A 144179-nucleotide genomic window follows, 5' to 3' on the forward strand; every position below is an offset into this window, starting at 1 on the left:
GAAACCACTCAGTTGTTGCCCTTTGTTTGTGATGTGAAACCACCTTAGTTGTTGTTGCCCTACCCATTTGGAAATGATCTCCTCTAAGCCATCATCCAATCACCATACTCAATTTCTTCAACCCCATGAACACCATGACCACATTCTTCCTAGTTATGGCCTAGGACACCACAAACTTCACATAATAAGTAACCAAGTTTTTCATATTTCACAAGAAAAAAGATCCTCTCCCTTCCATTAAGATTCAATGGTGTAAATCGGGTAAGGACCTTTGCCACTTCTATCTTGGCGCAGACTCAGACATAGTTACCTTCAAAAACTATACATGGGTTCATCGCGACGCTCTTGATCTGACTAATTTTTCATGCTAGCTGATATGCTATGGGCTTAGACCGGTATAAATCTGAGATATCATGGATTTTGTGCCCATAAATTGATACGTTCCAACTGAACTTAACTTGGTGTTCCCTTTCCATCATACTCCTCGAACATCACCGCCAAAACCTAGAAAAATCCAATGGCCCTAAAGCATGATATTGTCCCAATCTCCTAAACAAAACATTGTAGCACGAAGAGGCTATCATCAAGCTCCCTGATTTATGGTTTATGTGCCAAGTTCCACACATACCTCATCGTGCCCTTAAAGGAATTATGGCGGAAGAATTTGCGTGTATTCACCCTTGAAATAGCCAGCCATCTTGACAACTTCGAGAGATCGGCGATCTCCACCTCGCCGACAAACACATCATCCAACTCCGTGTCCTTCAAGTTCATCCTCCTCATGGCTTCTTCTAGATCAATTTGATCCCTTCCTTTGCCCTTGCCCTTTGCATCTCCATTAGCTCCCGTCGACAACTCCGCCATCGTGATAGGATCATACAGGTGGGGTGGAACCCTGGGGTGGGTTTTGTTGCCGGAGCGGTATCACGAAAACCTCAATGCCAGTGGGAGCCGACGGAGTACAAAAACCATATGCACCTATGGTACATGGTGTTTATCAACTCATGGCTACAAGAGAAAGGGGTCTCTTGTGAGTGGGATGCAAGCATAGCCTACTCAAGAGATTAAATGGACCACAGGCAGTTTGGCCCATTAACACATGCACATTTTCTTTTTCTTGAAAATTCACTTGATATATAAATAAATTGAGAAAAGTATGTTTATTTAATGAATACATAATTAAAAAATAAGTATATTTCATGCACATGTTGTTAGAACATTGTTCATGTTTATGTAAAAATCTTGTTATTATTAAACAATTCCCCCATAATTTTAAGTAAATGTCCAAGCAATTAAAGGAAAACTTGTTCATGTATTTTTTCAAAAAAACTATGCAATTTTGGAATAGTGTTTATTCCTTTTAAGAACAAAAAAATGTACAACTAAAAAAAGTGTTCACGCATCTTGAAAAATCTTCATATAGTTTGAAGAGTATTTACACATTTATTTAAAAGGGATTTTTATTTCTGTGCCCGTAGTTCGTTAGTTCTACTCATTCATCCCCACGCTCTTAACTTTTACTCACTTTTCTCCACTCCCTTGCCCGAAACCCTCAGAACTGGTCATAGCGGACGTTGACGTCGGGTCAATGGCTTGACCGTTAACTCTAACGAGTGGGGCTGTGTAGGGCCGAGTCCACATTTTGACCGTTACGTGCTAACGAGTGGGGCCGCAAAACTGACACTCACTGTAACCTGAATCAGATCGAGTCGCTTCCGCGCCGCCCCCTCCGCCGCTGTCGTGCTGCCTTCGCCGCAGTCGTGCCGCCTCCGCCGCATCTACCCTCTCTCCCCATCTAGGATTAGGAAGCAATGTCGGGGGAGCACCCCGTCCGGCGCATCGACCGTGGAGATGATTGGGTCGAATCAGAGGCGGATAATTCATGGATTCCACCTGGGTAAGCATCGTTTTTCCTCTAAAATTGATTAGGAGATCCATAAATTAGGTTGTATTTGACCGTCGTTGGCGTGAATCGGTGCAATTGTTCTGAACATTTTCGGCCTAACTGCACCCTTTATTTCATCGAATAGGGTTGATCCTGCACTTGCTTTTCGGCTGGTGGTTAGAATGGAAACTAGCGAGCTGCGTGCAACTAAACCGTGTCTGATTTCTGGATTTTTCTATCTGAAAGTGGCAGAAACCAGCGTTTCATTCATAGATTTCCGTGAGGCACTCTATTGTGAGTATCTGTGGAGCCCTGCCGGTGCTGTTGAACTGAGATATTTCAACAGTACCGAGCAGAGATTTGTCCCATTAACTTGTGATGAGCATTTGAGATTGCTATTTAGTTTGAATGCTGACAGCCATTTCGGTAAAATCCATATCGGTGTGCTTCAGGCACGCAAACAACATATCCCGAAGGGGAAGGTTGTTCAGACATCATCTGTCTCTGCTAATAGTGAGCGTCCTCGCACTCCTTGTAGGTCGAGACCAAGTAAACCTAGTGGTTCTGAAAGCCACAACATGTCGGCTACCGCTAATTATGCCACTTCTCCTCTCCCTTCTGCACCTGATGTAGAAGTAGATGCAGAGCCTGACGAGGAAGTGCCTCGACATGATGATGAGGATGAGACTCTATTCCCTGAACTGGTAGATAGAGTCAGTCAATAGGAAATGGAAGATGAATATCCAGAGGAGCCTAGCAGCCGTGCTAGATTTTATGACACTGGCGATGAAGAGAGGGAGGAGAACATCGACTCCTTAGTTTTACAAGAATATGATGGTGAGTACATGTCAACAATTCAGTGGAATAGGGAGAATCCTCAGCTTACTCTAGGAACCATATTCAAATCGATGGTGGACTGTCGTAATGCAGTGACTACATATTGCATTCTCACTGAAAACTCCTATGAGGTTGATAGGAGTGAGCCAAGAAGATCCACTGTTCATTGCCATTACGATAGGTGTAGGTGGAGGTTGCATGCATCCACTATGCTAAAGGCAAATTGATTCAGGTATTACAACTGAATCTTTTTTTTTCAGATTATTTATCCATTCTATATTGAGATCATGTGTATTGTTTCTTAATTGTATTTGACATCATTTTTCATTTTGTTTCGGATAAAAAAAACCACATGGGCACACTTGCCCACCTAGAGGGGGAGGGGGAAAGGACAAATCAAAGCTTGCAAAGACTAGGTGGGTGGCAGATGCAATCTTGGATCGGGTGAGGGAAACACCAACAATTGGTCCAACATCACTCCATGGGAAGCTATTTGAGAAGTACAAGATTAATATACCTTACATGAAGATTTTCTATGCTAAGGAAAGGGCTATTGATATGATTAATGGTCCATGGAATGTGAGTTTTCAGTTGCTTTACACCTTCAAAGCTGAAGTGGATACGGCTAGTCCAGGGAGTGTTGTAGAGATTGACAAGCATACAATTCAATACAAATTAAAAGGGAAGACAATGGAGAAGGAGTGCTTCAGGAGGGCTTTTGTTTGTTTCAAGGCTTGCTGGCAGGGGTTTCTGAATGGTTGTAGGCCCTATTTGGTTGTCGATGCAACTGCTTTGAATGGAAGATGGAGAGGTCAACTAGCAGCAGCTTCTGCAGTTGATGGACACAACTGGCTATTCCCAGTTGCATTTGGTGTGTTGGAGGTAGAGTCTGAGGAGAGTTGGGTCTGGTTTATATAGCAATTGCGCAACATTATAGGTACACCCTCAGGTTTAGTTATACACACAGATGTTTGCAAGGGTTTAGAGAGTGCAGTAGAAGTTGTATTCCCTAGAGTGGAACAGGGAATGTATGCGACACCTAGCGCAGAATTTTAAAAAGAAATTCAAAGGCAAAGTTTATGATGAGAACCTATGGCCAGCATCATACACATGCAGCATGAGGAAGCATGAGCACCATTTGAGAGTGTTGTACGCTCACAATCCTTTGGTGAAGGAGTACATGGATGAACATCATGGAAAGCTATGGTCAAGAAGCAAATTCAATGAAATCTGCAAAGTAGCCTATGTGAACAATAACCTCGCTGAGTGTTTCAATGCAAAGTTCAAGTCAGTGAAAGGGCTTTTGTTGTGGCAAGCATTTGATAAGATTAGGAAGATGATCATGATAAAGATGGCTCTTCGTAAAAGAACTGCAGAAACACAATATGTTGGCCATCTTATGCTCCCATCTCTGATTAAGGCATTGCATGCCAAGGCAAGAGGACTAAGGATGAAATGCATTCGACCGTTGACATACGAGGCTGAGGTGACATACACTGACAGTAAAAATAGGGAATGAAGATATCCAGTGAACCTTGCAACTAAGGAATGCAAGTGTAGGCAATGGCAGATCCGCGGGACGCCATGCATACATGCCCTACATCTCATGACTGTTATTGGAGGTGAAGATGGTGAAGTTGATTAGTATTGCTCTGAATATTTCTCTGTTGCCAAATTTAGGGCTTCTTATGCTGAAATGTGCCCGCACTCTTGGGAAAATACCAATGGAACATAGTAGACCCATGGTTCTGATGAGGACATCCCAACCATGGGCACCACACCACCAACCATCAACGGTCCAATCACAAGAAGTCGTGCAATGCAAATACAGGATCAGGTGAACGCCAACTTAAGTCTATCATTTGACCTTGAAAACATGGTTGTGCCTTCACCTCCTTTGTTGTTGGTTGAACTCAGGTGCGATATCAAAGAAGGCCAAACACATTTCAGTCCATGCAAAACAATGTTTTATGACGAGGAAACAAAGTTAGGAATTCATGAAGAATGAGTTGTCTGCTGAAGAAACTTTGTTGCGATTCTGATGAAATAATGTTTTGGACGAGTTTGGATATCCCAACTTGCGAAAGATTTCCAGAACTCGAGTTTTCTGCTGAATGAAACATTGTTCGACCCTGATAAACAATGTTTGGTCGGGAACTACCAACCACCTCCAACGAGAGTATTCCAGAAGCTACCTCATTAAGTCTTGAAGCCATTTAGTCAAACAAAGCTGGTTCCCTTTCACACCTAAGCTGGATCCAGAAGCTAGTTCTCTTTCACACCTATCCAGGGGGGTTGTCCCGATTATAAATAGGCTAGCTCTTCCCTTCGTTGGGGACTTTTGCCATTTCTATCAAAGACTAAAGACATAGACTCCTCCTGAGATTGGAGAGCTCTTGTTATCCTTATTCTCGTGATTCCTTAAGAATTTGCTCCTAATTTGTGCTCCACGACTAGATCGTGTTGTGTGGGTTAGAGTTCGTGGTTTTCCTTGCGGATTGCACCTATCCCGTGCTCCACGACTTTGAGCGTGGTTGTGTGGGGTAGTATTGCGGGTTGTGGATCGGCGAATGTTCGGATTGCAAGCTTCGGTGAGCATCCTCCTCGTCGGGTCATAATCTCTTATTTTCCATTTTCCGGCTGCTTGCAGCTAGTTATCCCCATCCGTTTATCGATCCTACGCCGTGAAGATCGGACCTCCCCTTGAACACCCTCTTCTCCGAAGACGGCGTCGCATCATCTAGTATTCAGAGCAAGGTTTACACGGTAGGATCTGTATCTTTGTTTCTAGATCTATCCTTTTTAGTTTGGTTTTCTCCGTCCTAGAGTCCAAAGCCAAAAAGCCACAAAAAATCCAAGCCTTTGTTGCTGAGATCTAGTTGTTTGCTTTCCTCTTTGTGTTCGCACCAAGTTCTATCCAAAGCTGTTGTTGTTTTTCTTTGAGTCTTGTTGTTGGATCTATTGTGCTGCAAAAAAAGAGCAAAAAAAAGGATGAAAAAAAGAGTGAAAAACAAAAGCAAAAAAAAAGAGAAGAGAAAGTGTTGAGCAACTATCCAATCATATTCAGTTTGATGAGAAATTTTAGAAGTTGAAGTGGCAAGTGTTGCAACTCAAACGTGGTGCAATGATCTACAATTTTTTCTTGTTCATTTGGTTTGCATCGATTGGATCTCAGCACTAGCCCTCCCTTTTTACCCCACCTAGATCCACCTAGAAACCGTCAGCTTCCTTCCTTTCATTCGCCCTTCCACTCCTGATTTGCTACTTCCGCACAGCCGCCAAGGAATCATTAGAATTTGGGTAAGCAAGAAGGTGAGCTGAGTGTTTTTCCACATATATTTTTCTTTTGTCCACTTGTTTCCAAGAGTTAACATGACAGGATCCAACACGAGTGTACATGGACATCAACATGTGGAAGATGATCTCCCAAAAACTCGCGCAACACTTGGTGATATGATTGAGGAGAGTATAGTTGCAGCTATACGAAGGATGTTCGGTGGTCGTCTTCCTATCGCGGGTAACGGGGATCAACATCAACACAGCCCCACTGCCTCGCTGGCTACCGACAACCGGCAACGTCAAGGAAACGACGATCGCCATGTTGGTCGTGGAAGAGCGGCAGGAGCTGCTGCCCACGGCGCCCCTGCTGTTGCTGCTGAACGGAGGCGTGACGACTTTGCTGTGCCCCGTGAGGGTGGGCTGCATGGAGGAGATGCTCGCGGGCGAGGCCATGACCCCCGCGGGTTTGGTGCTGATCACCAACGACGAGCGACACATGATAGTGATGCCATCTTCCTTGAAGATCTCTCCGAGCATGGTGACGAAGATGAAGGCATGTGGGACTATGAACCCTACTCCCCGCCTCGCCGTGGTGCTGTTTTTGGTCGCAACGATCATCATTATGACCGCCGTGATCAGGATGACCGTGACAACCAAGCAAGAGTCAAGCTACATGTGCCATCATTCACGGAAAAAGAGGATCTGGATGCATATATTGAGTGGGAAGAGAAGTGTGATCAAATCTTTCGCATCCATGGTTTTTCTGAAGCCAAGAGAGTTGATATTGCTGTTATGGAGTTCTCTGGTTATGCTCTTACATGGTGGAATCAACTACAAGACGATCAGTTGATGTCAGGCAATAATCATATCCGCAGTTGGAGTTTGATGAAGGAAGTTATGAGGCGTCGTTTTGTTCCATCATATTATGAGAGGCAATTCTACAAGCGGTTGCAGGGGATCACTCAAGGTTCCTACACCATTGAGGAGTACTATAAGGAGATGGAGGTGCTGCTAATTCGGACAAGAACCCGTGAAAGTGATGAGGCGAAGATGGCAAGATTTTTACATGGGCTGAATGATGAAATATCAGATTTTGTGGAGATGTTTCCTTATGATACATTACAAGATGTGGTACATCAAGCTATAAGAGTTGAGAAGAAGAATATGCGTAATGGTCATACTCATGCTTTCCAAGGCCGCACCACCACCCGCTCATGGCAGCGAGCACAACAGCCATATGGTTCTCAGTTTGAGGGTGCACCACCTAGACACCCACATGCCTCGATGGCTTCCTCACCTGCTATTCGCAATCAAGATAAGAGGTCATCAGCTACACTAGGAGTATCCTCTGCTCCACCTCCAGAAAAGAGTTCTACACGCAACAGCGACATTCAATGCCACAAGTGCAAAGGAAGAGTTCATATTTCTTCAGAATGTCCTAGCAAAAGAACTATGAGCATCAATGAATGAGGTGAATGGGAGTCTGAAAGTGACTCTGAAGGTGGCAATGATGAAGTGGAAGAGGAGCAAGGTTGGGAAGTAGGAGGAACTATTTTATCTCATGAGGAACTTGATGGAGAATCTTTGGTTGTATGTCGCTCACTTAACGCTCAGGTTGTGGAGGAGGAAAAGGGGCAGCGGTATAATCTTTTCCACACCCATTGCCTTATCAACACAAAGATATGTCGAGTGATTGTTGATAGTGGCAGCTGCAACAATATTGCAAGTACGGAGATGGTCGAGAAGCTTCAATTGCAAACAGAACGTCACCCACACCCATACCGCATGCAATGGCTGAATGATTGCGGCGCAATTAAGGTGATTAGTAGCGTGCAAATAACATTTTCCATAGGGAAATATCAGGATGATGTTGAGTGTGATGTGGTGCCGATGCACGCTTGTCACTTGCTTCTTGGGCGACCGTGGTTGCATGACCATGATGTGCAAATCAGCAGGTGTGCAAATCGCTTATGTTTTGTCCATAGAGGAGAACAGTTCACTTGGCTGCCCATGACACCCGAGGAAGTCTATCTTGATGAGATGAAAAGAAAGGGAAATAAAAAGGGAGAGAGTGATCATACACAACGAGCGAGCCACCAACATAGTGAGGGAGTGTTTCCATAGCCAAAAGCTCCACAACCAAATATGACCAAGCCCCGGGAAAAAACAGAGATTAGTTATGATGGCTAGGAAAAGGGATCTGCGGGAATTGAGAGAACCTAATACTCCATTCTTTGTACTCATGTACAAGGAAACTTTATTGGTTGCTAATGATTTACCCTCAACTCTTCTTAGTGTTGTTTTTGATCTTTTGTAGGAGTATGAGGATGTGTTTCCCAAGGAGGTACCACCTGGTTTACCACCGAAGCGGGGCATTGAGCACCAAATCTACTTGGTTCCGGGTGCCCCACTACCAAACCGACCACCGTACCGAGCAAACCCAGAGGAGATGAAGGAAATTCAGAGGCAAGTAGAATATCTTCTTAACAAAGGGTACATAAGGGAAAGTCTTTCTCCTTGTGCTGCTCCCATTCTTTTAGTTCCAAAGAAAGATGGTACCATGCGCATGTGCACTGATTGCAGATCCGTTAACAACATAACTGTCTGATATCGTCACCCTATTCCTAGGCTCAATGATATGCTTGATGAACTTTGTGGCTCCACCATATTTTCTAAAATCGATTTACGAAGTGGTTACCACCACATAAGAATGGAAGAGGGTGACAAATGGAAAACTGCTTTTAAGACAAAATTTGGCTTGTATGAATGGTTGGTTATGCCTTTTGGATTAACAAATGCACCTAGTATTTTCATGAGATTGATGAATCATGTGCTTAGATCCTTCATTAGCCAATTTGTAGTGGTCTACTTTGATGACATATTGATTTTTAGAAAAACTTTGGAGGATCATGTTGGACATATAAAATGTGTGCTTGCTGTCCTACGAGAGGAAAAGTTGTATGCTAACGTGGAAAAGTGCACATTTTGCATAAACAAGGTTGTGTTTCTTGGCTTTGTTGTTTCAGCAAAAGGTGTGGAGGTCGATGAAGAGAAGATCAAGGCTATTCGTGAGTGGATGCCTCCACAAAATGTGAGCCAAGTACGTAGCTTCCTCGGACTTGCAGGTTTCTATAGCCGGTTCATGAAGGATTTCAGCACCATTGCTGCACCAATGAATGAGTTAATGAAGAAAGAGATTCCATTCCAATGGGGTGATGCCCAAGACCAGTCCTTCCAAGAACTGAAGATGAGATTGACATCAGCCCCATTGCTTTCCCTTCCTGATTTTGGTAAGACATTTGAGATTGAATGTGATGCAAGTGGTGTTTGCATTCGTGGAGTACTAATGCAAGAAGGTAAACCCATCGCCTATTTTAGTGAGAAGCTTAATGGTCCAACTCTTAATTATTCCGTCTATGATAAAGAATTGTATGCACTTGTTCGATCTTTGGAAACATGGCAACATTACCTGTGGCCAAAAGAGTTTGTAATACATTCTGACCATGAATCTTTAAAACATCTTAAGGGCCAGCTTAAACTGAACTGTAGACATGCAAAATGGAGTGAGTTCATAGAGTCTTTTCCTTATATTATCAAGTATAATAAAGGGAAGGATAATGTTATTGCCGACACATTGTCTAGACGTCACATTTTACTTTCCCAACTTGATGTTAAAATCTTGGTTTAGAAAGCATCAAAGAACTGTATGCTAACGACTCATTCTTTGCTGAACCATTTTCAAAGTGTAACAAGGGAAAGGGATGGGAGAAGTTTCACTTGCATGATGGATTTCTATTTCGAGCTAACAAATTGTGCATTCCAGATTGTTCTGTTCGTTTGTTGCTCTTTCAGGAGTCTCACGCTGGTGGTCTCATGGGACATTTTGGAGCCAAGAAAACTGAAAGTGTGCTCGTTGATCACTTCTTTTGGCCGCGAATGAGACGTGACATGGAACACTACGTGATGAGATGCGAGATTTGCCACAAAGCTAAGTCCTGCTTGAATCCTCATGGTTTATATACTCCTCTGTCTGTTCCGAATACTCTGTGGGAAGATATTTCTATGGATTTTGTTCTTGGTTTACCATGGACTAAGAGGGGGAGTGACTCGGTGTTTGTGGTAGTTGATCGTTTTAGCAAAATGGCACATTTTATCCCATGTCATAAGAGCGATGATGCTTCACACATTGCTGATCTGTTTTTCAGGGAAGTTGTGCGGCTACATGGAGTACCACACACGGTTGTGTCAGACCGTGATACCAAATTTCTGAGCTACTTTTGGAAGACCTTATGGGGAAAACTTGGCACCAAGCTCCTATTTTCCATGACATGCCACCCACAAACTGATGGACAAACTGAATTTGTCAACCGGACTTTATCCATGATGCTGCGAGCAGTCCTCAAGAAGAATTTGAAGATGTGGGAAGAGTGCCTACCTCATGTGGAGTCCGCGTATAACAGGGCGGTACATTCGACCACTAAATTTTGCCCATTTGAACTTGTTTATGGCTTCAAACCTATTGCTCCCATCGATCTTTTGCCTTTGCCACTGCAGGAACGAACTAGCCTTGATGCAAGAAAGCGTGCTGATTTCGTCAAGAAACTTCATGCCCAGGCAAAGGAGAACATTGAGAAAATGACTAAACAATATGCAAAGCAAGTAAACAAGACCAGGAAGAAGCTGGTGTTCGAGCAAGGTGATTTAGTCTAGGTACACCTTCGGAAGGACCATTTTCCAGAGCAATGCAAGTGCAAGTTGCAGCCACGCGGTGATGGACCATTTGCGGTGCTCGAGAGGATCAACGACAATGCATACAAGATCGATCTTCCAGAAGAATATGGTGTCAGCCCGACCTTCAATATCTCCGATCTTTCCCCATACTTTGGGCCTTTAGAGTCGAGAACGACTCCTTCTCAAGAGGGGGAGGATGATGAGGACATCCCAACCATGGGCACCACACCACCAACCATCAACGGTCCAATCACAAGAAGTCGCGCAATGCAAATACATGATCAGGTGAATGCCAACTTAAGTCTATCATTTGACCTTGAAAACATGGTTGGGCCTTCACCTCCTTTGTTGTTGGTTGAACTCAGGTGCGATATCAAAGAAGGCCAAACACATTTCAGTCCGTGCAAAACAATGTTTTATGACGAGGAAACAAAGTTAGGAATTCATGAAGAATGAGTTGTCTACTGAAGAAACATTGTTGCGATTCTGACGAAACAATGTTTTGCATGAGTTTGGATATCCCAACTTGCGAAAGATTTCCAGAACTTGAGTTTTCTGCTGAATCAAACATTGTTCGACCCCAATAAACAATGTTTGGTCGGGAACTACCAACCACCTCCAACGAGAGTATTCCAAAAGCTATCTCATTAAGTCTTGAAGCCATTTAGTCAAACAAAGATGGTTCCCTTTCACACCTAAGCTAGATCCAGAAGCTAGTTCTCTTTCACACCTATCCAGGGGGGTTGTCCCGATTATAAATAGGCTAGCTCTTCCCTTCGTTGGGGACTTTTGCCATTTCTATCAAAGACCAAAGACATAGACTCCTCCTGAGATTGGAGAGCTCTTGTTATCCTTATTCTCGTGATTCCTTGAGAAATTGCTCCTAATTCATGCTCCACGACTAGATCATGTTGTGCGGGTTAGAGTTCGTGGTTTCCCTTGCGGATTGCACCTATCCCGTGCTCCACGACTTTGAGCGTGGTTGTGTGGGATAGTATTGCAGGTTGTGGATCGGCGAATGTTCGGATTGCAAGCTTCGGTGAGCATCCTCCTCGTCGGGTCATAATCTCTTATTTTCCATTTTCTGGCTCCTTGCAGCTAGTTATCCCCATCCGTTTATCGATCCTACGCCGTGAACAAGGTTGTCAGAATCGGGATTCTGAATCGGATTGGAGCTTCGATGGTAGGGTCATGAATCGTAGAATCTTCACTATCAAGATCGTAGAAACGTAGATTCTATGAACTAAAATCGTAGAATCAGAGGGGTTAGCTTGGATTGTAAAGTTGTAGAATCGTACAACAAAATCGCGATTCTGACAACCTTGGCCGTGAAGATCGGACCTCCCCTTGAACACCCTCTTCTCCGAAGATGGTGTCACATCAGGTTCAAACTCCATTCTCCTGTACTGACTAGACCACCAGGAAGACCAAGGAAAAACATTATAAGAGCTGGTGAAGAGGGTCGTGTAAAAACCGCGTAAGTGCAAAAGATGTGGTATCGTAGGGCATATTGCTAGGCGTTGTACCAATCCAGTTGATGCATCATTTGGAGAAGATGAACAATGGGTAGTAGCAAATGCAGAGGAGAATGCAGCTGAAGTAGCAGCTTGGTATGGGTGCAACCTTTCCCTTTTTTGCATTTGTTCTCTTTTTATCGATGGCTAAGCTTATTTCTATTTGACCTAGCTCTAGGATAATTAGAGGCACAGGACAGAAAAGACCTAGAGAGGAAGAAACTTCGGTTGAACCATCATCTGATGCAGAATTTGAAACCATGGCTTATGAAGGTTTTGAAGCTATAAGAGAGGAGGAAGTTATTTTGTCTGAAGTCCTTTAAGGACTAGTGAACCCATAGATGACCGTCAACTGGTCATCACTTGCTCGGTCAGTCAAAGCTCAACAAAACCGCCACCACCAAAAGTGAAGATCAGAAGCAACAAGACAAAGCTTTCAAAAGCACAAAATATCCTAGCTAGGGAAACCAGGAGCAAGACGGTTAACCCATCCCGGAACACAAGGAGCAAGGCAGATATTTGAATTTGAACTTGAATGCAAGTCATAAACCTTGAACTTCAAGGATTTTAATAAGGATTTTGTCGTCAATTTTAACTACTGTGAAAACTTGTAAGTTGTAATATTTTTATTTGTAATTTGATGTGAAATTTGAGGTAGAATACAAAATTGAGGCAAAATTTGAATTTGAACCAACACTTGAATTCCATTCCCTGTGGTGTGAGTTGAAATCCGATCTCTTTTGCGTGGTAAAACTTGTAGTCATGAGAAATGTGCTCCAAATGAGCTCCCAAGCTAGGGTAAACAGTCCCATTTGTAATCAAGTTTTTTGGACCTACTCTAAATGAGCCAAATAATTTTTATTAACACCTATTCAATCTATATAGTGTAGATTCGAAGTATCACTATTTATTGAATTAATCTTCATATTTTTACTTTTTTTTTGAAAAAATATACTTTAAAAGAAAACCATTAAAACATGTTTAAAATATGAAAATGGAAAACTAAGTTCAGATCCTTCTTATTCACTTTGAAATCAAGCTTTGGTGATTTTTTATATTCAAAAACCAAAGGGAACCCTACCTCCTCTCCTTGGACTATATGAAATGTTGTACGTGATATCTCATATGTGTGAAGGTTTTTTCATGAAAATGTCCATAGACAAAGTTTATGATTTTTGGTTGGTAACATGTCACACAAGATAACATTGTGCGCAGGTTATATTTTTTTTTGATTTTTTTAAATTAATGGTACTCATTTGACCTTGATCGTGCTAGCTAGTTTTTTTATAAATGTCCGCATACCAAGTTTAGTATTTTTCCTTGTTAGTGTGTCTTATAAAACGACAAACGACGAAGGTTTCATATTTTTAAGATTTTTTTAAAATTAGTTATGCTCGGTCAAAGCCTTGGAAACCCCGTTGACCAGCTCAAAACCCCTCTAAACCCCGCGGGGTTCGCCTAACCCTAGCTCCAAACGTCAGTCGTCCGATCATACCCTAGCGCCAAGCGACAACCCTCAGATGTGGTCTTCTAGAAGGAATTCCGAGGGCAGGCTACGTGTAGGCTCCACATCGTTGGATCACATGGACGGCTATGCATCGTTGGATCGTGGGGTGATCCGCGAGAGGCGGTCCGCGAGAGTTGTTGGTTGTGCTCGCCCACCTTGCCTCCCTTTCTTCCGCTGCTTATTCTGCAGCGATGAGAGGAGTCACTCCTCTGCTTCTTCTCTGGTGATGAGAGGGGCCACTCCCATGCTTCTTCTTCTCCGGCGACTTTGGGCGATATGTCGAGCTCCACTTCAGCCTCCCGCCCCTCGTGGACCCAGTATGGTCCACTTCCCATGGAGTGATGTCCTGACTGCCCACGCAGCGCGCCACTGATATGGTTGACTTCGAAGGAGGTCAAGAATGGCAACTATGGGCGCGAGTTCGTGAAATGCGAGAGCAAGCCAGAGGGGCAGGTTAGGTCTCATGATTTTTCTCTGATGTCTTTTTCTATTTGCTTTTAATTCTTTTTTCCTTGGATCTGGGATTTAGGGTTCATGTTTTCGTTTCAGATTGTGAAGAAATGCACACATTTTGAATGGCTGGATGACTACGTTAAGCGAATTCAATTCAATGGGGCCCCAACCCGGGAGCTCAATCTGCTGTCAGCACCAACGAATTTGGTCTCTGGAAGTGCTGCTCTGACAGTTGGGGATGCAGATCTGAAGGGGGAATTGAAGAAGATGAACAAGAACTTGAAGCATATGATTCAATTGAACAAGCAGGCGAATCTGATAGCTTTAGGATTTTATTTTTGTATAGTTGCTCTAGGAATTTCTTACTTGTTGGTCATCACTCATTAGAGATGTTATTTGTATCGTGTCATGTGCTCTACGATTTTCTTAAGGGTTTGTGGATCATGTGCTCTCTGTGTTGCTTAATTTGTGGATCATGTGCTCTCTATGTTGCTTAATTTGTGGATCATGTGCTCTCTCTGTTGCTTAAACTATGTCTCTATCTCCATCTCTAAATCCCTGTAGGTGTTAGTTTTTGACACTTTTAGTTTCATCACACAACACCAACCGCAAAAGAAAAAAATGTAGTTCTAGGGCCCAAATTGAAACTAAGCTCTGGTTGGGCCGTCGCATTCTATTGACTGTCGAAGGCCCACAAAGATAAAAGAGGCCTAAAAAATAGTGCATGCACTGGCTCTATTTTTTTACTTGATTATTGTCATGGTAAATCCATTTATTGCCATGCCGACCAAAAATAGTGCATGATGGTAAATTGATTTATTGTTAGCAGTACAACTTTTGTCCCATGGCATTTTTGTATAGATAATTGCCATGGCGAGCTTAAGAATAACTTTTTCCATGTCATTGTTAGTGTAAGTACCATGAAAAATTCTTTAGGGTCCCAATTCTTTATTGAACTTGCCCATGTCAAATTTATTTGTACATATCGTGGCAATTTCCTTCTGCATATAGCCTATGGCACAACATTTTGATTTTTTGACATGCGGGTATTATAAACATGTTTTTGTTGCAAGAAAAATATTGTATACATGATTTTTTTGTTTTATACACAATTTTTTTGTAGAACATGGAAAATTTATTAGGGATCCCAATTTATTATTAAGAGCATCTCAGGTTTAATTATGTAGATCATGATATCCATCATAAACCACGTCTAAAATAAAGTCCGATGGCACCATTAGCCACCATGTCCATCTAGAGAGCATGTCTAGGGCTCGGATACGGCACCATATCCATCTAGAGAGCATGTTTACGGCTCGGCTACGGCACCATATCCATCTACCAATATCTCACGTAGCAAGCATACATCCATAACATAGAAAGTAGCAAGCATAGCATAGTTCTTACATAAAACATATGTGCATAAAAGAGTTCACGGTACAACCAACGATATAACATAAACACATATAAAAAGCCCTAACGGGCAAGATAAGCTTCACGAGACCGGCCAGGCCTTCACCACCATCTTCATTGCGCCTTCTCTTTAGTGCTCCTCCTCCATGCCATCCTTGCCGAGGTAGTAGGGGAGGCTGTGCATACCGCCGCGGGTGGGGAAGATGTAGTCGAAGTTTGTGAAGATGTTGTGGGTTATGAATGCAATGAATTCACATGCACACTAAAATACCATAGTAGTAGCACTAGTTTTAGAGCTACTAGTAGCGCGTGTACCAGCGCTACCAGTAAGGCGCTACATCTAACTGGTAGCAGTAGCGCTGGTTTTCTAGTGCGACTGCTATATCTAGTTAGCAGTAGCGCTTGGTAGGGAAAATCGCTACTGCTAATAGTAAGTAGCAGTAGCATTTCTTTTGAAAAGCGCTACCGCTAAATTTTCCTGTATTTTTGAAAATGCAGCTTATTGTCACTGTATTTGTATAGGTTTTATATACAGTACTTTCATCTTATGATTTTATGACCATGATTAGTTAGTATATACAACAGTGGGTGAGATGAATGTGGATTAGGTTCAAGTGGAGGCAACATGTGGTGCATGTCGAAAGTATACTACTAATCCACTGATATATAATAACTCATCATACTCATATAACAACTTAGCATCATCATCATAGTAATAAATAACTCATCATTGGTATCATAATAACAAGTCATACTCATCATAGTCATTACCACCAACACTATTTAATCATCATAGTCATAGTGTACTATCTAATCACCACCAACACTAGCTAATAATAATCATCATAGTCATTACCACCAACACTAGCTATTTAATCATCATAGTCATAGTGTAGCACATCATCATCTTCAAACTCATTCTAGTGCTAGCTAATCACTCCCGCTGCTCTCTCTCAGGTAAAATAGCATAAAACATGTGTAGCACACCTACTTCATCATATTGGAGCATGCAGATGAACCTGTCTCCTATTTGTGGGATGCGCTTCTGATTGCTGCCCCTAGTACTTCTCTGTTGCGATCCTGCAAGAACAGTAGGGTGGGAGGAGGAAGGAGGAGGATGAAGGAGAGAGGAGGGGGAGGGCGGTGGGAGGAGGGAGCACTGGTATGCGTCGGTGCTATACAAACGGTTTTTAACCCCTTTCCGCGGCGGCATTTGGAACCGTTGCCTAGTGAGTGACGGGGATAGGGGGGTCCTTCCCACACGACCCAGAAACCGTCGGGGATATGCCCTCCTGGCACACACGCTCGGCAAAATGAGGTCGTGTGCAACCGACGAGCGCACAGATACGGAACTACGTACAATAGAGCTAAAAATACAATTATACAGGCGAAATTGTTTTCGGTCACAAGTACATCCCACACAGTCAGTCCCCGCTAAACGTTTTCGTTCGTATGTACATCCCACACAGTCGCCCCAAGGAAAACGTTTCCGTTCATAGGTACATCACACACAGTTTTCCCCATTAAATCGTTTGTGATAGCGTTGTCATTGCACACGATATTAACAATTTTATCATTTGCGTTATTGAATGCATCACACACGGTGCGTAGAAAAAACTGTGTGGCAAAGGCTGTCCATCACACACCGTTTTTATGTGGTAAACATTTGTGCAAGGTGGCCTAACGCAAACAGTTTTCAAGAGAAGGTCGTGTGTGATTGTTCATTGATCCAACACGGTTTATTCCTATAAATTGTGTGCGTTGCATGAGGTCATCGCCCACGGTATCTTCTCAATAACCGTTTGCAATCGCAAAACCCAATTAGCAGGCTAATTCTCCATTAGCAGGCTAATTGCCCTATTATTAATAATTCATTTATTAATCTAATTGACATTCATATTAAGCACATAATATATTTCATTTCCATATTAAGGAAGCAGGTTTCATAATTGAAATACATCAGAGTACAACATGATATAGCTTCAGCACTCAGCTACCCCATTACACAACTGCATCAGCACCAAGTTTCACATACAACATGTAGAAGCTTTCGAAATTAGCATCATAGACGGTATATAGACAGATGCATCTCATCTGGAAAACTGTTGAAGCGGAAGGCGAATATTGAGCCTTCATTCATGTTGAAGGTCTTTGCAATTTTAGGCCAGTGCCTGTGGATGATTGACCGTCCGTCCTTCGTCCTCTTCAGGAACACTTCAATATTGAACCGTGGGTGTTGTATGAAAACCTTCCTCGCCTTCTGACCATAGAGGTGGTTTGAGAGGTAATCATTAGTGAACTGCTTTGGAAAGGCCTGAAAACAAAGATGTGCATAAATATCTTCTCTATATTGGAAATGGGGCAAAGGAATAAAAAAGGCAAGGCATAATAGTTAGTACCATCTTGTAGTGAACTAATGTCTTCTTCATTGTGCAGACAAAGATCTTGTTGTTTTTTGTCGCTAATTTCTTTATCCTAACAATCTTTCTGACTTTATTGAATTGATTGATATTCATGGACAACTCATTTCCCCATATGCAAAAAGGGTCGAACAATGGGTCAAAACCTCTAACAGCAGGACCTACATGTGCAAGACCAAATTGTTAAAAACCTAAATATTAGAATGGTTCCTGCAATTGCACAATAATGTGCTATTAGACAACAGACCATGCACGTGCTAACCTCGACGGTAAACCTCAGTGCTTCCCATTGTTTCCCTGCAACACATATAAGGTAGTTAGTCATCAGGTTAAGTAAGGGTTCACATGCTATCAGTAAAATATGTTGATGAAAAATAAGCACATTGCAGATTCATCAGATCAATTCAAGCCACATGGAAAACCCATTTATCCAAACCAAGCATGATTAAGAACTAGGAAATATAGCACTAGTATAAGTTTCTCATGTACTAAGTGCGGCCAAATTCGATTTATTCCTATCATGCACAATAATACAAAATTCTACCCACGACAATTAAACATCGCATAGCAGAATTGAACCAAGCAGTTAACTAAACACCACAACAAATGAACCAAACATTGACTGAGCACCACATTGCACAATATAACATACTCCTAATAGAAGATCAGACAGTTAACCAAACCAAGCATGCTTAACAACTTGGAAATATAGCAATTGTATTTGTTTCTCATGTATTTACTACAGCCAAATTCAATTTATTCCTCACATGGTATACAATAACAGAATGCACCCACAACTATTGAACATCGCATTGCAGAATTGAACCAAACAATTAACTAAACACCACAACACAAATGAACCAAACGTTAAATGAGCAGCACATTGCACAATGTATAACCAAACCAACCATGCTTGACAACTTGGAAATATAGCAATTGTATTCGTTTCTCATGTATTTTGTAAAGATAAATTCGATTTATTTCTCACATGGAAGATAATACAAAATTGCAGCCTGAAGAATTGAACATCACATTTGCAGAATTGAACCAAACAGTTAACTGAAGATGACAACTAATTAACAAAATAGTTAATAAGTGAGCACCACACTGCACGACATATAGAACATATACACTAGAGCAACAGATTGCATGGTAAAATTAGATAGCACAATTCACTAGAATTTGTGAAGGAAAGGCAGGAGCAGTACACGTGATAACCCACAAGTATAGGGGATCAATTGTAGCCTCTTTCGACAAGTAAGAGTGTCGAACCCAACGAGGAGCTAAAGGTAGAACAAATATTCCCTCAAGTTCTATCGACCACCGATACAACTCTACGCACACTTGACGTTCGCTTTACCAGAAACAAGTATGAAACTAGAAGTACTTTGTAGGTGTTGTTGGATAGGTATGCAAGATACTAAAGAGCAAGTAAATAAAAAGTAGGGGCTGTTTAGATAAAGACACAACTAAGTTAGGTTTAGTAGAGAGTTTGTTGTTACGAGAAAGTTATTTGTCCCTAGGCAATCGATAACTAGACCGGTAATCATTATTGCAATTTTATTTGAGGGAGAGGCATAAGCTAACATACTTTCTCTACTTGGATCATATGCACTTATGATTGGAAATCTAGCAAGCATCCGCAACTACTAAAGATTCATTAAGGTAAAACCCAACCATAGCATTAAAGCATCAAGTCCCCTTTATCCCATATGCAAACAACCTACTTACTCGGGTCTGTGCCTCTGTCACTCACGCTACCCACCATAAGAAAATCATAAGCATATTGCAAACCCTACAGCGGGAATGCCTCACGCTTGCGCGTCACGGAGAGCACCATAGGACAGCACCAATAATAAAACATACAACTCAAACCAATCACGATCATCAAATAGCCATTAGGACAAAACAGATCTACTCAAACATCATAGGATAGCCATACATCATTGGGAAATAATATATAGCGTTGAGCACCATGTTTAAGTAGAGATTACAGCGGGTAATAGAGAGGTTACACCGCTGCATAGAGGGGGGAAGAGTTGGTGATGATGGTGGTGAAGTTGTTGGTGAAGATGGCGGTGATGATGATGGCCCCTAGTGGCACTCCGGCGCCACCGGAAGCGAGGGGGAGAGAGCCCCCCTCCTTCTTCTTCTTCCTTGACCTCCTCCCTAGATGGGAGAAGGGTTTCCCCTCTGGTCCTTGGCTCCCATGGAGTGGGAGGGGCGAGAGCCCCACCGAGATTGGATCTATCTCTCTGTCTCTCTCTGGTTCTGCGTTCTCCCCTGGCTCTGTTTCACCGTTTCATATATATATGGAGATCCGTAACTCCGATTGGCCTGAAACCTTCGCCGTGATTTTTTTCGGAATATTAGCTTTCTTGCGGCAAAAGAAGAGCATCAACCGCCTTACGGTGGGCTCACGAGGGTAGGGGCGCGCCCCCTGCCTCGTGACCACCTCGGGCACTGGTTCGCGTTGATTTCCTTCCGAATTTTCCATATTTTCCAAAAATAAGCTCCATCCGTTTTTATCCCGTTTGGACTCCGTTTGATATGGATATTCTGCAAAACCAAAAACATGCAACAGACAGGAACTGACACTGGGCACTGGATCAATATGTTAGTCCCAAAAATAGTATAAAAAGTTGCCAAAAGTATATGAAAGTTCAATAATATTGGCATGGAACAATCAAAAATTATAGATACGACGGAGACGTATCAGCATCCCCAAGCTTAATTCCTGCTCGTCCTCGAGTAGGTAAATGATAAAAAAGATAATTTTTGATGTGGAATGCTACCTAGCATAATCTTGATCATATGTCTAATCATGGCATGAATATTAAGACATGAGTGGTTCAAAGCAATAGTCTATCATTTGACATAAAAACAATAATACTTCAAGCATACCAACCAAGCAATTATGTCTTATTGAAATAACATAGCCAAAGAAAGCTCATTCCTACAAAATCATATAGTCTGGCTATGCTCCATCTTCACCACACAAAGCATTCACATCATGCACAACCCCGATGACAAGCCAAGCAATTGTTTCATACTTTTGATGTTCTCAAACCTTTTCAACTTTCACGCAATACATGAGCGCGAGCCATGGACATAGCACTATAGGTGGAATAGAATATGATGATGGAGAAGACAAAAAGGAGAAGATAGTCTCACATCAACTAGGCGTATCAACGGGCTATGGAGATGCCCATCAATAGATATCAATGTGAGTGAGTAGGGATTGCCATGCAACGGATGCACTAGAGCTATAAGTATATGAAATCTCAAACTGAAACTAAGTGGGTGTGCATCCAACTTGCTTGCTCATGAAGACCTAGGGCATTTGAGGAAGCCCATCGTTGGAATATACAAGACAAGTTCTATAATTAAAATTCCCACTAGTATATGAAAGTGATAACTCAAGAGACTATTTATATGAAGAACATGGTGCTACTTTGAAGCACAAGTGTGGTAAAAGTATAGTAACATTGCCCCTTCTCTCTTTTTCTCTCATTTTATTGTTTTTTTGTTTTTTTTTTCTTTTTTTTGTAGGCTTCTTTGGCATCTCTCTCTTTTTTGGGGGGGCTTCTTTGGCCACTTTTATTTTGATAACCTCACATGGGACAATGTTCTAATAATGATGATCATCACACTTTTATTTACTTACAACTCAATATTACAACTCGATATCTAGAACAAAGATATGACTCTATATGAATGCCTCCGACGGTGTACCGGGATGTGCAATGATCTAGCGTAGCAATGACATCAAAAAACGGACAAGCCATGAAAACATCATGCTAGCTATCTTACGATCATGCAAAGCAATATGACAATGAATGCTCAAGTCATGTATATGATGATGATGAAAGTTGCATGGCAATATATCTCGGAATGGCTATGAAAATGCCATGATAGGTAGGTATGGTGGCTGTTTTGAGGAAGGTATATGGTGGGTTTATGGTACCGGTGAAAGTTGCGCAGTACTAGAGAGGCTAGCAATGGTGGAAGGGTGAGAGTGCGTATAATCCATGGACTCAACATTAGTCATAAAGAACTCACATACTTATTGCAAAAATCTATTAGTCATCGAAACAAAGTACTACGCGCATGCTCCTAGGGGGATAGATTGGTAGGAAAAGACCATCGCTCGTCCCCGACCGCCACTCATAAGGAAGACAATCAATAAACACCTCATGCTCTGACTTCGTTACATAACAGTTCACCATACGTGCATGCTACGGGACTTGCAAACCTCAACACAAGTATTTCTCAATTTCACAATTACTCGACTAGCATGACTCTAATATCACCACCTTTATATCGCAAAACTATTGCAAGGAATCAAACATATCATATTCAGCGATCTACAAGTTTATGTAGGATTTTATGAGTAACCATGTGAATGACCAGTTCCTGTCATCTCTCTAAATAGATATAAGTGAAGCAAGAGAGTTTTAATTATTTCTACAAAAGATATGCCCATGCTCTAACAAATATATGTGAAGCAAAAGAGCATTCTACAAATGGCGGTTTTCTATGTAAAGAGAAACAGGCAATCCAAACTTCAAATGATATAAGTGAAGCACATGAAGCATTCTATAAAGCTATACTCAAAAGATATAAGTGAAGTGCAATGAGCATTCTATAAATCAACCAAGGACTATCTCATACCAGCATGGTGCATAAAAATAAAAAGAAAAACCTAAATGCAAAAGATGCTCCAAGACTTGCACATATCGCATGAACGAAACGAATCCGAAAACATACCGATATTTGTTGAAGAAAGAGGGGATGCCTCCCCAGCATCCCCAAGCTTAGACGCTTGAGTCTCCTTGAATATTTACTTGGGGTTCCTCGGGCATCCCCAAGCTTGAGCTCTTGCCTTTCTTCCTTCTTCTCACATCGAGACCTTCTCAATCATCGAACACTTCATCCACACAAAACTTCAACAGAAAACTCGGTAAGATCCGTTAGTATAATAAAGCAAATCACTACTCTAAGTACTGTTGCAAACCAATTAATATTTTGTTTTTGCATTGTGTCTACTGTAATATAATTTTTTCGTGGCTTAATCCACTAATATAAATTGATAGTTTCATCAAAACAAGCAAACTATGCATCAAAAACAGAATCTGTCTAAAACAGAGCAGTCTGTAATAATCTGAACATTAACCATACTTATGTTACTTGAAAAATTCTACCAAAATTAGGAAAAATTAAAACAATTTGTATAGGAAGACAGTGCAAAAATAATCAGAACCATTTGACGTTCCAGCTAAAAATGTAAAATCGCGCACAACAGCCAAAGTTTCTGTCCTGCACTGTACAAACCATCAAGCAAATGTAAACATCCTAAAGGCAAACCTTGGCACATTATTTTTATAATACAATGGAATTGTACAAGGGGATAATTATTTTTGTTAAAAAAAAATTCTGTAATCAAGATTCACAAAGTTTCCGTGAGCATGAACAAAGTTCAAGGCTAGCTCCCACTTCAACAATGCTTGTCTCTCTCACTTTCACTTTCCTTTTTGAAAAAGTTTTAGGTTCCCCTCTTTATTTTTGTTGTTTTTAAACTATATGAAAGCACTCAACAGAAATAAATGACTCCCTAAAACTTCCGGGTTGTCTCCCAGGCAGCGCTTTCTTTAAAGCCATTAAGCTAGGCATATAGTGCTCAAGTAATGAATCCACCCGGATCCCAAGGTATATCAAAGCCAATTTTAATTAACAATGATTTATAATTTAGTAGTGAGCACAAAGTAACATATATCATGCAATAACGAAGTCTAACTCTCTTCCTATGCATCGGCATGTCATAAAAGAACAATTCATGCACACAAAATAAAGGCCAATGCATAGTATAAACAGTTTCTTGCAATTTTATCATATTGGAAACATAGAGAGGTGGAGATATAGTTCCTCTCTCATAATAATTGCAAGTAGGAGCAGCAAGCACATGCATATTATATTCATCAAAATCATCATGTGCAACGGTAAAAGGCAACCCATCAATATAATCCTTAATAAGTGCAAACTTCTCCGATATAGTGTAGTCGGGAGAATTCAAAAAGATAATAGGACTATCATGCGTGGGTGCAATAGCAACAATTTCATGTTTAACATAAGGAACTATAGCAAGTTCATATCCATAAGCATAATTCATATTGGCATCTTGGCCACAAGCATAGCAAGCATCATCAAAAAGGGATATTTCAAGAGAATCAATGGGATCATAACAGTCATCATAGCAATCATCCTTCGGTAAGCATGAAGGGGAATTAAACAATGTATGAGTTGAAGAGTTACTCTCATTATAAGGTGGGCACGGGTGATCAATCCGCTCTTCCTCCTTTTGTTCTTCGCTCTCCTCCTCATCTTTTTCATCCAATGAGCTCACAGTTTCATCAATTTCTTCTTCCATAGACTCCTGCAAAATATTAGTCTCTTCTTCGACAGCGGAGTATTCCTCAATATATAATTTAACATAGGCATTAGAAGCATAATTCTCATAACAATATTCAAGTATGGCAAAATTTTCAGATTTGTAAAGAGTAGCATCATTCTTTTCAATCAACGAAGCAATTTCATAAGCACCCTTAAAAGCAACAAATTCTTCAATTTGTTGAACATCATAGTAATTATAAACACCCTTAGCATACGAAGATAAGATTCCATTATCAATAAACTCACATTGGTAGGGAAGGTGTTTCTTAGGGCTTTCAGAACAACAAGTAAAATCATATCCCCAACATAAATTCCAAGCATAGCATTGCAAACGATGAATTTGACCAATAGAATTTTCCCTTTTTCAGATATTCGGTGTCGCACATAACAAGCATGCTCATCTAAAGATCTGCCCTCAACTAAGCTAGTTGGGGTTTCAGCACGAGCACATAGGGATCGAAGATGATCCAAGTAATAAGCTTCAGCAGTGTGATATATTTTGATTGGTTCTTCAACCATTGGTTTAGTGGGTACAACTAATTTTTTTGGTATTTTGCGTTTCCTACCCATGACTAAAGATAGAAAACAACTAAGAACAACAAATAAAAATTACTTAGTGATAAAGCAAACAAGCACACACGAGAATATTCACCCCATGCTATTGCTCCCCGGCAACGGCGCCAGAAAAAGGTCTTGATAACCCACAAGTATAGGGGATCAATTGTAGCATCTTTCAATAAGTAAGAGTGTCGAACCCAACGAGGAGCTAAAGGTAGAACAAATATTCCCTCATCGACCACCGATACAACTCTACGCACACTTGACGTTCGCTTTACCGGAAACAAGTATGAAACTAGAAGTACTTTGTAGGTGTTGTTGGATAGGTATGCAAGATACTAAAGAGCAAGTAAATAAAAAGTAGGGGCTGTTTAGATAAAGACACAACTAAGTTAGGTTTACTAGAGAGTTTGTTGTTACGAGAAAGTTATTTTTCCCTAGGCAATCGATAACTAGACCGGTAATCATTATTGTAATTTTATTTGAGGGAGAGGCATTAGCTAACATACTTTCTCTACTTGGATCATATGCACTTATGATTGGAACTCTAGCAAGCATCCGCAACTACTAAAGATTCATTAAGGTAAAACCCAACCATAGCATTAAAGCATCAAGTCCCCTTTATCCCATACGCAAACAACCTACTTACTCGGGTCTGTGCGTCTCTCACTCACGCCACCCACCATAAGCAAATCATAAGCATATTGCAAACCCTACAGCGGGAATCCCTCACGCTTGCGCGACACGGAGAGCACCATAGGACAACACCAATAATAAAACATACAACTCAAACCAATCACGATCATCAAATAGCCATTAGGACAAAACAGATCTACTCAAACATCATAGGATAGCCATACATCATTGGGAAATAATATATAGCGTTGAGTACCATATTTAAGTAGAGATTACAGCGGGTAAGAGAGAGGTTACACCGCTGCATAGAGGGGGGAAGAGTTGGTGATGATGGTGGCGAAGTTGTTGGTGAAGATGGCGGTGATGATGATGGCCCCCGGTGGCACTCCGGCGCCACCGGAAGCGAGGGGGAGAGAGCCCCCCTCCTACTTCTTCTTCCTTGACTTCCTCCCTAGATGGGAGAAGGGTTTCCCCTCTGGTCCTTGGCTCCCATGGCGTGGGAGGGGCGAGAGCCCCTCCGAGATTGGATCTATCTCTCTCTCTCTCTGGTTCTGCGTTCTCCCCTGGCTCTGTTTCACTGTTTCGTATATATATGGAGATCCGTAACTCCGATTGGCCTGAAACCTTCGCCATGATTTTTTTCTTCTGAATATTAGCTTTCTTGCGGCAAAAGAAGAGCGTCAACCGCGTTACGGCGGGCTCACGAGGGTAGGGGGCGTGCCCTAAGGGGGGGGGGGCGTGCCCCCCTGCCTCGTGACCACCTCGGGCACTGGTTCGCGTTGATTTTCCTTTCGAATTTTCCATATTTTCCAAAAATAAGCTCCGTCCGTTTTTATCCCGTTTGGACTCCGTTTGATATGGATATTCCGCGAAACCAAAAACATGCAACAGACAGGAACTGGCACCGGGCACTGGATCAATATGTTAGTCCCAAAAATAGTATAAAAAGTTGCCAAAAGTATATGAAAGTTCAATAATATTGGCATGGAACAATCAAAAATTATAGATATGACGGAGACGTATCAACATCCCCAAGCTTAATTCCTGCTCGTCCTCGAGTAGGTAAATGATAAAAAAGATAATTTTTTATGTGGAATGCTACCTAGCATAATCTTGATCATATGTCTAATCATGGCATGAATATTAAGACACGAGTGATTCAAAGCAATAGTCTATCATTTGACATAAAAACAATAATACTTCAAGCATACCAACCAAGCAATTATGTCTTATTGAAATAACATAGCCAAAGAAAGCTCATCCCTACAAAATCATATAGTCTGGTATGCTCCATCTTCACCACACAAAGCATTCACATCATGCACAACCCCGATGACAAGCCAAGCAATTGTTTCATACTTTTGACGTTCTCAAACCTTTTCAACTTTCACGCAATACATGAGCGTGAGCCATGGACATAGCACTATAGGTGGAATAGAATCGGATGATGGAGAAGACAAAAAGGAGAAGATAGTCTCACATCAACTAGGCGTATCAACGGGCTATGGAGATGCCCATCAATAGATATCAATGTGAGTGAGTAGGGATTGCCATGCAACGGATGCACTAGAGCTATAAGTATATGAAAGCTCAAACTGAAACTAAGTGGGTTTCGGCACGAATAGTATAAAAAGTTGCCAAAACTATATGAAAGTTCAATAATATTGGCATGGAACAAGCAAAAATTATAGATACGACAGAGACGTATCAACACGCAATGGGTAAACAAAGCATGCTTAACTGGCATAGGTAGCAAATGGCAAGGTGCTCCTCCAAGATCTGGGGGTCGGCACGAATGGTAGCCATCGCGACCTCATCTGCGCGTGCGGCCGTGATTTGCTTCTCCGCTGCCAAATGCTCCTTGATATCCTGGCTATACTGCGTGCACCATGGCTTAGGGCGACGCTTATTTGGTGGAGGGGTAGGTGATTTGGGTGGAATGTGTCGCGCTCGCGCCAGCAGTCGGGGCATATGGGATGTGGAAGGAGGAGGAGGATGGGGGTCGGGTGTGGATTACTTGCCTGGATAGACGAGGCCGAGCAGCGTGAAGGAGGGTCGCCGGCGAGGAGATGGCGCTGCAAGAGTGAAGGTTTCAACTTGGAAAGGAAGGCGGAAATAGGGGAAATGTGGCTTTTGGTAAGGGGGAGGGGACGGGGAGGTAGATATTTCCGCGGAAGTCGAAAATTTGGAATCGTTTCAGTGAAAAAACTGGCGCACAAAGTGTCATCAGACATGGTCCCTTATTTAGAACTGTATACGATATGTGAACATCACAAACGATTCAGATAGCTTAACCCGTGTGTGATGAGTTTGAACGTCAAAAATTTTGGTTCGAATTTCCCTGGTTACAGTGGTCATCCATGTCATTGCATAATTTGGGTACACAAAGGAGACTGATTGCTCCCTGACTATAGCGCCAGAAAACTCATGTATGCTAGGACTACGTCGGTATTTCCCCAAAGAGGAAGGGATGATGTAGCACAACGAAGGTAGGTATTTCTGTCAGTGATGAAACCAAGGTTATCGAACCAGTAGGAGAACCAAGAAACACAACGTAAACATCACCTGCACACAAATAACAACACCTCGCAACCGACGTGTTAAAGGGGTTGTCAATCCCTTTCGGGTAACGATGACAGAAATTGTAGTAGGTTGAAATAATAGATCGTAAATAAATAAAGTGCAGCAAAGTATTTTTGTATTTTTGGTTTAATAGATCTGAATAAAAAATGTAAAGGAAAAGTAGATCGCAAAGGCAAATATACGAGGAAGAAGACCCGGGGGCCGTAGGTTTCACTAGTGGCTTCTCTTGAGAAAGATAGCAAACGGTGGGTAAACAAATTACTGTTGGGCAATTGATAGAATCTCAAATAATTATGACGATATCCAGGCAATGGTCATTACATAGGCATCACGTCCAAGATTACTAGACTAACTCCTGCCTGCATCTACTACTATTACTCCACACATCGACCGCTATCCAGCATGCATCTGGTGTATTAAGTTCATGGAAAAGCGAAGTAATGCAATAAGAACGATGACATGATGTAGACAAGATCCGTTTATCTATTGCGTAGATATAGATCCCATCTTTTTATCCTTAGTAGCAACGATAGATACATGTTGGTTCCCTTTCTGTCACTGGGATCAAGCACCCTAAGATCAAACCCACTACCGGGCACCTCTTCCCATTGCAATATAAATAGATCAAGTTGGCCAAACAAAACCCAAATATCAGAGAAGAAATGCGAGGCTATAAGAGATCAAAGAAACTCAAATAACTTTCATGGATAAAAAAAGATATGACTGATCATAAACTTGAAGTTCATCAGATCCCAACAAACACACTGCAAAAAGAGTTACATCATATGGATCTCCAAGAGACCATTGTATTGAGAATCAAGAGAGAGAGAGATGACGCCATCTAGCTACTAACTACGGACCCGAAGTGTTGGGGAACGTAGCAGAAATTCAAAATTTTCTACGCATCACCAAGATCAATCTATGGAGAGACTAGCAACGAGGGGAAGGAGAGTGCATCTACATACCCTTGTAGATCGCTAAGCGGAAGCGTTCAAGTGAACGGGGTTGATGGAGTCGTACTCGTCGTGATTCAAATCACCGATGATCCTAGCGCCGAACGGACGGCACCTCCGCGTTCAACACATGTACGGAAGGGAGACGTCTCCCATGCCTTGATCCAGCAAGGAGGAGGGAGAGGTTGATGGAGATCCAGCAGCACGACGGCGTGGTGGAAGTAGCGGGATTCCAACAGGGCTTCGCTAAGCGCTGTGGGAGGAGGTAGATGTGTCACGGGAGGGAGAGGGAGGCGCCAGGCCTTAGATTGGTTTGCTCCTCCTTTTTCCCCACTATATATAGGGCCAAGGGAGAGGGGGAGGCGCAGCCCTTGCCCCTTCCTCCAAGGAAGGGTGCGGCCAAGGGTGGGGAGGAGTCCATCCTCCCCAAGGCACCTCGGAGGTGCCTTCCCCTTTTAGGACTCTCCTCTTTTCCCATCTCTTGGCGCATGGGCCTCTTGGGGCTGGTTCCCTTGGCCCATATAGGCCAAGGCACACCCCCTACAGCCCATGTGGCCCCCCGGGGCAGGTGGCCCCACCCGGTGGGCCCCCGGGACCCTTCCGGTGGTCCCGGTACAATACCGATGACACCGAAACTTGTCCCGATGGCCGAAATAGCACTTCCTATATATAATTCTTTACCTCCGGACCATTCCGGAACTCCTCGTGACGTCCGGGATATCATCCGGGACTCCGAACAACATTCGGGTTACCGCATACTAATATCTCTACAACCCTAGCGTCACCGAACCTTAAGTGTGTAGACCCTACGGGTTCGGGAGACATGCAGACATGACCGAGACGTTCTCCGGTCAATAACCAACAGCGGGATCTGGATACCCATGATGGCTCCCACATGTTCCACGATGATCTCATCGGATGAACCACGATGTCAAGGACTTAATCAATCCCGTATACAATTCCCTTTGTCTAGCGGTATGTTACTTGCCCGAGATTCGATCGTCGGTATCCTTATACCTTGTTCAATCTCGTTACCGGCAAGTCTCTTTACTCGTTCCGTAACACATCATCCCGTGATCAACTCCTTGGTCACATTGCGCATATGATGATGTCCTACCGAGTGGGCCCAGAGATACCTCTCCGTTTACACGGAGTGACAAATCCCAGTCTCGATTCGTGCCAACCCAACAGACACTTTCAGAGATACCTGTAATGCACCTTTATAGCCACCCAGTTACGTTGTGACGTTTGATACACCCAAAGCACTCCTACGGTATCCGGGAGTTGCACAATCTCATGGTCTAAGGAAATGATACTTGACATTAGAAAAGCTTTAGCATACGAACTACACGATCTTTGTGCTAGGCTTAGGATTGGGTCTTGTCCATCACATCATTCTCCTAATGATGTGATCCCGTTATCAACGACATCCAATGTCCATGGTTAGGAAACCGTAACCATCTATTGATCAACGAGCTAGTCAACTAGAGGCTTACTAGGGACATATTATGGTCTATGTATTCACACGTGTATTACGATTTCCGGATAATACAGTTATAGCATGAATAAAGACAATTATCATGAACAAGGAAATATAATAATAACTAATTCATTATTGCCTCTAGGGCATATTTCCAACAGTCTCCCACTTGCACTAGAGTCAATAATCTAGTTCACATCGCCATGTGATTAACACTCACAGGTCACATCGCCATGTGACTAACACCCAAGAGTTTACTAGAGTTAGTAGTCTAGTTCACATCACTATGTGATTAACACTCAATGAGTTTTAAGTTTGATCATGTTGCTTGTGAGAGAGGTTTTAGTCAACGGGTCCGAACCTTTCAGATCCGTGTGTGCTTTACAAATCTCTATGTCATCTCCTAGATGCAGCTACCACGTTCTATTTGGAGCTATTCCAAATAACTGTTCTACTTGGAGCTATTCTAAATTGTTGCTCCATTATATGCATCCGGTATCTCTACTCAGAGCTATCCGGATAGGTGTTAAGCTTGCATCGACGTAACTCTTTACGACGGACTCTTTTACCACCTCCATAATCGAGAAAATTCCTTAGTCCACTAGTTACTAAGGATAAATTTGACCGATGTCCCATGATCCATTCTTGGATCACTCTTGTACCCCTTGACTGACTCATGGCAAGGCACACTTCAGGTGCGGTACACAGCATAGCATACTGTAGAGCCTATGTCTTAAGCATAGGGGACGACCTTCGTCCTTTCTCTCTATTCTACCACGGTCGAGCTTTAAGTCTTAACTTCATACCTTACAACTCAGGCAAGAACTCCTTCTTTGACTGATCCATCTTGAACACCTTCAAGATCATGTCAAGGCATGTGCTCATTTGAAAGCACCATTAAGCGTTTTGATCTATCCTTATAGATCTTGATGCTCAATGCTCAAGTAGCTTAATCCAGGTTTTCCATTGAAAACACTTTCCAAATAACCCTATATGCTTTCCAGAAATTCTATGACATTTCTGATCAACAATATGTCAACAACATATACTTGTCAGAAATTCTATAGTGCTCCCACTCACTTCTTTGGAAATACAAGTTTCTCATAAACTTTGTATACACCCAAAATCTTTGATCATCTCATCAAAGCGTACATTCCAACTCCGAGATGCTTACTCCAGTCCTTAGAAGGATTGCTGGAGCTTTGCATACTTATTAGCATCTTTCAGGATTGACAAAACCTTCCGGTTGTATCACATACAACCTTTCCTCAAGAAAATGTCGTCGAGGAAACAATGTTTTGACATCCTATCTGCAAGATTTCATAAATAATGCAGTAATCGCTAATATAATTCCAACAGACTCTTAGCACCGCTACGAGTGAGAAAGTCTCATCGTATTCAACTCTTCGAACTTGTCGAAAAACATCTTAACGACAAGTCGAGCTTTCTTAATGGTGACATTTACCATCATTGTCCGTCTTCCTTTTAAAATCCATATGTACCTAACAGCCTTACGACCATCAAGTAGTTCTTCCAAAGTCTACACTTTGTTTTCATATATGGATCCTCTCTCGGATTATATGGCCTCGAGCCATTTATCGGAATCCGGGCCCACCATCGCTTCTCCATAGCTCGTAGGTTCATTGTTGCCTAGCAACATGACTTCCAAGATAGGATTACGTACCACTCTGAAGTAGTACGCATCCTTGTCATCCCACGAGGTTTGGGAGTGACTTGATCTGAAGTCTCATGATCAATATCATAAGCTTCCACTTCAATTGGTGTAGGTGCCACAGGAACAACTCTTTGTGCCCTGCTATACACTAGTTGAAGTGACGGTTCAATAACCTCATCAAGTCTCCACCATCCTCCCACTCAATTCTTTCGAGAGAAACTTTTCCTCGAGAAAGGACCCAATTCTAGAAACAATCCTTTATTGCTTTCGGATCTGAGACAGGAGGTATACCCAACTGTTTTTGGGTTGTCCTATGAAGATGCATTTATCCGCTTTGGGTTCGAGCTTATCGGCCTGAAACTTTTCCACATAAGCGTCGCAGCCCCAAACTTTTAAGAAATGACAGCTTAGGTTTCTCTAAACCATAGTTCATACGGTGTCATCTCATCGGAATTACATGGTGCCCTATTTAAAGTGAATGTGGTTGTCTCTAATGCTTAACCCATAAACTATTGTGGTAATTCGATAAGAGACATCATGGTATGCATCATATCCAATAGGGTGCAGTTATGATGTTTGGACACACCATCACACTATGGTGTTCCAGGCTGTATCAGTTGTGAAACAATTTCCACAATGTCTTAATTCTGTGCCAAACTCATAATTCAGATATTCATCTCTATGATCATATCATAGATATTTTATCCTCTTGTCACGACGATCTTTCAACTTCACCCTGAACTTACTTGAACCTTTCAATAATTCAGACTCGTGATTCATCAAGTAAATATACTCAACATCTACTCAAGTCATCTGTGAAGTAAGAACATAACGATATCCGCTACATGCCTCAGCACTCATTGGACTGCACACATCAAAATGTATTACTTCCAGCAAGTTGCTTTCTAGTTCCATTTTACTGAAACCGAGGCTTTCAGTCATCTTGCCCATGTGGTATGATTTGCATGTCTCAAGTGATTCAAAATCAAGTGAGTACAAAATGGTCCATTTGCATGGAGTTTCTTCATGCATATACACCAATAGACATGGTTCGCATGCCTCAAACTTTTCAAAAACGAGCGAGCCCAAAGATCCATCAACATGGAGCTTCTTCATGCGTTTTATACCGATATGACATACGTGGCAGTGCCACAAGTAGGTGGTACTATCATTACTATCTTTTGGCATGAACATGTGTATCACTACGATCGAGATTCAATAAACCATTCATTTTAGGTGTAAGACCATTGAAGGTATTATTCAAATAAACAGAGTAACCATTATTCTCCTTAAATGAATAACCATATTGCGATAGACATAATTCAATCATGTCTATGCTCAACGCAAACACCAATCTCGATGGTAGAGGGAGCGTGCGATGCTTGATCATATCAACATTGGAAACACTTCCAACACATATCGTCAGCTCACCTTTAGCTAGTCCCCGTTTATTCCGTAGCCTTTATTTCGAGTTACTAACACTTAGCAACCGAACCGGTATCTAATACCCTGGTGCTACTAGGAGTACTAGTAAAGTACACATCAACACAATGTATATCCAATATACTTCTATCGACCTTGCCAGCCTTCTTATCTACCAAGTATCTAGGGTAATTATGCTCCAGTGGCTGTTCCCCTTATTACAGAAGCACTTAGTCTCGGGTTTGGGTTCAATCTTGGGTTTCTTCACTAGAGCAGCGGCTGAATTGCCGTTTCATGAAGTATCCCTTCTTGCCCTTGCCCTTCTTGAAACTAGTGGTTTCACCAACCATCAACAATTGATGCTCCTTCTTGATTTCTACTTTCGCGGTGTCAAACATCGCGAACATCTCAAGGATCATCATATATGTCCCTGATATATCATAGTTCATCACGAAGCTCAAGCAGCTTGGTGGTAATGACTTTGGAGAAACATCACTATCTTATCTGGAAGATCAACTCCCACTTGATTCAAATGATTGTTGTACTCAGACAATCCGAGCACAAGCTCAACAATTGAGCTTTTCTCCTTAGTTTGCAGGTTAAGAAAATCATCGGAGGTCTTATACCTCTTGACGTGGGCACGAGCCTGAAATTCCAATTTCAGCCCTCAAAACATCTCATATGTTTCGTGACGTTTCAAAACGTCTTTGGTGCCTCAACTCTAAACCGTTTAACTGAACTATCACGTAGTTATCAAAACGTGTATGTCAGATGTTCGCAACATCCACAGACAACGTTCGAGGTTCAGCACACTGAGCAGTGCACTAAGGACATCAGCCTTCTATGAAGCAATGAGGACAATCCTCAGTTTACGGACCTAGTCCGCATAATTGCTACTATCAACTTTCAACTAATTTTTCTCTAGGAACATATCTAAACAGTAGAACTGAAACGCGAGCTACGACATAATTTGCAAAAATCTTTTGACTATGTTCAGGATAATTAAGTTCATCTTATGAACTCCCACTCACATAGACATCCCTCTAGTCATCTAAGTGATTACATGATCCGAGTGAACTAGGCCGTGTCCGATCAACACGTGAGACGGACTAGTCAACGTCGGTGAACATCTTCATGTTGATCGTATCTTCTATACGACTCATGCTCGACCTTTCGGTCTCTGTGTTCCGAGGCCATGTCTTCACATGCTAGGCTCGTCAAGTTAACCCTAAGTGTTTTTGCATGTGTAAAACTTCTTACACCCGTTGTATGTGAACGAAAGAATCTATCACACCCGATTAACACGTGATGCTTCGAAACGACGAACTGTAGCAACGGTGCACAGTTAGGGGAGAACACTTCTTGAAATTTTAATGAGGGATCATCTTATTTACTACCGTCGTTCTAAGCAAATAAGATGTATAAACATGATAAACATCACATGCAATCAAATAATAGTGACATGATATGGCCAATATCATATAGCTCCTTTGATCTCCATCTTGGGGCTCCATGATCATCTTGTCATCGGTATGACACCATGATCTCCATCATCATGATCTCCATCATTGTGTCTTCTTGAAGTTGTCTCGTCATCGACATGCAAGTCGTGATTCCCTTGACAAGAACATGATCAATCTCATACATCACATATATCATTCATCACATCCTTTTGGCCATATCACATCACATAGCATACCCTGCAAAAACAAGTTAGACGTCCTCTAATTGTTGTTTGCATGTTTTACGTGGCTGCTATGGGTTTCTAGCAAGAACGTTTCTTACCTACGCAAAACCACAACGTGATATGCCAATTGCTATTTACCCTTCATAAGGACCCTTTTCATCGAATCCGATCCGACTAAAGTAGGAGAGACAGACACCCGCTAGCCACCTTATGCAACTAGTGCATGTCAGTCGGTGGAACCAGTCTCACGTAAGAATACGTGTAAGGTCGGTCCGGGCCGCTTCATCCCACGATGCCGCCGAATCAAGATAAGACTAGTAACGGCAAGCACATTGAACAAAATCAACGCCCACAACTTCTTTGTGTTCTACTCGTGCATAGAATCTACGCAATAGACCTAGCTCATGATGCCACTGTTGGGGAACGTAGCAGAAATTCAAAATTTTCTACGCATCACCAAGATCAATCTATGGAGAGACTAGCAACGAGGGGAAGGAGAGTGCATCTACATACCCTTGTAGATCGCTAAGCGGAAGCGTTCAAGTGAACGGGGTTGATGGAGTCGTACTCGTCGTGATTCAAATCACCGATGATCCTAGCGCCGAACGGACGGCACCTCCGCGTTCAACACATGTACGGAAGGGAGACGTCTCCCATGCCTTGATCCAGCAAGGAGGAGGGAGAGGTTGATGGAGATCCAGCAGCACGACGGCGTGGTGGAAGTAGCGGGATTCCAACAGGGCTTCGCTAAGCGCTGCGGGAGGAGGTAGATGTGTCACGGGAGGGAGAGGGAGGCGCCAGGCCTTAGATTGGTTTGCTCCTCCTTTTTCCCCACTATATATAGGGCCAAGGGAGAGGGGGAGGCGCAGCCCTTGCCCCTTCCTCCAAGGAAGGGTGCGGCCAAGGGTGGGGAGGAGTCCATCCTCCCCAAGGCACCTCGGAGGTGCCTTCCCCTTTTAGGACTCTCCTCTTTTCCCATCTCTTGGCGCATGGGCCTCTTGGGGCTGGTTCCCTTGGCCCATATAGGCCAAGGCACACCCCCTACAGCCCATGTGGCCCCCCGGGGCAGGTGGCCCCACCCGGTGGGCCCCCGGGACCCTTCCGGTGGTCCCGGTACAATACCGATGACACCGAAACTTGTCCCGATGGCCGAAATAGCACTTCCTATATATAATTCTTTACCTCCGGACCATTCCGGAACTCCTCGTGACGTCCGGGATATCATCCGGGACTCCGAACAACATTCGGGTTACCGCATACTAATATCTCTACAACCCTAGCGTCACCGAACCTTAAGTGTGTAGACCCTACGGGTTCGGGAGACATGCAGACATGACCGAGACGTTCTCCGGTCAATAACCAACAGCGGGATCTGGATACCCATGATGGCTCCCACATGTTCCACGATGATCTCATCGGATGAACCACGATGTCAAGGACTTAATCAATCCCGTATACAATTCCCTTTGTCTAGCGGTATGTTACTTGCCCGAGATTCGATCGTCGGTATCCTTATACCTTGTTCAATCTCGTTACCGGCAAGTCTCTTTACTCGTTCCGTAACACATCATCCCGTGATCAACTCCTTGGTCACATTGCGCATATGATGATGTCCTACCGAGTGGGCCCAGAGATACCTCTCCGTTTACACGGAGTGACAAATCCCAGTCTCGATTCGTGCCAACCCAACAGACACTTTCAGAGATACCTGTAATGCACCTTTATAGCCACCCAGTTACGTTGTGACGTTTGATACACCCAAAGCACTCCTACGGTATCCAGGAGTTGCACAATCTCATGGTCTAAGGAAATGATACTTGACATTAGAAAAGCTTTAGCATACGAACTACACGATCTTTGTGCTAGGCTTAGGATTGGGTCTTGTCCATCACATCATTCTCCTAATGATGTGATCCCGTTATCAACGACATCCAATGTCCATGGTTAGGAAACCGTAACCATCTATTGATCAACGAGCTAGTCAACTAGAGGCTTACTAGGGACATATTATGGTCTATGTATTCACACGTGTATTACGATTTCCGGATAATACAGTTATAGCATGAATAAAGACAATTATCATGAACAAGGAAATATAATAATAACTAATTCATTATTGCCTCTAGGGCATATTTCCAACACGAAGGTCTACAAAGAACTACTCACGCATCATAGGAGAGGCACCAATGGAGGTGGTGAACCCCATCTGAGATGGTGTCTAGATTGGATCTGATGGTTCTGGACTCTGCGGCGGCTGGATGAATATTCTGCTGACTCCCCTAGGGTTCTGGGATTTTGGGGGTATTTATAGAGCAAAGAGGCGGTCCAGGGGGCACCCGAGGTGGGCACAACCCACCAGGGCGCGCCTGGGCCTCCTAGCACGCCCTGGTGGGTTGTCCCCTCCTCGGGACTCCCCCCCAGGTGCAACCAAGGCCCAACATGTTCCTTCTGGTCCATAAAAAATCTCTGTAATGTTTCGTGGCATTTGGACTCCATTTGATATTGATTTTCTGCGATGTAAAAACACGAAAAAAACAGGAACTGACACTTGGCACTATGTCAATAGGTTAGTACCAAAAAATGATATAAAATGATTATAAAACATCCAAGATTGATAATAAAACAACATGGAACAATCAAAAATTATAGATACATTGGAGACGTATCACAGACTACAACACACCCACACTTCTTAATTGAGCAAGTTCAGCAATTAAACAGAGCTAGCTGACCTAAACATTACTCTAACAAATTAAAGACAAGCGCTCTTAATTAAACAAAACAAAGAGTACTACTACGGCTGGTGCTCGTCGATCTCCGCCGCCGCCTCCATGTCCAGCTCGTGCCCGACGGTCTCCTGGGGAAGGGGCTCCATGGCATCCATCGCACCATACTCGGCAAGCATCTCGCCATCCGCGTCCGCCATCTCTTTGGAAAAGGCCGCCACGAGTTGGGAATGGGCGGCCGCGATCTGGGCTTGGACGGGCTCGGTCATCGCAAGGTATGCGGTAGAGGAACGGACGGCTGCTCGAACGCTCTCGGTGATTGCCAACTCTTCGGCTGTGGGTTGCTGACCGTTGTCGGAGAAGCTTTGTTTGATTTGTGCGGTGACTGCCACGAGCTAGGCGTGGGCGGCCTCCATCAGGGCTAAGTCCGCCGCTGCAGAACGGACAGCTGCTATGCTGCTCTCGCCAGTTGCTATCCCTGAGGTAGATGTTGCTGCCGCCACCTGAGAAGCAACATCGGCCGTTTGGGCTGCCTTGGCTGCCCGGTCACAGATTGCGGCCGCGCTCATGCACCTTGTTAGCACGCGCATGGCGGCTGCGGCCGCGCTCTTGCTGGAGTGGGCCACCGAAGTTGCCCTCACGATGCGGGTCCACGTGCCCATCTTTCACCAGCGACGATTGAACAGTGAAATGATATTTGGGGAGCGAGCTAGTGTGCTTGAGACGCCGGCTGTGGACTGTAGCCGACGCACCTTCTCGCGTAAGCCATAGGCGTACTATACACCAACGATGCTCCGGGATATTTTGTGCTGCATCTCACGTGGTTGGTGATAATAAACTGTGTGGGATCTACTTGATTTTTCATCTTGATTCGAATTACATAATGGGGTCACAGCGGCAATGGACGGTGTTTGAATTGCTAGACCTTTTATCTGCAGTGAACATGCAACTATATGTGTGTCGTGAAAGAATTGGAATTATTCAGGGTTCGTTTGAACATTTTATACATTAAATTGATTTTCTAGCCATTTCAGGTGCACAATTCAAAATTAAACTACACGCACATGCTCCGGTGCACCAACATGGGTTGTAAAATCATATATGTGTCCATGTGTTTATGCTTATGTCCCATGCAAGAAATGGGAATGAAATTCGAACACCATGGCACCGTGGCTCTCCAGCAAACAACGATGTACTTGCTTTTGTAATTCTAGTAAATCCAAATTTCGTCCGAAATTCATGAAACTTGGCATGCTATCATGGAGCGGCATCAACATGTCGTGGTAAAAAATTTGTCCCATTTGGGGCAGGTTTGGGTATAAGCTTCTCATAAACCAGAGCTTCTCACAACAAGTGTGATGGTTTCGGTAGGGAATGTTTCACTTTTCTGGATGAAACGACATCCGTTGCCTCTTCTCGATATCAAAGTTTTTCCTAGTGTCAACATAGAACAACAGGAGTGTTGTGTCAATTTTTGGGATTTTTTGGGGTTTGCTTGGACATTTTTATACATTAACTGAGTTTTCTATGCATTCATGTGCATAATTCAAATTTGAACTATAGGCACATGCTCTAATGCATATAAATTAGTTGAAAATTCAAATCTGTGTCCTTGGTTGCATGCTTAGGTCCCATGCAAGAAATGGGAATGAATGTCAAACACCCTGCCACTGTCACTCGGCCGCAAACATTGAGATACCTGGTTTTTAAATTCTAGTAAATCCAAAGGTCGTCTGAAATTCATGAAACTTGGCATGCTGTCATGGAGCGGCATCAACATGCCGTGGTAAATTTTTTGTCCCATTTGGGGTAGGATTGGGGATATGCTTCTCACAAACCAGAGCTTCTCACAACAAGCCTGATGGTTTCGGTAGGGAACGTTTCACCTTTCTGGACGAAACAATATCCAATGCCTCTTCTTGATTTCAATTTTTTCCTAGTGTCAACATAGAAAAATAGGAGTGTTGTGTCAATTTTTGGGATTTTTCGGGGTTCCTTTGGACATTTTTATGCATTAATTGAGTTTTCAATGCATTTATGTGCATAATTCAAATTTGAACTACATGCACATGCTCTAATGCATATAAATTGGTTGAAAATTCAAATCTGTGTCCTTGGTTGCATGCTTAGGTCCCATGCAAGAAATGAGAATGAATGTCAAACATCCCGACACCGTTACTCGGCCGCAAACATTGAGATACCTTGTTTTTAAATTCTAGTAAATTCAAAACTCGTCTGAAATTCATGAAACTTGGCATGCTATCATGGAGCGGCATCAACATGTTGTGGTAATTTTTTGTCCCATTTGGGGAAGGTTTGGGTATATGCTTCTCACAAACTAGAGCTCCTCACAACAAGCATGATGGTTTGGGTAGGAAACGTCCCACCTTTGGGGACGAAATGATATCCATTGCCTCTTATTGCTTTCAAAAAATTTCTCATGTCAACGTAGAACAACAGGAGTGTTGTGTCAATTTTTGTGATTTTTCGGGGTTCGTTTGGACATTTTTATGCATTAACTGAGTTTTCAATGCATTCATGTGCATAATTCAAATTTGAACTACACGCACATGCTCTAATGCATATAAATTGGTTGAAAATTCAAATGTGTGTTCTTGGTTGCATGCTTAGGTCCCATGCAAGAAATGGGAATGAATGTCAAACACCCTACCACTGTCTCCCGGCCGCAAACATTGAGATACCTGGTTTTTAAATTCTAATAAATCCAAAACTTGTCTGAAATTCATGAAACTTGGCATGCTATCATGGAGCGGCATCAACATGTCGTGGTAAATTTTTTGTCCCATTTGGGGCAGGTTTGGGTATATGTTTCTCACAAACCAGAGCTTCTCACTACAAGCATGATGATTTGGGTAGGGAATGTCCCAGCTTTGGGGATGAAACGATATCCATTGTCTCTTATTGCTTTCAAAAAATTTCTTGTGTCAACATAGAACAAGAGTGTTGTGTCAATTGTTGTGATTTTTCGGGGTTCGTTTGGACATTTTTATGCATTAACTGAGTTTTCAATGCATTTAAGTGCATAATTCAAATTTGAACTACATGCACATGCTCCCGTTCATATAAATTAGTTGAAAAAAAATCAAATATGTGTCCTTGGGTGCATGCTTAGGTCTCATGCAAGAAATGGGAATGAATTTCAAACAACAGGGCACCGTTGGTTGCAGGAAAAATGTTGAGATACTTTGTTTTTAAATTCTAGTAAATCAAAACTTGTCTGAAATTCATGAAACTTGGCATGCTATCATGGAATGCCACCTGACATGCTATGGTATTTTTCGTGTCCATTTTGAGAGAAGGCGCACTCGAATAACAGCCAACAAAGGCATTTTGAAAAAATAGCTGCCACTTTAATCTCTCAAACATTTGTATAATTCGAACCATGTGCATTTTGTTAACCATTCACGTGATGCCACATGTCTTGGTTTTAATGGCTATAGGAGGTGCCGTGCGGACAGCTGCTTGACCTTGACTGAACGGGAGGTGTGCGAGCGCAGTCCGGTGCGCAGGCTGACCGAGAGGCGTGCAAGCTGTCCTCCAATGCGCAGGCTCACCAGGAAGCGTGCGACCTGTACGCTGCGCAGGCTCACTGGGAAGCGAGCCCTTTGACTTCCATGGCCGCCTGCCTTCCTCTCCATTAATGGCGCCCGAGCCGCTACTTAATACGGGCGGCCTTACTGTTCGCCTCCCTTTCCCCTCCCTCCCGTAGACCTCCACCAATGCCATGGCGCAGAAGGATTATCTGCCACTAGTCTTCAAGTTTGGTGAAGTCGACTCCGAGCCGAAGCAGATAGAAAATAAGGAGGAATGGGGCCTCATGGACATGGCCCAGAACGAGCTGGCCATGGCGGTTGGTGCCCCTGCTCCCGTCCCAGCTCCCATCCCCACGCCCATTCCAGCGACCATCCCGTAGCATTGACGGGTTGGTCGCCGAGCACTATCACAGAGCTGGAAGCCGCGGGCATCAGCGAGGTCTCCGCGGACCCGCGCGAGATCATGTACATGCCAGCGCCAGCGCCCGTGCCGTGCGCGCCCCTCCACCCACCGCGGTGCTGGTCCCCGTGCGTTTGGCTGCACCTGCCGCGCACAGGCGCCCCCCTCAGCGACATGGGATGTCGTCGTCGATCGCTACCTCTCAGCGCCGCCAGCTGGCGTCCTCCCGCGCCCGCCCTTCGATCGCATGACGACATGATGTTTGATTTACAAGTGAAGAACATTCTATGCTGCATTGAAGACTTCAACAACGACGTCTCGGAGGACGACAACGACAATGACGGTGCGGCACACCACCTCCGCCGCTGCCAGGAATAGTTTTTTTCTTGGGTTTAATACTGTATCTCGATCATATGAATATAATTCGCAGTATGACTGAATGAAAGATATGGTTTGAGAAAACTTGCGTTTTTCTCTCTTAATGTACAGACTTATCAAACGATTTTCTTTTAAAAAAACATCAATGGTTTTTAAATATAAAACACTCATCGCAAACATTTTAGTTAGAACGCACGTATGCAAACCGACAGCTTCCCCAGGAAGCCAAGGGAAAATGTGCTAGGCAGGATTTTTGCGGCTCTTGATCGCAAACGTTTTAGATAGAACACCCGTATGCAAAGTGAGAGCAGGATTTGTGCATCTCTTCAAAGCAAACGGTTCTTTTGGATGACCCGTGTGCAACCACTTACAAACAATTTGGTAAGATTTGCATATGTCGTATTGGGTATGTTGCCATTTGTCAAACTGGAAAGATTGACATTTGTTGATATAGTAACATTGCCATTTGTCAACCTTGTAACACTACGAATTGTCAAAATATGAAGCTAAAAATCACTAGTAGTATCTAATTTTTGCAACTAAAATTCAGTAATTAAGCATATATTTCATTCATAGATTAAGCAGTCGTTCTTTATACAAACAGTTCAACTCGACAGCTGAACCAACCAAACTTTTCACCAATCGTTGGCAAACATGTACTGAAATAGCTAGTTCTACTTTGTATACTAGCTAATTTTAAGTACGTTGTACAGTCCCACCACATCTATAGTCAGATGAACTGAACAAAATAGCCCCTAAATACTACTACTACGGAGGGGCTTTGTACTACTTCCGGCTGCCTCTCCTCCGCCGAGCATGCTCGGTAAGAGGTAGAGGAGGAGGAGCCTACCAACGAGCTGGACAACTACAATTACTTATTGCGTTGTAATCTGCTATGTGACGAGAAACAAGGTCAAAATTTATTGATGGCAGAAGGTTGACCACGTGGTTGCTCGCCGTTGAGGCGTCCGTGGCGCGCTCTGCTCGCGTCCGTCCGGCCGTTTTGCTCGCCATTGAGGCGGCTGCTGCGCGCTCCGTTCATCCAAGTCGGCTGTTTGCCATGTATCACACACATCTTGTTAAGTTGAACTGTTTCTGTTGTCTTCCCTAACCGAAAATAGTTCGTCCGAGTGAACCGTATGCCGTATATCACACACACCTTGATCTGGCTAACCGCTTCGGTTGCACTCCCTAATAGCAAATAGTTCATCGGAGCGAGTTGTATGCCATATATCGCACACACATTGATATAGCTGCCCATTTCTGTTGTTCTGCCTCATCGCAAATAGTTCAAACGGATTAACTGTGTGCCCTGCATCGCACACCCAACTAAAATCTGAACCGTGTTTGATGGCTCCGCCATCACAAACGTTTTGCACCTTTTTTGACAAGTTTTTTACATCCCCGTTTGCGATTAATGCATCGCACACAGTTTCGTGAAAGGGTCTCTGATCGTAGTGTCGCGTTAGCAGCATCCTGCAGTAGTGGAGGAGGAGGAGGGAGGAGAGACGAGGAGGGGAGGAGGGCTGCCGGCAGAGGGCTTGGCCAGAGGAAGAGGGAGGAGGGGCGGCCGGAGGAGGAGGGTGGGGCACGGTAGGGAGGAGGGAGGAGGAGGAGGGATGGAGGGACTACCTTAGTGGAAGAGGAGCAGGAGCGTCGGCTGGCGACGCCGGTGGTCGGGGAACAGCGACGGCGGAGGACGACAGGGGGTGCAGGGGAGCAAGAGTGAGAGTGGAGAGGGAGAGTGGGGGTGCGTGGCCGGTTGGATAAGGCGTTCAGCAGTAGCGCGCATTAGGATAAAGCGCTACCGCTAAACTCCATAGCAGTAGCACTTTTAACCAGAGAAGCGTTATTGCTATGCCTATAGCAGTAGTGCCTTTTGCAAAACGCGCTACTGCTAAGTCTAAGCATGTATAAAAAACAAAAGTACATTGCTCATCAATGATCTTTTTGTGTAGAATCTAAATTGTCAATAGGAATCTTCCCCAGTTTAAGAACCGGCAAAGATTCCTATTGCGGCCATAGATCCTACACATAGAGTTTGTGAAGACCAAGTGGCTGTGATGGTTTGAGAAGCATCATATTTAAGGTGGTAAACATTCTGTTCGCGAAGCGAAGTGGGACTAAACTTTGGTCTTATTAGGAGGGGACTGAATTTAGTAGCAGCGCTGGTTAGAGGAAAGCGCTATTCCTAAGTTCAATAGCAGTAGCGCTTTTAACGTATGAGCGCTACTAGTATCCCTAGCCAACCTGCAACGGTCTGGCAATTGTAGTAGTAGCGTGTTTTCTAGTTACAGCGCTACTGCTATGCCATAGTAGCAGCGCTTGTTCTGCCCGAGCGCTACTGCTATTTAGCAGCAGTGCTTCCTTTTTAAAAGCGCTACTGGTGAGCTCCTGTGTATAATCATTTCCCTAGTAGTGTGTCGAGGAGGTAGTACGCATCAAATCTATTGGTGAAGTTTACGATGAGCCCTATCGGCGGAGTGCTGGAGTTTGGATGCACTTCCTCCAGACGGAACATCACCAGTGAGCCCGCTGGGAGGTGGGTGAAGCCCGCACCGAGGAACCACTGGGAAAACTCCCTTGCACCCCTCCAGCGTGAGAACACCCACATGCGGAGCGTCCTCTCCACGATGATGTCGGCTGGATACCATCTCTCTGGCACGGTCGGTGGGAGCTTGAAGGTGGGGCCGCTGTACTGCATCCTCGCCTCGCTTTGAGAGTGCTCTAGGTTTGGGTGAAGAAGAGAAGGGGGCGGTGCAAATGGATGTGTGGAGAATAGTTGGAGGGGTGGTGGTTTAAATAGGGAAAGGGGAAGGGAAGGGGAGTGGCACCGGTTGCGCTTTGAATTTGCTACGTTCAAACGAGCTGCATTGATCGATATGTCACTTAAATTGCCAACAAGTTTTAATTGCCACGTTGAATATATGCAAGTGGATCGAAAAGTGTGTAACAATGCTCTACATCGAGGAGACACGCGTGCGAGATGAGACGAACCAGTGGCAGCAATCGTCCCTGCGTCCGTGGCGGCTCGCGTGAAGAAAGAGGCCGGTGAGCGTCCCTGGCGGCTCGCGTGCAGAAAGAGGCCGGTCAACGTCCGTGGCGGCTTGCACGTAGAAAGAGGCCGGTCAGCGCATCGTGGCGGCGGGCAGCGGCGCATGCAGGTAGGCTAGCTATGTGCATTAATAGCAGGCTAGCTAGACATGTCATGCATGCATAACAGGCTTCTGTCGTTGCGGCACGCGCAGGGCCCAATGGGCGAACAACGGCACCGTCCGACACGACCCCACTCATCAGGTCCAACGGGTGACACAGTCAGCGTGGCCCCACTCGTCAAAGTTAATGGTCAAAGCACTGACCCGATGACATCCACCGTTTGTGACCAGTTCTGAGGGTTTCGGGCAAGGAAGATGGGGGAAAGTGAGCAAAAGTTAAGAGCGTGGGGATGAATGAGTATGGCTAAGGAACCAGGGGCACAGATGTAAAAATCCCTATTTAAAATGTCCTTGCAACTAAAAAAGGTGATCACATACTTTTAAAAATATCCATGTAGTCAATCAAAGTGTTCACATATTTTTGAAAACCATATAGATTTAGAAATATTTCATGGCTTTTAAAAATATTCCGTGCAATTTTAAAAGAGTTTCACATATTAAAAACTCTTGTGTATTTGACAAAAAATGTTACATATTATTTTTCTAAAAATAAAGAAAATGGGAAATAAAAGGAAACATAAAAACGACACACTATTTTTTTTAGAAATGCCAAAGCTTTATTCATCTAGCTGGACATTAATAGGGATACAAGCAGGGTCATGGGGCTGAATGAGCCATAGGTGGCGACCCTGATCAAGTACTAGAGAATGTTTGGCAGATTGTGTGCATCAATGTTCGATGCTCTACCTTCAAATATAAAACTACACCTATCAAAAAAGGATTTGCACACGGAAATCTCCTTGATGATTGGCATATAAACTCTGCCCTCTCCTGCATGTATTCCATCAACTATTGTTTTGCAATCGCATGCAACCACAACGTTCTGAAGTGTGAGATCCTCTGCAAGCACAAGTGCTTTGTAGCAAGCTATAGCTTCTACCACTGTTGGATCAGACACTCCCGCAATTACCAAAGCTGACGAGTCCACGTACAAGCCCGTGCTGTCTTGACAAACTACAACTGCCGCTCCTACACCCATGTCCTAAAGGCCTGCATCTACATTGATTTTGAAGATCCCACTCAGCGAGGGTGTCCATGTCGCCCTCGGCTGTGCTGCTGAACGTGCAGGTGGCCTCCTCGCCATCAAGTGGTTCAACGAATTAATGCTCTCCAGCTCTGCTATGAAGTGTTGCATGAACATGTGTGTTGCCAATGGACTTTGATAGACGTCCTCATGAATTGCCTTGCGCCTGGTTGTCCAAATCGCCCACAGGGTGACTGCCACCTCCACGAACTGTGCATGCGATAATAATCCTTGGACATGAAATAACCAATGTTTAGCACTAGGTACTCTTATATCTAAAGGAAATATGCCCTAGAGAAAATAATAAAGTTGTTATTTTATATTTACTTATATCATGATAAATGTTTATTATTCATGCTAGAACTGTATTAACCTGAAATTTGATACATGTGTGGATACATAGAAAAGACACCGTGTCCCTAATATGTCTCCATCGTATCTACTTTTCCAAACACTTTTGACCTTGTTTTGGACTCTAACTTGCATGATTTGAACGGAACTAACCCGGACTGATGCTGTTTTCAACAAAATTGCCATGGTGTTATTTTTGTGTAGAAAAAAAATTCTTGGAATGGCCTGAAACTTCATGGAGAATATTTTTGGAATATATAAAAATACTGGCGAAAGAATCTACGTCAGGGGGCCCACACCCTGTCCACGAGGGTGGGGGCGCGCCCACCCCTTGGGGCGTGTCCCCTGCCTCATGGGCCCCCTGATGCTCCACCGACCTCAACTCTGACTCTATGTATTCATGTTCAGGGAGAAAAAAATTAGAGAGAAGGATTCATCATGTTTTACGATACGGAGCCGCCATCAAGCCCTAGTCTCTCTCGGGAGGGCTGATCTGGAGTCCATTCGGGGCTCCGAAGAGGGGAATCCATCACCATCGTCATCATCAACCTTCCTCCATCACTAATTTCATGATGCTCACCGCCGTGCATGAGTAATTCCATCGTAGGCTTGCTGGGCGGTGATGGGTTGGATGAGATTTATCATGTAATCAAGTTAGTTTTGTTATGGTTTGATCCCTAGTATTCATTATGTTCTGAGATTGATGTTGCTATGACTTTGCTATGCTTAATGCTTGTCACTAGGGCCCGAGTGCCATGATTTCAGATTTGAACCTATTATGTTTTCATGAATATATGTGAGTTCTTGATCCTATCTTGCAAGTCTATAGTCACCTATTATGTGTTATGATCCGTTAACCCCGAAGTGACAATAATCGGGATACTTACCGGTGATGACCGTAGTTTGAGGAGTTCATGTATTCACTAAGTGTTAATGCTTTGGTCCGGTACTCTATTAAAAGGAGGCCTTAATATCCCTTAGTTTCCAATAGGACCCCGCTGCCACGGGAGGGTAGGACAAAAGATGGCATGCAAGTTCTTTTCCATAAGCACGTATGACTATATTCGGAATACATGCCTACATTACATTGATGAACTGGAGCTAGTTCCGTGTCACCCTATGTTATAACTGCTGCATGAGGATTTGCATCTGACATAATTATCCATCACTGATCCATTGCCTACGAGCTTTTCACATATTGATATTTGCTTAGTTACTTTTCCGTTGCCACTGTTACAATCACTACAAAACCAATATTATTACTTTTGCCACCGTTACCGCTACTTCCATATTATTTTGCTACTAAATACTTTGCTGCAGATATTAAGTCTTTCATGTGCGGTTGAATTGACAACTCAACTGTTAATACTTGAGAATATTCTTTGGCTCCCCTTGTGTCGAATCAATAAATTTGGGTTGAATACTCTACCCTCGAAAACTGTTGTGATCCCCTATACTTGTGGGTTATCAAGACTATTTTCTAGTGCTGTTGCCGGGGAGCATAGCTCCATTCTTTGAGTCACTTGGGATTTATATCTATTGGTCACTATGAGGAACTTGAAAGATGAAAGAACCAAGATTTTCCCCTCAACTACGAGGGGAGGTAAAGAACTGCCATCTAACTCTGCACTTGATTCACCTTCTGTTATGAGTAAACTTGTGACACCTACACATGCTATTGATTCTGATAGGTCGCATGTTATCGATGATGCCACTTCTGCTTTGCATGATGCTTATGATGAAACTACTTCTATGCTTGATAATACTGTGCCATTAGGTGAACTTCTTGATGAACAACTTGCTAGGGTTAGAGAGAATGAAATTATTGAAACTGATAATATTGATGAAAGTGATGATGAAGATTCTCCCCTAGATATGAATTGCCTGTTGTGCCTGAGGGTTATGTTATGGATGAAGAAACCGCTAGAGACTTTTTAGCTTGAAATGATAGATATGATCTTAAGAAACTATTAGCTAAGCTAAAATAAAAATCCTTGAATTCTAGAATGAAATATGACCCTGCTTTTGCTACTTCACCTATCTGTATTTCTGATAAGGATTAGGATTTTTCTGTCGATCCTGAGTTAATTACTCTGGTTGAGTCTGATCCTTTTTATGGCTATGAATCTGAAACTGTTGTGGCACATCTTACTAAATTAAATGATATAGCCACCCTGTTCACTAATGATGAGAAAACTCGCTATTACTTTATCCTTAAGTTATTTCTGTTCTCATTAAAGGGTGATGCTAAAATATGGTTTAATTCTCTTGATCCTGGTTGTGTACGTAGTCCACAGGATATAATTTATTACTTCTCTGCTAAATATTTCCCCGCCCATAAGAAACAAGCTGCCCTAAGGGAAATATATAATTTTGTGCAAATTGAAGAAGAGAGTCTCCCACAAGCTTGGGGGAGGCTTCTCCGATTACTTAATGCTTTGCCTGATCATTCTCTCAAGAAAAATAAAATACTTGATATGTTTTATAATGGGCTAACCAATGCTTCCAGAGACCACCTGGATAGTTGTGCTGGTTGTGTTTTTAGGGAAAGAACTATTGATCAAGCTGAATTGCTATTAAATAATATGTTGAGTAATGAAAATGAGTGGACACTTCCTGAACCAACTCCTAAGCCAACTCCAAAGAAAAGGGGTATTCTATTTCTAAGTCCTGAAGATATGCAAGAGGCAAAGAAATCTATAAAAGAAAGAGGTATTAAAATTGAAGATGTTAAGAATTTACCACCTATTGAAGAAATACATGGTCTTGATAACCCGACACAGGTAGTAAAGGTAAATTCTCTCTATAGATTTGATGAAGGTGATATTCCTCGTAATAAGTGAGGGAGTCCTGGACTAGGGGGTCCTCGGGTGTCCGATCTATTGGATATGGGCCGGACTGATGGGCCGTAAGGATACAAAGACCGAAGACTCCACCCGTGTCCGGATAGGACTCTCCTTGGCGTGGAAGGCAAGCTTGGTGACCAACTATGAATATTCCTTTCTCTGTAACCGACCTTGTGTAACCCTAGATCCCTCCCATGTCTATATAAACCGGAGGGCTAGGTCCGTAGACAAGCCGAATCCTCATAATCATAGCCAGGTTAGACTCTTAATTAGGGTTTAGCAATTACGATCTTGTGGTAGATCAACTCTTGTAATACTCATATTCATCAAGATCAATCAAGCAGGACGTAGGGTATTACCTCCATAGAGAGGGCCCGAACCTAGGTGAAACATTGTGTCCCCCGTCTCCTGTTACCATCGATCCTAGACGCACAGTTTGGGACCCCCTACTCGAGATCCGTCGGTTTTGACATCGACATTGGTGCTTTCATTGAGAGTTCCACTGTGCCGTCCTCAAAAGGTTTGATGGCTCCTTCAATCATCTACAATGATGTTGTCTAAGGGGAGGTCTTCCTCCCCGGACAGATCTTCGTGTTCGGTGGCTTCACACTGCGGGCTAACTCGCTTGGCCATTTGGAGCAGATTGACAGCTACACCCGTGGCCGTCAGGTCAAATTCGGGAGCTTGAACTACGTCGCGGATATCCACGGAGACTTGATCTTCGACGGATTCGATACCACGACAATCGCTCCCAGTCACCTTGATGAACACGACTTAGAGCTGTCATCGGGCCATACCCAGGAAATTGCACCTGTAACCACTTTGGCCTTAGATCTGGAGAAAGTCGCGCCATCCGAGGACGGGAAGTGTTGGGGATATAGCTACCAGGTATGACCCGCCCAGGAGGGGCCGGGTCAACCCCAATGGTGGGTTATGGAAAGAAGCCCAGTAATATTCAAGGTGATAGGGTATTAAGGATTGTAAAAGGCATAAGCCCAAAGGCGGCTTAAGGCCCAACATTGTAAACCGACTTATGTAAAGAAAGGCTTGTAGAGAAAGGCATGTAGAAGAAGTCACCGAGCCGGACACGTTTTATGAGCCGGCCGGGACTCTGTAGGCCGCCAGGCGTCAACCCGTGTATATAAGTGTTGGAAATATGCCCTAGAGGCAATAATAAAAGCATTATTATTATATTTCTTTGTTCATGATAATTGTCTTTATTCATGCTATAACTGTATTATCCGGAAATCGTAATACACGTGTGAATACATAGACCATAATATGTCCCTAGTAAGCCTCTAGTTGACTAGCTCGTTGATCAACAGATAGTCATGATTTCCTGGCTATGGACATTGGATGTCATTGATAACGGGATCACATCATTAGGAGAATGATGTGATGGACAAGACCCAATCCTAAGCATAGCACAAAGATCGTGTAGTTCGTTTGCTAGAGCTTTTCCAATGTCAAGTATCTTTTCCTTTGACCATGAGATCGTGTAACTCCCGGATACCGTAGGAGTGCTTTGGGTGTATCAAACGTCACAACGTAACTGGGTGACTATAAAGGTGCATTACAGGTATTTCCGAAAGTGTCTGTTGGGTTGACACGGATCGAGACTGGGATTTGTCACTCCATATAACGGAGAGGTATCACTGGGCCCACTCGGTAATGCATCATCATTATGAGCTCAAGGTGACCAAGTGGTTGATCACGGGATCATGCATTACGGTACGAGTAAAGTGACTTGCCGGTAACGAGATTGAACAAGGTATTGGGATACCGACGATCGAGTCTCGGGCAAGTAACATACCGATTGACAAAGGGAATTGTATACGGGGTTGATTAATCCTCGACATCGTGGTTCATCCGATGAGATCATCGTGGAGCATGTGGGAGCCATCATGGGTATCCAGATCCCGCTGTTGGTTATTGACTGGAGAGTCGTCTCGGTCATGTCTGCTTGTCTCCCGAACCCGTAGGGTCTACACACTTAAGGTTCGGTGACGCTAGGGTTGTGAAGATATGTATATGCAGTAACCCGAATATTGTTCGGAGTCCCGGATGAGATCCCGGACGTCACGAGGAGTTCCGGAATGGTCCGGAGGTAAAGAATTATATATAGGAAGTGCTGTTTCGGCCATCGGGACAAGTTTCGAGGTTATCGGTATTGTATCGGGACCACCGGAGGGGTCCCGGGGGCCCACCGGGTGGGGCCACCTATCCCGGGGGGCCACATGGGCTGTAGGGGGTGCGCCTTGGCCTACATGGGCCAAGGGCACCAGCCCTACTAGGCCCATGCGCCTAGGGTTTCCACCAAGGAGGAGTCCAAGTGGTGGAAGGCACCCTGAGGTGCCTTTGGGGGGAGGGAAACCCTCCCCTGGCCGCCGCACCTAGGAGATCAGATCTCCTAGGCTGCGCACCACCCCCCCTTGGCCCTCCTATATATAGTTGAGGAGAGGAGGGATTTCATACCTCAGCCTTTGGTGCTTCCTCTCTCCCCGTTACGTCTCTCTCTCGTAGTATAGGCGAAGCCCTGCTACTGTGACGCCCTGCATCCACCACCACGCCATCGTGCTGCTGGATCTTCATCAACCTCTCTTCCCCCCTTGCTGGATCAAGAAAGGAGGGGACGTCATCCATTCCGTACGTGTGTTGAACGCGGAGGCATCGTCCGTTCGGTGCTAAGATCTTCGGTGATTTGGATCACGTCGTGTTCGACTACATCATCCCCGTTCTTTGAACGCTTCCGCTCGCCATCTACAAGGTACGTAGATGCATCTAATCACTCGTTGCTAGATGAACTCCTAGATGGATCTTGGTGAAACCGTAGGAAAATTTTTGTTTTCTGCAACGTTCCCCAACAGTGGCATCATGAGCTAGGTCTATGCGTAGTTCTCTTGCACGAGTAGAACACAAAGTAGTTGTGGGCGTTGATTTTGTTCAATATGCTTGCCGTTACTAGTCTTATCTTGATTCGGCGGCATCGTGGGATGAAGCGGCCCGGACCGACCTTACACGTACTCTTACGTGAGACAGGTTCCACCGACTGACATGCACTAGTTGCATAAGGTGGCTAGCGGGTGTCTGTCTCTCCTACTTTAGTCGGATCGGATTCGATGAAAAGGGTCCTTATGAAGGGTAAATAGCAATTGGCATATCACGTTGTGGTCTTTGCGTAGGTAAGAAACGTTCTTGCTAGAAACCCATAGCAGCCACGTAAAACATGCAAACAACAATTAGAGAACGTCTAACTTGTTTATGCAGGGTATGCTATGTGATGTGATATGGCCAAAGTTGTGATGAATGATGAATGATCTATATGTGATGTATGAGATGTTCATGCTATTGTAATAGGAATCACAACTTACATGTCGATGAGTATGACGGTGACAGGATGATCATGGAGCCCCAAGATGGAGATCAAAGGAGCTATGTGATATTGGCCATATCATGTCACTATTATTATTTGATTGCATGTGATGTTTATCATGTTTTGCATCTTGTTTGCTTAGAACGACGGTAGTAAATAAGATGATCCCTCATAATAATTTCAAGAAAGTGTTCCCCCTAACTGTGCACCGTTGCTACAGTTCGTCGTTTCGAAGCACCACGTGATGATCGGGTGTGATAGATCCTTACGTTCACATACAACGGGTGTAAGACAGATTTACACACGCAATACACTTAGGTTGACTTGACGAGCCTAGCATGTGCATAGACATGGCCTCGGAACACAGAAGACCGAAAGGTCGAGCATGAGTCGTATAGAAGATACGATCAACATGAAGATGTTCACCGACATTGACTAGTCCGTGTCACGTGATGATCGGACACGGCCTAGCCAACTCGGATCATGTTATACTTAGATGACTAGAAGAGGGATGTCTATCTAAGTGGGAGTTCATTAATAATTTGATTAGATGAACTTAATTATCATGAACTTAGTCTAAAATCTTTACAATATGTCTTGTAGATCAAATGGCCAACTTTGTATTCAATTTCAACGCGTTCCTAGAGAAAACCAAGCTGAAAGACGATGGCAGCAACTATACGGACTGGGTCCGGAACCTGAGGATCATCCTCATAGCTGCCAAGAAAGATTATGTCCTACAAGCACCGCTAGGTGATCCACCCGTCCCACAGAACCAAGACGCTATGAACGCTTGGCAGACACGTACTGATGACTACTCCCTCGTTCAGTGCGGCATGCTTTACAGCCTAGAGCCGGGGCTCCAAAAGCGTTTTGAGAGACATGGAGCATATGAGATGTTCGAAGAGCTGAAAATGGTTTTCCAAGCTCATGCCCGGGTCGAGAGATATGAAGTCTCCGACAAATTCTTCAGCTGTAAGATGGAGGAAAATAGTTCTGTCAGTGAGCACATACTCACTATGTCTGGGTTACATAACCGCTTGACTCAGCTGGGAGTTAATCTCCCGGATGATGCGGTCATTGACAGAATCCTCCAGTCGCTTCCACCAAGCTACAAGAGCTTTGTGATGAACTTCAATATGCAGGGGATGGAAAAGACCATTCCTGAAGTATTTGCAATGCAGAAATCAGCAGAGGTAGAAGTCAAGAAGGAACATCAAGTGTTGATGGTCAATAAAACCACTAAGTTCAAGAAGGGCAAGGGTAAAAAGAACTTTGGGAAGGACGGCAAGGAAGTTGCCGCGCCCGGCAAGCAAGCTGCTGGGAAGAAGAAGTCAAAGTATGGACCCAAGCCTGAGACGGAGTGCTTTTATTGCAAAGGGAAGGGTCACTGGAAGCGGAACTGCCCCAAATACTTAGCGGACAAGAAGGCCGGCAAAACAAAAGGTATATGTGATATACATGTAATTGATGTGTACCTTACCAGTACTCATAGTAACTCCTGGGTATTTGATACCGGTGCCGTTGCTCATATTTGTAACTCACAGCAGGAGCTGCAGAATAAACAGAGACTGGTAAAGGACGAGGTGACGATGCGCGTCGGGAATGGTTCCAAGGTCGATGTGATCGCCATCGGCACGCTACCTCTACATTTACCTACGGGATTAGTTATAAACCTCAATAATTGTTATTTCGTGCCAAGTTTGAGCATGAACATTGTATCGGGATCTCGTTTAATGCGAGATGGCTACTCATTTAAATCTGAGAATAATGGTTGTTCTATTTATATGAGAGATATGTTTTATGGTCATGCTCCGATGGTCAATGGTTTATTCTTAATGAATCTCGAACGTAATATTACACATATTCATAGTGTGAATACCAAAAGATGCAAAGTTGATAACGATAGTCCCACATACTTGTGGCACTGCCGCCTTGGTCACATAGGTGTCAAACGCATGAAGAAGCTCCATGCAGATGGACTTTTAGAGTCTCTTGATTATGAATCATTTGACACGTGCGAACCATGCCTCATGGGTAAAATGACCAAGACTCCGTTCTCAGGAACAATGGAGCGAGCAACCAACTTATTGGAAATCATACATACTGATGTATGCGGTCCAATGAGTGTTGAGGCTCGCGGTGGCTATCGTTATGTTCTCACCCTCACTGATGACTTGAGTAGATATGGGTATATCTACTTAATGAAACACAAGTCTGAAACCTTTGAAAAGTTCAAGGAATTTCAGAGTGAGGTTGAGAATCAACGTGACAGGAAAATCAAGTTTCTACGATCAGATCGTGGAGGAGAATACTTGAGTCACGAATTTGGCACACACTTAAGAAAATGTGGAATAGTTTCACAACTCACGCCGCCTGGAACACCTCAGCGTAATGGTGTGTCCGAACGTTGTAATCGCACTCTATTAGATATGGTGCGATCTATGATGTCTCTTACCGATTTACCGCTATCTTTTTGGGGCTATGCTTTAGAGACTGCCGCATTCACTTTAAATAGGGCTCCGTCGAAATCCGTTGAGACGACACCGTTTGAATTATGGTTTGGGAAGAAACCTAAGCTGTCGTTTCTAAAAGTTTGGGGATGCGATGCTTATGTCAGGAAACTTCAACCTGAAAAGCTCGAACCCAAATCGGAAAAATGCGTCTTCATAGGATACCCTAAAGAAACCATTGGGTATATCTTCTACCTCAGATCCGAAGGCAAGATCTTTGTTGCCAAGAATGGATCCTTTCTGGAGAAAGAGTTTCTCTCGAAAGAAGTAAGTGGGAGGAAAGTAGAACTTGATGAAGTATTGCCTCTTGAACCGGAAAACGACGCAACTCAAGAAAATGTTCCTGAGGCGCCTGCACCGACTAGAGAGGAAGTCATTGATGATGATCAAGATACTTCTGATCAAGCTCCTACTGAAATTTGAAGGTCCACAAGGACACGTTCCGCACCAGAGTGGTACGGCAACCCTGTCTTGGAAATCATGTTGTTAGACAACAGTGAACCTTCGAACTATGAAGAAGCGATGGCAGGCCCGGATTCCGACAAATGGCTAGAAGCCATGAAATCCGAGATAGGATCCATGTATGAAAACAAAGTATGGACTTTGACTGACTTGCCCGTTGAACGGCGAGCCATAGAGCATAAATGGATCTTCAAGAAGAAGACAGACGCGGATGGTAATGTGACCATCTATAAAGCTCGGCTTGTCGCTAAGGGTTATCGACAAGTTCAAGGAATTGACTACGATGAGACTTTCTCACCGGTAGCGAAGCTAAAGTCCGTCCGAATCATGTTAGCAATTGCCGCATTCTACGATTATGAGATATGGCAAATGGACGTCAAAACGGCATTCCTTAATGGTTTCCTTAAGGAAGAGTTGTATATGATGCAGCCGGAAGGTTTTGTCGATCCTAAGAATGCTGACAAGGTGTGCAAGCTCCAACGCTCGATTTATGGGCTGGTGCAAGCATCTCGGAGTTGGAACATTCGCTTTGATGAGATGATCAAAGCGTTTGGGTTTACGCAGACTTATGGAGAAGCCTGTGTTTACAAGAAAGTGAGTGGGAGCTCTGTAGAATTTCTCATATTATATGTAGATGACATACTTTTGATGGGAAATGATATAGAACTCTTGGACAGCATCAAGGCCTACTTGAATAAGAGTTTTTCAATGAAGGACCTTGGAGAAGCTGCTTATATATTAGGCATCAAGATCTATAGGGATAGATCAAGACGCCTCATAGGTCTTTCACAAAGCACATACCTTGATAAGATTTTGAAGAAGTTCAAAATGGATCAGTCCAAGAAAGGGTTCTTGCCTGTTTTGCAAGGTGTGAGATTGAGCTCAGCTCAATGCCCGACCACGGCAGAAGAGATAGAAGAGATGAGTATCATCCCCTATGCCTCAGCCATAGGTTCTATTATGTATGCCATGCTGTGTACCAGACCTGATGTAAACCTTGCCGTAAGTTTGGTAGGAAGGTACCAAAGTAATCCCGGCAAGGAACACTGGACAGCGGTCAAGAATATCCTGAAGTACCTGAAAAGGACTAAGGAAATGTTTCTCGTTTATGGAGGTGACGAAGAGCTCGTCGTAAAGGGTTACGTCGACGCTAGCTTCGACACAGATCTGGATGACTCTAAGTCACAAACCGGATACGTGTATATGTTGAATGGTGGAGCAGTGAGCTGGTGCAGCTGCAAACAGAGCGTTGTGGCGGGATCTACATGTGAAGCGGAGTACATGGCAGCCTCGGAGGCAGCACATGAAGCAATATGGGTGAAGGAGTTCATCACCGACCTAGGAGTCATACCCAATGCGTCGGGGACAATCAAACTCTTTTGTGACAACACTGGAGCTATTGCACTTGCCAAGGAGCCCAGGTTTCACAAGAAGACAAGGCACATCAAGCGTCGCTTCAACTCCATTCGTGAAAATGTTCAAGATGGAGACATAGAGATTTGTAAAGTACATACGGACCTGAATATAGCAGATCCGTTGACTAAACCTCTCCCTAGGGCAAAACATGATCAACACCAGAATTCCATGGGTGTTCGATTCATCACAATGTAACTAGATTATTGACTCTAGTGCAAGTGGGAGACTGTTGGAAATATGCCCTAGAGGCAATAATAAAAGCATTATTATTATATTTCTTTGTTCATGATAATTGTCTTTATTCATGCTATAACTGTATTATCCGGAAATCGTAATACACGTGTGAATACATAGACCATAATATGTCCCTAGTAAGCCTCTAGTTGACTAGCTCGTTGATCAACAGATAGTCATGATTTCCTGGCTATGGACATTGGATGTCATTGATAACGGGATCACATCATTAGGTGAATGATGTGATGGACAAGACCCAATCCTAAGCATAGCACAAAGATCGTGTAGTTCGTTTGCTAGAGCTTTTCCAATGTCAAGTATCTTTTCCTTTGACCATGAGATCGTGTAACTCCCGGATACCGTAGGAGTGCTTTGGGTGTATCAAACGTCACAACGTAACTGGGTGACTATAAAGGTGCATTACAGGTATTTCCGAAAGTGTCTGTTGGGTTGACACGGATCGAGACTGGGATTTGTCACTCCATATAACGGAGAGGTATCACTGGGCCCACTCGGTAATGCATCATCATTATGAGCTCAAGGTGACCAAGTGGTTGATCACGGGATCATGCATTACGGTACGAGTAAAGTGACTTGCCGGTAACGAGATTGAACAAGGTATTGGGATACCGACGATCGAGTCTCGGGCAAGTAACATACCGATTGACAAAGGGAATTGTATACGGGGTTGATTAATCCTCGACATCGTGGTTCATCCGATGAGATCATCGTGGAGCATGTGGGAGCCATCATGGGTATCCAGATCCCGCTGTTGGTTATTGACTAGAGAGTCGTCTCGGTCATGTCTGCTTGTCTCCCGAACCCGTAGGGTCTACACACTTAAGGTTCGGTGACGCTAGGGTTGTGAAGATATGTATATGCAGTAACCCGAATATTGTTCGGAGTCCCGGATGAGATCCCGGACGTCACGAGGAGTTCCGGAATGGTCCGGAGGTAAAGAATTATATATAGGAAGTGCTGTTTCGGCCATCGGGACAAGTTTCGGGGTTATCGGTATTGTACCGGGACCACCGGCGGGGTCCCGGGGGCCCACCGGGTGGGGCCACCTATCCCGGGGGGCCACATGGGCTGTAGGGGGTGCGCCTTGGCCTACATGGGCCAAGGGCACCAGCCCTACTAGGCCCATGCGCCTAGGGTTTCCACCAAGGAGGAGTCCAAGTGGTGGAAGGCACCCTGAGGTGCCTTTGGGGGGAGGGAAACCCTCCCCTGGCCGCCGCACACCACCCCCCCTTGGCCCTCCTATATATAGTTGAGGAGAGGAGGGATTTCATACCTCAGCCTTTGGTGCTTCCTCTCTCCCCGTTACGTCTCTCTCTCGTAGTATAGGCGAAGCCCTGCTGCTTGTGACACCCTGCATCCACCACCACGCCGTCGTGCTGCTGGATCTTCATCAACCTCTCTTCCCCCCTTGCTGGATCAAGAAAGGAGGAGACGTCATCCGTTCCGTACGTGTGTTGAACGCGGAGGCATCGTCCGTTCGGTGCTAAGATCTTCGGTGATTTGGATCACGTCGTGTTCGACTACATCATCCCCGTTCTTTGAACGCTTCCGCTCGCCATCTACAAGGTACGTAGATGCATCTAATCACTCGTTGCTAGATGAACTCCTAGATGGATCTTGGTGAAACCGTAGGAAAATTTTTGTTTTCTGCAACGTTCCCCAACAATAAGGGGACGACCCGGTGGCGGCTTAGGGAATGAAACAACCAGATCGATAACTGTCGGCGTTATGGGAACGGGGGTCCCCAGACTTGCCTGCCTGCGGCCTGCGGCGTGGCTCAAAGGGGGGCCCAGTGCGGCCCATCTTCACCAACACAAACCCAAGACCCTCGCGAGGGGCCAAGCCTCGCGGGGCAGACGACACGGAGCTTCCTCAGGCGCGGCCTCGTCAGGCTGGCTCACGAGGAGGCGGAGAGATCAAGGCGGGGTACCTCACGAGGTTCCCGTGACGCAAGCCATGACGACCGGGGGCGCCAGGCGGGTGTCAGCCCACGCAGTGTCCTCCCTTCCTCTTTGGTGCAAAGGGGGCAAGCGCAGCCGCGGAGTACCGAGGCATTAGGCAAAGGTTGCCATTTCGATGCAACGAGACCAAGACCAGGAGGACTACGAGACAGAGGTCACCGTGAAGCCCAAGACGGTGTCATCACCAGAGCTTTGCGCAGGCGAAGACTACTTTTGTCAGGGTAGCTAGTACTAGCTGTCCCCCTTCAAATTAGCCCGCCATTGTTGGCTCCCTTCCTGTTCGATATTTGGGAAGAGGACCAGGGCCCCTATAAATAGGATCAGCCACCCGCTAGACAGGGGGGAGGACGGACGGAGAAAAAGAGAGAGAGAGAGAGAGAAAGGTGACTGAGCTCCTCCCAGCAGTTCATCGCCCCAGCCAAGAGCAGACCCTCGCGAGGCTGTTCTTCCTTGTATCGTTCATCATCATCAGCCCAAGAGGCAATCCACCACACCACACACTGAAGTAGGGTATTACACCACAATGGTGGCCCGAACCAGTATAAACCCTGTGTCTCTTGTGTTGTTCTTTCCATAGTTTAGATCCTAGCAAGGCAGGGGGTGCAGGTAGGTAGGAGGCGAAATCTCCGCGCGCACCCCAGTGTTCGAACCTCAAGGGTCTGCCGGAACCCGAAATCCGACATTTAGGCAGGGGGTGCAGGTAGGTAGGAGGCGAAATCTCCGCGCGCACCCCAGTGTTCGAACCTCAAGGGTCTGCCGGAACCCGAAATCCGACGTTTGGCACGCCAGGTAGGGGTGCGCCGGGATTCGTCTTCAACCACCCGTTCTCCTCCGACCATCACGACCATGTCTGACGCTCGTCGGGCCCGCGCCGAGCGCCGGGCCGCGCTCGCTTCCCGCGTTGCCCAGACGGCCCCTGTCGGCGGGCGTCCTTGCCGTTTCCCGTCACCTGCCGTCAACGCCGCCACCGGCCCGGCGGGGGACGAGCGTCAAGCATCGTCCCAGCATCGTCCGTGCGGCAAGACGGCCGCACCGCAACTCCCTCGCTCACCCCAGCTGGTTCTTCGTCCCGCGCGCTCTGCGCGCCCATGGAGGCTCGAGCTGCACTCATCGCGGCGAACGAGCTCCTGCGCTACCGTCCCGTCGACGACGTCTACGAAGAATGGCTCGACCGCGTCACTGAGCTCGTCCGTGCCGCAGGGGGCTCTCCTGCGCCGTCCGTTCCGCTGCACCGCACCCCGCCCCGCGCGGGCAATGAAGCTCCGGCGGCGCCCCGTCCGCCTCCTCCTCAGGAAGGCGCCATGGCTCCAAGGCGTTTGGCCCCTAGGCGGGACCCGCTCCGTCAGGCGCCAGCACAGCAAGAGCAGAGATGTCAAGAAGTCCCTCGCCCGCAAGAAGCTGCTCGGGCGCTCCCTGCACCAGCACGTTGCGACCATGCTCTTGCCCCCGCGCGTCAAGACCCCGCGATGCTCCCAGCTGCAGCGCGTGGGGACATGCAAGACCAGGCTCCCCGTCACCCAAGGCCTCCCATGGCCACAGCAGGCTGCCGCGCCTTCACCGCCGAGCTACGCAGCGTCGCGTGGCCCGGCAAGTTCAAGCCAGACTTGCCTCCTTGCTACGACGGCACGGCTGACCCTGCGGAGTTCCTCCAGCTCTACGAGCTGGGCATCGAAGCTGCCAACGGAGACGAGAAGGTCATGGCGAACTGGTTCCCCATGGCACTCAAGGACGGGGCCCGCACCTGGCTCCTGAACCTGGCTCCAGGCACAATCTCCTCCTGGGACGAGATGCGCACCCGCTTCATCGTCAACTTCCAAGGCACTTGCGACCGGCCACCCGCCGTGAGCGACATGCGCCGCATCAAGCAGCAGCCCGGGGAGACCCTGCAGAAGTACATCCAGTGCTTCAACAACGCACGCCTCAAGATTCCCAAGGTGACTGAGGAGGCCATCATCTCGGCCTTCTCCGACGGTGTGCGCGACGTCAAGATGAAGGAGGAGCTGGCGATGCATGAAGACCTGTGCACTTCCTTGGAACTGTTCAACCTGGCAACCAAGTGCGCCAGGGCCGAGGAAGGGCGCCTCTCCCTCTCGAGCTGCCTGCCGTAGACCTAGAAGATAAGAAGCCCAAGGCCAAGGATGTGAAGCGCAAGGGGGCTGCCGTGCTCGCGGCAGAACCAGACACCAAGCGGGGGAGAGATCAGCCCGAACCTTCCAAGGGCAGCCGGTACTATGTGTACCACGACCTCCACACCCACAACACCAACGAATGTCAAGAGCTCCGAGCCATGCGAGAAGGAAGGATCGGTCGTCGCCCTGACCGTAGTGACCGGGGCTATGTTCGAGGAGGAGGAAGGAACGCAGGACGCTGGGAAGACCGTGGCCCGCGCCAAGGGTGGCGCGATCAACCTCGCGAGGATCGCTGGCAAGACCCGCCTCGCGAGGGAGGCTAGAGAGATCAGCCTCGCGAGGGAGACTGGAGGGATCAGCCTCGCGAGGATCGCCCACAAGGCAACGCAGGCCTCCCACCGCTGCCGCCGTAGCCAAGGAGAAACGAAGACCGCCACCAGGACGAGGGGGCTGGGGGCTTCCAGGAGCCGCGCGCGATCGCCTGCATCCTGGGCAGGGCACAAGCCCCAGCCTCTCAGCGCATCTTCAAGCAGTTCGCCCGCGAAGTGAACGCAGTCCTCCCCAGGCTCGAAGCCACGCGCCCTCTCAGGTGGTCGGCATGCGCCATCACGTTCAGCTTAGCAGATCAGCTCAAGTGTGCGGCTACAGCCAGAGTTCTCCCGATGCTTTGTTCCCCAATAATCAGCAACGTGGTGGTCACCAAGACCCTCATCGATGGCGGTGCAGGGCTCAACGTCCTGTCCGTGGAAACATTCAAAAACCTCCAAGTGCCCTACAGCCAGCTTCAGCCAACCAAGCCTTTCTCCAGTATCACTGATGGTTCCACGGTCCCGATTGGGCAGGTCCGCCTCCCTATCACCTTTGGGGCACGCGACAACTACCGCACCGAGCTCATCGACTTCGACGTCGCTCACATTCGCCTGCCGTACAACGCCATCCTTGGGTACCCAGCGCTGGCCAAGTTCATGGCCGTAACTCACCACGGCTACAACGTCCTCAAGATGCCAGGAAGCGGCGGAGTCATCACGGTGCCATGTGAAGAGAAGGACGCGGTGTGTTCCCTGGAACGAGCCTTTCAGGCCGCGTCACTGGAAGACCCGGATTGTGGAAGCAAGAGGCCTCCCGAGACAGCCCCTAAGAAGAAGAAGACATCGTCCGGCCCGACCACTCAGGAGGCAGGCCCCTCTGGGCCCGCGCCTGCCCAGGGGGAACCTCCTTCCATCGCATAGGAAAGCGCGCCCGACGCCCTCCTTAGGCAGGGCTCGGGGGCTCTCCCCTGGAGGGCCACCGACCTAGCTAGCGTCACGAGGGAGGCGCTTGGGCACCACATGGAGGCGTGTTTCGAAGCACGTTTCCCTCAAGAAGGAGCAAGGCAAGGAGATCCAGACCCTCAGGAGTTCATCAACAAGGCCATTCAGGAGCTGCAGGAGTCAAGAGTCATGAAAGGCGGCCGCCGCCTGCCAGCAGTGGCTCCCCATCCAGGCGAGGATGGTGGGATGCGCGTCTGCATCGACATACCAGGGCTCAACCGAGTCGCCTCTCTGGAGTTCCTCTGGCCCTCGCGAGTGGGGCGCTGCGGAGGCCCACCCCACAGCTACGTTCGCATGCCTTACGACTTGCCGAGCGCGGCTGACGCGTACCAGCGCCTCATGAGGGGCATCACGGAGGCACGAGAGGCCAGGCGTTCCGCTGCCCTGGCAGGGATGGAGATGGCCCGCGAGGAGCCGCCAGCGCCTCCGAAGCCTCCCGAGGCCCCTGGGCCTGGGGGCTCGTGAGGATCGGCTCCCGCAGCCCACCGAGCCTGCTACATCAACGCTCCTTTGTCCTCAACAACATCAGGTGACATCTTTTGAGTTTTATTTCCAGCTGGGAGCGCCCCCCCAGGGCTGCATTATTCCCAGGCCGCGTGGGTCCGTCCCTGCGGCGTGTATCCCTTCTTTATTCCATGTTGTTAGCTTACCTTGTTGGGGGCGCCCCTCGGGCTGCATGACCCCCCCAGTCGCTCGGGCCTGACCCAGTGATGTCCGCATTCCCAGCATTTATCTGAACGAATCCACTCCTTCGCGGCTAATGTGTTTTACCTAGTTGCCTGCTCAGCTGACGCCAACTAACGAAGCTGCTCCCAAATGGCACGACGCTTGCGCATGGGTCCGTCCCTGCAACGCCGACAAACCTGGATGGCTGAGCTCTGGCCGTGGCAACCCCGCATAGCGTCACCTCGTCAAGCCTTCAGTGCCTCACTACCCCTCGGAAGCAACCAACGGCTGATTGTCAATTGTCATGGCAACCCCTTGTTTTTTCTATGGTGGATCTGCAGGACCTCCTAAAGGAGCCGCGTCAGGCGAGGCCCTTGCGGTGTCTCCTTCGCTCTCGCCCACGCGAACCGCTTGCACGTTAAAGGGGGGGGGGTACCTGAGCATCGCGACTCAGGGCTCTTACTGACTCTCCAGCCCTCACCCTCTGGCCTTGACCACGGCATCGCGACCTGGCATACCAGCGATGGCTGAGACTCGCTCAAGGGCCGGGACCCGAGGACGTAGAGCAGAAAGGGGAGCAAAGGCAAGAGGGGAGAGACACACGAGGACCTCGCCGGGCAACCTCGCGCTTGCCGATGCACGGACCCGGCGACACACCAGAGAGCGGCCCCTGATCCTCGAGATAAGTCATCACCCGGTAGCGCCAGCTACCGTGGCACCATCCCTGCACCTAATGCCATCCTGTGTTAGCAACGCCACTCTCCTTTCTCACCAAATGACGGCTGCTTGGGCGCCAAAGGGGACCTCCTGAGCATCGCGACTCAGGGGCTCTTACCGGACCCCGGGTCGCTCACCTCCTGGCCTTGACCACGGCATCGCGACCTGGCATACCAGCGATGGCTGAAGCCGCCTTGGGACTGGGACCTGTCAGCGCAGAGCACCAAGCCCCCGTGAGGTTCGAAAGGGAGGACTGAGCTAAGACGGAATGAGCAACTAGCACAATTCTACAACAGGGGTTATATTGACAAAACAAGATCACAGGCACCTTACAAGCCCCCACGGGACGCGTTTTTGATTCCTCGCAGGGAACAGATCCTAAAGGGACACAAACTATGCGCGTCCCAGCAAAAGACGCCATCATCAATAGTGGGCCGTCAAGCACCGATGCCAACCCCATCCAGATCAGGGTCGGCGGCGGCCTGACGAGCCCGCCCTGCTCCAGGAGTGGCGCTGGCTCAGGGGCTCGTAGCTATCGTCGCTCGTCTCCGGAGTCGCGAAGAGCTCGCCGGAGTCGCTGGAACCTCCGACGCCTCCACCACCTGAGGAGCCGCCAAGGGGGCGGTTGGCGGGCCCAGTCCTCGTCGCGGTAGGGTCCTGGCCACCTTCCCCGGGGCAGCACTCCAGCCGGCGCCCGCTCGCATCGAAGACCTTGAAGAGCATCACCGAAGCACCATCGTAATCCAAGTGGACCGCGAAGACGCCTCTTACCCTGCAAACCCGGGCGATCTCTCTCCAGCCCCGAGTCATGTAGACCTCGCCCGGGGCAATGACCGCAACCTCTGCCTCGGTCGCGAGGGTGCTGCAGCCGGCGTGCTGCAGCCAGAGCTCCAGGGGCTCCCCCTGCGGGATGATGGAGGCGAAGAAGGGAGGAAGGCGGATCCAACACTGAAGAGGAATGGCCACGTGAAGCACGAACTCTCGGGAGGAGCCCTCAGCGTGGACCCCAGGGGGGACGACCCACACCTTCGTGACCCGCCGGTGCCGACGGTGGCGCCGCCCGTGGCGGTCAGCATCAACTCCTTCAGGGCCCTCGACGTGGGCGTACAATGGAAGCGGGAACCCCGGCGGTGCTCGCTCGCACAAAGGCCTCGACACCACCTGAAGGGCCCCCTCGTCCGAGCCACGGGGGGCGAGCCGTTTCTTCGGCGGGAGTGGGTCTGGTTCCTCTCGGGGAGCCTTTCCCTTCTCTGCTGTCGAGAACCGGCGGATCGGAGCCATCGCAGCAAGACGGAGCATGGATCGGGAAGAAGGAGAAGCAAGGAGGGATGGACTGGAAGGGCGCGCGCTGTTCCGTACTTATGGCCGGCGAAGGCCAACCGCCTACCTCCACAATCGCAAGTAATCATGACCCACTTTGCATGCAGGGACTTGTCCAATCCGTGCAGTTGCCAAGGCGCCATGGGGAAGTGGAGGCGCCCACGTCCAATCAACCGCCACGCGGCGCCCAAGGCCGCAGACTGTTAGGGCCCGCGGCGCTTCGCTCTTGCCCTTCCGCCTCCCTGCATGGCCAAGTCCGGGTGCGCCTTGGGCCCGGGGGCTATTGTCGGCGTTCTGGGAACGGGGGTCCCCAGACTTGCCTACCTGCAGCCTGCGGCGTGGCTCAAAGGGGGGCCCAGCGCGGCCCATCTTCACCAACACAAACCCAAGACCCTCGCGAGGGGCCAAGCCTCGCGGGGCGGACGACACGGAGCTTCCTCGGGCACGGCCTCGTCAGGCTGGCTCACGAGGAGGCGGAGAGATCAAGGCGGGGTACCTCACGAGGTGCCCGTGCCGCAAGCCATGACGACCGGGGGCGCCAGGCGGGTGCCAGCCCGCGCAGTGTCCTCCCTTCCTCTTTGGTGCAAAGGGGGCAAGCGCAGCCGCGGAGTACCAAGGCATTAGGCAAAGGTTGCCATTTCGGTGCAACGAGACCAAGACCAAGAGGACTACGAGATGGAGGTCACCGTGGAGCCCAAGATGGCGTCATCACCAGAGCTTTGCGCAGGCAAAGACTACTTTTGTCAGGGTAGCTAGTACTAGCTGTCCCCCTTCAAATTAGCCCGCCATTGTTGGCTCCCTTCCCGCTCAATATTTGGGAAGAGGACTAGTGCCCCTATAAATAGGATCAGCCACCCGCTAGATAGGGGGAGGACGGACAGAGAAAAAGAGAGAGAGAGAGAGAGAGAGAGAGAGAGAAAGGTGACTGAGCTCCTCCCAGCAGTTCATCGCCCCAGCCAAGAGCAGACCCTCGCGAGGCTGTTCTTCCTTGTATCGTTCATCATCATCAGCGCAAGAGGCAATCCACCACACCACACACTGGAGTAGGGTATTACACCGCAATGGTGGCCCGAACTAGTATAAACCCTCTGTCTCTTGTGTTGTTCTTTCCATAGTTTAGATCCTAGTAAGGCAGGGGGGTGCAGGTAGGTAGGAGGCGAAATCTCCGCGCGCACCCCAGTGTTCGAACCTCAAGGGTCTGCCGGAACCCGAAATCCGACATTTAGGCAGGGGGGTGCAGGTAGGTAGGAGGCGAAATCTCCGCGCGCACCCCAGTGTTCGAACCTCAAGGGTCTGCCGAAACCCGAAATCCGACAATAACCAAGCCGGCGAGTTGAGCCCCTTGGAGATTGAAACCTCAGCAATACCAATCCCAACTAGACGTAGGCTTTTACCTTCATCATATGGGGCCGAACTAGTATAAAAACTCTCTCATGTCCTTTGTCTCGATTAACCCCTTCAAGCTTCCTAGTGCGATGGCCCTACGACTAAGTCCTGGCTCTAGGACATCTACCGTGTCAACTCCACGACAGTTGGCGTCCACCGTGGGGCCAGCTCATGGTGGATTTGAGTTCTTGCAGGGCAACTTCGAAGGGCTCAAGGGATACGCTGTGGGCCGGATGACCAAGAGTCATCGCGGCAAGCTCTACATAGACGACGAAGGCTGGGGCCCTGATGCCGGCTCAATCGAGTACGGGTACCGGGTCCCCTTCGGCGGAATTCACGTCTTCATCGGTCGGATCGGCGAGTCAGGCCCTGAGCCGGACCTCCACACCGACCTCATCGAAACGGCTCAGCGCGCAAGGACCGCCCGTGTTCAATCTGTTGTGAAGCATGCCTTCGTGGGCTGCATCCACGATGGTGAATACTCTGAAGGATCGGTAATGGGCGGTGAGACGGCCATCTGTTCTGACACTGCATCGTCAATAGGTGAGACGGACTCTCTGTACCAGTTACAAGACGGCATGCTCGGGGGGTTGTTCCGATGGCAGCAGTATTCCGGACCCCTTTGAGCCGCCAAATTGGGCCGGAATCTTCATGGCGGGCGCATAGCCCAGACATAACTCTACCGCAGCGACAGCAGCAGCTACCGGGTCGGCTGCAGCCGGGTCAGGAGACCCCGCGCGCCCTCCGGCTCAAATTTTAATTGTCCTCATGGATAAGCTGACGACTCTGTTAGCCGCTGTGGTAGAGCCGGCGGATAAGGCCCAACACGACGCAGAGGTGGCACGCGTGCGCGAGGAGATGGTGCGAGCCAAGTAAAATCTAGCCACGGAGGAGACCCAGATGGTAGCAGAATGAGAAGCTTTGGATGCTCGCGCTCAACAGCTTCAAGCAGAAACTTTCCGGCTCTCGGTGGATCTTAATGCATCGAACGAGGTCATGAGGAGGAGGCATCAGAAAAGTCATTCACTTCTACCTCTGACGCTGGATCCGAGGTACCTGTTCCATACACCCGGGGCTGGGGGGAGCAACCCGCCGGAGGCAAACCAGGTCACGACACCTGGTGCACTAGTTCAGCCACGCGCCATGGAGCCACCTCGTATAAACGCAGCTCCTCCTCATTATGTGCCAACACCTCCAGGTCACTTCTCCAACCCTCTGGAAAACCTCATCGCAACGTTGGCTCGTTTGGCGGCTCTCCCAATGGAAGGCGACTCGCCAGCAGCAATTGAAACCCGGAGGGAAAGAGAACTACTTCAAACAGCTCTGGCCTAGCAGGATGCATACTCCTACAGTCGAGACAGGATCCATTCAACTCCTCGCCCAAGCTGGAGCCCGAGTTAAAGTAGGCACATGGAGTCTGTGGAGATGTCAAGTAATGCTCAGCGCCACAACCGGCCATATAGGCATGAGCCGGTGCGGGCTGGAGCCCTTAATTTAGCGGATCAAGAGAGGATTCGTCAAGAGGCAGAACGAGCGGCTCAAATGGCGGCAGAGCAGGCGGCTCATCAAACCTTTCCGGCTTATCCAGCAACCTCGGTTGATGCAGGAGTAGCCACAAGAACCGGAGGTGTGCCTTGCTTGGTGCCGGCCATACGCAATGAGCGGTTGCCAAAGGACTTCAAGGGGCCTCGTAAGGTGCCTAATTACACGGCTGACCTACAGCCGGGGGCTTGGATTGAGAGTTATGAGATGGCTATGGAACTATTGGAGGTTCGCGACGCTGCAATGGCCAAGTATTTTACTATGATGTTGGATGGAACAGCTCGTACTTGGTTAAAGGGATTGCCATCCAATTCTATCAGCTCATGGGCAGAGTTGAAAGCCCAGTTCATCCAGAACTTTAAGAACACGTGTAAGCAGCCTATGTCGATTGTGGACCTGACCAATTGTAAGCAAGAGGATGGTGAATCCACAACCCATTGGGTGCGCCGGGTCAAAGAGATAATACATTCATCTGATAAGATGGATGCCGGCTCAGCAGTTTTAATGTTGGAGAAAAATTGCCGTTTTGAACCTCTAAAGCAGAAGCTGGGGCGGCTCAAACGTGACTGTAATGACATGGGAACATTGATGGCGGCTCTCGTCAAGTATGTTGATTCTGACACCACCAAGGACCCGGTGTCTGACGAAGAAAAGGCAACAAAGGGAAAGAAGAACGACAACGGCAAGGGTCACCGGCATAACCCGGCAAATCAGGGAGGTAATAAACGTAAGGCTGATGACTTTATTGCTAATACTAATGCGCAGGGTGGTAATCAACGGCGCAAGGGCAGACAACCCCCTCGGTCGGGCGGGTCAGGCCCCACCCTGGAGCAGTTGTTGAATGAACCTTGTCCAAAGCACGACACCCGGGAGAAACCATCCACTCACCTGTGGAAAGATTGCACGATCATGAAGGCATTTAAAAATTCAAATACGTTTGATGGGGGTCACGGCCCAGGTGGCGGTTCAGGTGGAGGCGGCTTTCAGGGCCCGGGAGCCGGCTCAGGCGGAGGAGGTTTTCACGGTCAAGGTTATCCTGGTCACCAAGGAGGATATAATCAGCAACCCGGCCAGGGTAATTAGCAGCAGCAATCCGGTTATCAGAGCAACCCGAAGCAGCTGAGTAGTGGGAAATATCATGTATTTACCACCAGCTTATGTAAGAGGGACCAGAAGCTTCACAAGAGAGCCGTCAATGCTGTTGAGCCGGCGGTTCCACGTTATCTACATTTGTCAGAGCAGCCTATTGTGTGGAGCAGAGAGGATCACCCACCCCGGTTTGATAACCCGGGTCACTTGGCTTTGGTAGTGGCACCTCAGGTTGGTGGATAAAAGTTTACTAAGGTACTCATGGATGGAGGTAGCAACATCAACATCCTCTACTATGAGACGTTCCGCCGGATGGGATTGACTGATAAAAATCTTAAATAGTCCAACACTGTTTTTCGTGGTGTGGTACCTATGTATTTGCAGCTCAAGATGCCGGGTCATAAGGGTACCATTACAGTACATGGGAGTAGGAAGATTGCCTTGGAGTGTGAAGAAGGTGATGATGCCTATGCAGAATCCGTCTGTGCAACAGAGGAGTTAAAGTTTTACAAAGATCATGTTGACCTGGCGGACATGACGTCATTAAAGAAACCCACAACAGAGCATGAGTCGGTGTTGAAATTCAAATCAGCTAATGACACTAAGATGGTTGACTTTGTGCCTGGCGACTCATCCAAACAGTTCATCATCAGCGCAAACTTGGATCCAAAATAGGAAAGCACGCTCATTGAGTTCATCCGTGAGAACCGGGACATCTTTGCATGGAAACCTTCAGACATGCCGGGTGTCCCGAGGGAACTCACTGAGCACACTCTTAATATTGATCCAAAGTTCAAACCTGTCAGACAGTTTCTCCGATGGTTCAATGAAGAAAGGTGCAAGGCCATTGGAGAAGAGGTGGCCCGGCTCTTAGCAGCCGGGTTCATTGTGGAGGTCTTTCACCCAGAGTGGTTAGCTAACCCAGTGCTTGTACTAAAAAAGAATGGCACCTCGCGTATATGTGTGGATTACACCGACCTAAATAAAGCTTGTCCGGCTGATCCTTTTGCTCTCCCTCGTATTGATCAGATCATTGATGCTACTGCGGGTTGCGCACGTTTGAGTTTCTTGGATGCTTATTCCGGTTATCATCAGATTAAGATGGCAATCAAAGATCAGGAGAAGAAAGCTTTTATTACTCCCTTTGGATCTTTCTGCTATGTGTCTATGCCTTTTGGGCTTAAGAGTGCCCAGGCGACTTACCAGCGGTATGTGCAGAATTGTCTTCATGATCAGATTGGGCGTAATGTTCATGCTTATGTGGATGACATAGTGGTGAAATCCAGGAAAGAGGAAACCTTGATCAGAGATCTGAAAGAGACTTTTGATAATCTTCGGGTCTACAAGATGATGCTTAACCCGGCCAAGTGTGTTTTTGGAGTCCCAGCCGGTAAGCTTTTGGGTTTTTTGGTGTCCAACTGAGGCATTGAAGCTAACCCGGAGAAAATCAAGGCAATTACATCCCTAGCCAAACCAACATGCATCAATGATGTCTAGCGGCTGGCGGGTCGAGTTGCTACTTTGAGCCGGTTCATAAGCCGGTTAGGGGAAAAGGCAATGCCTCTGTATCAGATGATGAAGAAAACAGATGCTTTTGTTTGGAGCGATGCCGCGAACGCCGCTTTTCAGGATCTAAAGACACAGCTTGCTGAGCCGCCAGTCCTGGCTGCTCCAATTAAGAAAGAGGCGCTATTGTTATACGTGGCTGCCAACTCACGAGCTGTTAGAGTGGCTATTGTGGTAGGCGCAAGGAGGCTGTCAAAGAGCATCCAGTTCAACGGCCGGTTTATTACGTCAGTGAAGTGCTAATTGAATCTAAGCAACGATGTCCACATTGACAGAAGCTTGTATATGGGGTGTTCATGGCAAGCCGGAAGCTTAAGCATTACTTTCAGGGACATCCAATCACTGTGGTTAGCTCTGCTCCTTTGGGAGACATTATTCAAAAAAGAGAAGCCACTGGGCGAGTCACCAAGTGGGCAATTGAGCTTGGGTCTCATGGGTTGAAGTATGTTCCACGTACTGCAATTAAATCTCAAGCCCTGGTTGACTTTATCAATGACTAGACAAAGATGCAGATGCCAGAAGAGAAGCCAGACAACACGTATTGGACTATTCATTTTGATGGGTCCAGGCAGTTGGAAGGCTCGGGGGCTGGAGTCGTGCTAACTTCCCCACGAGGTGACAATTTTTGTTATGTGTTATGGTTGATGTTTCCTTGCACTAAAAACGCAGCAGAGTATGAAGCCTTGCTCCATGGTCTTCGAGTGGCAAAAGAGATGAGCTTGATCCGGGTCAGATGTCTTGGCGACTCGGATCTAGTGGCTCAACAGGTATCTGGCAAGTGGGATTCCAAGGACCCTCTCATGGCGGCTTATCCCCGAGAGGTTGATGCTGTTGCAGGACATTTTAAAGGTTATTAGGTGGAGCACATTGACCGTCGAAAGAACGAAGTAGCTGATGCTTTAAGCCGGTTGGGGTCTCAGCATAAGTCGGTGCCACCTAACACCTTTTTGGATGTTTTGCATAACCCCTCTGCCAAGTTGCCCACAGAAGAAGATTTAGCTATTCCTGACCCGGAGGCACAGTTGGTAGCGGCTCTTCATGTCATCCCAGATTGGATGGTACCTTTCTTGGCTTACATGACCCGAGGAGAGTTGCCAGCGGATGATACCCTGGCTCGACAGATAACCCGGCGATCTAAGTCCATGACGATTTCAGATGGAGAGTTATATCATCGCAGTGTTTCCGGAGCATTTCAGCGGTGTGTTTCCCCCGAAGAAGGTCAAGAAATCCTTTGTGAGATCCATGAAGGCGATTGTGGTCCTCACGCCAGGTCAAAATCTTTAGTGGCCAAGGCGTTTCGTCATGGTTTTTACTGGTTGACGGCTCACGCTGATGCAGAAGATCTGGTCAGTAGATGTGATGGATGTCAAAAATTTGCACGACGAGCGCATTTCAGATGGAGAGCTCTGGATGATTCCAATCACTTGGCCGTTTGCGGTCTGGGGGCTTGACATGGTGGGACCTTTCAAAAGGTCTAAGGATAAAAAGACACATCTCCTGGTGGCAGTTGATAAATTCACCAAGTGGGTTGAGGCGGAGCCTGTGAGTAAATGTGACGCAGCCACGGCGGTTCAGTTCATGAAAAAAGTGATATTCCGTTTCGGTTTTCCACACAGTATTATCACTGACAATGGCACTAATCTGTCCTAAGGGGCTATGGAAGAGTTTTGTCAATGAGAACACATCCGGCTTGATGTTTCTTCTGTAGCTCATCCTCAATCCAATGGTCAAGCTGAGAGAGCCAATCGGGAAATTTTGAAAGGGCTCAAACCCCGGCTTATGGTTCCTTTATAGTGAATGCCGGGTTGTTGGGTAGAGGAATTACCCTCAGTGTTATGGAGTATCAACACTACGCCCAATAGGTCTACGGGTTACACACCTTTCTTCATGGTTTATGGAGCAGAAGCAGTATTGCCTAGTGACATCCGTCATGACTCGCCCCCTGTGGCGGCTTATGTTGAAGCTAATAATGAACAAGCCAGACAGGATGCACTTGACTTGTTGGATGAATAAAGAGACTTAGCAGCAGCCCGATCAGCAATTTATCAACAGGACCTGCGTCGTTATCACAGCCGCCGGGTTAAGTCCAGGACTTTCCAGGAAGGCGACTTGGTGCTTAGGCTCATCCAGGATCTGTCAGATGCACACAAGTTATCCCCGCCTTGGGAAGGACCTTTTGTGGTCAGTAAGAACTTAAACAACAGGTCATATTACCTCATTGACGTTCGAGAGCACAAAGACTCACATAAGTCGGAGGAAGAGACCCGCCGGCCGTGGAACATTGCTCAACTTCGGCCATACTACACCTGAGCCACCTGCTCTCATCATGTACATACGTTCACATTGTATATACCATGATAAGCAATAAAGTAAGACCATCGGTCTCTTTTATTTTCAAAGACTATGTTTTTTCTCATTTTCAAAAGACTATTAAGGAGCTGATCATATTTGAATCAAGTCTAACCTTTTTTGCTCCGGCTTATGATCGTATCCGAATCTAGCTGCAAATCTCATGGTCACTTGGGGGCTTCCTGTTCAAACATAGGTCGTATTTGAACCAAAGAGAACATAGCTGTTGTAACCCTCTTGATCGGCTCAAGGCCAAAACTCACTTGGGGGCTTCTTGATCGTATCCGAATCATAGCTTAACCCCTTTTGAGTCTGACTTGGATCGTATTCGAATCAGGGTCGTTAAAAACCTCTCAAGGTCATTTGGGGGCTTCCTGTTCAAACATAGGTCGTATTCGAACCAAAGAGAACATAGCTGTCGATACCCTCTTGATCGGCACAACGCCAAAGCCACTGGGGGCTATATGGTCGTATTGAACCTTAGCTTAACCCCTTTGGTCCAGTTTACTGATCGTATTCGAATCAGAAACCCCCACCTTTTTGAATACATGATTAAATTATTTTTATCTATTGTTTGCTTTTCTGTTTCAATGCTACTGGGCTTCTTTCCTCTTCACCGGCTCGACTATTTGACAGCATAACCACCCGGGTCATTCACACCGGCGGCTGACGGATCAAAAGGTACATCCTACCAAGCTATAGTAATCATTGAGTATTCAAAAAAGCATAAAGGTTGAGTTATCAAATTCATCACCCGGGTTATTTAAACAGGCGATCTAAACATCAAAAGGAACAAGGTATGGTTATTACTTATGCGCACTTACCTGCTGCGTTAACTAAAGAGTTACTTTTAAAGCCCTTGTCATTTATTTATATTTGTCTCTGGTTCTTATTGAGGTAAATATATTGGCTATAAATTAGGTGTTTAAACCCATTTGATTTTAAACCGCCAAGCCAGTCTTTTCTTTACACGAACAGAGTTCAAGCATTGCAGAGACAAACATTAAACGATGCATGCATTGGCATCTGGAAACACAGATTCACATAGAAGTATTTTATGCGCGATGGCATAAGCAAACATGCGGTGTTTTAACAGCTAAGTTATTACAAGGCTTTATAAGCCCATGAAGATGATCATTGTCCCTCCCTCGCCGGTTCACCGCCTTCTGTTTGCTGGAAGTTGGGTTTTGACCAGTCAAAGCCATTCACGGCGACGAATTCGGCTTCGTCGTCAATCAGGCCGGCCGGGTCAACCTCCGGAGCAAATGTATCTTCTCTCACTGGTGGGATCAAGTCTGTTACTTTGTATGAGGGAGTGGCCATCTTCTTCTTCTCACTATCAAAACCCGGCTGGTATTTATCAACATTGGTATCATCTCCAAGGCTAGTCGCCTGAGGCCGGACTCTGCGTACACAAGCCATGAAGTCATCCTGATCAAAGGGAGACCCGTCCTCTTTCACGGTGGGATAGCCTCTTGCTACGTCTGCCGGGTCTAGATCTGGCACCCAAGCCTTGGAGCGGCTTAGGGAAGTCAAGGCTCCGGCTCATGCACAGGAGCGTTTTACTTCTTGGAACCTGGCAGGAAGGATGGAAAGCTTTTTCAGGACGTCGCTGAGCCGGTTGGGTCCTTGGTTAGCAGGAGAGATGGTGGCCAGAGCCCGTTGTGCGCCGATATACAATTGTTCAACTAAAGTATATACTGCCTTCAGTTTAATCAACGGGTCTTGGCTCAGATTCTTGCTTTGAGGACCTGCATAAATTTTTACACGCAAAGTCAGTTAATGGCTTATACTCCGGTTTGGCAAAAAATACACAAAAGATCAAGTCAGACAACTTACCAAAGATAGCAGCTACCATCTGAGACACCCGCCCCTTTAACCCGTTCAGCTCTGTTGAAATCTCTTTCAGAGCTGTTTCCGCCGTCTCAGCTCATTGGGTCAGAAGTGTTTTTTCCTTTTCCCAAGTTTTCTCCTTGGCAGCAAAGCTGGTCTTCAAATTTTCTGTTGCAGAGAGGCTTATTTGCAGTTTGGAGTTAGAAGATTTGATTTCTGTCTCCTGACTTGCTAGCCGGGTCTTTGCGTCAGTCAATTGAGAGTTCAACTCAGACAAGGCATTCTGTAAAACATTCAGATGAGCCAAGACTTGGTTTCAAATTCAAATTCAAAATTCAAGTCTCAAACACTTTACAAACAAACCACTTGTAAAGTACTTGACACTTGGGGGCTAATGTATGCCAAATCAGATTTCTACGACTCTACAAAAATATTTAAAGTCCCAAGTACCTTACAAAGTAACAGCACTTGGCACTTGGGGGCTAATGTATGCAGTTCAGCAAGTTTATCAAGGTTAAACTGGAGCATTAAGTACTTTAAAGACGGTCTTAACAACAATTTTTAAGTACCGATTCACTTATGATCAAAGTGAACCGGTTCTTGGGGACTACAGGTGAAGCTTTGTTTTTATCATTGATTCAGACGTAAAAGCTTCGGCCTATATTTTACAGTCTACAGGTTATTCTGTTTCTCTCATAATCTGAAGACTTGGGGGCTGAAGGAATACTAGTAAACCGGAAAAAAACGTACCTCATACTTCAACTGAAGCTGCTTGACCATCTCAATCTCAGACTCGCGACTGGAGTGTACATGACTGAGATAGCCGGATAAAATGTCATTGGCATTGAGACGGTCACAGTTGGCAACGTCAAAGCGAACCTTCTGCCTCTCCAATGCCTCTTGCTTTGCTGTGCACCGAGCCAGCACCGTTAGGTTCCCCGGCTCAACAAAGCGGCTCCCAGTAATTTGAACATCTTGAGCAAGTGGAGACGGCGGGTCGGTTGAGCTTGACGGTCCAGCTGTAGAAGGATTCACAGTGGCTTCGTCAAAAGACGGCTCCGGAGGATTTGCTTCATTGACAATAGGCGGTGTCGTGGAATTGTCACGGCAGATGTCCTCATGAAAGGACTTAGTCGTGGAGCCATCGCTACGGGTTAGCATGAAGGGGTTAAACCAGACAAGGGGACACGAGAGTTTTATACTAGTTCGGCCCCTTCGATGAAGGTAAAAGCCTACGTCTAGTTGTGATTGGTATTGCTGGGGTTTCGAAGGCCAGGGAGCGAATCCGCTTTGTCTGGCTTCGAGTTGTTGTTCTCTATCCCTGAACCGCCGCCGGGTTACCCCTTTATATACTCAGGAGGACCCCGGCCGGTCTACAGAGTCCCGAGGCTGGCTCATACAAGTGTCCGCCTCGATCTCTTCTTTCTTATCTTACAATGCAAGTTTATACAATCATGGCGGTTTACTATCATGGGCCCTAAATCGCCTGCGGGCTCTGGGCCTCTAAGCTTCATCCGTAAAGCGCCATCTTCTGGGTTTCCTTGGGCTTCAGTATAGCTGAAGGTGAACCGGCCCCTCCTGGGCGGTTTACCCTCAGAGGTTATATCCTCAACATTAGGCCCCAGATTGATTTGAACCTGTTCATGTCAGTCTTCAATTCTTGAATTTCTAGCAATTCTCGTAAACCGCCATATTGTCTTCTCCCTGTGAACTTTGGTGAATCGCCATGACGTCATCTTCTGTTACTGTAGTAAATCATTGTGACATCATCCCTGTATAAAATTTTTTATAAAGATTCCCTTCTCTTTAATTAATTCCCGAAGATCGAGGCGACAGCTGCATCCTCTTTTGCCGCTTCCGACTCGTCGATTTTCGCGCCTGCTGTTTTCCCCCACTTCCTTATAAATAAAACCGGGGCGCCTTCCATTTCCCCCCTTTCCAAACCGCATCGTCTTCCTCCTCGCGGCCCGAAGACCTCGAGTATCTCCGCTGCTGCCGTCGTTGATCTTCCAGTCCGCACCAACCAGGCCGCTGCATCACCCTGTTCGTACCAGATCTCTGAAGATACTCCGCCGCTGCGTGTCCCTGGTACATACTCCTTCCCGTTATGTGTTGAATCTGTATTAGGGTTTCGAAGATTCTTCGGTGTTCGTCAGTGTTCATCGGCCCTTCCTCTGCTTCTCCTTTAGCATCATACTGAATCTAGATAAACCTGATAATTTCCTCTTGCGGCCGGATCTGTAGCTTTAATCTGCCGTACTACAGCATCTTATTGTTTTTGTATAAATCCTTATCTGAATCTTCTCTGTTCTGTTTAACACCATTGTACAGCTCAGAAAAATTTGTCTCTTGAACAACGGTAGATCCAACATTATATCACCATCTTGTGAAACTTGTTTCCGCAACACTTAACAAATTTTCAGTTCGGGGTTCTGCCTCCAAAAGGCGGTTTATCCTTTAGTGTTGATAATCCGTCGTATGTCATTAGCCCTCTCTTAAACCGCCATCTAGACTTTGAACAGCCATGCCCGGTTCACTTCATACGTATACCTTGAATTGCCGGTTTAACATTTGTCAAACACATACGAACCGCCAATCGTAAACCATCCATTTTCCTTTTACAGACTTTGTAAGATGACGAAGCAATTTGCTGCTTGCAACTGGGTTCCGTCTCGGATCACAGAAACGCAAATCAATGAATATGTCACCACCAGCGCTTTAGCTTCAAAAAATGTCCTCCATTGGCGAGTTCTTGGCCCTGAGTGCCCCCCTGAACCTGAAGATCGAGAAGTGATTGTATTCATGCAACATTTAGCTCGAGGTTTCAGTCCTCCCGGATCAAAAAATTTCCGGGATGTTCTTGCCAGGCTCCAACTTCATCCTCAAGATATTGGACCAAATTCTGTGTCCAACATATCCAATTTCCAAGTATTCTGCGAGGTTTATCTGCAAGAAGAACCAACTGTCGACCTCTTTCTAGATCTCTTTCATTTAAACCGCCGGACGGAATTTTCTGATGGACCTAATACTGAACTTGCCGGTGTGTCGATTCAAAAGAGGAAAGAGGTTGAATTTCCTCACGCCAAACTTCACAGCCATCCAAAAGACTGGAACCACACCTGGTTCTACTGTCAGAATACTGCCCCTGCTGAAGAGAATCCTTTACCGGGCTACCGTCCGCACCGGCTCAGCAATAATCACCCTTTACCTCAGAGATTACCTGCCAAAGACCGACAAGCTTATGCATCTCAACTCGCCAAACTCCAGGCTCTCCTTGCCAACGGTTTAACTGGTGTTGATCTCGTCCGTTGCTGGATTTCATGGTGCATTCTCCCTTTAAGCCGCCGGCCCGGATTGATGTTTGAATATACCGGCAACACCAATGATCCACAACGGTTTAATGAAATAGAACTGACTGACGATGAAGTCAGTGAAAGTGTGAAGAAAATACTTGATGAACCGCTCGCCGCATGTACTCAAATTGGTCTGCGTCCTTTTTATGCCTCCAACAAACCGCCAGTGGTAAAGATTTTAACATTGTACCTTTCCTGATCCTTCTCTGCTTTGACACTGCTATAATAATCCTTTTGTGCAATCCCATAGGCCAGTAGCTCCTTTTGGAAAAGGAAAACTCAAGACAAAGTAGCTAAGGCTCCTCATGGTAAGACCAAGGTCATCAAGAGAGCTACTAAAAAGAAAACTGCTGAGTCTTCAGAACCGCCAGAAGATGTTGATGACTCGGCTAAAGAGGTAAAGTTTGACTCCCTTGACTTCTATCCATATATTTTACTGATAATGATTACTCCCAGGATGATGCGGAAGCCAGCCATGCAGATCATGTTGAGGTAATTAGTCTTTCTGACCCAGAACTTGTGCCGATTCAACGATTTCGCCGTGCAGTTCGGAAAGTGAAATGCTCTCACCCTGTTGCTCATTTGGATCAAAAACTTTCTTTGAAGACACAGCAAACCGAAGGGCATCGCACAACCCGGCACAGTGGTCAATAGGTCACTTCTTCCGGTTTACCTCATACCCCAAGCCGGAAACGTCGTCCAGAGGTTGCTTGTTCTCCTGAAAAACGTTATCTCTTGAAAGGTTTCTTCCGATGCCCTCTCAATTCATCTGATTCAATTTATCAGGCATCTTCTAATTCATCTGGCGGTTCATCAACCACTCAGCTGCCTCCACTGAAAACCGTCCCTGGGTAAGCGTGCAGTCTTCCCTTCTCTTTCATAACTCGGTTAACCATGCTAATCCTTGTTTTAATATTAGTGCTAAAGCTCGTTTGAGTAAGAAGGCCAAGACCAGTTCCCAAGGTTGTCAGAATCGCGATTTTGAATCGGATCGGAGCTCCGGTGGTAGGATCGCAAATCGTAGGATCTTCACTATCAGGATCGTAGAAACGTAGATTCTATGAACTAAAGTCGTAGAATCAGAGGGGTTAGTTTGGATCGTAAAGTCGTAGAATCGTATAACAAAATCGCGATTCTGACAACCCTGCCAGTGCCCCTACCAGTGAAGTTGAACCGAAGAAAGCTCCTGAAAATCCTGATCAAAATCTTGATAATCTCATGGATGATTTTGTCCCGCCAGAGCCAACCGTCAATGCTGATCCGCTGGAAGCTGATCCGGCCATACATGAGGATACCTCAAGTCCACATGCTATACCTGCAAGTCTGGTTGCTGATCCACTGAAGTCAAGTGCTAATCCGCCAAGCCCAGCCAAAGACGATGACGTTATTATTACTGGCACTGCTTATACCGCTCCGGGCGATCCAGTTATCTTGGCAAAACATACCGCCAAGGATGAGTTTATTTCAATGGGCAAGAAGAAGACTGAAACTGATATGTCAAAATATGCTAATCTTTCTGCCCAGGATCTTCATTCCGGATTCTTGAACCGGCTTTATACAAGGCGAGACAATGAGGCTGACTTGGTAAATCTGATGAAGGAACGTTATGAGGTAAACATTTTCCTCCTTATCTTTGTATTTTCACTGCCTTGTATCATGTAGCCCCCAAGGGTCGGTTTAGCTTGTAAAAACAAAACGGGACTTTGAATTTTCAAACTGCACATTGTTGACTTTTAAGTTTTTTGCACAAACACACATTAGCCCCCAAGTGCCAGGATTGAAACTTGTATGAATCCTTGGGACTTTGAATAAGCAGTAAGAAAGAATTAATCCGCATTAGCCCCCAAGTGCCAGGATTGAAACTTGTATGAATCCTCGGGACTTTGAATAAGCAGTAAGAAAGAAACAACCCGCATTAGCCCCTAGGTGCCAAGTGTAGAACCAGTTGTATGCTTGGGACTTTTGATAAAATATTGAAATGCTCCTCTTGATTTTGGCAGGCTGACATAAACCATCAACGGACGCAGATTGCTGATCTTCAAGAGAGTATCAAATCTCATCAAGAAGAATCTTATAAAGCCAAAGATGAACTTCGAGCTGCTTTAACTTCCATAGAACGACTGAAGGAAGAATTCAAGACAGAACGTGCCAACTGGGACACTGAGAAGGGTACATTGCTAAAACGGGCTGAAGATGCCGAATCTGCTCTTAAACCGGTGGCAGAAGAGCTTTTTGGGTTAAAGCGTCAAGTGAACGCCATGACTTCCGCAGTATTTGGTAAGTACTCCTAGCAAGGCATCTGAAATATCCATCTTGTAAGGTGCCGGTTGAAATATAAAATTCTTAAACCGTTGCAGGTAGCCGCATTACTCATCTGGGCTCAGATGTACGGATGAAGCTGAAAGCAGCATATACTCTCCAGGAACAACTATACACCGGTGCTCAACGGGTTATCTGCGCAGCATCCTATGACAATCCGGCCCCAACACTGATCAAGGATACTCTGACAAGGCTATCCATGGTACCAGCACAGCTAGAAGAGGTGAAGCGATCTGCTGCCAGGGCCGGCGCTTTGTTGGCACTTACCCGAGCCAAAGCATGGATAGCTGATTTGGATCCGGTTGACCTTGCCAAAGGCTTTCCAAGCACACAAGAAAACGGGGCAGATTTTGATGATGCAGCCCTTAAAAGAGTGACAAGGGATGCTAACTTGACTGTTCACCGGTCTTATTATGATGCCAACAACAAACGGGTTAACCTGTCATCCCGGAGGCGCAAAATCTTATTCCAGGAATCCGTAAGCACACTTATGCCCCTGACATTGATCCGTCAGAACTTATCAGTGAAGAAGCTATCTTTCAGGCCTTAACCCGGATTGATTGGACCACTACAAACTTCCAGCCGCTAGGTGGGGAGGAGGAGGCTGAGCCGACACCAGATGACCCATCAACTTCGCATCAACATGGTAATGAAACTTGATCCGGCAATCATAGTCATGCTCGATAAACCTTGTTCTTCTGGAAACACCATATTTTGGGCCTTCAAGCGCCTTGTAATAGGCTAGTAAAAATACTTTGATCCGTTGCCATCGTGCACTGGGATACACCTTGCTTTGATTTGTCATGTGAATTTCAGTACTGGCTTATGTATTTTTACAATATTATGCAATCCCTGTGTCTGCATAAGGAAAATCTGTCCAGGTGGTTTACCACCGGACGGGTCAAAATACCCAACACAACTTGGTAAGCAACTATGGTTGCAGCAATAATAAATCATACCTGTGATACAAAACATTACTATCGGTTTACCAATTGTGATTTGAAGAAGGGTGAAAACCCAACCTCCACCGTGCCATGTTAGTATATATATGATATAGAGCCGGGTTGTGACGAACACCGGTCGATGGCTGGAGACAAAGTGTCAAAGCGAGACCGGTTTTGAAGGATGTCGGGTTACCTTTAATTGTATGCCTTAACAGAAGATCCGTAAGCCATACCGGGTTAAAAAACTCCGGTTTAACATAGACCTTACGAAAAACAAAAACTTGGCAAAAAAGCAAACAAAAACCATGGTCGAGGCTTTTCAAGGGCTGCCAGGCCCAAATTGAGGCTTTTCATGGGCTGCCAGGCCACTGAGTTAAACCATTTTGACAAAGCCTTTTAAGATGGCCCTCCAACTAACCAATCATCGTTTTAACTTTGACAAGTTCAGGGTCTCAATGAGAGTAACTGTCAAACGTTCGACGGGTCGTGCCAGGATTACCTGGATAGGAGTGGCTTACTTGATGAAGGCAGGTTAACCCGGGGTTTTAGGTGAATACACCAGGCTTCCAAGCCGTGGGTCGATACCCGGCTACAAGGGTCCTTTCAAACTCTTTGGTATTTGACACAAAGAGCCCCCAAGTAACTTTGTGAGCCGTGCTCAATGGGTGCCTATGTTTGAGTTGTGCGTAGCAACAAGACTCTCTTTGGCCCCTTGGGTGTGAATCTCCCAAGCTTTGTTGTGGCGTGATAGCCGGATTAATGGACAGGACTCCGCTTTGCAAGCAGAAGCTCCCATGTGATATATTTTTGAGCTGTGCTCGCCAGGTGCCTATGTTTGAGTTGTGGTATGCAACAAACTCTCTTTGGCCCCGTGGGTGTGAAGCTCCCCGGCTAGATGGTGGCGTGGTAGCCGGGCTAAAAGGTAGTACTTTGCATTATTAGCTGAAGCCACCAAGTTAACAGATATTTGAAGAAAAAATGACGGAGATCCTGCTTGATAGCAAGGATGCCGGTTTATTATATTGATCATAATATATATACATTGTTGAAATATGTACATACGAAAAGCCTGTGGCTTCAAGTGTAATAAGGCCGTAGGAGAGCTATGTTCCATGGCCGCCGGGTCTCCTCCTCAGAGCTACGCGAGTCTTCTCGAACGTCAATGAGGTAGTATGATCCGTTGTGCAGATTTTTGCTGACCACAAAGGGCCCTTCCCAAGGTGGGGATAACTTGTGCATATCAGTCTGGTCTTGAATGAGCCGAAGTACCAAATCGCCTTCTTGAAAGGTTCTTGTCTTAACCCGGCGGCTGTGATAACACCGCAGGTCTTGTTGATAAACTGCCGACCGAGCCAGAGCCATGTCTCGTTTCTCATCTAACAGGTCCAGCGCCTCTTGGCGTGCTTGCTCATTGTCCGCTTCAACATAATTCGCGACCCGGGGCGAGTCGTGACGAATATCACTTGGGAGGACAGCGTCAGCCCCATAGACCAGGAAAAAGGGTGTATATCCCGTAGATCGGTTTGGGGTGGTATTTATGCTCCATAACACAGATGGTAATTCTTCCACCCAACAACCCGGCGTCCGCTTCAAAGGGACCATGAGCCGAGGCTTGATACCCTTCAAAATTTCCTGATTCGCCTTCTCAGCTTGACCATTAGACTGGGGGTGAGCCACAGACGCTACATCAAGCCGGATGTGCTCTCGTTGGCAGAACTCCTCCATCTCACCTTTAGAAAGGTTCGTACCATTATCTGTGATGATGCTATGTGGAAAGACGAAACGGAAAATAATTTTTTTGAGAAATTGAACCACCATGGCTGCATCACATTTACTGACGGGCTCCGCTTCAACCCATTTGGTGAACTTGTCAACCGCCACCAACAGGTGGGTCTTCTTGTCCTGAGAACGCTTAAAGGGTCCAACCATATCAAGCCCCCAAGTAGCAAACGGCCAAGTGATGGGGATCATGCATAACTCCTGAGCATGAACATGAGCTCGACGTGAAAATTTCTGGCAAGCGTCACATCGCTTTACCAAGTCTTCTGCATCAGAATGAGTTGTCAACCAGTAGAACCCGTGTCGGAAAGCTTTAGCAACCAAGGACTTTGAGCCAGCATGGTGTCCGCAATCCCCTTCATGGATTTCCCGTAGAATTGTCCTTCTTCAGGAGAAACACAGCGTTGGAATACGCCTGAAATGCTAGAATGGTGCAACTCGCCATTGTGAACAACCATAGACATGGACCCCCGGACTATCTGTCTGGTGAAAAGTTCGTCTTCTGGCAATTTGCCCCGGTTCAGATACGCCAAATATGGAACCGTCCAATCCGGAGTGGCATGTAAAACGGCGACCAATTGGGCCTCCGGATCAGGAACAGCTAAATCCTCCTCTGTAGGCAACTTTACAGATGGGTTATGCAAAATATCTAGAAAGGTATTGGGTGGTACCGGCTTATGCTGAGATCCCAGTCGGCTTAGAGCATCTGCTGCTTCATTCTTGCGCTGGTCGATGTGCTCCACCTGATAACCCTTAAAGTGAACTGCTACAATATCCACCTCGCGCCTATAAGCCGCCATGAGTGGGTCCTTAGAATCCCAAGTACCAGAAACTTGCTGAGCCACCAGATCAGAATCTCCAAAGCATCGAACCCGGCTTAAGTTCATTTCCTTAGCTACACGAAGGCCGTGGAGCAAGGCCTCATACTCTGCTGCATTGTTAGTACAAGGAAACATTAAGCGGAGAACATAACAAATCTTATCTCCTTGAGGGGAAGTGAGGACAACCCCAGCCCCCGAGCCTTCCAGCTGCCTGGATCCATCAAAGTGAATGGTCCAGTATGTATTATCCGGTTTGTCCTCTGGTGCCTGTAACTCGGTCCAATCATTGATGAAATCCACCAGCGCCTGAGATTTGATGGCTGTTCGAGGCGTATACTTCAAACCATGGGGACCAAGCTCGATCGCCCAGTTCGCAACCCGGCCAGTTGCCTCTCTATTCTGGATTATATCGCCCAAGGGTGCAGAATTAACCACTGTGATAGGATGGCCTTGAAAATATTGCTTGAGTTTCCTACTTGCCATAAAAACTCCATACACTAGTTTCTGCCAATGCGGATATCTTTGCTTTGATTCGATCAGTACTTCACTGATATAATAAACTGGTCGTTGAACCAGATACTCTTTTCCGGCCTCCTTACGCTCAACCAGAATCGCCACGCTGACCGCTCGGGCATTGGCAGCCACGTACAACAATAGAGGTTCATTATCAACTGGAGCAGCGAGGACTGGCGGTTCAGCTAGCTGCCGCTTCAATTCCTCGAATGCCGTATTGGCGGCATCACTCCAGACGAATTTATCTGTTTTCTTCAACATCTGATACAGGGGAATCGCCTTCTCTCCCAAACGGCTGATAAATCGGCTGAGGGCTGCAATCCGGCCCGCCAGACGCTGAACATCATTGATACACGTCCGTTTAGCCAAGGATCTGATTGCTTTGATCTTTTCCGGATTTGCCTCAATACCCCTATTAGACACAAGAAAACCCAAGAGTTTGCCTGCCGGAACACCAAAAACGCATTTGTCCGGGTTGAGCATCATCTTGTAAACCCGAAGATTGTCGAATGTCTCCTTGAGATCATTTATCAGGGTTTCCTGCTTCCTGAATTTCACCACAATATCATCCAGATAGGCATGAACATTACGCCCGATCTGTTTGTGAAGACAATTTTGCACACAACGCTGGTAGGTTGCTTGGGCACTCTTGAGCCTAAAAGGCATAGAAACATAGCAGAAGGCTCCAAAGGGAGTGATGAAGGCTGTCTTCTCCTGGTCCTTAACTGCCATCTTAATCTGATGATAACCTGAATAAGCATCCAGAAAACTCAGGCGCTCACAACCCGCCGTTGCATCAATGATCTGATCAATACGCGGGAGAGGGAAAGGATCTGTTGGGCAAGCTTTATTCAAATTAGTGTAGTCCACACACATACGCCAAGTGCCATTTTTCTTAAGAACAAGCACCGGATTAGCCAACCATTCGGGATGAAACACTTCGACAATAAACCCAGCTGCCAGTAGCCGGGCTACCTCTTCGCCGATGGCCTTGCGTCTTTCTTCTTTAAAGCGGCGAAGGTACTGCTTGACCGGTTTAAACTTAGGATCAATATTTAGAGTGTGCTCAGCGAGTTCCCTCGGTACACCTGGCATGTCAGAAGGTTTCCATGCAAAGATGTCCCGGTTCTCACGGATGAACTCGATGAGCGCGCTTTCCTATTTCGGATCCAGATTTGTACTGATACTAAACTGCTTGGATGAATCACCAGGGACGAAGTCAACGAGTTTAGTCTCATTAGCCGGTTTGAACGTCAGGGCTGGGTCATGCTCCATCGTAGGTTTCTTCAGAGGGGTCATGTCCGCCGGATCAACATTGTCCTTATAGAATTTCAGCTCCTCTGTGGCACAAACCGATTCAGCATAGGCCGCTTCACCTTCCTCACAATCCAAGGCAATCTTTCGACTCCCATGTACTGTGATCGTCCCCTTATAACCCGGCATTTTGAGCTGTAGATAGACATAACAGGGTCTTGCCATGAATTTTGCGTAAGCCGGCCATCCAAATAGCGCGTGATATGGACTCTGGATTTTCACCACCTCAAAGGTCAAAGTCTCAGACCTGGAATCAAGCTCATCTCCAAACACGACTTCCAAAGCAATCTTCCCTACAGGGTATGCCGATTTACCTGGTACTACACCATGAAAAATAGTGTTTGACGGTTTAAGATTCTTATCTGTCAACCCCATGCGACGGAAAGTCTCATAGTACAGGATGTTGATACTGCTCCCTCCATCCATCAGAACCTTGGTAAACTTATAGCCCCCTACCTGAGGTGCTACCACCAAGGCTAGTTGGCCCGGATTTTCAACCCGGGGTGGGTGATCCTCTCTGCTCCACACAATAGGCTGCTCCGACCATCGTAGATAATGTGGTACGGCCGGTTCAACAGTATTGACTGCCCTCTTGTGAAGTTTCTGATCCCGCTTGCACAGGCTGGTAGTGACACATGGTACTGTCCGCTGTTCAACTACTTGGGGTGACTCTGGTAACCTGACTGTGGCTGATTCCCTTGGTTATTCTGCTGGTTATTACCATGGTTGTTCTGATGGCCCTGGTTGTTCTGAAATCCAGAGCTTGAACCGCCGCCCCCGTGGAAACCTGGGCCTGAACCGCCCGGTGGATCCTGATCGTACCGATATAGATCAGAATTTTTGAACTCCCTCATTATGTGACAATCCTTCCAAAGATGTGTGGAAGGGACCTCCTTGGTTCCATGCTTCGGGCAGGGTTGGTTTAAACAAACGCTCCAGATTCATTCCTCCACCGCACTGGGGTGGTTTACCTTTGCGACGTTGCATATTTGTGTTAGCCACTAAATCTGAATTATCCGCTTTACGCTTACCGTTATTCCCATGGCCTCCTTGGTTGTGGTGCTGCCCTTTTGCACCGCCGTTCTTCTTTCCCTTCTCCGGTTTGTCCTCCTCTGAATCCGGATCCTTGGTGTTATCTGAATCGGCGTACTTAACCAAAGCGGCCATGAGTGTTGACATGTCGTTGCAGTGACATTTGAGCCTTCCAAACTTCTGTTTCAATGGCTTAAAGCGGCAATTGCCCTCTAACGTTAACACTGCGGTGTCTGCATTGATACGATCTGATGAATGTAAAATCGCCGAGACCCTTTTAACCCAATGGGTCGTGGATTCCCCTTCCTCTTGGACACAAGCGGCCAGATTCACAATTGACATCGGCTGCTTGCACATATCCTTGAAGTTCTGGATAAACCGGCGCTTTAATTCGGCCCATGAACTGATAGAGTTGGTCGGCAAGCTCTTCAACCAAGTGCGAGCTGTTCCTTCCAACATCATGGTGAAATATTTAGCACATACCGCCTCATCCACATCTAACATCTCCATTGCCATCTCATCGCTCTCTACCCACGCCTCTGGCTGCAAATCGGCGGTGTAATTTGGTACCTTACGATGTCCCTTGAAATCCTTGGGCAATCGCACGTTACGCAATGCGGGAGTTAAACATGGTACCCCCAGGGAACTGAACATTACCCCTGGCTCCACGGAGGCAGTGGGGTGAACCGGAGTATGTTGTCATGCTTCGTGTCGAGCTGTCAACTCGGCCTCTCGTCGTGCGCGGCCGTGGTCCACAACGTCTTGTGCATTAGCACCTCCCCGGGCCGGGTTGTTCCCCTGCGGTGAATTTCGGTGGCGTGCACTACTGGATACGGCCGGTTCGTCTTCCACGTGTCTGCTATAACTCCGGCTTGGACGGGGAGTGGAATGAATCCTCTCACGGCTGTGTGAATACGCTTGTTGTTGATTCAGTGCTGTCTGAAGGAGATCCCTGGCCCGACGCGCTTCCACTGCAACTGGTGATTCGCCGTCGGTTGGGAGGGCCGCCAGGCGTGAAGCGGCGGCCACAATATTATCCAATGGGTTGGAATAATGCCCGGGCGGCGTTGATGGTACAACGTTGTTCTGGCGAGGCAGGTCTGTTACGCGTGGTTGAACCGGCGCTCCTGCTTCCGGTGCCCCCGCCCGGTTTGGCGCGGGTTGGTTACCAGCTCCTGCACCTGGGGTGTTGAAAAGATTCTGCGGCTCATAAACCGACGGGAGACATGATCGGTACCTTCTTCTCATGACCTCTTCTGAGGCATTCTGATCCAGTCTAATCCGATAAGCCTGTGCCTCCAACTCGGCCCGCTCTGTGGCCATCCTGGCGTTCTCTGTTGCCAGGTCCGCTTTAGCCTGGGCTATCTGATCTTTCACCTTTAGAATCTCCACATCGTGCTGATCCCTGGCTGCTGCGTCTACCTCCGCGGACATCAGTGCCGCTAGAGCATCGAACAAATCAGACAAGACTTGGGCCGGAGGCGGCGCCGAGATTCCTGCCCCTGCTGGCGTGGCTGTCGTTGAACCGGGGAGCACTGCTGCGGCGGTAGATGAATGAGGCGCCGGTCGTGTGTCGGCCATGAAGATGGCGTCCCGGTTTGGCAGACCGGGGGAATCCGGAATACTGTTGCCCTCGGATCCTCCCTCAATCCGGTCATCGTGCAACTGGTAGAGCGATTCGGTTTCTCCGGAAGACTCGTCACCGCTGCGGACTACGGTTTCTCCATCGGAGACCGGTTCCTCCTCGTACCCCGAACCATGGACGACACCTACGAAAACATGCCTTGCCTCAGGCTGAACCGGTGAAGAACTTGCACGCCGAGCCCTCTCGATGATGTTGGTGCAGGTGTCCGGCTCGGGGGCCGGTTCGCCGATCTTGCCGATGAAGATGTGGATCCCACCAAAGGGGACCCGGTACCCGTATTCGATTGAATCAGCCTCGGGACCCCATCTTGCGTTGTCGATGTAGAGCTTGCCGCGGCGACTCTTCGTCATCCGGCCCACAGCGTATCCCTTAAGTCCATCGAAGCTGCCCTTCAAGAACTCGAAACCATCGTGCGATAGCCCCACGGTGGGCGCCAACTGTCGTGGAATTGTCACGGCATATGTCCTCATGAAAGGACTTAGTCGTGGAGTCATCGCTACGGGTTAGCTTGAAGGGGTTAAACCGGACAAGGGGACACAAGAGTTTTATACTAGTTTGGCCCCTTCGATGAAGGTAAAAGCCTACGTCTAGTTGTGATTGGTATTGCTGGGGTTTCGAAGGCCAGGGAGTGAATCCGCTTTGTCTGGCTTCGAGTTGTTGTTCTCTATCCCTGAACCGCCGCCGGGTTACCCCTTTATATACTCAGGAGGACCCCGGCCGGTCTACAGAGTCCCGAGGCTGTCTCATACAAGTGTCCGCCTCGGTCTCTTCTTTCTTATCTTACAATGCAAGTTTATACAATCATGGCGGTTTACTATCATGGGCCCTAAATCGCCTGCGGGCTCTGGGCCTCTAAGATTCATCCGTAAAGCGCCATCTTCTGGGTTTCCTTGGGCTTCAGGTTAGCTAAAGGTGAATCGGCCCCTCCTGGGCAGTTTACCCTCAGAGGTTATATCCTCAACAAGCGGGTCTTCTGGAGCGTCAGTTAATGGAGAAGGCGGCCTAGCCGGGTCAGATGCCAGCACTGGTGGGCCTTCCGCTGGTTTTGCTGCCTTCCCTTTTTTGATTTAGCTTGACCGCTAAGAAAAAATGTTGCAGGAATGTCAGTATAAAGATAAATTTGAACAACCCAAAAGAAAGGAGGATTAATGATTACCCGGGAGCAGTCTTGAAAGCCGGGAATTGGGTTTGTGAAGAGTCGCCAGAGGAACGAGACACCTCCTGAAAGAATAAAAAAGAGTTCACGGAAATACAAGGAGAAGGATCCATTAAGAAGAGTTAAAGACAGAGATAAGTAAACCTCATTTGGACGTTTCTGAGGTGTTTGTTGAAGGACGATAGCCGGTTCATCTTCAAACCTAGCTTCACGGCGGCTTTCATGTTGCTGTTTTTTCAAATGAAAGTTGGGATCCAAGTGAGCTAAAGGGTTAGAAAACATTACTTTACGGATCACTCGTCGAACTTTGTGTCTTGGTAAGGGCTCTGAGTCGGAGGAAACAATAGTTACCTCAGCTTCCCCAGCCTGACTGGCCCCAGTGTCATCCTGGTAAGGATCAGTGTCAATAAGATTGTTAAAAAATTGGCCAAGGGAATCAAGGGCTACCTCCGAGTCAGATGTGTCATCAAGTTTCATCAAATCTTCAGCAGTGGTCTTCTTTTTCTTCTTCGATCTTCGGGTCGTTTTCTTGGCATTCATGGCGGCGATTTTCGCCTTCTTGGCAGCTTCATGGTCATATTTCACTTTCCAAAAGTCAGAATTGGCCTACAAAGACAAGAGGAAGGATCAGTTCTAAACGATACGGCTAGGCAAAATACAAAGGAAACAAGATCAGAATATCCTTACTTTTGGTACAGTGTTAAGTTTACAGAAGGGATTTAACCCAACAATGTTGCAGTCTTCATATTTCCCATTCACCAAAAGGTTTGACATTGAGACAATGTCTTCTTCGGTTAATTGAACCGGGCTATGACGAAGAGAATCGTCCGGGCCTCCACCATATTCATACATCAATTTTGACCGGTGGCTTAATGGAATAACCCGCCATGAGATCCAGCAGCGGGTCAGATCAACTCCGGTTAAACCGTTCCCCAACAAAGCGTTGATTCTTCTGATGGATGGAAGCAGCCTCTTGCATTCAGCAACAGTAAGTTTATCTGGAAGTGCGAACTTGGAGTCAAGACGATCGGGGCGGTAACCCAGTAGTGGCTTCTCGTTGGCTGGTGAGATGTCCTGACATTAAAACCAAGTTTGGTTCCAGTCCTTTGGGTGACTTGGTAAAACTATGAGAGGGAAGACAGCACCCTGCCGGCGCTGAATTGAGATGCCTCCAAGCTCTAAGCTAAGGCCGTTGGTGCACTCGTTCTGCCGGTTCGGATAGCAGTATTCTCTAAACAGTTCTATAGTCGGCTCTTGCTGAAGATATACCTCACAGAGCACTTGGAAGTAACAAATATTAGATATGGAAATGGGCCCAATGTCCTGAGGATGGAGTTTGAAAAAGTGAAGGACCTCTCTGAAGAACTTTGAACCGGGCGGTGAGAAGCCATGGTTCATGTGGTCAGTAAAGATAATCACCTCGCCGTCTTTTGGATTGGGTCGTTCTTCTTCCGGGTTAGGAGCACGATAAGACATGACGGTTTTTGAGGGCAGAAACCCAATGAGGAAGAACTCTTTTAAATGATCCTCAGTTATGGTTGAGGGGACCCAGTTACAGATGGTGGGTGTCTTTGATGGCATGATGTGCAAGGAACTGAAAAAGAAAAAACAACATGCCGGTTCAGTTTACGACAAGATTAACAATTAAAGGATGAAGATGTAAAACAAGTAACGGTGTCTTAACTAAGGGCTAATGACATATAAGGAAAAGAAATCCGGAGCGGTAAGCCGACATGAATACAGATTCTTTCAGAAAGTGAATCCACCTAAGTCTTGGCGTAAACAAGTTTCACCAAGCTATCATTATTATTTTGGATCAAATGGCTGTCCCAAAAAGAAAATATTCTAGACCTAAAAATCCAGTACAGATGAGTTCGTCAGCTATAATGAAGCATCTATACAGGAAAAAGGAATCTACTGATATAAAAAATGGACGCGAAAACAACTACCGCGTGAGTTATATTTCTTTTTTGGATCAGAAGAAGTTGTGGAAGAAGAACTACAAGAAGATCCGTGATGAACAAGCGAAGAACACTGATGAACTCACAACCCTAATACAGATCTAGATGCGTGAGAAAGAAGGAACTTACGAGATGCATATCTACTGCGAAGAGTTGCCGCATCTCTCTGGATGAACTCAGGGTGGTGCAGAGGCCGACGTTGAGGGCAACGGTGAGTGCTACGGCGGCGGCGGAGCTCGAGAAGCAGGGAGGCAGCGACAGGAAGAAGACAGAGAGAGAGAGAGAGAGAGAGAGAGAGAGAGAAGAATGAGGGAGGCCGGGGCAAGCTTATTTATAAGGACAAGATGCGAACAGACTAGCACGAAAATCAAGGGAGAACCAAATAATGGTTATCCAGCTATATAGACGCCTCGATTCTCGGGAAGCATTAAAGATAAAAGGTCCATTGGAAGATGACGTCATGAAAGTTTTTTGTGTTTTCAAAAGATGACGTCACGGCGGGTTACAGAGTTTTTCAGACAGAAGAAGATGGATTTCATCTAAGTATTGAAGATTGACAAGGAACAAAGTTCAAAGTCAACCTGGGGCCTAATGTTGGGGATATAGCTACCAGGTATGACCCGCCCAGGAGGGGTCAGGTCAACCCCAATGGCGGGTTATGGAAAGAAGCCCAGTAATATTCAAGGTGATAGGGTATTAAGGATTGTAAAAGGAATAAGCCCAAAGGCGGCTTAAGGCCCAACATTGTAAACCGACTTATGTAAAGAAAGGCTTGTAGAGAAAGGCATGTAAAAGAAGTCACCGAGCCGGACACGTTTTATGAGCCGGCCGGGACTCTGTAGGCCGCCAGGCGTAAACCCGTGTATATAAGGGGACGACCCGGCGGCGTCTTAGGGCAAGAAACAACCAGATCGATAACCAAGCCAGCGAGTTGAGCCCCTTGGAGATCGAAACCTCAGCAATACCAATCCCAACTAGACATATGCTTTTACCTTCATCGTAAGGGGCCGAACTAGTATAAAAACTCGCTCGTGTCCTTTGTCCCGATTAACCCCTTCAAGCTTCCTAGTGTGATGGCCCTACGACTAAGTCCTGGCTCTAGGACATCTGCCATGTCAACTCCACGACAGGAAGCTTAACCCCGCCACGGAGGCCGCAGACTCCACGGCGTTGGAGCCGCACATGGACTTAACCTCGAGCAACATCTGTGTCTCCGGAGCTACGGACTCGTTTCCGGTTATAAGTTCCGAACTATGCGTGTCTGCGCATGTCGAGCATGATCGGTTATCGATCGCCGAATTTAGCGCCGCGGACATCTTCAGGCACTCACCCTTGGGTGATGGGCTGAATTCATTAAAAAATCTATCCTTAGCGGGGGATTCACAGCCGGACTATATTCGGTTCGAACTAGAAGTTGATGACATGTAATTTTGCTCCCCACCCGCCACCCACTTCATAGCCACAGTCGAAGACTTAACTGACATGCTTGATTACGGCTCCGACGACATCGACGGTATGGACGACGATGCTAGAGAAGAAGAGGCCCAGGACCCACCTTCACCGGACGCTGGACGGCCACTTCCTCGTACGATGTATACATGGTGGATGCACCAAAGGAGAATAGCGGCGATGACAAAGAAGATCCAGTTGAGGACAAACCTCCTGAGATACAATCGAAATGCGACGTCAGCGGCGCCGCTCTAAGTCACGCCACAGTAAAGATAGCAACATCGACACAGGAGAAGATAACACTCCGGAAGGTGCCAAAGACAACGAAGACCCTGTTGACGCAGCTACCGAACAGGATGAGCGAGAAGACAGGAAGGTTATCCCTGGTAAACAGGCCACGCACAAGGACTCGAAGGACAATAATTATCTTTCGCTCTTCGAGGATGAGGCGAGCCTCGGCACCGAGGATTTCATCATGCCTGAGGAACCTCTTGAGCAGGAGCGCTTCAAGCGCCAGCTAATAGCCACTGCAAGGAGCTTGAAAAAGAAGCAGTAGCAGCTTTAAGCTGACCAAGATCTGCTCAACGATAAATGGACTGGCTCCTAGCAGAATACGGCCTCAAGCGCCCGGCCAAAAGCTACCCGAAGCGCAAATTACTATCTCAGTTCGACGACGAGGCGCCGGAACACGTACCACCATCGCGCAATGCGGCTGACCGACCACCATGTGGCCGGGAGAAAGCGGCAACTCAAGACGAACACCAGGCCGTCCCGCCTCATCGCAAAGGCAGAGGTAAATCAGCTCACGGTCATACATATGACCTTTGACGGGACCTGAACAATAAAGCAGGACATACCAGATCGATCTACAGATCGCGAGGACGTGCCCCGACACACGACAACGACCATCTGTTCGGACATGACAAACCTAGTCATGCGCGGGCTGAAAGCCGTAGACGGACGCCATCAGAGCTACGTCACGATACGGCCCGATATAGAGGTGCCGCACACCCTCATTGCTTCACCGACAAAGTCATGGAACATGAATTCCCAGAAGGGTTCAAACCCGTGAATATAGAATCATATGATGGCACCACAGACACCGCGGTATGGATCGAAGACTTCATTCTCCACATTCATATGGCCCGCGGCGATGACCTTCATGCCATTAAATACATCCCCCTAAAACTCAAAGGACCAGCACGACACTGGTTGAACAGCCTGCCCGAAAACTCCATCGGCAGCTGGGAGGACTTGGAAGAAGCCTTCCTTGATAACTTCCAAGGTACATACGTTCGACCTCCGAACGCCGATGACTTAAGCCATATAGTTCAACAGCCCAGAGAGTCCGCCAGGAAATTTTGGACCAGGTTCCTAACTAAAAAGAACCAGATAGTCAACTGTCCGGATGCCGTAGCAAAAACAATGCAAGTGATGCCGGCAGCCCTGAAGCTAAAAATAGCAACGACAAGTCTCGACGCAATAGGTACAAGCATCGAAATAACAACGACATCACCGAGGATACGGCGGTCAATGCCGGATTCAGTGGCTCTAAGCCTGGTCAGCGGAAGAAGCCGTTCAAAAAGAACAATTCAGGCCCATCTAGCCTGGACCGCATACTCAATCGTCCATGCCAGATTCATGGCACCCCAGACAAACCACCCAATCATACCAATAGAGATTGTTGGGTTTTTAAACAGGCCGGCAAGTTAAATGCCGAAAACAAGGATAAGGGATCGCAAAGCAAAGACGACGACGAGGAGCCCCGGCCGCCGAACACGGGGGGGCAGAAGAAGTTCCCTCCTCGGGTCAAAACACTAAACATGATATACGCTACCCACATCCCCAAGAGGGAGTGCAAGCGCGCACTCAGGGACGTCTATGCCATAGAGCCAGTCGCCCCAAAATTTAATCCATGGTCATCATGCCCGATCACTTTTGATCGCCGGGATCATCCGACCAGTATCCATCATGGCGGTTCAGCCGCACTGGTCCTGGACCCAATAATTGATGGGTTCCACCTGATGCGAGTCCTGATGGATGGTGGCAATAGCCTCAACTTGCTCTATCAGGATACAATGCGCAAAATGGGCATTAACCCATCACGAATCAAGCCCACAAAGACTACCTTTAAAGGAGTCATACCAGGCATAGACGCCCGCTATACGGGCTCAATCACACTAGAGGTTGTCTTCGGGTCTCCGGACAACTTCCGAAGTGAGGAGTTAATCTTCGATATCGTCCCCCTTCGCAGCGGCTCCCACGCACTGCTCGGACGAACCGCATTTGCTCGATTCAATGCGGTGCCACACTACACTTATCTCAAGCTCAAGATGCCCGGACCACGCATCGTCATAACAGTCAATGGAAACACGGAATGCTCCCTCCGCACCGAGGAGCACACCGCTGCCCTAGCGGCAGAGGTACATGGCGGCCTTGTCAAGCAGAACCTCAATTCGACGGCCGGCCCCTCAGACACTGCCAAGAGAGTCCGAACCATCCCGCAGAAGGACAGCTCGGCTCGTTAGGAGCTTGACTAGAAATTTGGCCTTCGTCCCCGTCCTGACCAAGTGGCGGCCATCGTACCGCGTATACATCATTAAGCACTAAAAATACCATGGACCCGAATGGAGGCATAATCAGCTTGTGATCCGCAATACGGCTCGACCGCTCCAGACACTCATACTTTCACTATACCCCTTTTCTCTTTTGTTTTTCCTTTTTTACAGGCCTTTCCTGGCGGCTTGACCATCGATTCTTTTCGAAGGATAAAAACACCAAGACAACAAGAAGCGTGGACGTACTAGGAAACTCTTAGGTGGTCTCTCTAACGATCCCTTTACTTATCTTCAGGACCCATACGCAGCTCTCTCTTGGTGAAGGCATAGTAAACAACCTTTCTGCTTAGTGCAGTACTTGTATAAATGCGCTTTAACGCACCAATGAAATTATAATAGAAACAGCTTGCGGCCCAAATTTTCACGGCTCTAGCTTACCACCGGTTCTTCCTTTTTCTTTCTTTTTGTCTTTCCCTTTCTAGTAATTCTATCAGATAACACTTGTACACTCGGGTGTGTTTCAATTTGCCAGGGGCTTCATAGCGCCCCACAACATGGCAACAAAAGTCCGAACACTTTTACTGTATAGTTCGGCACCCCGAATTTAGCACTATATGCATTGGCTCCGAATCATGTCTTTGGTCAATAGTTGGGTTGCCCAGCTACTGTGCTTGCTACCTTACGTTCTGCTATATCAGCTAAGGTAGTAAAGGGAGAACTACTGTGACTGTGCCTTGGTTTATCCAAAGGAGCACCTCAGTAGAGAAAGCCAAAAACTGACTGTCATGATGCGGCGAGAGACGGTCAGCTGTTCGGAGGTTGCAAATTGTTGGAGATTTCTTCTGCATTACGCGAAGGATCGGTACTTCCCGATCAGACGCTTATAGCACTCTGGTTCAGATACTAGGGGCTGCGCCTATGTTTTATTGTCAAACTCCTATGGTTAAGTGAGGGCGTTAAAGCCGCATAGTCTGATTGCCTAGTTCGTTGTGCTAAACAACTCCTTCAAGGACCATATAATTGGATCAAGATTGTTTATATTCCATCTCGAACACCTCCGTACTACCTACGTGGGGCAGAAGGCGATGACTGGCCAACCCTTAGATTTCATACAACACGGCCGCATAGGAGGAAAATTTAAAACATAACAAGCATTATATTACAAACCCACTTTGTTTCATCATACAAGGCAAAGACAACATGAATGTATTCATTCGAAAATAAAGTCTTGCCCACACTGCGTTGCTACAATACGAGACCCCTCTAGGACATCTACAAAATAGCACTCGGGTGTGCGATGCTCCTTGCCCTCTGGCGGCCCCTTGGTCAGCTCAACGACGTTTATCTTTGCCCACCACATCTTGCAGCAGGCGAAGGCCATGCGCGCACCTTCAATACAGGTCGATCGCTTGACGACATCCAGCCGAGGACAGGCGTTCACCAGCCGCTTCACGAGTCCTAAATAGCTGTCGGGCATAGCTTCGGCTGGCCATAGCCGGATTATCAAATCCTTCATGGCTAGTTCGGCCACCCTATGCAGCTCCACCAGCTGTTTCAGCTGATCGGTGAAGGGCACGTGATGCTCTGGCGCAAGATACTGCGACCAGAACAATTTCTCCGTGGAGCTCCCTTCTTCGGCTCGGAAGAACTCCGCGGCGTCGGACACACTGCGCAGCAGATCTGCGAAGGCTCCAGGAGAACTCCGAATTCGGGTTAGTAAGAAATATTTCTTCTTCATATACTTACTTTGCATACTAAACTCCTTATCCGCCCTGATCTTCCTGGCCTCTTGGATCTCCTGGAGGGCACCCTGGGCTTCAACCCAGGCCGCTTCCACGCTTTGACGAGCCTTGGAGAGTTCGGCCTCTCGAGCCGAAATATCGCCCTCCAGGGTCTCGTACTTCTTCACCATGTCCTGGAGCTCTTGCTGGACCTCGTTCAGCCGGGCCTTCAGCTTCTTGCGAGTGGCCTGCTCCTTGACAGCTTTCCCCTCGGCTTCGGCCAGGGCCTTTTTCAGGGCCTTGACCTCGGTCATCGCCCCTACACATATACTGACACTATGGTTAGTATACATCATTTACTCTTTCCGAATATATAGCAAGCCATTGCATACTTTGCTGATCTTCCAGCTACTTCCTCGCTTGGCCGAGTTCCTCCTCGGCCCGCTCTAGTTTCTGCTTTAGTCCGGAGACTTTGGCAGTGTGAGAGGTCACGGCGAGTAGCGATGCCTGCTTATTCACATCAGACACATTTTAATTAGTTTCCTGCAAAATTTCATTGATCCTCTGTCCGGCTTTTCTTACCGAACACCGGACAGTGTCTCAGGGGCTACTGTCTATATTGGGATTTTTCTCGGTTAAATGTCGCTTACCTCAAAACCTACCAGCAGGCCGCTGCAGGCTTCGGTCAGTCCGCTCTTGATGGATTGAACCTTCTCAATCACCGTACCCATAAGGATACGGTGTTCTTCCACAATGGAAGCGCCTCGTAGCGCTTCTAGTAGATTATCCAGTGCCTCTGGTTAGACAGAGGTCACCGGTGGGACAGGCACACCCCCTTCTTTTGAAGGAGGTTGCTCGCCAGATTCCGGAGCCGCTTGGGTCTCCGGAATCGTATTCGGCTGTGGGCCGAACTGATCGAGGCCCCCAGTCGACATGGGGATTTGCTCCCCCATGTGTTCGGAAGCCGAGGTCTTGCCCCCAGACACCACCACGACAGCCTACTAAACCTCTCCCCGGCCCGGGAAGGTCCTTTGGGACAGTACCTCCTCGTCTCCCTTGGCCTTGGGAGAGTGAGCGGTCGACGGTGTCTCGCTGGCCATTGCCTTCTAATCCAACGAGCCTCTTGACGAGGATCGCTGGGGGTTGTCATGGGCCGGACTGCAATAACACTATTAACCATATTAATACCATAGAGTGAAGAGGCCGGATAAATAAACGAGTGTGGATTCTTAGTACTCATGATGCTGCCAGGGGCTTAGTCCGGGGGTTTCGCTCCGGGCTGCTGTCGACATCCCATGCGGAGTTATCCACAAGGGGGCCTTTCCCCCTCTTGGGCGCCTCCGCCTCCAGATCTGTGGAGGCTGCCCTCTTCTTCCTCCCGCCATCAGGGGGAGAGTCGCTCTCCTCCTCCTCCTCCTCGTCGTCGTCTTCGACGGCGGAGGAACGGGTCTTGTCTTCGGACATTACATCCGAAGTGACCTTGCGGCGGGGGCCACTCCGGACCCCCTTGGCCTTCACCTTGGCCTTCTTCTCCAGCGCCTTATAGGGCGCCGGCACCAGCATCTTCGCTAAACGCGGGATGACTGGTTCCTCGGGCAGCGAAGCCGGACACCGGATCTGCTTCGCCCTCTCCATCCAGTCCTGAAGAAGCAATGATAATGAAAGCTTAGATATCATCCTTGAAACAAGCAAGTAGGGGATGCATTAAAAATGACATACCTCGTTGGCGAGGTGGTTAATGTCATGCCCGCGGTCCGAATCTGTGGCTGGCGGTGTCCCGTTGCCCTTGAATAGAAACTTCCAGACGTCTTCGTGAGTGGTCCCAAAGAGCCTCTTCAGGGTATGGTGCTTCTTCGGATTGAACTCCCATAGCGGGAGGCTTCGGCTTTGGCACGGGAGAATCCGGCGAACTAGCATCACCTGGATTATATCGACAAGTTTGACATCCTTGTCCACCATGCTTTGAACGCGCGTCTGCAGCGCTATCAGCTCATCTGGCGAACACCAGTTCGGACTCTTCTCGACCCAGGAGGTGAGCCGCATTGGAGCGCCGGAGTTGAATTCGACAGCTACGGCCCAGTTTGTGCCGCGGGGTTCTGTAATGTAGAACCATTGTTTCTGTCATTCCTTGACAGTCTCCACGAAAATGCCTTTCGGTCAGGAGACATTGGTCAGCTTGCTCACCATGGCGCCCCCGCACTCCGCGTGCTGGCCATCCACCACCTTCGGTTTCACGTTGAAGACCTTGAGCCACAGCCCGAAGTGGGGTTGGATGCGGAGGAAGGCCTCACACACAACGATGAACGCCGAGATGTTGAGGAAAGAGTTCGGGGATAGATCATGGAAGTCTATCCCATAATAGTACATCAGCCCGCGGACGAAAGGGTGGAGTGGAAACCCTAGCCCGCGAAGGAAATGAGGGATGAATACCACCCTCTCGTTGGGCTTTGGCGTGGGGATGACTTGCCCCTGGGCTGGAAGACGGTGGGCGATTTCCTTCGCCAAGTACCCGGCCGCCCGAAGCTCAGTAATGCCCTTCTCCTTGACGGAGGAGACCATCCACTTGACTTGACCTCCGAATTCGGACATGGTTGAGTTCTAGCTTGAGTGGGAAGAAGATGAGAACTTGGGCGCTAGAGCTCAAGAGTGGAACGGCAGAGGAAGAGAGAAGGCGTGGGAGAAGAAGGGGAATCCTTATCCCCTTATAAAGGCAGTGAATATCAAACGCCTTCCCACTCGCCCTAAAACTCGCCTATTCCCAAGGGTTGTGTAAACAACACGGTTGGGTAACCCACGCCCGCATTGATGAACATCCCGCAATAAGGGGACACGATCTCTGCTTTGACAAGACGTGCCAATGGAAACCGCATCTCGAAGCGCGGAATAGCAGACAAAAACGGCTCGATATAGTGACCGAACAGATGTGATGTCATCTTGCAAAAAGTTGTCGGCAGATGGGACTCGTAAAATACTACATTCCTTGTGGTTGTGTGTGGTACTTGTGTTGCAGATCTGGACACCTTCGTTTCATCCGAAGACTATCCTGGAGTATTCGGAAAGTAGAACCCGCCTTGCAATGCTGAAGACAATCTGCATGCCAGAAACATTGTCATTGAAGCCTAGTTCAGGGGCTACTGAGGGAGTGGACTAGGGGGTCCTCGGGTGTCCGATCTATTGGATATGGGCCGGACTGATGGGCTATAAGGATACGAAGACCGAAGACTCCCCTCGTGTCCGGATAGGACTCTCCTTGGCGTGGAAGGCAAGCTTGGCGACCAACTATGAATATTCCTTTCTCTGTAACTGACCTTGTGTAACCCTAGATCCCTCTCGTGTCTATATAAACTGGAGGTCTAGGTCCGTAGATAGGCCGAATCCTCATAATCATAGCCAGGTTAGACTCTTAGGGTTTAGCCATTACGATTTGGTGGTAGATCAACTCTTGTAATACTCATATTCATCAAGATCAATCAAGCAGGACGTAGGGTATTACCTCCATAGAGAGGGCCCGAACCTGGGTGAAACATTGTGTCCCCTGTCTCCTGTTACCATCGATCCTAGATGCACAGTTCGGGACCCCCTACCCGAGATCCGCCGGTTTTGACACCAACAATAAGTCTGCTAGCCAATGCTTAGATGAGTTTGATAATTTTATTGTTAAACAAGAAAACTTCAATGCTTATGTTGGTAGACAATTGAAACACAATGCTTATATGATTGAACACGTGAGTGATTATATGTCCAGAGTTAAAGGTGAACTTAAAATTATTAGTAAACATGCTTCTATGGTTACCACTCAAGTAGAACAAGTACTTAAAGCTTGGAATGATTTGCTCAATGAATTAAATAATAAGAAAAATGATAATGCTATTAGATTTGTGACTAGAGGGGGTAAAATGACTCAGGAACCTTTGTATCCTAAGGGCCACCCTAAGAGAATTGAGCAAGGTTCTCAGAGAACTAATATTGATGCACCTAGTTCTTCTAAGAAGAAGAAAAAGAAAAATGATAGGACTTTGCATGCTTCTAGTGAACCTGTTGTTGACACACCTGAGAATCCCAATGATATTTCTATTTCTGATGCTGAAACACAATCTGGTAATGAACATGAACCTAGTGATAATATTAATGATGATGTTCATGTTGATGCTCAACCTAGTAATAACAATGATGTAGAGATTGAACCTGCTGTTGATCTTGATAACTCACAATCAAAGAATCAACATTATGATAAGAGAGACTTTGTTGCTAGGAAGCATGGTAAAGAAAGGGAACCATGGGTTCAGAAACCGACGCCTTTTCCTCCTAAACCATCCAAGAAAAAAGATGATGAGGATTTTGAGCACTTTGCTGAAATGATTAGACCTATCTTTTTGCGTATGCGTTTGACTAATATGCTTAAAATGAATCCTTATGCTAAGTACATGAAAGATATTGTTACAAATAAAAGAACGATACCGGAAGCTGAAATTTCCACCATGTTTTCTAATTATACTTTTAAAGGTGGAATACCAAAGAAACTTGGAGATCTAGGAGTACCAATTATACCATGCTACATTAAAAGAAACTATGTTAAAACTGCTTTGTGTGATCTTGGAGCCAGTGTTAGTGTTATGCTTCTCTCTTTATATCGTAGACTTGATTTGAATAAGTTGACACCTACTGAAATATCTTTGCAAATGGCTGATAAATCAACTGCTATACCTGTCGGTATTTGTGAGGATGTGCCTGTTGTGGTTGCAAACGTTACTATTTTAACGGACTTTGTTATTATTGATATTCCCAAGGATGATAGTATGTCCATTATTCTTGGAAGACCCTTTTTGAATACTGCAGGGGCTGTTAACAAAGGCAATGGCACTTTTCATGTTAACGGTAATGAGCATACGATACACTTTCCGAGGAAACAACCTCAAGTCCACATTATTAATTCTATTGGAAAAACTTCAACAATTACTATTGGAGGTTTTGAATTTCCTCTACCTATTGTCAAGAAGAAATATGATATTCTTATTGTTGGGGATGTGCATATCCCCGTTGAGGTAACCTAGTGTTATTCGAAAATTCTCCGCTTTCATGTTATTTGAAAAGAGTTGGTTAACAAGACTTGATCAACCTTGTTAGTCGATTCCTTTTGATGAGCATGAGATGGATGAAGTTAGAAAGCACAACTCTCTGTACCCTCCTTTTACTTTCTGTTATTTAGTTTAAATAAAGCAAAAAAAGTATTTTCTGTCTGTTTTCTAAATTATCCTTGCAATAAAAATACCCTAAAAATAAAAGTTCTCCAAATGTCCTAAAGATACCCCAAAATTGCATGCTACGTTCCCCAACATTGGCATCCGAGCCAGATCTATGCGTACATGATATGCACGAGTAGAACACAAAGAGTTGTGGGCGGTGATAGTCATACTGCTTACCACCAACGTCTTATTTTGATTCGGCGGAGCGGCCCGGACCAACCTTACATGACCACGTTCATGAGACCAGTTCCACCAACATACATGCAACTAGTTTTGCATAAAGGTGGCTGGCGGGTGTCTGTTTCTCCAACTTCAGTTGAATCGAATTTGACTACAACCGGTCCTTGTTGAAGGTTAAAATAGCAAACTTGATGAAACACCATTGTGGTTTTGATGCATAGGTAAGAACGGTTCTTACTAGAATCCCGTAGCAGCCACGTAAAACTTGCAACAACAAAGTAGAGGATGTCTAACTTGTTTTTGCAAGGCATGTTGTGATGTGATATGGTCAAGACATGATGTGATATACGTGGTTGTATGAGATGATCATGTTTTGTAGAAGTTATCGGCAACTGGCAGGAGCCTTATGGTTGTCACTTTATTGTATGAAATGCAATTGCCATGTAATTGCTTTACTTTATCTCTATGCGTTGGCGATAGTGGTAGAATTAAAAGTTGGCAAGACGACAACGACGCTATGATGGAGATCAAGGTGTCAAGCCGGTGACGATGGAGATCATGACGGTGCTTTGGAGATGGAGATCAAAGGCACAAGATGATGATGGCCATATCATGTCACATATTTTGATTGCATGTGATGTTTATCTTTTATGCATCTTATTTTGCTTAGTACGGCGGTAGCATTATAAGATGATCCCTCACTAAAATTTCAAGGTATAAGTGTTCTCCCTGAGTATGCATTGTTGAGACAGTTCATCATGCCGAGACACCACGTGATGATCGGGTGTGATAAGCTCTACGTTCACATACAATGGGTGCAAGACAGTTTTGCACATGCGGAATACTCTGGTTAAACTTGATGAGCCTAGCATGTACAGACATGGCCTCGGAACACCGGAGACCAAAAGGTCAAACGTGAATCATATAGTAGATATGATCAACATAGAGATGTTCACCATTGAAAACTACTCCATCTCACGTGATAATTGGACATGGTTTAGTTGATTTGGATCACGTAATCATTTAGATGACTCGAGGGATGTCTATCTAAGTGGGAGTTCTTAAGTAATATGATTAACTGAACTTAATTTATCATGAACTTAGTCTTGATAGTATTTTCATATCTATGTTGTAGATCAATAGCTCGCGTATAGCTCCCCTATTTTATTTTTGATATGTTCCTAGAGAAAACTAAGTTGAAAGATGATAGTAGCAATGATGCGGACTGGGTCCGTGATCTAAGGATTATCCTCATTGTTGCACAAAAGAATTATGTCCTTGATGCACCGCTGGGTGACAGACCTATTTCATGAGTAGATGCAGACGTTATGAACGTTTGACAAGCTCAGTATGATGACTACTTGATAGTTTAGTGCACCATGCTTTACGGCTTAGAACTGGGACTTCAAAAATGTTTTGAACGCCACGGAGCATATAAGATGTTCCAAGAGCTGAAATTGGTATTTCAGACTCATGCCCGAGTCGAGAGGTATGAGACCTCTGACAAGTACTTTTCCTACAAGATGGAGGAGAATAGATCAACCAGTGAGCATGTGGTCAGAATGTCTGAGTACTATAATTGCTTGAATCAAGTGGGAGTTAATCTTCCAGATAACATAGTGATTGACAGAGTTCTCTAGTCACTATCACCAAGTTACTAGAACTTCGTGATGAACTATAACAAGGGACAACGAAAATGATTCCCGAGCTCTTCGCGGTGCTAAAATCGGCGAAGGTAGAAATCAAGAAAGAGCATCAAGTGTTGATGGTTAACAAGACCACTAGTTTCAAGAAAAGGGGCAAAGGAAAAGAAAAGGGAACTTCAAGAAAGAATGGAAAGCAAGTTGCCACTCCCGTGAAGAAACCCAAAGCTAGACCTAAGCCTGAAACTGAGTGCTTCTACTGCAAAGGGAATGGTCACTGGAAGCGGAACTACCCCGAATACTTGGCAGATAATAAGGATGGCAAAGTGAACAAAGGTATATTTGATATACATGTTATTGATGTGTACTTTACTAGTGTTCATAGTAACCCTAGGGTATTTGATACCGGTTCAGTTGCTAAGATTAGTAACTTGAAACAGGAATTGCAAAATGAATAGAGACTAGTTAAGGGCGAGGTGACGATGTGTGTTGGAAGTGATTCCAAGTTTGATAAAGATCACCATCACACACTCCCTCTACCTTCGGGGTTAGTGTTGAACCTAAATAAATGTTATTTGGTGTTTGCGTTGAGCATAAATATGATTGGATCATGTTTATTGCAATACAGTTATTCATTTAAGTCAGAGAATAATTGTTGTTCTGTTTACATGAATAAAACCTTCAATGGTCATACACCCAATGTGAATGGTTTGTTGAATCTCGATCGTGGTTATACACATATTCATAATATTGATGCCAAAAGATGCAAAGTTGATAATGATAGTGCAACATATTTATGGCACTGCCGTTTAGGTCATATTGGTGTAAAGCACATGAAGAAACTCCATGCTGATGGACTTCTGGAATCACTTGATTATGAATCATTTGATGCTTGCGAACCATGCCTCATGGGCAAGATGACTAAGACTTCGTTCTCTGGAACAATGGAGCGAGCCACTAACTTATTGGAAATAATACATACCGATGTATGCGGTCCGATGAGTGTTGAGGCTCGCGGTGGGTATCGTTATTTTCTGATCTTCACAGATGATTTGAGCAGATATGGGTATATCTATTTAATTAAACACAAGTCTGAAACGTTTGAAAAGTTCAAAGAATTTCAGAGTGAAGTGGAGAATCATCGTAATAATAAAGTAAAGTCTCTACGATCTGATCGCGGAGGCGAATATTTGAGTTACGAGTTTGGCGTTCATTTAAAAACAATGTGGAATAGTTTCACAACTCACGCCACCTGGAACACCACAGCATAATGGTGTGTCCGAACGTCATAACCGTACTTTATTGGATATGGTGCAATCTATGATGTCTCTTACCAATTTACCACTATAATTTTGGGGTTATACATTAGAGACAGTTGCATTCATGTTAAAGAGGGCACCATCTAAATTGTTGAGACGACACCGTATGAACCATGTGTCATGGAATTGTCACGACAGATGTCCTAATGCGAGGACTTCGTCGTGAGGCCAACGCATCTTTTTAGTAGCTTGAGAGGGGTTAAGCGGAATCGAGAGATGCAACACAAGACAAGGATTTAGACAGCTTCGGGCCTCGGGAAACATCATCCGGTAACAACCCTACATGATGTTTGTGGCTAGATCTCATTATGCTCATGAGAGAGTCGTCGTATAAACCGTCTCTCCTCTTTAGTCGTGTCTAGCCCTAGAAATTGTTTCTTGTCCCCTCTTGGGGTGCCCTGCCCCTCCTTATATATGTTGAAGGGGCGGGTTACATGACTAGTCCTAGTAGGATTAGGATTACTCTATTACAAGTGGAGTCTTAGTCTTGCTTCCTTTGTAGGAGAATATTCTTTATGCCTTTGCTCTTAAACCGGCCCACCATCACATGAACCGGCCTTCTGGGCCTTGGGCCTTGTCATCCATCTAACCCACCGTCGGGGTCGTCCGTAAGTCGCCAAATACTCGCCGGGTCTCTGTGAGCCGCCAAGTCTGGCCGGGTCATACTTCTGGCCGGGTCATACCGCGGGGTATATCCCGACATTAGCCCCAGTTTAATTTGGATTTATCCATGTTAAACTGATCTGCAACATAAACGCATGAACAAATTTGACAGGTTGTACTCCGGGTTAAATATTCTCGTAGGCCGGCACCTGATCATCCTTAAGTCCTTAACATTTTCTCCAGGAAAATCCGGGTCAATAAGCCAGCTTCACAATCCATTTGCTGACATTGGCTCTTGTAAAGAAATATTATAAGAAATAATCCATTTGAGTCGGCCTTCAATGCTCTGATTTGACAAAAATATTGGTCTTGAAATATTCAACTGATATTCAGCCGGCTTAAAGATGTAGATCTTGCCGATTTATGATTGCCAAAATTATCGGGTTATAAACAAATGATGTCGGGTCATGTAATTGTTGCTGATGCCAGGTTAATCTTATGATGACGCCGGGTCATAAACTTTGCAGATTTCTCTGATAATAATATAATACTTGATTTTCTCAAAACTGAGAATTTGAAGTTATCTCCCTTATATGCATATCACCTGTAGCCCCCAAGTGTCGGGTTGTCATGCTTGCAGCAACCTGGGACTTGTAATTGTCTTATGCTCATAAAAATTTCAACCAATGTAGCCCCCAAGGGCCTGGTCATTATGCAATAATGAGCAGTGACTTTGTAAATATGATCATGTAAACTTGAGCAGCGACGTGTAGCCCCCAAGGGCCGGGTCATTGTGCAATAATGGGCAGGGACTTTGTAAATATGATCATGTAAACTTGAGCAGCGACGTGTAGCCCCCAAGGGCCGGGTCATTATGCAATAATGAGCAGGGACTTTGTAACTATGATCATTGATAATAACATCATATGATGTAATCTCCACCATGGGGTTTGAACCCACGTCCACAAGGTTAAGAGCTTTGTACTCTACCAACTGAGTAGTGCATCTTTCAGTATAATGGATTAAGGCTTGTGTACCTTAAATTTTTGACAAGAGCAATTGGTAGCCCCCAAGGGCCGGCTCATTTAGAATGTGATGAGTCGGGTCTTCAATAAGTTGAGCAAAAAATGACTTTGCATTAGCCCTCAAGTGCCATGGTGCATGCTGGCAGTGACATGGGACTTGCATATTCGAATAATGTAGCCCCCAAGTGCCGGGTCGTAAGCCTGCAGCGACTCGGGACTATTCCCTCCATTGTAAAAATAAATCATGTCCATTAATAATAACCATTGCGCTGAAGCGACTTTGAAGACCTCCATCATAATATTGGCTATTGATAACCATAATAAAAATCCAGCCATGTTGGCTATTAAAGATTTGAATAATATAATCGGTTTGGAAAACCGGTTCCTGTGATATTGAATCGTACTGCCGGTTTAGGATACCTGTGCAGTAAGGGCGATAACCCAATCTTTAGAAGCCAAAACTTCCAAATGTTTACGATTGTCATATATGGCGACGTATCATCCAAAGTCAAGTCGAGTTAAACGAAACCACATATATGCTTCAGATATAAACAAAAAGGTCTCAAGACAAAACCAAAGATTGTTTTCAAAAATCTTAAGCCAAACAGAGAAAAAATGAGGCTTCTGATTCGAATACGATCAGTAAGCCAGACCAAAAGGGGTTAAGCTAGGATTTGAATACAATCGTGAAGCCCCTAGTGGTTTTGGCGTTGCGCCGATCAAGAGGGTACCGACAACTATGTTCTCTTTGGTTCGAATACGACCTATGTTTGGACAGGAAGCCCCCAAATGACCTTGAGAATTTTTTAATGACTCTGATTCGAATACAATCAAAGTCGGACCCAAAAGGGGTTAAGCTATGATTCGAATACGATCAATAAGCCCCCTAGTGGGTTTGGCATTGCACCGATCAAGAGGGTACCGACAGCTATGTTCGATTTGGTTCGAATATGACCTATGTTTGAACAGGAAGCCCCCAAATGACCTTGAGACTTTTTTAACGACTCTGATTCGAATAAGATCAAAGTCGGACCCAAAAGGGGTTAAGCTAGTTCAAATACAATCAGCCCCCAATGGTTTTTTGAAGCAGGGTACCTATGTTTGAGTTGTGCCTTTGCAACAGACTCTCTTTTGTCCCTTTCACTTGGGTATAAGCCCCCAAGAGCTTGTAATAAGGCATGTAAGCCGGATCGGATACCCATGTTTGAACTGTGCATCATGGCAACAAATTCTCTTTGGCAACCTTTAAATTTTTCTGAGAACTCGAACTTGCGAGAGATGATATTCTTCTTGAACCGGAACTTTAAACCGGATTTGAAAGCTTCAAAACTTTGTGGGAGATAGATTTCCCTTGAACCGGATATTGAGAGCTTCAGCGCTTTGTGGGAGACGAGGTTTCCCTTGAACCGGATTTTAAACCAGATTTTTTTCTTCATTTTGGGCCGGAAATTTTCTGACGGCTTTAAACTGGTAACATTTACTGAGCCATGTCATCATAGCCCCCGGGTCTCAAGGTGACTTGAGGAGTTGGCTTGAGATTCTCCATAATTGACCGTGATATAGACCGGTTTGAATTCTGCATGGGAGAACTTGCAAGCCAAAGTAATTGCTCTTTTAAAGAAAATAATATGTAATATAAAATATACTGGATGGAATTCACCTGACATGGTAGACTAGTAATTATCCATTGCGGAGTTGATGATCTCCATGGTGAAGCTGAAATCAATCACGAGTGAGCCGGCCGTGGGAGCAGACAGATGATTCGGTCGCGGCATTGTAAGCCGGTCGCGGATGGGTGAGTCAATCGCAGGCGCGGTCCCAGCGAGTTGATGTAAATCGAGCTGCACGAGCGGCGGTTTGCGCACACCCGTTCAACAGCAAGCAGGTCAGACGCCAGTGCACGATGATGCTAACGCAAACTCCATGGGCATAGCATGGCACCACCTTTATAATGCATTATTGTCCTGCACAAAATATATTGCGAACCAGAGTGATTGTTTTTTGAAAAAACAATATGTGCTAATAAAATAGATTTAGATGGATATCATCTGATTTGTTCGGACGACAGATGATCCTTGTGCCCAGGCTAGAATTTAATTGGGTCCAATTGAACTGTGCATGTGCCAGTATTTTACTCTTGATGGGCTACTACTATTAGTATTTAGTAGTAGAACTCCGTCACCATATGATCGTGGGCTGTATTTGTACAGTACTAGTTGCCTTCGTCTTGTTGTGAAAAAGTGGACATGTTAGTGCCTGGCGACCCACGTCAGCAACACAGGCTTCACCACCAGGAGCTAAGCCTTATAATTTGTCTTCAAAAAACCCTGATGCAATTCTGACGGAGCTTTTGCCCTCCTCCAAAGATGGATTTTTCTCAGTACCAGCCAAAGGGCTGTCTTGCCTTGTATACTAACACACCCTTCCAGCCGTGCACCTGCCATAAACGACGACCGGACATGCTTACAAGGGCGGTGTCTGCTGCGTTGTGGCACTAGAGGCTAGCAGGCGGCTCGAGGCCGTGCCACGGCAGAGGAGGTGAGGCTGGTGAGGTATGGTGCGACGCAGGGCGGGGAGGAGCGGAAGTTTGCGGGCAAAGGTGGCTCAGCAGTAGAAGACGGCGACTTGAGGCAAGGCCATAGCCATGGTCTCAACCGCCGGGCGGCGGTAGCTACGGTGATTTGAGACAAAAAGAGCTCGAAGCGAGGCCATGGAGGAGGCGGACCGGCCGACCACAACAGAGGTCGGCGAGGCTTCGGCAGTGGCTCGGCGTTGACCCGCCATAGCGGAGGAGGCTCGTGGTGAGGGCGCGTTGGAGACTCGGGGAGCCGGCTTATGCGGAATGTGGGCAGTGCAAGGAGCTAGCGCCGGTCTTGCAGGGGAGCGGGCATGGTGACTCGGCGGCCACGCGCCCCGGCAGCTCGAAACGAAGGGTCAGTGCAGCATTGACCCGGCATGTGCGGGAGCTGTAGGCTCAAAGCAGAAAGGGATATAGGCCTACAGCACCTAAGTGCCATGGCAGCAGTGAATTCATCGCACTCCGCCTTGGGCGCGTCCGCGGAGAGATTGAACGGGCGGGCGGCCAACCCCCGCGCAGGTTGGAACAGAAGTGATGCACGAGGACGGAGGACCCGGCAACGGCGGCTTGGCCACACGGCAGTGAGACGGCCCGGCTCGGCGCTGCTGTAGTTGCAACGGAGTGAGATGGGTGGCAGGCGTAACAGAGCCATCAGGCGGTCGGCGCAGGTGGCCAATGGCAGCACCAAGCCGGCGCTGGCCAGAGCAAAGCGAGCCGCGGCAGAAGAGCGAAGCGGCGGGTCACGGTGAAGGAGGTGGCGGCTCATAGGCGCGTCCCTGGCGGTGAAGACCGGCAGCAGCAGTAGCTTGAAAGACCGTGTAAGAGAGCGCGGCGAGGCGCCGACAATTTTGACGGATGATGCGATGTCTTGCCAGAAGTGGCATATATGGCAGCAGAGACAGGGCAATAGGCGACTCGGACGGGTGCCCATTTTGGGTAACATAGTAATTTCAAAATTTTCTTACGCACACGCAGGATCATGGTGATGCATAGCTACGAGAGGGGAGAGTGTCATCCACGTATCCTCGTAGACCGTTAAGCGGAAGCGTTATGACAACGTGGTTGATGTAGTCGTACGTCTTCACGATCGACAGATTCTCAGTACCGAACGTACGGCACCTCCGAGTTCAGCACACGTTCAGCTCGGTGACGTCTCGCGAACTCACGATCCAGTAGAGCTCGGGGAAGATTTTCGTCAGCACGACGGCGTGGTGACGATGTTGATGAATCTACCGTAGTAGGGCTTCGTCTAAACACCGCTACAGTATGACCGAGGTGGATTATGGTGGAGGGGGGCACCGCACACGGCTGGGAGAGACCTTTGTGATCAACTTGTGTGTCTAGAGGTGCCCCCTGCCCCTGTATATAAAGGAGCAAGGGGGAGGCCGGCCGGCCCTTGTTGGCGCGCCAGGAGAAGGAATCCTCCTCCTAGTAGGAGTAGGATTCCTCCCTTTCCTACTCCTACTAGAAGGGGGAAAGGAAGGGAGAGAAAGAGAAGGAAAGGGGGCCGCTGCCCCCCCATCTCCTAGTCCAATTCAGACAGAGGGGAGGGGGGCGCTGCCTGCCCTAGGCCGGCCCCTCTCTCTTTCCCTTATGGCCCAACAAGGCCCATTAGCTCCCGCGGGGTTCCGGTAACCCCTTCGGTACTCTGGTAAAATCCCGATTTTACTCGGAACTCTTCCGATGTCCAAATGTAGGCTTCCAATATATCAATCTTTATGTCTCGACCATTTCGAGACTCCTCGTCATGTCTGTGATCATATCCGGGACTCTGAACTAACTTCGGTACATCAAAACATATAAACTCATAAAACCGATCGTCACAGAACTTTAAGCATGCGGACCCTACGGGTTCGAGAACTATGTAGACATGACCGAGACATGTCTCCGATCAATAACCAATAGCAGAACCTGGATGCTCATATTGGTTCCTACATATTCTACGAAGATTTTTATCGGTCAAACCGCATAACACTATACGTTGTTCTCTTTGTCATCGGTATGTTACTTGCCCGAGATTCGATCGTTGGTATCCCAATACCTAGTTCAATCTCGTTACCGGCAAGTCTCTTTACTCGTTTCATACTGCACTATCCTGCAACTAACTCATTAGTTGCATTGCTTGCAAGGCTTATAGTGATGTGCATTACCGAGAGGGCCCAGAGATACCTCTCCGACAATCAGAGTGACAAATCCTAATCTTGATCTATGCCAACTCAACAAGTAACATCGGAGACACCTGTAGAGCACCTTTATAATCACCCAGTTATGTTGTGACATTTGGTAGCACACAAAGTGTCCCTCCGGTATTCGGGAATTGCATAATCTCATAGTCATAAGAACATGTATAAGTCATGAAGAAAGCAATAGCAGTAAACAGAAATGATCAAGTGCTAAGCTAACGGAATGGGTTAAGTCAATCACATCATTCTCCTAATGATGTGATCCTGTTGATCAAATAACAACTCATGTCTATGGTTTGGAAACTTAACCATCTTTGATCAATGAGCTAGTCAAGTAGAGGCATACTAGTGACACTATGTTTGTGTATGTATTCACACATGTATTATGTTTCCGGTTAATACAATTCTAGCATGAATAATAAACATTTATCATGAAATAAGGAAATAAATAATTACTTTATTATTGCCTCCAGGGCATATTTTCTTCAGTCTCCCACTTGCACTAGAGTCAATAATCTAGATTACACGGTAATGATTTTAACACCCATGGAGCCTTGGTGCCGATCATGTTTTGCTCGTGGAAGAGGCTTAGTCAACGGGTCTGCAACATTCAGATCTGTATGTATCTTGCAAATCTCTATGTCTCCCACCTGAACTTGATCCCGGATGGAGTTGAAGCGCCTCTTGATGTCCTTGGTTCTCTTGTGAAATCTGGATTCCTTTGCCAAGGCAATTGCACCTGTATTGTCACAAAAGATTTTCATTGGACCCGAAGCACTAGGTATGACACCTAGATCGGATATGAACTCCTTCATCCAGACCTCTTCATTCGCTGCTTCCGAAGCAGCAATGTACTCCGCTTCACATGTAGATCCCGCCATGATGCTCTGTTTAGAACAGCTCCAACTAACGGCTCCACCATTTAATATAAACACGTATCCGGTTTGCGATTTAGAATCGTCCGGATCAGTGTCAAAGCTTGCATCAACGTAACCATTTACGATGAGCTCTTTGTCACCTCCATAAACGAGAAACATATCATTGGTCCTTTTCAGATACTTCAGGATGTTCTTGACCGGTGTCCAGTTATCCACTCTTGGATTACTTTGGTACCTCCCTACTAGGCTAATAGCAAGGCACACATCAGGTCTGGTACACAGCATTGCATACATAATAGAGCATATGGCTGAAGCATAGGGAACACTTTTCATTTTCTCTCTATCTTTTGCAGTGGTCGAGCATTGAGTCTTACTCAACTTCACACCTTGTAACACAGGCAAGAACCCTTTCTTAGCTTGATCCATTTTGAACTTCTTCAAAACTTTATCAAGGTATGTGCTTTGTGAAAGTCCAATTAAGCGTCTTGATCTATCTCTATAGATCTTGATGCCCAATATATAAGCAGCTTCACCGAGGTCTTTCATTGAAAAACTCTTATTCAAGTATCCTTTTTCCAATCAACAATATGTCATCCACATATCATATTAGAATTGCTACAGAGCTTCCACTCGCTTTCTTGTAAATATAGGCTTCTCCAAAAGTTTGTAAAAAACCATATGCTTTGATCACACTATCAAAACGTTTATTCCAACTCCGAGAGGCTTGTACCAGTCCATAAATGGATCGCTGGAGCTTGCACACTTTGTTAGCTCCCTTTGGATCGATAAAACCTTCAGGTTGCATCATATACAACTCTTCTTCTAGAAATCCATTCAGGAATGCAGTCTTTACATCCATTTGCCAAATTTCATAATCATAAAACACGGCAATTGCTAACATGATTAGGACGGACTTAAGCATCGCTACGGGTGAGAAGGTCTCATCGTAGTCAACTCCTTGAACTTGTCGAAAACCTTTCGCAACAAGTCGAGCTTTGTAGACAGTAACATTACCGTCAGCGTCTGTCTTCTTCTTGAAGATCCATTTATTCTCGATGGCTTGCCGATCACCGGGCAAGTCAACCAAAGTCCACACTTTATTCTCATACATGGATCCCATCTTAGATTTCATGGCCTCAAGCCATTTTGCAGAATCTAGGCTCATCATCGCTTCCTCATAGTTCGTAGGTTCGTCATGGTCAAGTAACATGACTTCCAGAACAGGATTACCATACCACTCTGGTGCGGATCTTGCTCTGGTTGACCTACGAGGTTCGGTAGTAATTTGATCTTAAGTTTCATGATCATCATCATTAGCTTCCTCACTAATTGGTGTAGGTGTCATAGGAACTGGTTTCTATGATGAACTACTTTCCAATGAGGGAGCAGGTACAGTTACCTCATCAAGTTTTACTTTCCTCCCACTCACTTCTTTTGAGAGAAACTCCTTCTGTAGAAAGGATCCATTCTTAGCAACGAATATCTTGCCTTCGGATCTGTGATGGAAGGTGTACCCAATAGTTTCCTTTGGGTATCCTATGAAGACACATTTCTCCGATTTGGGTTCGAGCTTATCAGGTTGAAGCTTTTTCACATAAGCATCGCAGCCCCAAACTTTAAGAAACAACAACTTTGGTTTCTTGCCAAACCATAGTTCATAAGGCGCCGTCTCAACAGATTTTGATGGTGCCCTATTTAACGTGAATGCAGCCGTCTCTAAAGCATAACCCCAAAACGATAGCGGTAAATCAGTAAGAGACATCATAGATCGCACCATATCTAGTAAAGTACGATTACGACGTTCGGACACACCATTACGTTGTGGTGTTCCGGGTGGCGTGAGTTGCGAAACTATTACGCATTGTTTCAAATGTAGACCAAACTCATAACTCAAATATTCTCCTCCACGATCAGATCGTAGAAACTTTATTTTCTTGTTACGATGATTTTCCACTTCACTCTGAAATTCTTTAAATCTTCAAATGTTTCAGACTTATGTTTCATTAAGTAGATATACCCATATCTGCTTAAATCATCTGTGAAGGTGAGAAAATAACGATACCCGCCGCAAGCCTCAATATTCATCGGACCACATACATCAGTATGTATGATTTCCAACAAATCTGTTGCTCGCTCCAAAGTTCTGGAGAATGGTGTTTTAGTCATCTTGCCCATAAGGCATGGTTCGCAAGTACCAAGTGATTCATAATCAAGTGATTCCAAAAGTCCATCAGTATGTAGATTCTTCATGTGCTTTATACCAATATGACCCAAATGATAGTGCCACAAATAAGTTGCACTATCATTATCAACTCTGCATCTTTTGGCTTCAACATTATGAATATGTGTATCACTACTATCGATTCAACAAAAATAGACCACTATTTAAGGGTGCATGACCATAAAAGATATTACTCATAAAAATAGAACAACCATTATTCTCAGATTTAAATGAATAACCGTGTCGCATCAAACAAGATCCAGATATAATGTTCATGCTTAACGCTGGCACCAAATAACAATTATTTAGGTCTAAAAATAATCCCGAAGGTAGATATAGAGGTAGCGTGCCGACGGCGATCACATCGACTTTGGAACCATTTCCCACGCGCATCGTCACCTCGTCCTTAGCCATTCTTCGCTTAATCCATAGTCCCTGTTTCGAGTTGCAAATATTAGCAACAGAACCAGTATCAAATACCCAGGTGCTACTGTGAGCTCTGGTAAGGTACACATCAATAACATGTATATCACATATACCTTTGTTCACCTTGCCATCCTTCTTATCCGCCAAATACTTGGGGCAGTTCCGCTTCCAGTGACCAGTCTATTTGCAGTAGAAGCACTCAGTCTCAGGCTTAGGTCCAGACTTGGGTTTCTTCTCCTGAGCAGCAACTTGTTTGTTGTTCTTCTTGAAGTTCCCCTTCTTCTTCCCTTTGCCCTTTTTCTTGAAACTGGTGGTTTTGTTGACCATCAACACTTGATGCTCCTTCTTGATTTCTACCTCCGCGGCTTTTAGCATCGCGAAGAGCTCGGGAATTGTCTTATTCATCCCTTGCATATTATAGTTCATCATGAAGCTTTTGTAGCTTGGTGGCAGTGATTGAAGAACTCTGTCAATGACACTATCAACAGGAAGATTAACTCCTAGTTGAGTTAAGTGATTATGATACCCAAACATTTTGAGTATATGCTCACTGACAGAACTATTCTCCTCCATCTTGCAGCTATAGAACTTATTGGAGACTTCATATCTCTCAATCCGAGCATTTGCTTGAAATATTAACTTCAACTCCTGGAACATCTCATATGCTCCATGACGTTCAAAACGTCGTTGAAGTCCCGGTTCTAAGCCGTAAAGCATGGCACACTCAACTATCGAGTAGTCATCAGCTTTGCTCTGCCAGACGTTCATAACATCTGGTGTTGCTCTTGCAGTAGGTTTGGCACTTAGCGGTGCTTCCAGGACGTAATTCTTCTGTGCAACAATGAGGATAATCCTAAAGTTACGGACCCAGTCCGTGTAATTGCTACCATCATCTTTCAACTTTGCTTTCTCAAGGAACGCATTAAAATTCAATGGAACAACAGCACGGGCCATCTATCTACAACAACATAGATAAGCAAAATACTATCAGGTACTAAGTTCATGATAAATTTAAGTTCAATTAATCATATTACTTAAGAACTCCCACTTAGATAGATATCCCTCTAATCATCTAAGTGATCACGTGATCCATATCAACTAAACCATAACCGATCATCACGTGAAATGGAGTAGTTTTCAATGGTGAACATCACTATGTTGATCATATCTACTATATGATTCATGCTTGACCTTTCGGTCTCAATGTTCCGAGGCCATATCTGCATATGCTAGGCTCGTCAAGTTTAACCCGAGTATTCTGCGTGTGCAAAACTGGCTTGCACCCATTCTAGATGGACGTAGAGCTTATCACACCCGATCATCACATGGTGTCTCGGCACGACGAACTTTGGCAATGGTGCATACTCAGGGAGAACACTTTTATCTTGAAATTTAGTGAGAGATCATATTATAATGCTACCGTCAAACAAAGCAGAATAAGATGCATAAAGGATAAACATCACATGCAATCAATATAAGTGATATGATATGGCCATCATCATCTTGTGCTTGTGATCTCCATCTCCGAAGCACCGTCATGATCACCATCGTCACCGGCGCGACACCTTGATCTCCATCGTAGCATCGTTGTCGTCTCGCCAACTATTGCTTCTACGACTATCGCTACCGCTTAGTGATAAAGTAAAGCAATTACAGGGCGATTGCATTGCATACAATAAAGCGAGAACCATATGGCTCCTGCCAGTTGCCGATAACTCCGTTACAAAACATGATCATCTCATACAATAAATATAGCATCATGTCTTGACCATATCACATCACAACATGCCCTGCAATAACAAGTTTAGACGTCCTCTACTTTGTTGTTGCAAGTTTTACGTGGCTGCTACGGGCTGAGCAAGAACCGTTCTTACCAATGCATCAAAACCACAACGATAGTTCGTCAAGTTAGTTCTATTTTAACCTTCTCAAGGATCAGGCGTAGCCACACTCGGTTCAACTAAAGTTGGAGAAACCGACACCCGCCAGGCACCAATGTGCAAAGCACATCGGTAGAACCAGTCTCGCGTAAGCGTACGCGTAATGTCGGTTCGGGCCGCTTCATCCAACAATACCGCCGAACCAAAGTATGACATGCTGGTAAGCAGTATGACTTGTATCGCCCACAACTCACTTGTGTTCTACTCGTGCATATAACATGTACACATAAAACCAGGCCCGGATGCCACTGTTGGGTAACGTAGTAATTTCAAAATTTTCCTACGCACATGCAAGATCATGGTGATGCATAGCAACGAGAGGGGAGAGTGTCGTCCACATACCCTCATAGACCATTAAGTGGAAGCGTTATGACAATGCGGTTGATGTAGTCGCACGTCTTCACAATCGACCGATCCTCAGTACCGAACGTACGGCACCTCCGCGTTCAGCACACATTCAGCTTGGTGACGCCCCGCGAACTCATGATCCAGTAGAGCTCGGGGAAGAGTTTCGTCAGCACGACGGCATGGTGACGATGTTGATGAAGCTACCGCAGCAGGGCTTCGCCTAAACACCGCTACAGTATGACCGAGGTGGATTATGGTGGAGGGGGCACCGCACACGGCTGGGAGAGATCTTTGTGATCAACTTGTGTGTCTAGAGGTGCCCCCCTGCCCCTGTATATAAAGGAGCAAGGGGGAGGCCGGCCGGCCCTTGTTGGCGCGCCAGGCGGAGGAATCCTCCTCCTAGTAGGAGTAGGATTCCACCCTTTCCTACTCCTACTAGGAGGGGGAAAAGAAGGGAGAGAAAGAGAAGGAAGGGGGGATCATATCCGGTGTCCAAATGTCCAAATGTAGGCTTCCAATATATCAATCTTTATGTCTCGACCATTTCGAGACTCCTCGTCGTGTCCGTGATCATATCCGGGACTCCAAACTACCTTCGGTACATCAAAACATATAAACACATAAAACTGATCATCACAGAACTTTAAGTGTGCGGACCCTACGGGTTCGAGAACTATGTAGACATGACCGAGACATGTCTCCGACCAATAACCAATAGCGGAACCTGGATGCTCATATTTGTTCCTACATATTCTACAAAGATCTTTATCGGTCAAACCGCATAACACTATATGTTGTTCTCTTTGTCATCGGTATGTTACTTACCCGAGATTCGATCATCGGTATCCCAATACCTAGTTCAATCTCGTTACCGGAAAGTCTCTTTACTCATTTTGTAATGCACTATCCCGCAAGTAACTCATTAGTTGCATTGCTTGCAAGGATTATAGTGATGTGCATTACCGAGAGGGCCCAGAGATACCTCTTCGACAACCGGAGTGACAAATCCTAATCTTGATCTATGCCAACTCAACAAGTACCATCGAATACACCTATAGAGCACCTTTATAATCACCCAGTTACGTTGTGACGTTTGGTAGCACACAAAGTGTCCCTCCGGTATTCGGGAGTTGCATAATCTCATAGTCATAAGAACATGTATAAGTCATGAAGAAAGCAATAGCAGTAAACAGAAACGATCAAGTGCTAAGCTAACGGAATGGGTCAAGTCAATCACATCATTCTCCTAATGATGTGATCCCATTAATAAAATAACAACTCATGTCTATGGTTTGGAAACTTAACCTTCTTTGATCAATGAGCTAGTCAAGTAGAGGCATACTAGTGACACTATGTTTGTCTATGTATTCACACATGTATTATGTTTCCGGTTAATACAATTCTAGCATGAATAATAAACATTTATCATGAAATAAGGAAATAAATAATAACTTTATTATTGCATCTAGGGCATATTTCCTTCAGCCCGGCGATGCAAGGCCGCGACCGTGGCAGAAGAACAACTGCAAGGCGGCAACGACAGCTCGGGCGACTAGGAGTCGCGGCGACTTGAAGTTCTGATGGAGGCGAAGCCGGTGGGTGGTGGTGGCGGCTTGGCGCACCAGCGACAATGGCTCAAGAAGTGGCCGCAGTAGAACAGCAGCAGGAGGCGACTTGAAAACAGGAGGGGCGACTCGCTGGCGAGGCGGCCACGGCAGTTTGATGTAGAGGACGAGTCAGGGCAACTCAACCGTAGCAGCTCAAGATCGAGGCCAGTGGGGGCGAGCCGCAGCCGAGGCGACTCTGGGTCAGCGGCAGCGAAGTAAGGCAGAGAGGCGGCTCAGCAGCTGCTCGTGGGCGGCGGCTCACCGGCGGCGCCGCAGCAGCCGGAAGATGGTGTTAGTATAATTCTGATCTTGTGTTCGTTCAACTACATGCATGGCTGGGTCATGTGTGGCCGGTTGAGTTAGTTGGCTAGTTGTGTGCATGTGCGTGTTCATTCACAGTTGGTTAGTGGGTGCGTGGGTTAGTGGTACAAAACCAGGCAGGGTTTGTTGTTGTGCATGCGTGAGGCTATTTCAAGAGCTTGCATTGTGTGTAGAGTAGTCTAGACGAGAGGCAAGATGTAGACTTCCGTGTGTAGGCTCCATGGCACCTGGTATGTGTAGCCAGAGGTGCTAGTGTGTGTGTGTGTGTGCAGTTTGTGTGTGCGAGCTATAGAGTGACAAACCCAGTGAATAAAGGTTGCCAAGATACAGGCCGGTTCGCCGGCCGCGGCGTTCGTCGCCATTGCTCTGAGTTTGTGCTCGAGTTGAGTTTCTTTGTGCATATGGTTTCCGGGTTTGCGCCAACAATTGGTATCAGAGCTTGATTGTCATGGGCGGTGAGGGAGTCCTGGATTAGGGGGTCTCCGGACAGCCGGACTATATCCTTTGACTGGACTGTTAGACTATGAAGATACAAGATTGAAGACTTCATCTCGTGTCCAGATGGGACTCTACTTGGTGTGGAAGGCAAGCTAGGCATACGGATATGGATATCTCCTCCTTTGTAACCGACCTTGTGTAACCCTAACCCTCTTCGGTGTCTATATAAACCGGAGGGTTTTAGTCTGTAGGACACAACAATAACAGACAATCATACCATAGGCTAGCTTCTAGGGTTTAGCCTCTCCGATCTCGTGGTAGATCAACTCTTGTAATACTCATATCATCAAGAATAAATAAAGCAGGACGTAGGGTTTTACCTCCATCAAGAGGGCCCGAACCTGAGTAAAACATCGTGTCCCCTGCCTCCTGTTACCATCCGCCTTAGACGCATAATTCAGGACCCCCTACCCGAGATCTGCCGGTTTTGACACCGACATTGGTGATTTCATTGAGAGTTCCTCTGTGTCGTTGCCGTTAGGCTTGATGGCTCCTTCAATCATCGTTAGCGATGCAGTCCAGGGTGAGACTTTTCTCCCCGGGAAGATTTTTGTATTCGGCGGCTTTGCACTGCGGGCCAATTCGCTTGGCCATCTGGAGCAGATTGAAAGTTACGCCCCTGGCCATCAGGTCAGGTTTGGAAGCCTAAACTACACGGCCGATATCCGCAGAGACTTCATCTTCGACGGATTCGAGCCCTTGCCGAGTGCGCCACACTGTCACGATTGACATGATTTAGCTCTGCCGCCGAACAGTGTCCTGGAGGCCGCACCCGCATCCGCTCCGACCTTTAATTCGGAGCCAACTGCGCCGACCGAGGGCGGGTGGCTAGACCCCACCCCGGAGGCTGCAGCCTCAACGGCGATCGAGCCGAACACCAACCTTATCCTTTGAGAGGGCCGTGACTCCACATTGCCGGACTCTCCTTCAAACTCTGAACCATCTGCGCCCCTGCCAATCGAATCCGATTGGGCACCGATCATGGAGTTCACTGCCACGGATATCTTTCAGCACTCGCCCTTCGGCGACATACTGAATTCACTAAGGTCTCTCTCTTTGTCAGGAGAGTCCTGGCCGGATTATGACCGGCAGGACTGGGATGCGGACGACAAAGAAATTCGACGCCCACCCACCACCCACTTAGTAGCCACTGTCGACGACTTAAACGACATGCTCGGCTTCGACTCCGAAGACATCGACGGTATGGACGACGATGTGGGAGACGAAGAGGAACCACTGCCCACAGGGCACTGGACAGCCACCTCATCATACAATATATACATGGTGGACACACCCAAGGAAGGCAATGGCGACGAGACAATGGAGGATGACCCCTCCAAGAAGCAACCCAAGCGCCGACGTCAGCGGCGCCACTCTAAGTCCCGCCAAAGCAAAAGCGGTGATACTGGCATAGGATATAATAGCACTCCGAATAGTGCCAAAGATGGCAATAATCCCCTCCAGCACGATTTAGGACAGGAGGATGGAGAGGCCAGCCCTCCTGAGAGAGTGGCAAAGGAGGAGGGTGACAATTACATGCCTCCCTCCGAAGACGAGGCAAGCCTCGACGATGACGAATTCGTCATACCAGAGGATCCCGTCGAACAAGAGTGCTTCAAGCGCCGGCTTATAGCCACGGCAAATAGCCTTAAGAAAAAGCAGCAGCAGCATCAAGCTGATCAAGATCTGCTAGCTGACAGATGGACTGAAGTCCTCGCGGCCGAGGAATATAAACTCGAACGCCCCTCCAAGAGTTACCCAAAATGCAGGTTGCTACCCCGACTGGAGGAAGAAGCGTATGATGCGGCTGATCGGCCACCACGTGGCCGCCATAGAGAGGCATTCCAGCCAAAAGCTCAGCCTGCACCCCAACGCCATTCAAATAAAAAGGCATGGGGAAATACGCCAGACCTGCGAGACGTATTGGAGGACAAAGCAAAGCATGCCAGATCGATCTATGGATCACGAGGGCGCGCCACCATGCAAGATGATAAACGTCACGCCGGATACAGTAAAAGTAAATCCGGCTGGGCCGAACACAGCGGCCAAGACTCATTAGAGCTGCGTCACGATATAGCCCAGTACAGAGGTGCCGCACACCCCTTATGCTTCACAGACGAAGTAATGGATCATCAAATCCCAGAGGGTTTCAAACCGGTAAATATAGAATAATACGACGGCACAACAGATCCTGCGGTAGGGATAGAGGATTTCCTCCTGCATATCCACATGGCACGCGGTGATGATCTACACGCCATTAAATACCTCCCACTCAAACTCAAAGGACCAGCTCGGCATTGGCTCAATAGCTTGCCAGCAGAGTCCATTGGTTGTTGGGAGGATCTGGAAGCCGCATTCTAAGACAACTTTCAGGGCACTTATGTGCGACCACCAGATGTCGATGACTTGAGCCACATAATTCAGCAGCCAGAGGAATCGGCCAGGCAATTCTGGACACGGTTCCTAACAAAGAAAAATCAAATCGTCGACTGTCCGGATGCAGAGGCTCTAGAAGCTTTCAAGCACAACATCCCCGACGAGTGGCTAGCCCGGCACCTTGGTCAGGAAAAGCCGAAATCTATGGCAGCCCTCACGACACTCATGACCCGCTTTTGTGTGGGAGAAGACAGCTGGCTGGCTCGCAGTAACAACATATCAAAGAACCATGGTACTTCGGATACCAAGGACGGCAGCAGCAGGTCACGCCGCAACAAACATAAGCGCCGCATTAACAGCGACAATACCGAAGATATGGCAGTCAATACCGGATTCAAAGGCCCTAAACCCGGTCAGCGGAAAAAGCCATTCAAAAGAAGCACGTCGGGCCCGTCCAGTTTGGACCGTATACTCGATCGCTCGTGTCAAATACACGGCACCCCCGACAAGCCAGCCAACCACACCAATAGGGATTGTTGGGTGTTCAAGCAGGCCGACAAGTTAATTGCCGAAAACAAAGATAAGGGGCCAAATAGCGATGACGAAGAGGAGCCCCGGCAGCTGAATACCGGAGGACAGAAGAGGTTCCCCCCACAAGTGCAGACGGTGAACATGATATACGCAACCCACATCCCCAAGAGGGAGCGGAAGCGTGCGCTCAGGGACGTATATGCATTGGAGCCAGTCGCCCCAAAGTTCAACCCATGGTCCTCCTATCCGATCACCTTCGATCACAGGGACCACCCCACTAGTATCCGTCATGGCGGATTCGCCGCACTGGTCTTAGACCCAATTATTGATGGATTTCACCTCACTCGAGTCCTTATGGATGGCGGCAACAGCCTGAACCTGCTTTACCAGGACACGGTGCGCAAAATGGGTATAGACCCCTCAATGATCAAACCCACAAAAACGACCTTTAAAGGCGTCATACCAGGTGTAGAGGCCCATTGCACAGGCTCAGTCACACTGGAAGTGGTCTTTGGATCCCCGGATAACTTCCGAAGCGAAGAGTTAATCTTCGATATAGTCCCGTTCCGCAGTGGTTATCATGCACTGCTCGGGCGAACCGCATTTGCGAGATTCAATGCGGTACTGCATTATGCATACCTCAAGCTCAAGATGCCAGGACCTCAGGGGGTCATTATAGTTAATGGAAACACAGAGCGCTCTCTCCGGACGAAGGAGCACACTGCAGCCCTCGCAGCGGAAGCACAAAGCAGCCTCTTAAGGCAATCCACTAGTTCGGCAATTAAGGACCCGAACACCTTCAAGCGTGCCCGAAGTAATCAGCAACAGGACCGCCTGGCACGTTCCGAGCTCGCATAACAATACGGCCCCCACACCGGCCCAAGCCAAACGGCGAAATTCGTGCCACGCATACATAATTACGCATTAAAAATACCATGGGCACAGGTGGGGAGGGGGGCACAACTACGGGCACGCCCCAAGACGCGGCTTAAACCGCACTAGGGGCTTCCCGCTTTGATATTTTTCTCTCTTTCAGGACATTAATCTCTGGAAACCCTGTCCGGTAGCATGATTGCCAAACACATGATGCAGCAACCAAGGAGGCAGAAAGCTACATCACACCACGGAACTCTCAGGTGGATTACGATAACGAGTGAAATACTTGCTTTAATATTATTCCTCAGCTTGCCCTTGGAGGGGACATAGTCCTACTTTTTGCTTATCGCACTACCTGTATCATTCTGCTCTAACGCACGTTTTTAATAAACAATGCATAGCATTAAGGCTTTTATTGCATTCTTCCTTTTTTATATGTGTTCATTAATGACACCTTGCAACCGTACACTTTGGTACGGCCAATACACCAGGGGCTTAAGTACCCCACAATATGGTGTGAGAAGTCCGAACACTTTCACAAGTGCGGCACCCCGAACTTATAGCATTATATGCATCAGCTCTGAATCATGTCTTGGGTCAATAGTTTGGTTTGCCCGGCTCCCATGTTTTGGTAGCTTACGTTCCGCTATATCGGCTAAGGTAGCACTGGGAGAACTACTGCGATTGTGCCCCAGTTCTGCTGGGCTAAGCACCTCAATAGAGAAAGCTAAAACTGACTGTCATGATAAGGCGAGACACTGGTCGCTGTTTGAGAGGTTTTTGAGTCCCTAAAGACTTATGCCACTTAGAGCGAGGAGTCGTCCCTGTCCGGCTTAAGGCGTGTATCGCGCCCTAGATTCGGCCTTCCGGATACCAGGGGCTTTGCTGAAATTTAAAATTATAGAATTCTATGGCTAAGTGAGAGTGATAAAGCATTATTAGTCCGATTGCCTTGTTCATCGTGCTGAGCGCCTCCCTCGAAGGACCCAAAAATGGGAACAAGAGTGCTCAAGTTTATCCCGAACACCCCATCACTCGTGGCACGGGGGCAGAAGCCGACGACTAGCCATCTCTCAGATTTGATAAACAGCCGAACAGAAGGTAATATTTTAAATTCAAACAAGCGTTGAATAGCGCATATGAACAAGTTTTCATAACTACACGATTACACGAGCGAATTCACTCGAATATTATATCTTTTCGTACACTCGTCCGATATGAGACAAGCACCCTTCAGGACACCCTCATAGTACATCTCGGGGTGGCGATGCTCCTTGCCCTCCGGCGGCCCTTCCTTGATCAGCTTCACGGTGTCTAGCTTGGCCCATTGCATCTTCACACGGGCGAAAGCCTGGCGTGCACCTTCAATGCAGACGGACCGTTTAACGACTTCCAGCCGTGGGCAGGCATCCACAAGCCGCCTCACCAGGCCGAAGTAGCTGTTCGGAAGGGCGTCGCCAGGCCACAGCCGGACTATAAAGCCCTTCATGGCCTGTTCGGCCGCCTTGTGCATCTCGACCAGTTGCTTCAGCTGATCGCTCAGAGGCATCGGGTGTTCGGTCCCAGTATACTGAGACCAGAACAGCTTCTCCGTTGAGCTTCCCTCCTCGTCCTGGTAAAACTGTGCGGCATCCGACACACTGCGGGGCAAATCTGCGAATGCTCCTGGAGAGCTCCGGATTCGGGTAAGTAACAGGTAGTTTACTTTCACATGCTTGCTTTGCATATAGAATGCCTTACCCGCTGCTATCGTCTTCATCGCATCAATCTCCTGGAGGGCCTTTTGGGCTTCGGCTTTGGCACTCTTTGCGCGTTCGAGGGCCGCGGCAAGCTCGGACTCTCGCGTCTTCGAGTAACGCTCCAACGCCTCATGCTTCGACACAAGAGCTTGGAGCTCTTGCTGCACCTCGCCCACTCGTGCCTCCTGCTTTTCCCGCTCGGTGCGCTCCTTGGCCGCTCTGTCTTCGGCCTCAGATAGCGCTTGTTTCAGGGTCGCCACCTCGGTCGTAGCCCCTGGCAAATTACGATGATCCTGTCATTTTGCAATCGCGTCTTCTTTTATATATACATATCTATAGACAGAGTATTACTTACCCTTGTTCTCCTCGAGCTGCCTCTTGGCAAGGCCGAGCTCTTTCTTGGACCTCTCGAGGTCCTGCTTCAATGCGGCAACCTCCGCAGTTTGTGCGGCAGAGGCCAGCAGCGAAGCCTGCATACGCATATACACATACTTATGTTAGACTCATGTGATATTGTTTGATCCTCTATTCGACTTTTCTTTTTGAACACCAAACAGAGCATCAGGGGCTACTGTCTATGCGGTAATATTTTTCCTATATTTCAAAAACTTACCTTAAAGCCTGTTAGAAGGCTGGCACAGGCTTCAGTCAATCCGCTCTTGGCGGACTGAACCTTCTGGACCACCGCACTCATAATAGTGCGGTGCTCTTCGTCGATGGAAGCGCTGCGAAGCGCTCCCAGCAGATTTTCTGGTGCCTCTGGTTGGACAGAGGTCACCGGCATAGGCGTCTTGCCCCTTTTGGAAGGAGGCCGCCTGCCTGAGTCCGGAACCATTGGAGGTTCCGGTGCGGTGTTCGGCTGAGGGCCGAACTCGGAGCCCTCGGGAGCCTTGCTCCCTCTGCTCCCGGAGTCCGGAAGGTCGCCTTGAGGCGCCTCCGGGACTGTCTCCCCTTGACTCGGTGCCTCTTGAGACAATACCTCGGCGTTGTTCGTAGGGCAAGGGGAGGTGGTGGTCGGAAGTGGATCGCTATCCATATCCGACGAGCCCAGGGAGCCGTCCGACGATACGTCGATACGGGCTCGTGGCGGTCTGCATAATCATAATTCGGCGTTAGGAGAAGCAGTGCGACAAAGGAATGCTATGAGTTACTCTAGTATCTGAATACTTACGAATTCACCAGGGGCTTGGCCCTGAGCAACCACTCGGCAATGGTGGTGGAGTAATCCGGAAGGAGAGTCCTTCCCTTCTTGGACCCTTCGGCCCCCCAGTTGGGGCGGCCTTCCTTTTCTTGTCTCCCCCATTGGGGGGAGCGTCTTCATCTTCCTCCTCGTCTTCGTGGGAGGAGTGCGCCGAGGAGTCCTCGGACGATGAGTCCGATGTCACCTGGCGCCGGGAACTCTTTCGGTTTCCCTTGGCCTTCTTGGTCTTCTCTGGCACCTTGTAAGGAGCCGGAGTCAGCATCTCCGTAAGGAGAGCGTCTGCAGTGTCTTCGGGCAGAGGGGTCAGACGGTTAATTTGCCCCGACGTCTCCACCCAGTCCTGTCAAAGGCATGGAGATCAGATCCCATGCATGATTAAGCTAGGGGAAATAAAATATCCTACCGGATGTATAGAACTCACCGAATGCGCTCGGCGCTTCGCGCTTAGCCCGCGGTCCTCGGTGAGAGAGGGAGGGACCTCTGCGCCCTTGAACAGCACCTTCCAGATGTCCTTGTGCGTCGTGTTGAAGAGCTCGCTCAGAGTCTGGTGCTGGGCTGGGTCGAACTCCCACAAGTTGAAGTCCCATTGTTGGCACGGGAGGATCCGACGGACGACCATAACCTGGACTATGTTGACAAGCTTGAGCTTCTTGCTTTCCATGTTCAGGATACATTTCTGGAGTCCGTCCAGCTCCACCGATGAACCCCACGACAAGCCCTTCTCTTTCCGGAAGTGAGCCGTGTGGGGAATCCGGATCGAAATTGGGGGCAGCCACCCATTTGGTGTCGCGCGGCTCGGTGATGTAGAACCACGCCGATTGCCACCCCTTTATGGTCTCCATGAAGGAGCCTTCAAGCCATATAATGTTGGGCATCTTGCCCACCATGGCTCCACCGCATTCTGCTTGTTGGCCGCCCACCACCTTTGGCTTGATATTGAAGGTCTTTAACCACAGGCCGAAGTGGGGCCGGATGCGGAGGAAAGCCTCACACACGACGATGAACGCCGAAATGTTGAGGACGAAGTTCGGGGCCAGATCATGGAAGTCCAGCCCGTAGTAGAACATGAGACCATGGACGAATGGATGGAGGGGAAACCCCAGTCCGTGGAGGAAGTGGTGGAGGAAAACTACCCTCTCATGAGGTTCCGGGGTAGGGACGATTTGCCCCGCAGCGGGCAACTGGTGCGTGATATTTGCGGCTAGGTACCCGGCTCCGCGCAGCTTTTTGATGTGTCCCTCCGTAACGGAGGAAGCCATCCACTTGCCTCCCGCTCCGGACATGTTTGGAGAAGGCTGAGGAGAAAGATGTGGACTTGGGCGTTGGAGCTCGAGTGCGCAAGAATGGATGAGCAAGGAGGAAGAAGGCATGGGTAGAAAAAGGTTAATCCTTGTCCCTTTATATGGGCGGACAAAACTATGCGTCCCCACTAGCTTGGTAAAACTCGCTTATCCCCCAAGCACCATAATCGATGGCACGGTTGGGTTACCCACGCTCGTATTGATGAGAATCCCGTAATAAGGGGGACGCGATCTCTACTTTGACAAGACGTGTCAAAAAACTGCCTCGCGTTATGTGCGGGGCTAGTTAAAGGAAACGGTTCGAATAATCACCGGGCCATGGCATAATGTCGTATTGCCAAAACAAGTCAGCAAATTAGATTTGTGGAAATATTATTCTCTCTATGGTGGTATGTGGAACTTATTTTGCAGGGTCGGACACTATCCTTGTATTCAAATTCTTCCGTGATGTATTCGGAGGAGGAACCCGCCTTGCAATGCCGAAGACAACACTGCGCGCCGGACTCATCGTCATTGAAGCCTAGTTCAGGGGCTACTGAGGGAGTCCTGGATTAGGGGGTCTCCGGACAGCCGGACTATATCCTTTGACCGGACTGTTAGACTATGAAGATACGAGATTGAAGACTTCGTCTCGTGTCCGGTTGGGACTCTACTTGGTGTGGAAGGCAAGCTAGGCAATACGGATATGGATATCTCCTCCTTTGTAACCGACCTTGTGTAACCCTAACCCTCTCTGGTGTCTATATAAACCAGAGGTTTTTAGTCCGTAGGACACAACAATAACAGACAATCATACCATAGGCTAGCTTCTAGGGTTTAGCCTCTCCGATCTCGTGGTAGATGAACTTTTGTAATACTCATATCATCAAGAATAAATCAAGCAGGACGTAGGGTTTACCTCCATCAAGAGGGCCCGAACCTGGGTAAACCATCGTGTCCCCTGCCTCCTGTTACCATCCGCCTTAGACGCACAGTTTGGGACCTGATGTCTACTACACAACCTTCTTCTTGTAGACGTTGTTGGGCCTCCAAGTGCAGAGGTTTATAGGACAGTAGCAAATTTCCCTCAAGTGGATGACCTAAGGTTTATCAATCTGTAGGAGGCGTAGGATGAAGATGGTCTCTCTCAAGCAACCCTGCAACCAAATAACAAAGAGTCTCTTGTGTCCCCAACACACCCAATACAATAGTAAATTGTATAGGTGCACTAGTTCGGCGAAGAGATGGTGATACAAGTAGTATATGGATGGTAGATAATAGTTTTTGTAATCTGAAAATATAAAAACAGCAAGGTAACGAATGGTAAAAGTGAGCGTAAACGGTATTGCAATGCGTTGAAACAAGGCCTAGGGTCCATACTTTTGCTAGTGCAAGTCCTCTCAACAATAATAACATAATTGGATCACATAACTATCCCTCAACATGCAACAAAGAGTCACTCCAAAGTCACTAATAGTAGAGAACGAACGAAGAGATTATGGTAGGGTACGAAACCACCTCAAAGTTATTCTTTCCAATCAATCCGTTGGCTATTCCTATAAGTGTCACAAACAGCCCTAGAGTTCATACTAGAATAACACCTTAAGACACAAATCAATCAAAACCCTAATGTCACCTAGATACTCCAATGTAACCTCAAGTATCCGTGGGTATGATTATATGATATGCATCACACAATCTCAGATTCATCTATTCAACCAACACAAAGGACCTCAAAGAGTGCCCCAAAGTTCTACCAGAGAATCACGACGAAAACGTGTGCCAACCCCTATGGATAGGTTCATGGGCGGAACCCGCAAGTTGATCACCAAAACATACATCAAGTGAATCACGTGATATCCCATTGTCACCACAGATACGCACGGCAAGACATACATCAAGTGTTCTCAAATCTTTAAAGACTCAATCTGATAAGATTACTTCAAAGGGGAAACTCAATTCATTACAAGAGAGAAGAGGGGAGGAGAAACATAAGATCCAACTATAATAGCAAAGCTCGTGATACATCAAGATCGTGCCAAATCAAGAACACGAGAGAGAGAGAGAGATCAAACACATAGCTACTGGTACATACCCTCAGCCCCGAGGGAGAACTACTCCCTCCTCGTCATGGAGAGCACTGGGATGATGAAGATGGCCACCGGAGAGGGATTCCCCCCTCCGGCAGGGTGCCGGAATGGGTCTAGATTGGTTTTCGGTGGCTACGGAGGCTTCTGGCGGCGGAACTCCCGATCTATTGTGCTCATGGATGTTTTTAGTGTATATGGAGATATATAGGCGGAAGAAGTACGTCAGGGGGCCCACGAGGGTGGAGGGCGCGCCCAGGGGGGTGGGCGCGCCCCCCTGCCTCGTGGCCTCCTAGCAGGTCCGCTGACGTGCACTCCAAGTCTTCTGGGCTTCTTTCCTTCCAAAAATGAGTTCCGTGAAGTTTCAGGTCAATTGGACTCCGTTTGATTTTCCTTTTCTTCGAAACCCTAAAACAGGGTAAAAACAGAAACTGGCACTAGGCTCTGGGTTAATAGGTTAGTCCCAAAAATGATATAAAAGTGTATAATAAAGCCCATAAACATTCAAAACAGTAGATAATATAGCATGGAGCAATCAAAAAATATAGATACGTTGGAGACGTATCAGCATCCCCAAGCTTAATTCCTGCTCGTCCTCGAGTAGGTAAATGATAAAAGAAAGAACTTTTGATGTGGAATGCTAGTTGGCATAATTTCAATGTAATTCTTCTTAATTGTGGCATGAATATTCAGATCCATAAGATTCAAGACAAAAGTTCATATTGACATAAAAATGATAATACTTCAAGCATACTAACTAAGCAATCATGTCTTCTCAAAATAACATGGCCAAAGAAAGTTCATCCCTACAAAATCATATAGTTTAGTCATGCTTCATTTTCGTCACACAAGAATGCTCTCATCATGCACAACCCCGATGACAAGCCAAGCAATTGTTTCATACTTTAGTAATCTCAAACTCATAAACTTTCACATAATACATGAGCGTGAGCCATGGATATAGCACTATGGATGGAATAGAATAATGAGGGGGTTATGTGGAGAGGACAAAAAGGAGAAAGTCTCACATCAACGAGGCTAATCAATGGGCTATGGAGATGCCCACCGACTGATGCTAATGCAAGGAGTAGGGATTGCCATGCAACGGATGCACTAGAGCTATAAATGTATGAAAGCTCAACAAAAGAAACTAGTGGGTGTGCATCCAACTTGCTTGCTCATGAAGACCTAGGGCACTTGAGGAGGCCCATTGTTGGAATATACAAGCCAAGTTCTATAATGAAAATTCCCACTAGTATATGAAAGTGATAACTCAAGAGACTCTCGATATGAAGAACATGGTGCTACTTTGAAGCACAAGTGTGGAAAAAAGGATAGTAGCATTGCCCCTTTTTATTTATTTTCTCTTTTTTGGGCCTTCTTTTTTTGGCCTTTCTCTTTTTTGGGGGACAATGCTCTATTGAATGATGATCATCGCACTTCTATTTATTACAACTCAATGATTACAACTTGATACTAGAATAAAGTATGACTCTATATGGATGCCTTCGGCGGTGTACCGGGATATGCAATGAATCAAGAGTGACAAGTATGAAAAAACTATGAACGGTGGCTTTGCCACAAATACTATGTCAACTACATGATCATGCTAAGCAATATGACAATCATGAATGTGTCATGATAAACTGGATGGTGGAAAGTTGCATGGCAATATATCTCGGAATGGCTATGGAAATGCCATAATAGGTAGGTATGGTGGCTGTTTTTAGGAAGATATAAGGAGGTTTATGCGTGAAAGAGCGTAGCATATCACGGGGTTTGGATGCACCGGCGAAGTTTGCACCAACTCTCGATGTGAGAAAGGGCAATGCACGGTACCATAGAGGCTAGCAATGATGGCAGGGTGAGAGTGCGTATAATCTATGGACTCAACATTAGTCATAAAGAACTTACATACTTATTGCAAAAGTCTACAAGTCATCAAAAACCTCGGCTCTACGCGCATGCTCCTAGGGGGATAGATTGGTAGGAAAAGACCATCGCTCATCCCCGACCGCCACTCATAAGGAGGACAATCAAATAACACCTCATGTTTCAAATTTGTTACACAATGTTTACCATACGTGCATGCTACGGGACTTGCAAACTTCAATGCAAGCATTTCCAAATTCACAACTACTCAACTAGCACGACCTTGATATTATTACCTCCATATCTCAAAACAATCATCAAGCATCCAACTTTTCTTAGTATTCAAAACACTCATAAGAGACTTTTACTAATCTTGAATACCTAGCATATTAGGATTTTAAGCAAATTACCATGCTATTTAAGACTCTCAAAATAATCTAAGTGAAACATGAGAGTTCATCTATTTCTTCAAAATAAAACTACCACCATGCTCTAAAAGATATAAGTGAAGTACTAGAGCAAATGACAAACTACTCCGAGAGATTTAAGTGAAGATCAATGAGTAGTCGAATAATTATGCAACTATGTGAAGACTCTCTAACATTTAATAATTTCAGACCTTGGTATTCTATTCAAACAGCAAGCAAAGAAAAATAAAATGACATTCTAAGAATAGCAAACATCATGTGAAGAAGCAAAAACTTAGGATCAACCGAAACTAACCGATAGTTGTTGAAGAAGAAAGGTGGGATGCCAACCGGGGCATCCCCAAGCTTAGATGCTTGAGACTTCTTGAAATATTATCTTGGGGTGCCTTGGGCATCCCCAAGCTTGAGCTTTTGTGTCTCCTTAATTCCTCTCATATCACGGTCTCCCTAAATCTCAAAAGCTTCATCCACACAAAACTTGTCGGCATTCTAGGAACGGGGGTCCCCAGACTTGCCTGCCTGCGGCCTGCGGCGTGGCTCAAGTGGGGGCCCAGCGCGGCCCATCTTCACCAACGCAAGCTCAAGACCCTCGCGAGGGGCCAAGCCTCGTGGGGCGGACGACAGGAAGCTTCCTCAGAGGCAGCCTCATCAGGCGGGCTCGCGAGGAGGCGGACAGATCAAGGTAGGGGTACCTCGCGAGGAACCCGTGACGCAAGCCATGACGATCGAGACCAGGCGGGCGCCGGCCTGCACAGGGTCCTTGTTTCCCCTTTGGTGCAAAGGGGGCAAGCACAAGCCAAGGTATCAGGCAAAGGTTACCATTCTGGTGCAACGAGACCAAGACCAGCCGGACGGAGGTCACCGTGGAGCCCAAGACGGCATCATCACAAGTGCTTTTGGCAGCCGAAGACCACCTTTGGTAAGGATAACTTGTACTAGATGTTCCCCTTCAAAATGGCCAATTGTTGGCGCCCTTCCCGCTCAATTATTCGGGGAGAGGCCCAGGGCCTCTATAAATAGAGCTAGCCTCCACAAAGGGAGGAGAGATCTGGTAGAACTCTAGCAGAGAGAGAGAAAACCCAGTAGAGACTAAGTAGAACACACCGCACCAGCTCAAGAACACCCCTCGCGAGGCAGTTCTTCCCTTGTACTGTCCATCATCAGCCCCAGAGGCAATCCACCACACCACACACTGGAGTAGGGTATTACACCACAACGGTGGCCCGAACCAGTATAAACCTCATGTCTCTTGTGTTGTTCATCATTTTCATCTTAGTTCGCATGAGAGGGTTGGACGTAGATCGGTAGGGGAGAGATCTCTGCGCGTAACCCAATGTTCGAACCTCAAGGGTCTGCCGGAACCCAAAATCCGACATTTGGCGCGCCAGGTAGGGGTGCGCTAGAGTCCTCCCTCCTAACGACCCGCTCTCCCTCGACATCGCATCCCGCCCTCATGGCGGACAACGCGCCGCCCGCTCCAGCAACGGATGCCGACACTGGGGCCAGGGGGCTCCGGGCCTTGGCCCCCGCCTTGCGACAGGTGCAGTGGCCGCGCAAGTTCAGGCCCGAGATGCCGCCGCGCTACGACGGCGCGACGGACCCGATGATTTTCCTACTGGCGTACGAGGAGGCCGCCCTCGGAGCCGGGGGCGACGATCGGGTGATGGCCAACTGGTTACCCATGGCCCTCACCGGCATCCCACGCGCGTGGCTCCTCCACCTGCCGACGGCCTCTGTCACCTCCTGGGAGGAGCTGCGCGACCTCTTCCTCGCCCGTTTCACCGCACCAGCGCCGCCCGTCGTCGCAGCTCTCCTGGGTGGCTCCCAGGCACCACCCTCGAGCCATCACGTCAAGCCGTTCACCCGCCGGATCAGCACCACCTCCAAGCGCCGAGAAGCCCCCCGGGCTGGGTGGCGCCCGAGGCCGATCTAACCTTCGACTCGGAGGACCACCCCTTCAACCCTATTGGTTCGGGCGCGCTCCCAATGCTGTGCACCCCCACCATCTGCCAAGTGGCCGTCACCAGGACCCTCATCAACGGTGGTGCTGGCCTCAACGTGCTCACGGTGGAGGCCTTCAGCCTCCTCCACGTGCCGCTGGAGCGGCTCCGACCCAGCAGGCCTTTCTCGAGCGTCGGAGCCGGTTCCACCGCCTCCTTGGGGCAGATCCGCCTCCCAGTGACCTTCGGCACCTGTGACAACTTCCGCACGGAGCTGATCGACTTCGACATAGCCCCCATCGGCCTCCCCTACAACGCCATCCTCGGCTATCCGGCCCTGGCTCGGTTCATGGCAGCAACTCACCCTGCGTACAACCTCATGAAGATGCCTGGGAGCAGCGGCGTCCTCACCGTGTCAGGAGACACAAGGGATGCGCTGCAGGTGCTCCAGCTTGTTTTTAGGGCGACCGCGGTGGCGCAGCCCACTGGCACCGACGCCCTTGAGCCCAAGGGGGCTGCGCCGGCTAAAAAGAAGCAGATGTTCACCCAAGACAAGGTAGAAACCAAGCAGGTACCAGTCGACGAGGACAGGTCCGCTAGCGCCACCTTGATAACCCACAAGTATAGGGGATCGCAATAGTTTTCGAGGGTAGAGTATTCAACCCAAATTTGTTGATTCGACACAAGGGGAGCCAAAGAATATTCTCAAGTATTAGCAGCTGAGTTGTCAATTCAACCACACCTGGAAACTTAGTATCTGCAGCAAAGTGTTTAGTAGCAAAGTAATATGATAGTGGTGATAACGGTAACAAAGTAAAGACAGCAAAAGTAATGTTTTTGGTATTTTTGTGGTGATTGTAATAGTAGCAACGGAAAAGTAAATAAGCATGAACCAGTATATGGAAAACTCGTAGGCACCGGATCAATGATGGATAATTATGCCAGATGTGGTTCATCATGTAACAGTCATAACATAGGGTGACACAGAACTAGCTCCAGTTCATCAATATAATGTAGGCATGTATTCCGTAAATAGTCATATGTGCTTATGGAAAAGAACTTGCATGACATCTTTTGTCCTACCCTCCCATGGCAGCGGGGTCCTATTGGAAACTAAGGGATATTAAGGCCTCCTTTTAATAGAGAACCGGAACAAAGCATTAACACATAGTGAATACATGAACTCCTCAAACTATGGTCATCACCGGGAGTGGTCCCGATTATTGTCACTTCGGGGTTGCCGGATCATAACACATAGTAGGTGACTATAGACTTGCAAGATAGGATCTAGAACTCACATATATTCATGAAAACATAATAGGTTCAGATCTGAAATCATGGCACTCGGGCCCTAGTGACAAGCATTAAGCATAGCAAAGTCATAGCAACATCAATCTCGGAACATAGTGGATACTAGGGATCAAACCCTAACAAAACTAACTCGATTACATGATAAATCTCATCCAACCCATCACCGTCCAGCAAGCCTACGATGCAATTACTCACGCACGGTGGTGAGCATCATGAAATTGGTGATGGAGGATGGTTGATGATGACGACGGCGACGAATCCCCCTCTCCGGAGCCCCGAACGGACTCCAGATCAGCCCTCCCGAGAGAGATTAGGGCTTGGCGGCGGCTCCGTATTGTAAGACGTGATGAGACTTTCTCTCTGATTTTTTTCTCCTCGAAAGCCAATATATGGAGTTGGAGTTGGCGTCGGAGGGCCACCAGGGGGCCCACGAGGTAGGGGGGCGCGCCCAGGGGGGAGGGGCGCGCCCCCCACCCTCGTGGACAGGGTGTGGGCCCCCTGGTCTTCATCTTTGGCGAGGATTTTTTATTATTTATTCTAAGATATTCCGTGGAGTTTCAGGTCATTCTGAGAACTTTTGTTTTCTGCACATAAAACAACACCATGGCAATTCTGCTGAAAACAGCGTCAGTCCGGGTTAGTTCCATTCAAATCATACAAGTTAGAGTCCAAAACAAGGGCAAAAGTGTTTGGAAAAGTAGATACGACGGAGACGTATCAACTCCCCCAAGCTTAAACCCTTGCTTGTCCTCAAGCAATTCAATTGACAAACTGAAAGAGAAAAAGAAAAACTTTTACAAACTCTGTTTGCTCTTGTTGTTGTAAACATGAAAAGCAAGCATTCAAGTTTCAGCAATTATTATGAACTAACCATACTCACAATAACACGTAGGTCTCACAATTACTCATATCAATAGCATAATCAGCTAGCGAGCCATAATAATAAAACTCGGATGACGACACTTTCTCAAAATAATCATAACATGATATAACAAAATGGTATCTCGCTAGCCCTTTCTGAGACCGCAAAACATAAATGCAGAGCACCTTTAAAGATCAAGGACTGACTAAACATTGTAATTCATGGTAAAAGAGATCCAGTCAAGTCATACCCAATATAAACCAATCATAATGAATGCAAACGACAGTGTGCTCTCTAGCGGGTGCTTTTTAATAAGAAGGGTGATGATTCAACATAAAAGTAAATAGATAGGCCCTTCGCAGAGGGAAGCAGAGATTTGTAGAGGTGCCAGAGCTCGATTTTTGAAATAGAGATAAATAATATTTTGAGCGGCATACTTTCACTGTCAACGTAACAACTATGAGATGGCTGTATCTTCCATACTACATGCATTATAGGCAGTTCCCAAACAGAATGGTAAAGGTTTATACTCCCCCTCCTCCACAAGCATCAATCCATGGCTTGCTCGAAACAACGAGTGCCTCCAACATTCAACGGGTCCCAGGGGGAGTTTTGTTTAATTATTTTGATTTGCTTTGATCTTTTTGGATCATGGGACTGGGCATCCCGGTTACCGGCCCTTCCTCGTGAATGAGGAGCGGAGTCCACTCCTCTTGAGAATAACCCACCTAGCATGGAAGATATAGGCAGCCATAGTTGCACATGAGTTGCTCGAGCATACAAAAAAGAATTTCATTGGAAGGTTTGGAGTTTGGCACATACAAATTTACTTGGAACGGCAGGTAGATACCGCATATAGGAAGGTATAGTGGACTCATATGGAACAACTTTGGGGTTTAAGGAGTTTGGATGCACAAGCAGTATTCTCGCTTAGTACAGGTGAAGGCTAGCAAAAGACTGGGAAGCGACCAACTGAGAGAGCGACAACAGTCGTAAACATGCATTAAAATTAATTCACACCGAATATAAGCATGAGTAGGATATAATCCACCATGAACATAAATATCATGAAGGCTATGTTGATTTGATTCAACTACATGCGTGAACATGTGCCAAGTCGAGTCACTCAATTCAATTAAAGGAGGATACCATCCTATCATACCACATCATAATCATCTCAATAGCATGTTAGCACGCAAGGTTAACCATTATAACTCATAGCTAATCAAGCATGGCACAAGCAACTATAATCTCTAAATGTCATTGCAAATATGTTTACTTCATAATAGCTGAATCAGGAACGATGAATCATCATATTTACAAAAACAAGAGAGGTCAAGTTCATACCAGCTTTTCTCATCCCAATGAGTCCATCATATATCATCATTATTGCCTTTCACTTGCACGACCGAACGGTGTGTATAATAATAAGAGTGCACGTGCATTGGACTAAGCTGGAATCTGCAAGCATTCAACTCAAGAGAGAAGACAAGTAATATGGGCTCTAAGTTAAATAAACAATCATGCATATAAGAGCCACTAAGCATTTTCAATATAGTCTTCTCGACCCCCAAAGAAAGGAAAAGAAAAATAAAAACTATTTACACGGGAAAGCTCCCAACAAGCAAAAGAAGGACGGGAAATATTTTTGGGTTTTCTTTTTAATTCTACTACAAGCATGGAAAGTAGACTAACACTAATTTTTTTTCTTAAGGTTTATCAAACACACAAGAAGAAAGCTAGAAAAATAAATTTAAACTAACATGGATATTACAATGAAAGAGTATGAGCACCGACATCTAGCAATGAGTGTGTGTGAACATGAATGTAATGTCGGTGGGAAATACGTACTCCCCCCAGCTTAGGCTTTTGGCCTAAGTTGGTCTATTGCCAGGGATAACCTGGCTGATATCCGTAGGTGAAGCTGGGGTCATACTGCGATGAAGAATAGTTGGGATCATAATGTGATGAAGAGGACTCTGACTGCCACTGGCTGGCAACCGCCTCAGGATCCCAAGAATAAACAGACACTCATGGAGGCTCCGGTTCCGAGGCTGGTGCAGGATTCCGATAGGCTTGAACAGCCGCCCACGGAACAATGTAAGTACCTGCAGACAAGTTAAACAAAGAGGGAGCAGGCAAAGTAATAGTCTCAGGGTGATGTTTATCAAAGTACAATTTATATTTAAGCGCCCTTTCGCGATTCTTAACAAGAAAATCATGCGCTACCATACTCTTATAATCTAAATAAGCACGGGGCAGCGCTGTTTCTTCTTTCTCCTCATGCCTAATAGGTATTTCAAAATGTTCAGCTAGGCATGAAGCATAAATGCCTCCAAAGATGGGGCCCTTAGTACGGTTCATACTCAACCGTCTAGCAACAATTCCACCCATACTAACAGAGTTATCACGGTATAAACCATGGAGCAAAATAATAATATCAGGAATACTAAGGTTCCCACAGTTCCCGCGACCAATCAAGCAACGACTAGCAAATAAGGCAAAGTAGCGTAAAACAGGGAAATGTATGCTAGTAATTCTTGCATCAGAAATCTTCCTGGTTTCTCCCACAGTGATAGTGTCAATATAAGCTTCCACTTCATTACGGTGTGGTTCATCTAAAGAACCCTCGAAAGGTATTTTGCAAACCTCACAAAATGCAGCTAATGTCATCTCCCTAGCAACATCATATAAATGGAACTCTACTGTTGGAGGTGATTTCTTAGGGAAAAAGTAGAAGTTCTGCACAGAAGTATTTGTGAGTAAGAGATACTGATGACGTTGGTCGTGGAGGAAGTTGGTGAGGCCGGCGTTCTCAATCAATAGATAGAAATATTCATAAATCTCGGCACTCCTCAAGAAGTCATCGGAAGGCCATTCACACAGCCGGACCTCCGCGATACGAGGCAGATTAAATTTGGGCTTCTGTTCTTCTTCCTATTGTTTCTCCTTAGAACTTCAGCTCGACAAGCCCCTCAAAAGTCTCTTCATTATTTCTGAAACAATCTAAAATTTTTAGTAACTTCAAACAAAAGTGAACCAACTTCAATAAGATTGATAGCAACTACTCATACAAGTGCCTAGAGCATATATCAAGCATTAGAACTACTTGGAACCATATATATTTGACATGCAAGCTCAAGAACATGGTCACCTATGCAGCACAAATTTGCAATGAATAAAGCACTAGAACAAAAACTAATTGGACCAATGGAGGAGTCACATACCAAGGAACAATCTCCCCAAGCAGTTTTGCGAGAGGTGCTTTGAGCAAGGAGATCGAAAATCGCAGCAAAAGTTGCTGGAACACGAGCTTGATTTGGTTTTTCGGGTTTGTGCGAGACAGGGGAAGAAGATGGGTGCAGGAATAAGTGGAGGAGGGCCACCGTGGGCCCATGAGGCAGGGGGCGCGCCCAGGGGGTAGGGCGCGCCCTCCACCCTCGTGACCAGGTGGCAGCTCCCCCTGCGGTAATTTTTTCACTAAAAATCCTTAAATATTCCCGAAAAAAAATCATATTAAATTGGCATGGCATTCTGAGGACTTTTATTTTTGGGATATTTTTATATTGCACGGATAAGTCAGGAAACAGACAGAAAAATACTATTTTACTTTATTTCTACTAAAGAACAGAAAATATAAAGAGGGTACAGAAGGTTGTGCTTCTAGTTTCATCCATCTCATGCTCATCAAAAAGAATCCACTAACAAGGTTGATCAAGTCTTGTTAACAAACTCATTCCGATAATCATGGAACCGGAGAAATTTCAAATAACACTATGTTACCTCAACGGGGATATGGACATCCCCAACAATAAGTATATCATATTTCTTTTTGACAGTAGGAAGAGGAAATTCAAAACCTCCAAATATAATCGATGGAATTTTTCAATAGAGTTGACACTATAAACTTGAGGTTGTTTCCTCGGAAAGTGCACCGTATGCTCATTACCATTAACATGAAAAGTGACATTGCCTTTGTTGCAATCAATAACAGCCCCTGCAGTATTAAGGAAAGGTCTTCCAAGAATAATAGACATACTATCATCCTCAGGAATATCAAGAATAACAAAGTCCGTTAAAATAGTAACGTTTGCAACCACAACAGGTACATCCTCACAAATACCGACAGGTATAGCAGTTGATTTATCAGCCATTTGCAAAGATATTTCAGTAGGTGTCAACTTATTCAAGTCAAGTCTACGATATAAAGAGAGAGGCATAACACTAACACCGGCTCCAAGATCACATAAAGCAGTTTTAACATAATTTCTTTTAATGGAGCATGGTATAGTAGGTACTCCTGGATCTCCAAGTTTCTTTGGTATTCCACCCTTAAAAGTGTAATTAGCAAGCATGGTGGAAATTTCAGCCTCCGGTATCTTTCTATTATTAGTAATGATATCCTTCATATACTTAGCATAAGGATTTGTTTTGAGCACATCAGTCAATCGCATACGCAAAAAGATAGGTCTAATCATTTCAGCAAAGCGCTCAAAATCCTCATCATCCTTTTTCTTGGATGGTTTCAGAGGAAAAGGCATGGGTTTCTGAACCCGTGGTTCTCTTTCTTTACCATGTTTCCTAGCAACAAAGTCTCTTTTATCATAACGTTGATTCTTTGATTGTGGGTTATCAAGATCAATAGCAGGTTCAACTTCTACATCATTATCATTACTAGGTTGAGTATCATCATGAACATCATCATTAACATTTTCACTAGGTTCATGTTCATTACCAAATTGTGTTTCAGCATCAGACATAGAGATATCATTTGGATTATCAGGTGGTTCAGCAATAGGTTCACTAGAAGTTTGCACAGTTCTATCATTTTTCTTTTTCTTCCTTTTAGAAGAACTAGGTGCATCAATATTATTTCTTTGAGAATCTTGCTCAATTCTCTTAGGGTGGCCTTCAGGATACAAAGGTTCCTGAGTCATTCTACCAGTTCTGGTAGCCACTCTAACAGCATAATCATTTTTCTTACTATTCATTTCATCAAGCATTTCTTTCTGAGCTTTAAGTACTTGTTCTACTTGAGTGGTAACCATAGAAGCATGTTTGCTAACAAGTTTAAGTTCACCTCTAATATTATCCATATAATCACTCAAGCGTTTAATCATAAAGGTATTCTGCTTTAATTGTCTACCAAAATAAGTATTAAAGTCATCTTGCTTAAACGTAAAGTCATCAAACTCATCCAAGCACTGACTAGCAATTTTAGTAGGAGGGACTTCAACTTTATCATATCTATAGAGAGAATTTACCTTTACTACCTGTGTCGGGATATCGGGAGGTTCTTCAGTAAATAGGTAATTGAGATCATATACTTCTTCAACTGGCGGTAAATTAAGACCATGTATTTCTTCAATAGGAGGTAAATTCTTAACATCTTCAGCTTTAATACCTTTTTCTTTCATAGATTTCTTTGCCTCTTGCATATCTTCAGGACTAAGAAATAGAACACCTCTCTTCTTCGGAGTTGGTTTAGGAATAGGCTCAGTAATTGGCTCAGGAGCTAGCTCAGGAGTTGGCTCGGGAGGTGGCTCAGGAGGTGCCCAATTATTTTCATTTTCCAACATATTATTCAATAAAATTTCAGCGTCATCCGGTGTTCTTTCCCTGAAAAGAGAACCGGCACAACTATCCAGGTAATCTCTGGAAGCATCAGTTAGTCCATTATAAAAGATATCAAATATTTCAGGTTTCTTAAGAGGATGATCAGGCAAAGCATTAAGTAACTTGAGAAGCCTCCCCCAAGCTTGTGGGAGACTCTCTTCTTCAATTTGCACAAAATTGTATATTTCCCTCAAAGCAGCTTGCTTCTTATGAGCAGGGAAATATTTAGCAGAGAAGTAATAAATCATATCCTGGGGACTTTGCACACAGGCAGGATCAAGAGAATTAAACCATTTCTTAGCATCACCCTTTAATGAGAATGGAAATATTTTGAGTATATAAAAGTGGCGCGATCTCAGATTATTAGTAAACAAGGCAGCTATTTCATCTAACTTATGAAGATGTGCCACAACAGTTTCAGATTCATAGCCATAAAAAGGATCAGATTCAACCAAAGTAATTATATCTGGATCAACAGTAATATCATAGTAATCCTGATCAGGAACACAGATAGGTGAAGTAGCAAAAGCAGGGTCGGGTCTCATCCTACCTCTAAAAGATTCCTTACTCCACTTAATTAGTAACCTCTTACGTTCAGGTTTATCCGGACAAGCAAGA

General features: G+C 46.5%; 1 pseudogene; it reads left to right on the forward strand.

Moving 5' to 3' along the window:
* Positions 1-6094: 6094 nt before the first annotated feature.
* Positions 6095-82086, forward strand: LOC125516853 (uncharacterized; annotated as a pseudogene).
* The last annotated feature ends 62093 nt before the right edge of the window (positions 82087-144179 follow it).

The sequence above is a fragment of the Triticum urartu genome, chromosome 6A, assembly GCF_056163025.1.
Source record: "Triticum urartu cultivar PI428250 chromosome 6A, HENAU_Tu73, whole genome shotgun sequence".
Taxonomy (NCBI): Eukaryota; Viridiplantae; Streptophyta; class Magnoliopsida; order Poales; family Poaceae; genus Triticum; species Triticum urartu.